At 37.5% G+C, this 144,179-nt stretch overlaps 1 protein-coding gene and 1 long non-coding RNA gene across 11 annotated transcripts; both read left to right on the plus strand.

Annotated features, from left to right (window-relative positions):
* The first annotated feature begins 20,738 nt into the window (after positions 1-20,738).
* On the plus strand, positions 20,739-21,261 carry LOC124166678. The gene is made up of 2 exons (XR_006866475.1): positions 20,739-20,835; positions 20,940-21,261. It is a non-coding gene; the product is annotated as an uncharacterized LOC124166678 (long non-coding RNA).
* A 17,767-nt stretch (positions 21,262-39,028) lies between these two features.
* On the plus strand, positions 39,029-117,528 carry LOC124166676 (microtubule-associated protein futsch). 10 transcript variants are annotated; one of them, XM_046544313.1, is made up of 23 exons: positions 39,029-40,885; positions 44,103-44,261; positions 45,487-45,600; positions 47,280-47,372; positions 51,446-51,679; positions 53,920-54,003; positions 54,629-54,757; positions 57,841-57,915; positions 60,072-60,167; positions 61,264-61,406; positions 62,681-62,784; positions 63,113-63,184; positions 68,252-68,420; positions 69,484-69,684; positions 71,254-71,353; positions 72,219-72,462; positions 74,166-74,290; positions 77,771-77,947; positions 83,842-84,007; positions 86,169-86,359; positions 89,276-89,506; positions 114,027-114,160; positions 116,188-117,528. In XM_046544313.1, the coding sequence occupies exons 1-23, from the start codon at positions 39,293-39,295 to the stop codon at positions 116,441-116,443; spliced, it is 4,890 nt and encodes a 1,629-aa protein (XP_046400269.1). In that variant the 5' UTR covers positions 39,029-39,292; the 3' UTR covers positions 116,444-117,528. The 10 variants fall into 10 exon arrangements, with proteins under 10 accessions (XP_046400269.1, XP_046400272.1, XP_046400270.1 ...); XM_046544316.1 differs by having other exon boundaries at positions 77,777-77,947; XM_046544314.1 differs by having other exon boundaries at positions 54,632-54,757.
* The last annotated feature ends 26,651 nt before the right edge of the window (positions 117,529-144,179 follow it).

Here is a 144,179-nt window from a genome sequence, read left to right on the forward strand (position 1 = left end):
ATCCTTGTATTTTAGCTGTAGGTCATGTGCACCATGTTTGACCTTCACCCGCATCTGACGAGTATCGAAATTCAATTCGGCGAACATATCGCTCGTCCGTATACATTGTCGTTACTTATGATCTCCGTACTACTTTATGAATGCGCAAATACTACCTTGTATATCCAGAGATGCTTACTTGTAGTTATTAAAATGATGATGTATCACATTATTTTTTATGGCTGTATTAGGATTCTCCACCTTCCTCTAAAATCTCTAGTCCAACAATCCCTTCTTTATTTTCTTTCATCGCTATGTAAATAACTCAATAATTATGAGTAAAAATGTTAACATTAAAAAAATAAATTAAATTCAATGTTATAAAAATGAATATACGAGGTATAAGAGTGATTCAGTCTATCAATGAATTGAATATATACCCTCGACATGCTTCCCTACTACCTTTTATTGGTAGAACGAAAGTTTAAACTGTAACGCCGTGGCATCAAAAATACTGTTCCATCTAAAAACCAATGCGTTGCTCTTTATTTATAAAATTGCTTGTTATTTTTCTTTGAAAATGGGTAACTATCTTCGGATTTTAACAAAAATAAATATATTAAGTAGTTTTGGCATGTTTAATTTTCATGCGGTTGTCGGTTGAAATGATTTATTTTAGAATTGTTTGAAGTGTTTAGTAACGAGAGGGAAAGAAATTATTATGAAATAATGTAACTATCTGAAATGGGAAAGCTTTTCTTTTAGTAAGTATACCACTAAACTCAGCGTGTCATAGAATGATGAAGAATGAGGCTAGAGTATTGAAGGCGCATTTATTAAGGACTGTCAGATATGAGGTGCGGATATTTGGCGAGGGTAAATAGTATTTAGCCAAATACCCAAAGTAAAAATCGGCACGCGAGATATGAAGTTTTGAGGCTACTTCATGCACTTTTTAAATTAAAGTTGCAGTATGTGATATTGAGGTTAGGAAAATGTTATCTTTATTGTATAGTTAGTAAATATTGTCTTTAATGAATAATATAAGTATAAATTATACCTATATTATCATTTGATTGTCATCAATTGCGAATACATGTGCCAATATTAACGTCAATTTAACAGGAAAATATAGGTGGTAATTCAATTGTACCATTTCTTTCGGAATCACGTGAGAATAAATGTTTTCATGTTTCAACAAGTGATTAAAAGTTTCTTGTTCTGACCTCATTTTTTTCCTACTTTCTCGTATCTATGATCTTTATAAGCGCCTATCGGTATGGTTGGTGATTCTTCCGTTCCACAGCAGCGCTTTTAGTATACCATCATTGTATTTTAGCTGTAGGTCATGTGCACCATGTTTGACCTTCGCCCGCATCTGACTAGTATCGAAATTCAATTCGGCGAACATTGATTTCTTTTGTAACGACTTATGATCTCCGTACTACTTCATGATTGCGCAAATACTCCCTTGTTTATCCAGAGATGCTTCCTTGTAGTTGTTTTTTTTTAATGGTAATGTATCACCTTATTTTTTATGGCTGTATTAGGATTCCATTTACATTCTATGAATTTGCTTTTTTATTGGTGATAGACTTCCAAACCAATATTAAGAAATGGTTCCGAATTTGAAAAGCCTGATTTTTAGCATGTTTTCATTATTAAATATATTTCTTTTATTCTCTATAGATTATTCTTGTGTATAGTCGGGTACCCGCGTGAACTTCTTCTAAGTATTCGAATATTCAGGTGACACTGTCAACTATTTGGGGAACATTTGCATTTATACTTTGTTCTTACTGACTTCTATTTAGCTTACGTAATGTTTTTGTTCGAAATGGAGCATTCAAGGGTCGAAGTCTTAAGTTTTAGATATTACTTTTTTACATAACGCGACCCGGTTTTCGATGAGTAATCATCATCTTCAGGCGTAAATTATGATTTATCTTATTATTGTTGACTGGTTACCTTGCGGAATTAGAGATTAATTTAAAAACGGACGCCAGAATAGGGGAAAAGAATGGGTCAAGAGATTCGTTTATCAGAGTGTTGTCCTGACTTTCAATAATTTTTACGAATTTTTAACTGCTCTCTCGAGTCTAACTCACGACGCGTTCTTGATTTCATACATTTTTGGCGAAAAATTGAACAAAATGATATTTAAAAAAGATAACCTTAGTGTTGCATGCTCTGGATATTCCAAAATGCTGATATAGGAACTATTCCCGGTGGCAACTAAAAAACAGTCCTTATTTTGATTTTTGGTCAGCTTTTTTCGATTTCAGCCCACTGTGCGACGGTCGTTGCATAATTTTAAAATAATATTTTTTTTAAATCGCTCATATGGAAGTTGCATGTTAAGTGTTTAGCAAAATTACTTTTATCATCTTTGTTATTTTTGTAAGCACGTAAATGTTCTTTCTTCCTGACATCAAAGCTTCTTCCTGTCTGCCCCACCCAGATTCTATTGCAATCGCTGCATTTCAACGAATATACTCCATACCTGTTTAATAGGTCTATCGGATTCTTACATTTTGAAAGCACACTTTTAAAGATTTCCACTAAAAGAAAATCTATCAGTTTTGTTGTTGAAGTTAATGAATTAATCAATTGCTAATTTAAATTAAAAGAAATGAGCAAAAGTGTTGTCAAGGGTCAAAGGTTGTTGATTAGTTACAGGATAAGATAAATCAGCCAAAGAGACAACAACGACGTATAATTTGAGATTAATATAAGATCATTATTTACATTAATATTGTGTCTAATAATTATTTATGGAGTAAAAGAAGAATTAATTCCAATATTGGTGTATAGGCCTCTCTTGTATGTTGATTTATCAGCATGTGTCGATTAATGGAGTGATTGCTTGATATCAGGGGATTTTCAGATTAATATTGTGTGGTATACAGAGACCTTAATAGTTGTAACTAGGAAACTCGGAGGTTCACCAAGGTATTCATTAATTTATTCTGATGTTCTCTAAAACGCCATTCACTAAAATTCAATAAATTTCCTTTTCCGTGGATGTCGCCAATTCCTTATAATGACTGCACACTGTGCAATACAGAGGTTTTTCCTTTCCTAGGAGTGTACTGAAAACTTAAATGGGCTCTAACACTTACGTTTATCTACGAACTGCTCATGGGAAATGTTCATAATGTCTGCTTTTAATCTATCATCTTTCTATATCATACATTTTCTCGCGAATAATTGAATTGAAATTCATAAATTCAACGTTGATGAGACGGAATATTCAAGATGATAGGCCCAAAATTTCAATCCTGTTTAACTTTAGTTTTTAAAAAATTCCTATTCACAATGATGATAAAACATGATCGAAGAAGTAATTACTGAAACTGGAAACATGTTAAATTCTCCGCTTATTTAACATTTCCCTGCTAAGACGTCTAACATTCCGGAACCACGGTGTTCAGTTCGAAAAAAAATCGTGTCGTCCTCCTCTTGTTAGTCGATATATCTGCTTGGTTGGAGGATAACATTTTTCTGCCTCTCCTTTGCTTACCGGGCTCAGATGGTGAGAACGTTGATGTGTGCCGACGGAGGAGAAATTCAAAAGAAAGAAATCTTCTAAAGTCGCGTCCTACTTACGCCTGTGTGTGCTTATGCAAAAATGAGGCTCCCTCGAGCGCTTCGCTAGTGCAACAATCCAGTTCGCTTCAAGCAGCAACACCGTAGTTATTTCTTACCTGTATTTTTAGGGGGATACATCCCTCCTCATCGATCTATCTTTTTTTTGTGACTATTACTCGCTTAAAAATTAAAATGTAAATATAAATGATAGGTATATCAAAGGGTTGATACATTTCGAAAACTCAGTATTTATGTTGTAATTTCATTTTTAAGTTGTGAGGCCACAAAATATGAAATTAAATTTTTTTCAATTTTCTGTGTAAATACCCCCAAGAGCAACAAATGCACATAGTAACATGACGTGTTGAGTTTATATTAAGTAATAACAACACTGAAATAATTTGTTTCATTACGAACAGGCATAATAACCTACTCTTAAAATAAGCGTAATATAAAGAAAAAATATTGATAAAGGAAATAATTTGATTACTGATGTAGCAGGTGTTTGTAACATTTACACTTTATCGTTAGGAATTTCATTACATAAAATAATTTTGGTGACTCTAACGACGAACGATTTATGGAACATTGTAGTTTTATATGATATTTTAAATAGAGGTTAAGGGGTTCACCCCGTGCTATCACGGTTTTGGTTTTAGGTGCATTCTGAAAGAGGTCAAGCAAATATTTCGGCGTTTTTTTTTAACAGAGAAAATAAAAAGATACGAAGAAGGTATTTCCGCCGAGAAGAAATATGTAGTAGTTTAATTTATCCCTGTGAGGGGAAATGTGGTCATCCCAGCGAAGATCTAGGATGAATCCAACACATGAGTTACGAATACTCCTTCCAAACTAAACACTTCAACGCTTCACCTTTTGAAATTCGAGGTGGGACTGCCAGTTAAAATTAATTCATACGATTACATTAAAAAATTCATGGAAATTTGTCCCGGATATCCAAAAATATCTTGCGCTCTCAAAAGTGAAAATGGTGTGAAATATGTCTCACATAATTTATCCTGTGCCTCTGTAAATGTTGAGCGAATAGAGTTGTATGTATCGGGTGTAGATTGATACAAAGAACTTTTTCATGCCGATTTCAATTTTTTCTAATCAATGCCTCTGTGAGAATCCGGATTCTATTGGTCATTCTTCCAACTTCGTAGAAGAGAGTTTAATTACTCGAGCATGAACGGAACGAAACTTGAATCCGCATCTAGGTTATTGGAGTTCGTGTTGCCCATAAATAAGGGACACAAGAGTCGTCGCTTGCGTTTTTTTCCGCTACTGTTGGACAGGCCTCCATCGTCGGTAGTGGAAACTCAATTGCTAGCTTAAGGCTCCGGTTTCGCGCAATATTTTTTTCAATTTACTGGTAATTTTCCTTCATTTAATGTTTAACGCGGAGTTCTCAATTAATAGGCGTGGTGCTCGGATGGGTAAGTCGAGATTAATCTTTCCTGCAAGGAGCAGAAATACTTGATAGGTTTATTTCCTTACTAGTCGTGTACTGGCATACCCACGGCCTAGTACATATATATGTACGAGTGACAACGAGTTGCAAACCTAATGTCAATCCCCAGATAATAATTAGTAATTATAATTTAGGTAGCCCATTACTTAGCGTTTCTTGTAAAACTAATTTTTATTTTTATTTAATTTAGGCCTAAGAGTCACTTAAAAACAGTGGCGAGGGGTCGGACCCCACCTCTCGCCCCCTCCCTCCTGAAACATAAAAACACAGCTACTTTGCTTCATAAAAAAATACTGAAAAATACGAATTTATCAAATATTTAGTTGAAAAATGAAGTTTTGTTTTATTATTAGAAGGGTTAAAATTAGTTTGGCAATCTACTTAGTACCCTTTTTCTCAAACATTTTCTCCCCTGGTCTTGGACCCACCCCGAACAAAATTCCTGGCTACCCCACTGCTTGAATACCTTCTAATGTAGATTGTTTTTAAGAATTCAAATTTGCGCGTCAACTTCAGTTTGAGGTTATGACCATAAAAATGAGCTTTTCTTATTCTGGATGCCTTTTAATTGGGAAATTGATAAAATTTGCTTTTTTACTATTTCATCCTGATAAAACCGATATGGATAACATCATTTATGCATCAAGAATGAATTGAGGTGCTATGCTTCCTCAGGGTGTTGCTATATTTCTCAGTATAAATAAAATGTTGCTCTTGCATGTAGTATTAAAATATTAAACAGTAAATTAAAATTATTTCTTTCAAAGTTCCCTATTTACTTAATTATATCTCGCATTTTTTCCGCAAAGGTTTTACAACTAAGTATTTCGTGCATCGATTCGCAGAACGATGATGTTCGCTGCTATTTTCCAATGTGTTTTACAAGTTACGTATTTCAATTTCTAAACCTTAGGTAACGTTGAATCCAGACCATGAATCCATAATACTCATTTCTCGAACGGAATCGATTACCTGGATACGGTGAATTTGGATAAGATATTTTATTATTTTATGTATTACCTTCTCGACTGCACTATGCATTGCGAAATGTTTCAAACTCTCTTCAGAATTAACAGAGAGAGAGACATACAGGTGTATGCCGCGTGACGTGGTGGAGATTGCCCCGACGTTTCGCGACCGACTGCTGGTCACTTCTTCAAGGGAATGATGCTGGGATTTGGTTTTTGCTGCCTTTTTATTCGATCGACTTCGAAAAATCAAGAGTCATCGCGAGGTTAAAACATTTTAAAGCCCACGAAGCCATAGAAATGAAGAAGAACAAGAATAGTTATTACAGAGACACCGGGTTGAGAATCAGCAGTACATGGGATGCAGTCATCCGCAACATTTCGTCATCTTCCCCCTCCAGTCCTCACTCCTCACACCCTCCGCCCACCCCTCCCACCTGAAATAAAAAGGCAGCGAAAACCAAATCCCAGCATCATTCCCTTGAAGAAGTGACCAGCAGTCGGTCGCGAAACGTCGGAGTAATCTTTACTACGTCACGCGGCATACCCTCCTATGTCTCTCTTTAATCACAATAAGCCGCGAAAGCTTCAATTAAGAAAATATCTTCAGGATTTCATATTTTTGACGTCATAGTTTTTCATTAGCTTTCGTCTTTTTAATCTTTCTTTCACCATGTGGCCGAAAGCACTCAATGGAGGAAAACATTTCTCGTAATAAGGTAGTGTTAGAAATGACGCTATATACCCTGACAATTTCAAGATGATAGCGTTAAGTTTTAATCAAGCAATGACTCACAAAAAAAGGCAAAATAAGAGCTGTCGAGTAGAGATGACTTCATGAACTCATTCAAATTGGGCGACAAATTTTGCATTTTCTTATTTTAATCTTAAGAAAGAGTGAATAGCTATCAGACCTGACCGGAAATTGGGAGACACGCGTTCGTATACCGGCCAAGACAGAATATTTTTTCATTGCGAATTTCACCTTTAGTGTGTTTAAGAGCAAATTACTGGAAGTGGAAGAGTATTTCTTAGTGGTAGCTAACATTTTCCCTCCATATACCAAATTCTCTCCTTGAAATTTTGGGTATCCCCTCGTTCGGAATAAGATTTTTTTAATTACCTAAAAGCCATTACGACATTAAAAAATTCTACTCCTACCTAGGCTTGCTGCGTTTTAAATTATGTTGAAACTGCGTGAAAAAATATAATTGAAGGTAATAAAATATAGATGTGATGGAGTCTCAAACCCTGGTCCTCGCGCTGGCAATTAACGACGATAAATACTACACCACACAGTACCATCACACCAGACTCATGTTAAGTCCGCGATTTTTTAATAATATTTTGCATGACAAAGTAACGCATGAAAAATAATTAATTAAAGGCATTCCGAATGCCGTACTAAAATATGTCATTGAAAAAGTCGTATCAAGGTCCGTGGTATCCCCTTGTCAGTGACCAACTCCATTGCCATTTATAGCAGGAATAGTACAGGGTTGGGGTGGTCCATACTTGTTTCAATATTAGCCCGATTGGTTCATAGGCTATTCTACGGTTTAGGAACTTTTGCGATAGCCGGGCTGTTGGGGGGGTTGCGAGAGTTCCCGTTTCTTCTCCGCGGCCCCACCGATGACCGCTCCCGCGAAGGAAGAGGCCCTCGTCCGCTGCGGCGCCGGATTCCTCTCCGCGCTCGATTAGGCCAGACCCACTTACCTATCGCGAGCTCGCCGGCGGCCTACATTCCCTCCCCCGGCTATCTCTGCTGTTCCACGCGGGGACTATAGTAAACACTGATGCCTCCATTCATCTCCGACTGTTGGTACGGACATCTGAAGAAAATTCTGTCGACCATTCTCTTCATAGGAAGAATAGTTTAAAAGCAAAATGTACTCTAAATTTAGTTATTGTTTCACCCTGTGCTATTAATAGTATGTATGATCTGTTTATTCCTTCTGTGTGTGTGTAAACCTAGAATTCCTGTAAATGGTAAACAGGCATGATGTTTCTAGTGTGTACTAATATGTATCACGGTTCTATCATTCCTCTAAGAACGGTAAACTCAGTTTGGCCTGTGGTATTCTGCTTTGGCCAAATCACGGCATGGTCCCTCCTGCGCCTATTGATTTAACTTATTTAACCCGCGAATCAATACAAAAATCACATAGACCTATCAGTTACCAAATATTGTTGGCCTTATCCTGAGGAATACGATGACATTTTGTAAAGTTTCATGCGCTATATCGATATATGTGTCATTCATGTGCTATGAAGAAAGTTATTGAAAAGTATATTCATAGGCACGACCAATGCCTCTATCCCAGAGGCAATAATTTCGAAAAGAAATCGAAAGTGTGCTTAATGTTCATCAATAAATAGTTATTAATCAATCACTTTATCTTCTATTCATGACCCATTGCAGATTGAAAAAAAGTCGTCGAGAATAAAAGTTCAACTAAATAGGTGCTGATTTTTCGGAGGTGCTATCGTTGAACGTAAATTTAGGCGGGTGAAACATCGTAAAACGAGTTGTGTCTTATTATAGCTGTTGTGGTAGCATATATCTCACGTGGAAAAAATGAAATTTTGAACCCCTATGAAAAATCACATAGAAGTTTTGAAAACTGCAATGTGTTATAATCCTACATAGCTAAAATATCAAGGTATTAGAATGCACTCCCGGCCAGTATAAGGTCATGTCAATCTGTGACTAGTTTCAAAATAAAGATATTCAACTATATATATTTTTAAACGAAGTCTTCCCAAGAATAGTTTAAAAGCAGAATGTACTCTAAATTTAGTTATTGTTTCACCCTGTGGTATTAATAGTATGTATGATCTGTTTATTCCTTCTGTGTGTGTGTAAACCTAGAATTCCTGTAATTGGTAAACAGGCATGATGTTTCTAGTGTGTACTAATATGTATCACGGTTCTATCATTTTGTATTTTGTGAACTTACCCCATTATATATTTCTCCAATTCCATTCTGCCCCAGATAAACTCTATTTTTTTGTATCATGCCTTGTTGAATTGATATTGCAATATGGAAAATGCTGATTATTTTTTGTCGAATATAATATGTCTGTTTAAGTTCTTCGGATTTTATTATCATTTCTTATAGTTTTATAATTTTTGAAGCAAGCTAATTTTTTATTTTTGTAACGTCTTAAGGACCTTCTAATTTTTAAAGCAAGCTAATTTTTTATTTCTGTTAAGTCTTAAGGGCCTTATAGTTTTCTTATTTATTAAAGCAAGCTGCATTTTTTCTGTGTAGTCATAGGGACCGACTAAGGTTCAACGACAACAAGCGTTTTTTATTCTTATGTTCGGGATATGTTATTATGTACTCTTCGGGAAATATTTTGTACCGCCACAATCAGTCTGCGGCAGAACCCGTATGTTCCAATAAATTTTACTATATCCGAGTCGTACGCTGATCTCAAGTAAGTGCATGTTTTATTGGGCTTGGTCCTGGGGTGATTTGTTCCCCTTTAGGCGTCTGGCCAGGGCACCTGTCTTTTGTCGCCGTATTCCCTTCAGAGGAAGGGTCGGTCGCCTCATCCACCTGCCTCTCGGACAGGCTCGCTGGCCAGATGCCAGCCACCCCCTCTCCCTCCCTGCATCACACCTCGTGGTAAAATGCAAAAATTCAATCCCAGGCTCCAACGTTAACCCTTAAGGCCGTTTTACACGGGGCACGCAGGTTAGAGCTGCATTAATTCCTAAAATGGCGTGGAATTGCGCGAATGCATGAACGAAATTAGAACAGGGGCTATTTTGCCGTCTCGCAACCACGCATTCTCGCATGTGTTCTTGGAATTCACCGCTTAACACGACGCAATTTTGATTGCGCCTTCGCACGTAGGTACGTCAGATTGCGCAATTCCGTGTACCGTGTAAAACGGCCTTTAAAGTGCCGGGAACACTATCGCGCTCCTCCTATCTCTCGCGAAAAGTGCCTCTGATGCCCCAGAAAAATGTCTCATGCTGATAGTTCACTAATAATTCAATAGTCAGTATTCATTTTATTTTAACATTAACCATTTTCTTTTAATTATAAAAATTAACTCAAATTACCAAAAAATCGTCAAATAATACATAAAGGTGAAACCACATATAATAAAGATTTCTTAAAGTTTTTGAGTATATACCTTTAGTTGTTTTTTAGACCTAATTTTTTTTCCTAACCTACTGGAAAATCAGCAAAAATGCCTCGGTACTTTTAGCATAGTACCTGGAAAACCGGTTGGCAATCAAAGGGTTAAAGCAATCCCCATCATTTTAATCTTGTACTCTTGGGGAAATAGTTTGTACTGCCACAATCAGTCCCCGGCAGAACCCGTATGTTCATCTACATTACCCCGCAAGCCGCCTACGAATGTGTGTGGCAGGGGTTGTTAAGATCATAATTAGTCGTTTAAATATAAAAAGCAAATTCTCAAACAGAATTACGACTACCATTTGTTAAAGCCCCTTATGGTATGGGGAAAAAAGAATTCCCATATTTAACCGTTCGGCAAAATATCTCTTTTAATTTATCGCTTCTATCGGACCCGGAAATGTAGTGGAGCTATGATATGATGTTCTCGGATATCTATTCTCAACTGCTCAAGCAATTTAAGCGTAGCGCGCAGCCTCGGAGTCTCTTGCGGCTTTTAGCCTAATGCGCTTAACGTCTGTGTAACGCTGTGTGTACGCCCGTAGCAGTTTTTGACGAATCGCGCAGCTTTCCTTTGAATTTTATTCAGTTTACGGATTAAGTCTTTCTGCACCGGATGCCATATGCTCGCTGCATATTCAAGGTGTGGTCGGACGAGTGCGTTATAGCACCCATATTTTACTTTTTCATTAAAAAATCTTCCCACAATACGCTTGACGAATCTTAGCTTCTTCAGGGATCTGACACAAGTATTTCTTATATGTGATCTCTGCATTTCTCCAAAGTTTTCTTCCGCGTCAGGTTGTTGGTTGATTGACAACAGTTTCGCTGGCTGTCCTGCCAGCGTCTTCAGGTCGAAGGTCATATCAGAGAGAAGCACCCAGTCAGACAGCCAATCACAGTGCAGCTCCCATCCAGCCTACAGTATATAAGCGAGGCAGAAACCAACAGCCGACACCTTCGACCTGAAGACGCTGGCAGGACAGCCAGCGAAACTGTTGTCAATCAACCAACAACCTGACGCGGAAGAAAACCCTGGAGAAATGCAGAGACCAGACCATCGCCGCGGAAACCTACGCTCTAACATTTCTTATATGTGTTCCCCATGATAGGTTCGATGTCATCGTAGCTCTAGGAGCGGGAAAGCAGCTGGTAATTCATCTTTTACGTGTGGTGCAATGGAAACATCGTCTTGTAGTTGAACTTGGGCTGTCCATTGGGTGATGAGTCTCCATCGATGCCGACGTTTCGAATACCCAGTCGATTTTCATCTCAAGGATGAGACTCACACTGAAGACAAAAACCGACTCGACGTTCGAAACGTCGGAATTAATGGTGGCTTTCACCAGGTTGACAGTCCAAGTTCAACAACAAAACATCATTCCCCAGGAAACGACCAGACTATACTCAATAGAGTCATCGCGTTTGTATTTCCCATACGGTGAATTTGATCTGAGGATAATATGCCCTCAGAGAGGAAGCGTAGTTTCATCGGAGACTGATAATGACGGCGCAAATTTTATTTTGGTTACAACACATTTAGAGGCCGACTTGTGGATCCTCATTTGTAATATTCGTGACTGTAGCGTACTGGTCTCAGAATCAACCTTCATATCGGCTTCTGCGCATTGGTCCTAGATTGAAAAGTCAAAATCCGAGCTCGCGTGATGGATTTGATGGGTTAAATTGACTGACTACGACGATGGTTATTTTTCATGTTTTTTTGCGTTGTAAATTCTATTTTCATTGAAATGAATACTTGCCAAGGAGCAAATGTATCAGAATTTCAATAAAATCTCGTTTTGATTGTTCACTTAGCTGTTTCGATGACCCACAGTAATCCGGAAGTTGGGGTTTCAATTTTGGCTTCGGCTTTTGGACACTGTGCGGCAATAATAGGTAGATTTCTTCTGAGAAGCAACGCGAATCATTGGTTCACACGGTTTACATATTTAACGGTAAATATATGTCATACGGTAAGCATATTTACCGAATGGAAAAGTATTTACTCACGGCGTCTACTTACGCGTAATTTTTGCCATCTTGTTGAATATGTACCTCCTGTTGAGCTACCTCATATTTGATTCAATGCAGAAATTTCCTCGTTGAAAAAGTTGTTGTGATAGGATAGATAATTATGTTATACCGAAACCAGGGAAAATAGAGTAATGACGTAAATAGTCAGTCGCCCTTGATAATGTTCAGAAATAAATTTAGTACGTAAGAGTATTTATATAAGCGGTATTCGGTCAATCTCCCTTGGTACGGTGTGTAAAACACTTATATCCGTCAGCAGTCTATGTAAGTGACTTTTCAGTGTCTCAAAATCCAGATTTCCTGCTTGTTTTTACTCGTGATAGCGTTATTTTCACATGGGCTATTTTTGCCATCTTATGGGTGGGAATTCTCGGGCTAATTTCGGTCTCTTCCACAAATCATAGTAAATATTATCCGTCTTAGAATAAAATGCATTAAAAGTATAGCATTTTCGGATGCATAGGGTGCTTCAGGAGGAATGTGCAATACTGAAGGGGGCGGTGGGAGAGACATTGTTAAGCATTTTTTTTTGTCCAGAAACATGGGGTCGCAACTCCTTTATTTCTGAGCTATGACGACGCAAACATTTTTTGGATGCCCCTCGTATTTGCCATGAAAACGGTTTTTCTTGACTATCCAGCCTTTTAGACATTTTATATATTAATCTTGGCTTTTAAGCACGTTCAATAATTAAGGTTGGACGAAAATATGCGATGATAATTGCCTGACACAATCTTCGAGCTTTATTAAACAGGCTTTAGCGAGTATCAACTATGTATGCGACGAGCGTGCTGCGCCCGCTCCCAGCGGGCTTCCCCCGCTCTTTTCAATGCAGGTCCTTAGAGGGATAGGCTCGTTTCTAATTTTAAAATGTAGAAAAAAGGCAGGGTCTTATGTACAAATTTAATTGGAATGTTTATGTGCAAATTGAGATCAGAGGACCTCTTTAAACACAACATTGGAAGTAATTACACTATCCTCTGTTAAACGCACATGATGCTTCATACTTACGTATCAACAGGAGACTTGAATGTGGAATCAGCCGCATTTTGATAAAAGTTATTTAAAGAATGCGAGATATTGTTGCAAATGAACAAATGTATCAGTTTGTGCGCCGTTAACGTCAGGAATACTTACCGGTTTTTGTTTAGAATTGTTTTTTTGTTTCTTTTTTAATTATTTAGAAACCAATTTTAGGAAACAATAGCAATATTTAGGAAATAATGTATGCCGTCGCATGTTCTCTGATAAATGCTGTGCATTTTGGTACCTCATTTGTTGAGTTTGGTTGCGTATAAGTTGAGAAAAAGGTATCTATACAGTAGAAATAATATAGAAGATTGCAAAATCTCACTCATTTGGAGGATAAGTTGATCAATTCTTATGTGGCAGTTTCTTACTCTGTAATGAATGGTAATGATTTAGCTAATGTACAAGTAATAACTGTGCATGTGCAACTCGTAAGAGAAGACGCACCAAAACGGAAGCGTTTAACACGTGATATATTGTACAGATAATGATAAAATCACGTTTATCAGCCAAAAATACCTGCTAAATGCTCTACATATTGTACTTGGCTTTAGAAGTATACTTGACCATGCATGTGGAATCAAAATTACTGTCGAACTCTATTATAACGAATATCAGTGGACCATAGTTCTATTTTTTTATAAACCAGATTTCGTCATATCCATGAATACGGATTTTACCCAATTCATCTCAGAAATGCCAGCTAATATTCAGTAAATCGTCTTTATTTAATCAATAGACCTGTAAAAATTAACCATGGTCCTACAGAATGTATTCAAGTAGTGCTCACACCTAATGAATTACATTTTTAATAATATATCGTGTATAATGAATTATAAATAATGATAAAGTTATTTTTTTGATCGCCATTGTAAAATTAACATCGGCGATTATAAGATAGCCCAAGAGACCGGGAACACATCTTGTTATTCGCGGGATTTCGTTACATGCGTTGTCATTGTAAGCGAGTTTTATTGTATTTGAGTTATCGCCTTTGGCAAGGTTTTTTTCAGTTCGGCCCACTATGCGCCGACAGTTGCGCTGGTCATGTTTCGGGTCAGTCGAAAGCAGAGTGGGTATCCAAAGCCTCACCCAGCCGGGCATATCGGTGGGGAGAAACAGAGCCTGCCAACTTTCGCATGCGATTTTCATGAATGACCGACCAGCCGCGGTCTAGAGAATCTTTTACGCGAACGAACGGTAAAGTAGTGAGGCGGATCACTTTTCAAGTATTATTAGTACATCGTCGTCGTAAATGTACTTGGATGAGATGAGAATGCCTAGACGGGTAATGGAAAAAAAGAAGAGATGAGATGATGAAGTTTTATTTATTAATTTATTTTTTAGTGCCCCGAAAACATCACAACATGTCCTCATATGGGAGATTCGCTTTTGCTCGCTGAGGGCTCTGTACTCTCCCACTTGCGTGTGTACCCCCGGGTGCCGCCGAGAATAATTTACTTTTCCGAAGTGTTTGCTTTTTTTTTAAATCGTAGTTTCTGAAAATACTGGTTAATAATCACGCACGATTAAAGGGACAACTTCTAATAAATATTTGCGCTGTACATGTTTATTATAGGTCATATACGACGTCATTTTATGGTTGTATATTGTACAATGTACAGCCATCAAATGACGTCGTTGATTTTTTCATTAAACTCGCTTCCGTTCGCTACAGGGGCTCTGTCCCCTCCCCATTACATTTTTTCACTGATAATTAACGAAGGAATTCGTGAGACCTCCTGGATATCATCAGCCGGGATATCATATTTTCTTCAATATTTGGATTCAATTGCCGCTATAGATGTTGAAGAATTTTAGTGTTTCCGAAATCTGGTTTGCATTCAGGATTTCTGGCTTGGAATAAAGCTAAGACCCACATTCATACATGAAGACGATGGTGGACGAAGCCCACGAAACTACGGTGTCCAACGATATAAATATTCGTTCAGTTCGTATCGAGCTACGGGGCTTTATCAACCATAGGGGTACAATCATATCAATATAGTTGCGTGAGGACAGTCGTGCTGATATATTTGTTTTTGTTCCCTACCCTTGCAAAAATTTTGAATCTCTTTTTTTTTGCTGTCGGCATTCTCCAGTAAGTCTCCACATCGCGCATGCGCTCTGAGAAATGGCGGGAACGGAGGGAGCGGTTGCCATGGTGACGTTGTTTATCGGAGGTCTGGAGTATGTAAACCAGTTTTCGAGGCATTGGAATTGATGTCTTCCACCTCTTTGATCGTTGGCGGTTTTGTGAGACGTGCTCCTTCTGTGATTTAATTACGGATCGCATGTGCTCCAATTTCATCCCGGATCATAATACTTGATTCCCACCGCAATTAATAAATCCGTTATTCTTTTTTTTTAGCTTCCGCTCTCTCATAGGAGTCCTTCGATGGCGCAGACGGAAAAAATCTTCTCTTGCTCGGCCCAATTTTGGATTCTGAGTTCGTGATTCCTCTAGCTATACACGGGTAGTTCGTTTTCACCCGTAAGTTTCCTCGATTATAAGCTATTACCTCGTAAAATGAGTTGAACCAAATTACATCTATAATGATGTGAAAAAAATGTTTTATTCCACCTATTTATTTAAGGCATCACAAGTTTCGGCGATGCGCCGTCATCATCAGATATATCACCTGGATCAAATATAAGAGCCATGCCTTGGATTCTTCTCTGGAATCTGATGATGACGCCACTGAGTCGAAACTAGTCGTACCTTAAATAAAGTGGTGGATAAAACAAAGTTTTTTCATTTCATTATAAAAATGAACGTACACAAAGTTGATCCTGAGACGATAGAGGAAAAATTACATCAAAATATACGTAAGAACTCCTGCTGTTCGTATTCCAGCCATCACTACCGCTAATTATTCGTAGGTATTGGTTTAAGAGATAGGCAATCAGCTCATAAGTCATTTTATTGAAGTAACGAGTTGAAAAATTCAAGACTGAGAACAACGACCAAATGTATAAAATAATATCGCCGTTGCATATCAATAATTACAGCCAAAATATTGCTCGGAATCTCTTTTACTGTATTATGTAATATATTTTATTAAAACAATATTCTTCTATTCCGGTATTACCGGTAAATTTTACCCCAACGAAATAATGGTTTAATTCTCCGGAACAACCGCCTAGGCTTTCGGAATGTTAACTCCTAATTTTTTTCTCTATCTAGTAACCGAGTATCTCAAAAACCTTTCATTAAAATCTGCCACAATTTTACGTCTTCATCTAGTTATCACCTGCACGCATTTGAAAATTCCGCTGCTCAAAATTTTCAAATCTGGCGCAGATGGAAGCTGATGAAATGAAACGTCTGCCGCAGTTTTGAAAAAGATTTCAAACTCGAGGATGTGATGACGAGATGATGGCTAAAGATTATGGAATATCTTCCGCATAATTTTTTCGGCAGACATTCCTTTAACAGATTTTGGTTAATCTATTAGATAATTCACCCCTAAAAAGTACAAAGTAAAAATAACGTATAAAAAGATTTTAAAACACGATTTTTCGAGAAACGTGGGTGCTGATTAAGTTTAGCTATTAATACTGCCAGCCAATCCTTACTCACTATCATGCTCTTTTACATTCATTTCTAGAAAATTTAATCAACATCAACGCCTTCTTCTCCGAGTGATGATAAGCATATTTTTTTACTTTTTAGTGCATTTTAAACTGTTTTTGAAAAAAGCATGTTTTCTTAATCTTATTTTTTTAAGCATACCGGGACCAGCCACGTGATAACTTTTACGAGATTCACCCGCAATGCGCAAATTGTGCGAAAAATCCACCGAGAAAAAAAAATTCGCCTTGACCGGGATTCGAACCCTGATCCCTCGGGTTTCGGTCGAGTGCGTTAGCCAGTTAAGCTACAGAGCTACCTCTAGGTGTTCCAAGTCCGGTCTTGCTGTGGATATGTGCGCGCGATTTTGACTGCTTGTGGCATCATGTGCTCAGCAGTCCATAACACCTAGCCCGGTTGTGATCACAAATATCCACAGGGAAGACTGATGTCTTGGTAGCTTAACTGGCTAAAGCACTCTACCGAAAATTGGGGGGAATCCGGGTTCGTATCCTGATCAAGGCGAATGATTTTTTCTCTGTAGATTTTTCGCACATTATTTTATCCTATTTTTATCGATGCATAAAATGAGAAGTCATTCATTATTTTTACCGTGAATGATTTCGCCTCGTACGATCGCTGGCCCTCCTTCGAGTTTTACGGGTACAAACCTGAAAGGAGCCTAGGAAAGAAATGGAGAGGTTTCTGGATTTCGTTTAGTCTTTTAACCTTAATCAGTCACTTGGTCCCAGTTTGTGCGTATATGACATCTTGGCTGGAATCCGGTCGTTCGTTTCAATCCTTAGCGGGACGTTGCGATTGCTTCCTTATGCGTTTCACTGCATCATTCCTTAAACCGGGAGGGTTGATGAAATGGGGTCCATCGTCTATGGAATAAGGAGTCTACTTATCCCTAAGAAAATTGTCCTGCAAACCTCGTGTGTGGCATGAGGTCGGGTTTTTATACCAGTGTGTCCGCAGGCTCGGGAAAACGGGGGGAGTGTGGAATTATTCATGAATATCTCGTTAAGGTGGGGAATTTCGCAAAGTACCATCTGAAGAATAAATTTGCTACTCTATACGCTGTAAAACCCACTTTTGACCACTTACTGACTGACTAATTCATACTAATGTTTGGGGTCACTGGGGTGGCAAGATTAGGAGTGTATCAACAAAAGTGGCTAACCATAGGTTTAACAAGGATGCGCAATTCATTTGGAACATCCACAGACCCGTATTGTCGATTGGTTGACCTCTAAGGGCCATAGGAGGGGGGGTCAAACATCACAAGAAATGCACAACGGACTATTAGAATCTAATGGTGTATGTTTTGAAGGAATATCATCAGTTATGTGAATAAATGAGTATCATCATAATCAATGGCAGGTCCAGGATAGGGACAAGGGGGGCTAGGTGAGGGGCCTGGAGGTATAACCCCCCAGCAATCGTAGGGGCCTGGGAGGTTACGAAAATTTTGAGAAATGCGAGGCTTTCGATAACGATTTTAGGTTGTCTCATGAATACTTTTCCAAATGCTTGTGTTTTTAAACAAAAATTGTGTAAATTTTTAGTAATTTTACTGTATATTAAGTTCCTATAATGCATAAAGCTATAACCCTTATTGTAAAAGTTAAGTAGCGCCATAATCGTATCGGCACCGCGGCGCACGGAGTTATCAGTGAACTTTTTGGTTTTTGGTGCTTTCTCTCCAAAATATATTCGAAAACTGAACAAAATTACCATTTATCTATTGTAAATTAGATGCCCTCTCTCTGGATTCACCATTGCTCATCATCATTATCATTTGTCAGTTTCATTAAATGCATCATATTTAGTTATAGCCAGTGATCTGGCGTTTAAATTAATCAGGAAATGCTCTGTTCCGTTGTCTACCGGGTTACTGAGAGACCCCTGTTGATGGAATATTAATAAGGGTGATGCTCGCTGCCTGGTCATTGTTTTGAACGGCTGACGTGCGGAGTTTTGTCGGGAGAGGAGACCCTAGTCTTGGTCTCGCTCGAAGGGGGACTCCCTGGTAAGGGCCCCCCGTTGTCCCGTGTATTGGGAATGCCCCGCCCCCACGAGCCGCCAAATCCATCTGTTGCCCTCGCTTACGCGTGGAGATGGCCATAGGGGCGGGGGGAGGGGGTGGGGGGGGAGGCCTGCCTCCCCTCTTGCAGACGACGTACGTGTTCCGCCCCGCAGCTGTTCCCCCTCGAGCCCTTTTCCACTTGTGAGCTCCTTATGTCCCGTTGCCACTACTGCTGTGCTCACGATCATCCGCACGATCTTAAGCGGAAATCGGAGTGAAGCCTTCTGTGGTGTTTTCCCTGCGTATCTACATCTACACAGTACCCCGCAAGCCACCTAAAAGGCGTGTGGCAGGAGGTGTTAGGACACCAGCCGTTTGCAGCTAAAAAAAGATGAAGTGCTCCAACGAAGTCGGGACTAGCGTTTATTGAAGTCCTTTATGGTTCGGAGTAAAAACGAATTCCCATATCTATCTGTTCGGCCAAACAACTCTCTCAATTTATCGCTTCTATCGGACCTGGAAATATAGTGTGGCTCCAATATTATGTTCTCTGTGTCGCTCCTTAAGATATCCCTTCTCAATTGCTCAAGCAATCTAAGCCTAGCGCGCAGCCTCCGAGTCGCCAGCGGCTCCCAGTGTAATTCGCTTAACATCTGGGTAACACTGTCACCACGCCCGTAGCATTTTTTGACGAAATAGTTATAGTTGCATTGCCAATGTTTATTGCTATTAACAAGTTTTATTAATATTATTGATGAATAATTTATAATTATTTTTTAATAATGTTATTGTAAAAGTTTAATTACTGCAGAAAGGATTCTCGGGTTTTCCATCACGTAATTTGCTCCATTTCTGCCGACGTTTCGATGAACAACTTGCTCTTTATCCTCAAGGGATCTTTTGAAAACCCCCTGAAGAGCAATATCCCCTGAGGATTACTAAGATCACCTGAGGATGAAGAGCAAGGTGTTCTTCGAAACTTCAGGAGACATGGAGTCAATTACCCGGTGGCATATCGAGAATCCTTTATGCACTTGATACGCCGGGAAAATCTAAGATCTTACAGTTAAATAACTTTTAAAAATAACTTTCCAAATTTCCGCCCCCTGAAATCTGTCGCCCGGGGCACTTGCCCCCTCTGCCCCGCCCTGGTTCCGGGCCGGATTATGAATGAGGCACTTCCACAGTTCAGCCGTTGGACGGTTGAGGAAAGCATAGTTGTTGTCATCGTAGAGCGTGTGCCTGGAAGATTTGTACGATCGTGCTAACGATAGTAATGGGAACAAGACAAGAGCTCCTTACGCACTCCCCGCTTCAAATAAATGGTCCATTCTCTTCCCTCACCAGGATACGTGACGTCTCGACCCCGCGGGTACATTTGTAGTCGGGTCGGATGGACGTCACTGGCGATAGCGGCGTGCCGTTTTGAATCGGCTGTCTTCGGCCTCTCGCGTCACGATTGCGTCACATCCAGCCTCCGATCCCAGCCGTTATTTGGACATGATTAATGATCTCTAGAGGTTCTTCTTCGGATAAAAGTTACCGAGTCAAGCGTCACTTCATAGAAGTTTCTTATATTCATCATGAAATTAATTTCATCCCACTTTTCCTACCGTTTATTTTACCGAAGTTTAATGTCAAACAGTAGCGTCATCTCGTAGATAAAATTTGATACATGACTCTGTGGTGTTCATAGTTATAATTGGATAAAGATGAATAATTTACATGCATCAATTTTGAGTGAAAAATTCGTTGGGGCATAAAAATGTACTTTAAATAATATAATCCGTATCCGAGCAAAAAATAGCGCCATCATCGTGAATATATTTTGAGTGTCGTCGCCTTGGTTACCATATGCTTCTGGTAATGTTCATTTGTTTACATTTTCATTCGAGATATGACAACTCCTCTGATTTCTGTGCGCTAAAATGTACATTGCCATTTTATTCATATACTTTCTCCTCTGTTTGTTATCCTCTCATCGGAGTGAGGTATACGTCTTCATAATACCTTATAAATCATCAGCTGGAAGTATTTTCTTATTTCATGTGAATTTCAATTGGTTATTTTTATTTTTAATCTTTCGGTACGCTAGAACCTCCCGTCTCCCAAGAAGACCGTATTTTCTGAGGAACTGCCCCCTGCGATGAAGAAATCGTCTCGTGAGAGAAATGTAAGACCATCATTGAACTCGAAGGATTAGAAAACTAAGCATATCGGATCCATCGCGTGGTAAAACGAAACTGCTAAGTATGAACTGCTACGGATTTTATTGTTATCCGTTTTAAATGTATTTAATTAACGATAGTAGCCGATGTAATAGCAACAGTAATACCAATGTGTCAACTTCAGGCCCACCTATGTTGGTATTATAGATTCCTCTCTACCTTCAGATTAAATATTTTTCGAAAAAATTATTAATTTGTATTGTAAATTTTCTTGTAAACAGAGTCTATTTATTTATATTTATCGATTAATATAGTAGTCATAGGCGGATCTAGTGGGAGGGCACGGGGGCACGTGTCCCCCCCCCCAGACCCTTTAAAAATATGCAACATTTTTGATACGGTCCCATTATCATTACGCTCGTTTTGTATTACGAGGTATCCCCTTGGCCCCCTAGAACAAAATCCTGGATACGGCCTTGCTTGTGCTTCCCCCAGAAAGAAATCCTGGATCCACCCCTGATAGTAGTCTTTGGTATATAGTTTTCAGTAATTACATTTTTCATATGGTATTCTTGAAATTCCAGGTTGGGATAGATTTTTTCTTGAATTGAAGTAGAATGGAACAGAATAGGTTTTTTATTTTGGTATTAAAAGTCTTTAAAGACAGATTTTAGCGTGTGCCATGTCGGATAAATCAGTACAAAAGATACGTATGATGATAAAAATTATTTAATAAAAGTAATGGGACAAAATGTATTGATGTATTGTTTCACGGTAATTACGTTTGTAATGTGGTCTTTTTGAAATACTAGTTTGGGATACATATGTTCTTGAATTGAGGAATAATGGAACAGAACATGTTCATTTATTTGGTATTAACAGCCTCTAAATACATAGATTTTATCGTGCACCATCTCGGATCAGTGACGTTTCCAGGATTTTGAAAAGGGGGGAGCTTTACCGGAGATTTCGGAGTCCTTCCGCGATGTATGAAAAACACCTTAGGGCAAATGGGAGTTCCCCCCGAAAAAAAATTGGGATTTTTGATGATGAAAACGCGATTTTTAGGACTCAAAAACAGTAGTTTTGTACGAGTATTTATTAAAAGTTATTTATGGAGGTCATCTTACTCGTTATTGGCGCCTTTTTAAAAGCTGAAGGGGGGTTGTATCCAGGAACCCCCCCCCCCCCGTGGCTACGCCACTGTCTCGGATAGACCAGTACTTAGTACAAAAATGAACATTCTTTTATAAAATTAATATTACAAAATGAAAAAAATATACCGACTATTCAAGGCCACTTGCGACCCCGAATGCTACGTGATAATTACTCGGGTATTCCTTCCTGAATTCCTGCGTTGAGGTCTACATCCTTCCGTTATTAAGTCCATGGGGAAATAATAGAGATGCAATCGTGATGGTCCATGGGATCTTACTTTTCCGCCTTAGTGATTGACAATGAGTCATGACTTACGTTTCGTCTGGCACCTATCCTGAAGCAATTATCATCCATACCACCGTTTCTACACTGGGGGTCAAGGGAACACGCAAACAGTTTCCTTGAGTCTAGTCATCGTGAGTAGGATAGGAAGAGAGGATGGAAAAGAAATATGTGGTACTCTTGATTTACCTCAGTGGAATTTAATGAGCTAAAATTTCAAACAAGAATTTATGGGTCGTACTTACGACTGGGAATAGATAATATTACTACGATAATCGTCCTCCCTTTTTCCGAAAATGTCTCCTGTGATATGTATAAAGATATGTATAATATGAAAATACAATGCACAAAAAAATGAAAAAAAAACACAATGAACAAAATATTTTTAATTTATAATTATACAATATAATACATATAGTGACGCCATACTCCCTACGGTTTTGGGTGCGAGTCAAGGTGACATACTTACATAGGTAATAATAAAACAAATATGTAGTGCGTATTCGAAAATCTTTAATTTAAAACTGACGAAATTTTATTAGCCGAAAGGAGGTCGCAAGCCCTGTGTACGTCGTATTACTGAACTTTTCGAATTGCCGCAGGGCCGAATTATAGAGATTGTGCTTTAGTTGTTCTTCTCCGTAATATACCATATCGCACTAGAGGTATGGGCTGATGAACATCCATCAACGTGACCAAGAGGACTATATGGAAGAGGCCCAATTCCATGCAACAGAAGGCTGATTTTCCTGTTTCCACTTCGGTCGCATTTTAATCGGTTTTCAAAAATGCCCGCGGCGCGATTATGAGTGCAACACGATCGAATTTTTTTTCCAATATTTTGCAGGTAATGTTTGTAACTGCGATGAATAGCATTGAAAAATTATGAGTTTGATAGATCACATACTCATGCATATACATTTAGGTTAAAACCCTCTACTTATACCTTATTTTCCCGTAAAACTCTAATCACTTTAGTCTAATTTTCAATCTAGGGTCTGACCAAGGGCGTACCCAGGATCAAAACTAGGGGGGGGGGGGCAAGTCATAGGATTTTTGATTATAATGATGATGAATATTATGCCCATGGGCGTACCCAGCGAGAGGCAGGAGCCCCCCCCCCCCCCTAGAAGCAAATATTGCAAATGTCTTTGAGGAAAATAATATTTTCCCAGCAAATAATTTTAAAAACTAATAAAGAGCTGTCACAGTTTCCTTAAAATGTTGTTTTCATTCACATTTTCCATGCTTAAATCTTACCTATAACTTGAACAACCATAGGCCCTGAAGACGATGGCAGACTAAGCCTTCGAAACGTCGGTGCTGAAAAAACCCTTGGACCGACTGGAAACCCGAGAACTATTCCTCCAGTCTATTCACCGGGGACACCTTCGCAGGAGCGCAGCGAGGAATTAAGGCTAGGGGGGGTTTCGGGTGTAAAACACCGGGGTGTGGAATACCCGCCAGGGTAGCGAGAGGTGCGGGGGCCCTACCTTAGAAAATTTTTCAGATAAATGGCTCAAACTGATGAGTTCTACGGATTTCTGAGGGATATTTTATTAATATTTATACTATTTTATAAGTAATATTAATCCAATTAAGTGAAATAGGTTTAACTTAAAAATTTCTCTGAGCTCTGGGGGGGGGGGGGTTTATCCCCCAAAACCCCCCTCGCTGCGCTACTGCACCTTAGATCCTTCATTTGAACAACCATGGCTTGCCCCCACCCCCCCCCCCCCCAGTTTTGATCCTGGGTACGCCCTTCATTATGCCCAACATTCGTGCACGTAATATTCATCTCGAGCTGTGTACTGCCTTTTCGTTCCCAAAAAAACGCGTCTACATGCGGAAGGCCGGAGGGGATGGGATGGAGGTTTGTCTGAGGAGATTCTCGGGCGGTGTCGGGTTGCAAGGTGCGAGGGGGGGAAGGACATATCTTGAGGATGGCGGGAGAGTTGTTTTTGCGTGGAGAGGGCGAGTTCCTTCCCCCTTCTCATAAATCGAAGGAGTGGGAGAGGCTCGTCTTCCGGGCCGTATGGCGATGCGGAGGACCCCTTTACCTCTTCCGCACCGCATGGTGCACGACGGCGCGTGAATTAGGCCAGCGGCGGGAAAAAGACGCCGCATATGCCGCCGTGACTACACCTTGCCACACGGTGCAGAACGCTTCTCACGGGATCATCCAAGTTCTTAACACATTCAATGCTGATGTTTCGATTTCCGTTCAAAGCAACATTTCAAAGTGATTCTTGGCCAACCATCTCCCTCATTATTCGCTATACTGGTTTTCCCATTTATCTTGACCACCGGAAATAACTTTTTGTCCAGATGTAAATTCAAAAATGTGTCAAGTCATTAATCAACATGATTGCCTTCCTTGTAGCTTTGTTATTTACAAAGATATGAACAGCGGTATGTCTTTTTTAAATGGCGCCCTATATTTTTATTCGGAAATTCATTTCCTCACTTAAAGACTTATTCAAAAATGCTGCACAGTGGACCATTAACATAAGTACAACGTTATGAAAACATGAAAAACTCGTCCACTAACTGGAATTAGCAGTAAACAAATGACAAGCAAGTCAAAACGTAACACTAAAGTCACTTTGAGCCCGGGACCACAACCGCGTCCACGTCTAGGGTGCCATTTAAAAAAGACATACCGCTGTTCATATCTTTGTAAATAACATAGCTACAAGGAAGGCAGTCATGCTGATTTATGTCCCCCTGACGGCTAATGAACATTTTCTTGACTTATTTTTGAATTTGCATCTGAACAAAAAGTTATTTCGGGTGGTCAAGATAAATGGGACACCCTGTATAGTATTTAGTGATCTGATACATTGAATGTAACAAAAAAATATTGAAGCGGGCCGTAATTTTCTTTACATTTTGAGTCCGTCTGAGTCGAATGTGGTTCTTTAGAAGGTTCTCTGCCTTTATTGTTTAAATTTGTCCTCAGTAGGAAGAGTGGGAAGTTGTAATTTCCATGTGAAACATTTTTACTTATATCCCCTATTTCTTTCTTTGCAAATTTTTACTGATCTCATTTATCTATTGCTCCTTTCTTCACAAAAAATTTCCTTGTGTAGTGGATTGCTTTTAAACTTATTCTCAGCATTGAGTGTGTTAGGGCCATTCTATGCGGGGTACGTAATCGCGCAAGTTAAAACTGCATTATGTCTCATTATGGCGTGCAATTGCGCAAATGCTCGACCGATATTAGAACACGGGCTATTTTTCCATCTCACGTCCATGCATTCTCGAATCCGTTCCAGTAATTCACCGCTTTACACAACGTAATATTGACTGTGCCTTCGTACACGCGTCAGATTGTGCAAATACGTGCCCCGCGTGATCGCGTGCCTTTACAACTTGAATAGAAGTGTATTTATCGGGCGTCTATGTTCAATCTCAAGCGAAAGTATCCCGTAATATAGCATGATAGCTCGCCTTAACACGTTGCGTACGGATGGCGAGAATTCTCGTCATTTTTTTCCCGAACGTTCCGGACGGATGTCGAAGATTCTCGTCATTTCGGCGCGTCAACCATAACAATTTTAAAGCGTACAATACGTATTCGTTTGTACGTTTTCAGCTGTTGTTTGTTATTCACAATGAATTGATGCATCATAAAGTTGATTGGGTAAAGTTATATTCTAAACATTAACTTTTAACCATGTTTAAACCAAAGGCAGTACGCCCTAATAGGCACATATTTCCAATCTCAACACCTCCACCCAGAATTGGCGTTCCTAGGAATTTAAATACCCCGGTACGCAACGTATTCATTTTTTCAAGATTTTTGGTGGACGAAAAAATGTGGATATATGGTTGGTTTTTTTTACTGATAATTAAGAGATTTTCTCTTCAATTATAATTCTCCTCGTTATAATTCTCAAGGACCGAAAATCGAATCACGGATATTCGGTTTTCCGTACGTATCGTAACCATCCATGCTGCAGGTTTGACGTAAAGACATTCGTAACCATGAACGGCTTCAGCATTTGTATGAAGTTAAACTTTTGTTTTGATTCGGCAGAAGCCTTACGTCCTTTTGTGTTTGTACCTTTGATGGATCGTTACGGAAAACAATGTAGAGTAACGAGCCTTCGCGCAATGCCATCCGAAATAACGAGCGTCGATATCGTAGTGACCTAGAAAGTCAAATATCTGCGGTTCAAATATCGGTGGGGTAAATTTTTCCCAATAAAAATTAGTTAGAATATCTCTGAGGTACTCCAGGAAGGTTGGAAGTAAGCCTATCTTTATCATCCCGTCTAAACTTATTGAACGGTATAAATGACCCCGGCAGTTGCTCGTTTGCCCGGAAAATAACCAAAAAAGAAGAGAACTTTTCTCATGTGCATGACTGCTACCAAATGACGTCAATGGCCCGTTATTCACTTATCTCGGACTTTCTGCCGGAGGTCGGTAAACCTTGAATTCCGACCAGGCGAACCCAAGCGAAACAAATCATACATGGATAACAGCTGTCTTCAAATAACTATTTTTTAGTCTAAACAGATTTCACTAGAATACTTGGGTTACAGTGGTGCCATGGTACTGGAACGCTGTTCCGGCACTGGTTAACTAAAGACATAATAGTCAAATAAAATTTGTATCAATTTTGTTGCCACAGAATTTGTAATACATACATTCGTAACCGAAGCAAAAACTGTGTGATAAAATGTAAATAATGACTTGCAATAAAATACCAGAGTAATATTTCACTTCTGAAAAAAAGTCGCCTCGTTTATGTATTTTTTTTAGAATTTGGTGTCTCAAACATTTTTTTTGCAATTAATAAATTTTAATATGTGCGCTCTTCTTTGGTCGGAAAATGTCCAAACGACTTGCTTCATTAATCCTGTTCATTAAGTGGCTTGTATCGCCAATTTTTCGTCTGTTAACAACGCTTACGATTTACCGCCACGATAAAGAATCTTGAGATAAAAGATCTTGTATCTTCTTATTATTGTATTCCTTGTATCTTCCTTATTACTGATACCGTATTCTTTTATGATAACCTTCTTTATAAAGTGGGTGAAATAAAATTGTTTTCATTTACCACGTTACATTATGCCTGTAATGTTTATCGTATTGAGGTAATAGCCAGTCTCTGACCTGTTTACGGAAAATTAATTTAGTCTTTAAAGTTTTAATATTGCTCGCTTTCCTCTACACGAACGGTAATTTTCACTTAAAAGCTAACATGTCTTGACTTCCTCACTCCCGCTTTGCAATAACATGCTGATTAGGCAATGAATATTTAAAACTTTTTTAGCAATTTTAGTTGGTAGAAGCGCCTTTTTTCATGAATAATCAATTAACATACATTATTAAGGAACTAATGACTAAGATAAAAACCTACAAAGAGAAAAGACACTTAATAATGACACACTACTTCATTTTCCAGTAAAACATTTTTTGTCTTGAGGTGGTTTACATTACTCCACACTATCAAGGTAAAAATCGGTCACATTTGAAGTCATCCCAACACTTCCAATTATATCATAACCTTGATCCCGGCATGTCCTTTGCTTAATATTTATAACGCTTTTATGTGATTAATTTGCCAAATTCCTTGTATTTTATTTTATCAAGGTTATATTTTCACGTGTGATTGTGTGAACATTGTTGCGTGGAAGATTACGTAATCGATTTTTTCCGGGTATATCCGCGGAAATCAAGGAACACGAAAGATAACAATGAATGGATATTTCCCTTTAAATCTCTTGTGGTAGACCTCAAAGCGTTTGTTTTGTCAGTCATCAAATACTTACGACGCACAGTGGGCTGAAATCGAAAAAAGCTGGACAAAACCTCGAAAATGGTTTTTTTGAGTGTGGAAGTTGAAACTTTGCACAGTTGTTGCCAACACATTAGTGCATTTTTTGACGCAAAATATTTTTCATAGGCTAATTTTTTATATAAAATACATTGCCTCAAAGTTGAACAAATTTGGCGCAAATTGCCCGCTTTGCATTTTTTTCGAAATTCAGCATGTTTAAAGTAATGTCACACCTTTAGTAGTTATTCAATAGCGACAAAAATTTACAAAATTGTTAAACGGTTTGTTATCATCGATTAACATCAACTTTCATGACTTAGTTGTTGTATTTGTGACCAATACGATACAAAATGGCGGACCCTGTTTTTCGTCGAATTTTTGTGTTTATGTAGGATTTTAAAAAAAGGATCACCGAGTTACCTCGAGATATTTACACCACATATACAACAAAGTATATAGATTATGATAATCGGAAGTACAGCTGCGACCACCTGCGACGCCGAAATTAAGATCGATTTTTCGAACGTGCGGCACCGCCCGCAGCTGGCTGCTGGCCACGGGTATTGCCGTACACGACGGATGTTGGATAGTGAATCATTTTAAGCAAATTTATTGTATAAAAGCTATGATATATTATTACTACATTTATTTTCCTTTTTTTGTAACCTGATTTCTTTACTGTCTTGTAATATTTATCGTCGATGCAGTACAAAATGGTGGACGCTAATTTCAGTAACATTTTTGCCCGTGTGTGGCTGTATAAAAAGAAGGACACCGAGTTGCTCTCAGATATTTACATCGCAATTGCATCAAGCCTTTTAGAGTCTTCATGCACAGAAATAATCTGCGACCGTTCGCAACAAACAAAATAAAATCGATGTTTTTACCGTGCCGCGCAGTCCGCGGGTTCTCCCTGGGCTCATGGAATGTTGTGACGCAGCGTACATTATAAAGCGCTATGAATGCAAAGCCTTTGCTGAGGATGTATTAAATGTTATTATTAACGGTATAGGCTTTTAGGCTTCTTTCTTAGTCCTTTCATTTTGATAAAAGGTTATCAATGAATATCTAAATAACTGTTGAACTTACCCTATGTACATGTAATAGCATCACTCCTAGTCGGTTTAAGAACTGTCGCTTTCACTTCCAGGCTACAGGATTTCTGGGTCATCGCCATTTAGTAACGCTAAATTCCTCACTTCTATCGGCATTCTTCGGGATTTCTTCGTAATTAGGGGTGCGGCGTTGGGTATTATTGTATCCGAGGTCAGGAGGAGCCGGCGAAATAAGTCATCGTTGGTAGATATTCTTGAGTGCTTCCTGCTAAAGCTTTCTCGATATTTTCTGCTATCTTTATTGCGTGATTCAATTGATTCTTCAGATAATTTCCCTAGAGGAAGAATCATCTCTGAAGCTATACCTGCTACGTGTATTAGGACCTTATGAACGGTCGGGGGCACCATAGAACTCATATACAAATATTCCTCCGACCTAGGCTCTTGTTGCCAAACTTGCTTATACAGTGAATGCCCAGAACTGCCGTCGAAACCATATTTACAAATCAGAGTGCACTTCAATTCACTTCTGGCATCAGGAACAGTTGCCACGCAAGCTATAATCCGTGATCAGTATGCGAAAGGAGGCTTTGTAGATTGACTTCGCACGATATTTCTATGATCTCTATGTCATCCGGGTACGCAGCATTTTTAGCAAACCTCACTCTTTCACAGTTCGGGTATAATTTATGACCATGGCTTTCAGCTATTTGCTGAAGACCCTTGTACTGGTTTTTTGTTAGTTGCATCGATATGATAACAGAAAGAGCCTCGTCTTCTGACATCATGGAGGAACCTGAGATGGGTGTCTTCCATTTAGCTAGGACTCTCCTTGCTCTGGTTGGAGTGCTCGTTGTAATTTCCTTCACTAATTTGAAGGCCGCCTCATCTCCTTCCTCTCTTAATGTCATCGATGCTGCGAATGATGAAGTTGCCGCCGAGTGAGAAGATCTAAGACTTTCAGTCTTCCTCCTCTTAGTTCTTTCGCTAACTTTGTCAATTTTTTTTCTGGGCGTCCACCAGATTATAATGGGATCAAAATGAGTAAAAAATCGCCCTTAAATCTATTGAGATAATGGAACAACTCAGGTCACTTATTAATCGCATATACTTACCCGAAGAATTAGAAGCTCTTGTCAATTCTAGAACGTTTTCTGGTACATATATAGGTGCTTTCAGCCACTTAATATTTCTCCTAAAAAATCGTTCATTGTTTCTACTGCAGGCTTCCCGTTTCCTTTGGTAGCGAATCAAAAAATATCGTTTAAGAGAGTCACTAAGGCCCTTCGTAGCTTCAATATTACCTTGCGCGTGAAATTTTTTCGTCAGATATTACATTAAAAATTCATATCTCTCCGCAAAGGATTTACATTCGGATTTGACAACTTTTTTATGAAGCAATAGACGAGTTACCTCGAGATCAGATATTTTTATAATGCTCCAAATTTGCTGTTCAATTCAACACTGGTTCTATTTCAGGCGAACGAGTTACCAATAACAACCAACATACATGAAAATTAAAGAAAGAGTCAACTCTAGAGGCGTTAATGGTAAATAAAAAAGGGAAATTGCTTATAACAGGAGGTAAATATAAAAAATTACAAATGAAAATCTCTTACCAGTATGGATGATAGATGCCTGGTGAATGAGCGATTGACAACGCCAATGCAGTTAGAGCAGAAAACCGATGAGATTCCCCGGAGTTCTCAATATCCAAAGAGCGTGTATCCGAGTGCATCCAAAATCACAACAGCAAAACTAACCTCTTTCACTGTATATTCACAACTAATTATGCAAATAATATATGCATTTCTGGAAACGGAATTTCCGACAAAGGTAAAAGGGACCGCACACGAGCAACGTGGGGTCATACAAAGACCCTTTTCGCGACTACCGCATGGGGTGGACGGGCAAATACCAACCAGCTGCGGGCTGGTCGGCTGGTTGTAAAATCTATTTTGTCTTTGAGGTTAGAAGCAGGCTAATATAGCCGTTTTACCCATGCAAGGGTTAAAATGCACTAGCGGAATTGTCAGAGTTACAAGTCAGCTAGCTTGCATTCGGGAATTTGGTAAATAGTCACTAGTTAGTAAAAATGGATAAAGGAATGAATTCATTTACCTAAAGTGACAATAAACCAACTTGAAATGAAATAGTAATAATTATGTTGGAATAAAACATATCCTCAGCAAAGGCTTTGCATTCATAGCGCTTTATAATGTACGCTGCGTCACAACATTCCATGAGCCCAGGGAGAACCCGCGGACTGCGCGGCACGGTAAAAACATCGATTTTATTTTGTTTGTTGCGAACGGTCGCAGATTATTTCTGTGCATGAAGACTCTAAAAGGCTTGATGCAATTGCGATGTAAATATCTGAGAGCAACTCGGTGTCCTTCTTTTTATACAGCCACACACGGGCAAAAATGTTACTGAAATTAGCGTCCACCATTTTGTACTGCATCGACGATAAATATTACAAGACAGTAAAGAAATCAGGTTACAAAAAAAGGAAAATAAATGTAGTAATAATATATCATAGCTTTTATACAATAAATTTGCTTAAAATGATTCACTATCCAACATCCGTCGTGTACGGCAATACCCGTGGCCAGCAGCCAGCTGCGGGCGGTGCCGCACGTTCGAAAAATCGATCTTAATTTCGGCGTCGCAGGTGGTCGCAGCTGTACTTCCGATTATCATAATCTATATACTTTGTTGTATATGTGGTGTAAATATCTCGAGGTAACTCGGTGATCCTTTTTTTAAAATCCTACATAAACACAAAAATTCGACGAAAAACAGGGTCCGCCATTTTGTATCGTATTGGTCACAAATACAACAACTAAGTCGTGAAAGTTGATGTTAATCGATGATAACAAACCGTTTAACAATTTTGTAAATTTTTGTCGCTATTGAATAACTACTAAAGGTGTGACATTACTTTAAACATGCTGAATTTCGAAAAAAATGCAAAGCGGGCAATTTGCGCCAAATTTGTTCAACTTTGAGGCAATGTATTTTATATAAAAAATTAGCCTATGAAAAATATTTTGCGTCAAAAAATGCACTAATGTGTTGGCAACAACTGTGCAAAGTTTCAACTTCCACACTCAAAAAAACCATTTTCGAGGTTTTGTCCAGCTTTTTTTGATTTCAGCCCACTGTGCGACGCTCGTAAAGGTGCGGTGCCTTGTTTACTGTATCATTATTCGAAGAAAAATGCACTTTTACTGTGTTTATGCATTGAAATTGCTTTTTCATTGTTTGAAATTTATTTTTCATTCTTTTAAATTGATTTTTATCTTTACCTTTGAAATATTAGTGCTGTATGCTATTATTTTATGTGATATAAAATACCTGAACATAATGTGAAATTACAATGAACGTTATCGTGGTACTCCATAAATTGAGACTTTAGAATTGGTAACTGACCTTCCCAGAAAAAAATTTTATTGGGATCTAAAGAAATGAAAATCGTCATCGTCAGACCTTTGTCTATTGTTTAGCGAGGAAAAAAAACCTTTCGGCTATTGGCTTTGTATCTTTGGTAGCTAAAGCGAAGGTAATTCTTTTATCCGTCTCCAGGGTTACGTGAGCGGCTTTAATTCCGTTGTCAATGGTGAATTGGCGGCAGGCCGACCTCTGAGTTAATTGAAACTGAGAAGCGGGCTCCGTTGGAGTGGAAAGGTTTTTTTTCTCCAACTAGCTCCACAGAATCCGCGGCGTCTATTCGTGAACTTGTGTGGGTGTTGGTGATCTATGGGGTCTATTGACTTTCTTCCTTTCACGCGGCGCTCAAATGGATTGCTGTGCTTCATTTGTGGTGATGGACGGAAAAGCCGTAATTCCCGTTCTCGTGATAGAGAACATGAAAAATGGCGACGTATCAAAGGAAAAATTCCAGTCAAATTGTAGTTCCACGGGAATATTAAGCTTTTATCCACGACCAAGGTTAAGCTCCGTAGCAGGATCATCGTAGTTTTTGTGATCGCAAACTTGAAAAATTACATTATTCAAGGAAATAAGTAAGAAGAGATTTATATGGTTAACCTTATCAGGCTTCACATCGTGGGATTCAATTGCATTCATCATTAGGTATTCGTATTTTTCCACAAAATTTTAATGTTAGTAAAACGGGTATCACCCCTAAATGGCATCATCAGGTGCCATTTACGTTACAGGATGTATATTCGTTTTTACATTAATATGTTAACCTTGTTACGCATGATTTATATAAATAAATTAAAAGGAATACATCTGGAAAACATACAAATGAATTACAAAATAAATAAAATTACTAGGAATTTGGCAAATTAATCTCATAAAAGCGTTAAAAATATTTAGCAAAGGACATACCGGGATCAAGGTTATGATATAATTGGAAGTGTTGGGATGACTTCAAATGTGACCGATTTTTACCTTGAATGTGTGGAGTAAATGTAAACCACCTCAAGACAAAAAATGTTTGACTGGAAAATGAAGTAGTGCGTCATATATTGAGTTACTTATCTCTTTTTAGGTTTTTATCTTAGTCATTAGTTCATTAATAATGCATGTTAATTAATTATTCGTGAACAAAAGGCGCTTATACCAACTAAAATTGCTAAAAAGCGTTAAATATTCATTGCTTAATAAGCATGATATTTAGTCTTCTTGTTTCTTTTTAATAATGTAGGATTTCCTCAGATATAGCTTTATAATAAAGCGGCATTTACGAATAGTAACGCCGTAGTTCCATTTTATTTATCACTCCAAATAATTTCAATTCGAAAAATTCAAATTGATTTTTTAACTTATTTAAAGTATATTTTAACGGAAATTTATTTTTTATGTACGAAATAGCAGAATGAGAAGTATCAAAACTATATGATTGGATCGACAAATGATTCTTGGAGTGAGACAATATCCTTAATTTTTCCCCACGAATGGCTGGCATTTTATCTAGCTTGTCGTAAAAAAGACCTCGGGTAGATTCAATGGGTTAAGCGACCTCATGGATATAATATATTCGATGAATTGTTTGCCTTGGGTCCGCTTGAGAAAATATTTTTAGTCATGATGGGAGAAGTATGGAAGAAATCATCAGAAGAATAGTCCAGGCGAAGAGAACATTCCACCAAAAGAAAAATCTTCTTACTACAGTGGCGTAACTATGGGGGGAGGGGGATGAGGGGATGTATCCCCCTCCCAAAGCCTCAGAGGAATAAAAAATTATTTAAAACTATTGTCTAGTTTTGACATATTATAGCTGCATCTGCTTAAAGTTAAATTTTTAGTGCCAAAATGATGTAAAATGTATTTCCAAACATGTCATTTTTCAAAAATTTTCCCGGATCTCCTGTTATCTGAGGGGGGGAAGGTCGACCCCAAGGCCACCCCTTCCCCCCCCAAAACATATTCCTCGCTAAGCCACTGACTTACTGCGGGAAATTAAAACATAGGAGTAAGGTAACAGTTTATCGGAACTTACATTTGGACTATGCTTCTCTACGGAAGTGGGGCATGAACAATGACAACAGCGGAGGAATCGTGGGTGGCTGCCTTCGAAATGTGGTGCTACAAAAGAATGAATGAAGGATCAATTCGACCAAGTAAGACCACTCAATCAGACCGAGTAAGGAACGAGGAAGTCTTAGGAAGAGGAGGAAAGAAGAGAAGCCTCGAATGAAATATATTGAACAAAATTCACTAACTCTTGATTAACTTTGTGGTATTCCAATTTAAGTTTTCCTGGATATCACACAGTTACTTATACCACTTACCGCGACCCGGGTTTCAATGAGTTATCAACATATTCTGGCGCAAATTATGATATTGATTAATATTAACAATTTAAATTATTAATTAAATAAATTTTAATTGATTAAATAATAATAACAGTATTGTTATTATTATTTTAATATATTATTTATTATTTTTTATACTATTATTAATTTGCGCTTGAAGATGATGATAATTCATTGATACTCGGGTCGCGCTCTGTAAAAAATAAGTGGTGTAATTAATTGTGTGATATCCAGGAAAACTTATATATGGAACAGGTGAAGAAGAAAGTGAAAGAGAACAAATTAATAGGTGTGAAAATATTAGCTGATACGAGAGTTGAGTGGAGAATTGCATCGAACCAATCTTAGGTTTGTTGACTGATGAAAGTGTTATCAAATCATAGCTTCTGTTACGTTTTCAATGGATGTCCTTGATCTTACTAAGTTCATTCTTTCCTGTATCCACGTTCACGATGCCGTCCCATCTTTCAATGGGGAAACGTTCCGCGCACATGTCGTTTATACGTAATCTTAGTCGTCTCGATTCCTCGAGAAACTCCTCGGTGACGTCATCTTGAACCGGCACCTGCTCACACTCATTCTTCCTCCTCTTTCAACTTTCTGATTTTTTTTACTATCTCGCCCTGCGACGTGTTTTTCCTTTTTCCGCCCTCGTATCCGGTAGAACGGTGCAGTGAGAGAAGTTCAAACATTTGCTGCGGCCATATGAGACTTTGCCTGGGTGCTTCAAAGTTGTTCTTAGTGTAGTTAGGGCACCTTGGTAGCAGTAAAAAGAATTTGATGAAACAGTGGTCACATTTTCTTTGAAATACGCACTCTCCAGTAATAAAGAAATAAGAATTTCCATGTGTCGTTTTTGAGATATTTGACGGTAAAATTTGGATAATTTAACGTGGGCTCTTAAGGATATATACCGTTTTTCTAGCTAGCTAAGCTGTTTGTAACAAGGCGTTGTTAAGACGGCACTCATTAGAAGCACAATTTTGTGACAAATCTAAATATCTACGGGGAATAATAAGTTCATGATGAAATAAAGGTAATTGCGAAAAACTGCATGAAAAATTTGGATAATGAGGATTAAGGCGGGTTTTTACCATAAATTAACGGCAATCCATAGATAAATAATGCATTAAAAATTAGTTCCTCAGCTTTATTGAAATTGAGTTCGCTTCTTTCCTAGTTGTCATAATGCCAGGGCTTATTTTGCTCTAATACCCTTGTTATTTTTAATCCGGTGTCTTTTTTCATGATTTGCGGTCATTAAAAATAGTATGGGACCAAACACAGATCCTTGCGGGACAGCTGCTTTTATTATTTTTAACTCGCTACATTAATTTTCTATGCACACATTGACTGCTTGCGTTTAAATAACTATTAAACCATTGGAGGTCTGTGGCCAGGATTACGTTTATATATAGTTTAAAAAATTATATTATGGTTTGATGTGTCAAATGCCTTTATAATACCTATGAACAAATTTTCTGTGAGCTCGTTGGGGTGAAAAGCGCTGCACACTCTGAATATGATTTATTAGTGCATATTCAGCACTCATTCCACTTCTAAACCTAAATTGTCCACTACTAACGAAGTTGATTTTGTCCAAACATTTCATCAGCCTTTTTTACCAATTTTTCTAAATTTTTTGAAAATACTGGAGTAAGAAGATAGGTCTATAGTTCTACATACTATCTTCAATACCTTGAGACCAAGAAATGACTACTGACTTTTTCATTCGAAAAATTCAAAAATTCGAAACCGCTGATTTCATGATATCCTGGAAATATATTACTTGATTGAGCCTTAATCAATTTATCGTATATATTCGACGATACTTTGTATAGAAGCATAATTATTTCCACTTCGTGATAACTGAAATTCATGTTTTTCTCATAGTTTCGGTCATGGAGCGGCAATGAATTTACGACGCAAATATAGAATATTATTGCGTAGAAATTCAAAACACTAATAACGGCAGACAGTGTACCACCGATTGTAACTTCGAGTGAGCTCTTTCAGTACACAAACCGGTGGGATTACTCTAAGCGAAATCTCTTCGTGACCAAGAAATTAATCTACGCCCGTGCCTCAAGCGGTGCTTGAACGCTGACATTTATCACACCAAGCGAGTTTTAGCATAGCAATAACAGCTTGTCCAGTGTTTTGTAGATTTTACTCCTTTTTAAAAGTGTTTTATCTGGAATAATGTTTACATCTGATATATTTTATGCGTATGTTCTTTGTGAAAGGGTTTTAATTTTTTTTCACTTTCAAAATATGACGACTTTGATTATTTTTTCGACATTTTAACTTTAACGGATTGGTCAGAAAAGATGCCTTCTTCACGATACACATTTTTCGACAATACATACCCACGATATATTAGGTCATCATTAACAGTCTACGTTACATAATTTCGAGCTATGAGGCATTTCATTGCATAATGGTGGAATCTATATTTACGTAATTTTAAACTATGAATACATTTATTGTTTGATTATGAATGAGTAATTCCTCTTAAAAGAAGATATCAGAGTGCGTGAAAAAGAGTAATGGAGACTTAGATTTTCTTTTTAGAGTGAGGAGATATTGAAGTAATTGTGCTCACTTGGATAAATTTTAATTGAAAAAGATTATTCTTTTTGTGTTGCATCAAGCAGGTTGACATTGAATAACTCTTGTTGGTTGGTATGGTAGGCGTGGAGGGAAAGGCGATGAACAGAATCAGGCGTGCCACCATTCCGTGGCGATCTGGGACATTAGATCCACTTAGAGACGGCAACTCACTCTTCTCTCTTCTTATTTCAACAACGCTTGTTTGACACACATAAGTGGAGACATGCTGCCTGCGGAAGGCACGATTGACCAGTTTTCTCCACTTGGTAGCTATTTCGTGGGCTCATTTTACATGCTGAATTATCAATGTCTCGCTACGTAATTTGTTATAGCATGGAAACATCCGTTTCTCCCTTTGTATGTGTTTTAGAAACGGTTTATTGTGGTGCATCACCAACTAATGTCATCTTGCTCCAATGAAATCATTATTTTAAACACAAAGACACGTTATTGACTTTGTATATCTACCAGTATAATTTTCTTATACAAAACTATTTTAAAAATTTGTCATAATTTATTAAAAAGGTTTGTTTCAAAACGGAGATTACTTGGATAAGACAGTCCAGGGAATCAACTTAGATAATTTCCAACGCCATTTAGTTGGTGTCTATCTGCTTGGAAAATCGTTTAGAATTCAGTGTGGAAAACTCTCAATTAATCTTAGTATTCTATTAAAATAAAATTAATTTCATGATTTATTAATTCATGTCAACCCATGCGTAATTTCATCTCATTGTTTGGGGAGGGGTTCAATCATTCCCGTTTACTATTCATAGGTTTCACTTCGTCATCTTCGTTCCTATTAGTCTAGGTTTTTTGTGCTATCGATGTCTCCAGGCCCCTTATTTCTTCGTGCATTTATTATCTCAATCTTATGCAAATTATTCATTACCTATCGATTTAAAATGACCTTAAAAATATATTTTATTCGTCTCATGATTTATATGAACTTTGGATATTATATTTTGGGATTCATTTTCTTGCCCCTTTATGCTTTTCTTTCAGCGTTTTTACCTCTATACGATTAAAGATGTGTTTTTAGTTTGATTAATCCGAAAACTATGAAATTACTCGCCTATAATGTCTTACTGTCCTTCTTTATAGGGTATTAATAGGTATATACTCCTATGCATAGGATTAAGTGAGTAACTCGTAAGGTTTACTTCGTAATCAGAACTGTTTCGTCGTTGAGTACCGTACCTAATCAGTATAAATTATTTTTATCGATTTATGAACCACATTCTTTAGGGGACCGACTGATAATTTGTATTCTTTCTTCCATTTCAGATCCCAAGATGGCCGACGTAGCCAAGAAGGGCGTAAGTACGGCCGAAACAACCTCTAACAATGGATTCATTAACAATGTGACGTCAGACACTAACACGACCGAAAACGGCATCGAGGGTAGTACTAGTGGTAGTGTTGTTGGGGGGGAAGAGGGAGAGGGGGGGCCCGCCGCTCCAGATTTACTCAATTTCAAACTCCCCGCCACCGAAGATGGCGCATCCCTCCAGGAACTCATTGAGTCAGAATTAGCGCTTAGAATAAGTTCCGCGACGACAGCAGACGAGGAGGAGGAACAAAAACAAATGCAGGAGCAAGAACGGGAAGAAATAGTCCGGGAACAAATACTTCAGGAGCAAATAAGTCAGCAACAAATTGTTCAGGAGCAAACAAGTCAAGAACAAACGGTACAGGAAGTAGAGCAGGAGGAGGAACAGTCCAGAGAACCCACGGTCTCCCAGGAGATCCTTGGGAGTCCAGCCTCTCCTCCCTCAGACCTCCTCTTAGATTTTGCCGAGCCCCCTTCCCCCTTGGGGGCGATTGACCCATTTTGCGGCGTAGCCGCCGAGTTCCCAGAAGATGTAATGACCCCGGAGGACGAACCGAGCCCTGAGGAGGCGGTCGTGCCCTCGGGTCGTGCTCCATGGGCCTCGGCGGAGGTGGAAGTGGAGGACGTGGTGGCGGAGGTGGTGGAAGGCGTGCTGGGTGGGGACCGGAGGGTGCCCTTCATCGGCCCCGCGGACCTCTCCCTCGTCGACTTCTCCACCACCGTCACCGACGACTCCGCCTTCGAAATGCTCACGCCGCCCACCGAGGAAAAGGCCTTCGGTGTCGTCAATATCCCCGAGATCCGCGTTGATACCCCGCCGCCATCTACGCCCGAGGACGATACTTCGGTTGCGGAGTGCTCACAGGGCAAGGACAGCCAAGAGGACGCGGTGCAGAGCCCTCAGGACGTTGGTAGTCCCCTGGAGGAAGCACCTCCCAGCCCACTGGACCTCGGAAGCCCGCAGGAAGAGGTACCATCCAGTCCCCTAGAAATGGGAAGCCCCCTTGAAGAGGTGGCACCCAGTCCGTTAGGTGTAGGAAGTCCGTTGGAAGAGGTTGCACCCAGTCCTCTGGGGCTTGGAAGCCCTCTGGAAGAGTTAGCGCCCAGTCCACTGGGTCTTGGAAGCCCTCTGGAAGAGGTACCAACCAGTCCCCTAGTCCTGGGCAGTCCCATGGAAGAGATGGCCCCAAGTCCACTGGGCCTTGGAAGGCCGCTGGAGGAAGTGCCGGCCAGCCCGCTGAGCGGCGACGCCGTCTCCAGTCCGGACGATGACGGCTGGGAGTGCGTGGGAGGGGTGAGGGTGGAGGGCGTGCCGGATGAAGACGAGGAAGCCTCACCAGAGTCGACTTCAGAGGGAGCCCGAGCGATGAACATGTTCGAGGGGACCGTGGTGGAGGAAGACGATGATGTGGAAGGGCTAGTAGGGGAGCAGGTGGAGTTTGTGGGGGAGGAGAGGGAGCCGGAGCGGGTCGTGGAGGAGGAAGTGCAGGAGGAGGAGGTGGTGCACCCGGTTGAGGTGCTGGAGGTGGAGGGATGCGCGGATTCTGCGGTGGCGGGGGCGGTGGGGAGTGGTATGGCGGGCGGGGAGGGGTCGCCAACCGAGGAGAGCCCGCCCCGAGCGGCGGAGACTTTAACGAGCGAGCAGTCGCAGTCTCCTGCGCCGGAGACTTCGACGCCCGAGCCCGCCGAGGAGATCGCGATGCCTATCGGGAAAGTGGTGATCCCGAGCTCTTTCACGGCGGCCGAGGACGCGGCCGACGGAACGATTAGGCAGCGGCATGTGGATGTGGTGTCGTCTGAGTGTGGTGTGCCCGCATCCCGACCCTCGCTCGTTGACTGGAATGCTGTCGTGAGTGTGCTTGCCCGTCCTCTAGCTGGATGGGCCTTACTTACTAACCATAATAGAGTTGCCACGTTTTTGTATTGTCGATGTTAGATCAGAGAGCAATGCTGTGAGGGCGTTTCTAAAAGTGCCAACGATGATAACTTCACGGGCTCTATATTGCGTCAAAATCATGTCATCAGCAACAATCTAAGTTATGAATTTTCTGATGAAGATGTTGGTATAATATGGAGTCTGTGAACAAGTTGAAGAAAACATATTTGTAATTTTGTGAAACGGCCTCAGCAGTAATTTGTAATAAGAACTTACGGTGTCTGAATTAACTCAATATTTCCTTTAAATGTAAAAATTATGTTTTTCTCTCAGTCACTCCTTTGGTTTTGTCAGTGGTTTATTGAGAATACCAAAGAATGTATTTCCTGGTAAATATTGATTGGTGTTAATTCAGTTTATGTAAGCAGTTTCAAACGGTAAGGTTCTTTTCAAGTCCCTCTAACTCTTGAAGCCCTTTCCAGAAATTTTTATCCATAGTAGAAGTCATCTTATATCTCTCAAGTATTTTGGTGAGAGTTGACTATTTAAATATTGATTTACATCTTCACAAAAAATAATGAAAAAACATTATTTTTATCAGGAAATATTGAGCTGTATTAAAATTCCCCAGTTAATTACTTATGGCAATTTTCTATAAATACTGTGTCATTGGTTTCCAGGGTAAGGAAATTTTTTTCTGCTTAAATAATTAAAGTCTCTTCTTGGAGGAAATTGTCCTCTTATGAAATAGGAGATGAAAATATTAGGAAAATAATTCAGTGAACTTATGTAGGCGGGAATAGATTTCGTGGCCCTAGATTTTGCAAGCAAGGACATAGCCCAGAGGTGGATTTAGGGGGGATCACAGGGGTCATTACCCTCCCCAAAAATTTTATAAAACTTTTATTAGTTTTATAGTTTTTGTATCCTTGTAAAGAAATAAAGGGAGTGTATGTTTAAAAGCATAGCTACAACTCCCAAACGTGAGGAAGTTTGAGTTGTATTTATGATAGAGTGTAGCACTGTATCATAGATTGTAGCACACTCTTCTGTAAAAATATCCCTCTCTTCCAGGGGGGTATTTCATACTCTCTGAATCCAACTGATGACCTCCTCCCCCAAAAATTTGATGCTGAGTTTTAAAGACAAGAGATGACTTGACTATCAAAACATCAGTGGAAGTGGATCAAATGACCCAATTTTGAGCCGATGCAGCCTCGACATTCTAATAATTATTAATTGAAATGTTCCATTTTTAGGTGTTCACTAGACAAATTATATTGATAAAAGATACTTTGTACATAGTGATGGAAAATTACGACTTAATTTATCAATTGAGTTTAGAACTGCATCTTTGCTTTAATGGCCTATTCTGGCATGAGCCTTTCCCCCTACTGTCATAGCAACTTCAGCATTGAAAGTGAAGATGTAAGTTAGCGGAAAATAAATTTCACCTCCTATGTAGCTAGAAGGAAAACTATCTTCTAGGAAAGAATATCATTTATTGAGTGGAATATGGTTTCCTTACTTTAGTTGGAATCCCATGGCACAGTGCTGAGAAGGCACTGTAGGTACCTATTTATTACTTTAAGGTCCTAAGGCCCTGCCTATAAACTTATCTGGTCTGCTGTCCTTCCTTGTATTTATATATTGAGCATTTTTTAATCAAGTTATTATGGGAATTAGTTAATAAGCTATTGAGAATCAATTAGACTTCTAGAAAAATGAATCCATTTTTGATTTATAAAGCATGCAAACATGTGGCAACTGACTAAGTTTTAGGGAAATTTGTGCATCTAAGTGAGAGAAGATTGAAGTTACAAATGTCAAAAACTTTTATGCTGGAATGAGCCATCTTTGGAGAACCCTTATTAATGGCTCATGCATACTTAGTGCATACTTATTCAACTAAACTGCTGTTTAGTTGAATAAGTATGCACATATCTTACTTCTTAGAAGATACTTTTTTTGGAAATATGTGGAATGACATAAAAATAATGAATTTTTCTTCATTGATTCAAAAGTGCTGTGATTAAGGATTAACTTATGTTTGCTGTGTGCACAATTAATCATATTGTTTGCTCAAATGAAATCTCTTCTCACTTAAGGGCACAAATAGCTAGTGCTGCTGTATTAATTACCTTTAAATGTTTCATGATTCAATGTAAATTTACCAATACGTGTATAATATTCTCCTTAGTGTTTAAAACATGGTACATGTTTGAGTGCTATGCTCTTATATTTGATGTTGATTTTATGAAAGACTTAGCAATTAATAGCATAAAATTAACTTCAGTCCAAGCCAAAGCTTAAAGATGTTATTACTATATTATGATGTGTTTAGTTAACTCATGTAATTTTTGTTACCCTATCAAAATATAGACTAGTAGCAATTTAATGCTAATTCTTAGTACTAGTGTATAAGTGTTATGCATACATTTTTGGCCTCTTTAAGTTATAACCCTCAATACCTGCTGATTTTGCTGTTAGTAACCTTGCAGTTAGCTTCTTTGTGGCTTGAAGTTATTGATAAAGTGGATGTGAACGTAAATAACAATGTAAGCTACAGAATGATTTGAGTCAAAAGTAAATGCATTCGCCAGAATTTATTTACCCTCTCACCTCTCATTGTTGTGCGTACAACATTTCATGTAAAAGGTGTAAGATTTTGCCTTATTCTATGAATGCATTTAGTTTGATTCAGGTGAAGTTATAATAGTAGATGAAGTATTTAAAGATATTGTTTTCTCAGTTTTATGCCTGAGATACTGATTATATACTGCTTGCCATTAATTAGTTGTTATCCAACAGAGGTTGGCAGAGAATTATTTACCTCTCTCTGTAATTTTTTTATTATTAATCTATGGCGATTACATCATTCTTTTAAAGCTCAGAAAATTGGGTAGATGTCTTTAATTTTATGTCTTACTTTCAATTACTTCTTAATGACCTTTATTTCTGGCAAGCATAATGAGGCTTGATTTCTTTTATTTCAAGCCATTAATTGGTTTGTTAATTTTAGTTAAAAAAATATTTTCACTCTTCTATGCTAACATTTTGGGTAATGTACAGTAAGGTGGCAAATTAAAATTCAATGCTTAATCACGAATGCTCTGTCACCAATGTTTTACTGCCTTCATGCATTGCAATCCTTTATTCTTGAAAAATAATGGCAATTTTGCTCATCAAGGTGAAGAAAGAGGAGCAGAAGGTGGAAATAGAGTCAGCTCAAGATGGGGAGGCACCCAAGAAGGCGGGGACTCGTAAGGTCAAAAAGGACTCCGGAGATGGCAAGAAGAAGACTAAGAAAGGGAAGAAGTCTGATGCCGAAAAGGAAAACTTTTCAGTGGTATGTTGGATATCTACTAAACAAGCGATGAAATGGCCAGCAAATAATATCTTCGATGACTGCACAATTTTCAGTATACTCTTCATAAAGTATTATACTGATAACATGTGATATCTCTAGGTCATATTATAAAGGATATGTGTACCACATGTTTTAATGAGCTCTTTTTCCAGGATAATATAGGTATTGACTTTGACAGTACATCATGTTTCTTTTTGGTTGTCGAAAAGATGGTGTTGAAATTTATGCTAACATCTACTAGGCATAATAAATGCCCTACTATAAGGTAAATTTTTCCATATCTGAACAGAGGTAACCATTATAACCAGGGTTATTTATTTTGTGCCCATAAATTACCCCAGTCTTAAGAAATTTACTTATCATGTTGGCATCAATTCTAAGGTAATTTGAGTCCCTTTGTGTTTCTATTCATTTTTGGCATGTTTAGTAGTTTGTGTTTCCCTGAAGAGCAATTCTGTGTTTAAGAGTGCATGTATCCCTTATACTTGATTTCTTTATCCCAAAATTAAGATTTTTTTTCAACCTTAATTTGCATGTGCATTTGTGTAGGAAATTTGATAGGAATATATGTACAAGATTAGAAAGTTAATTATCCCGTAACAATAAATGAAATGATAAAAATATGAAATGCCCTAGAGCAAAAGTAAATTTCACATAGATGCTCCCTTGGGGAGCCATTAATCAAGAATTTGTTTGGCTTATCAGGAAGCATTAATGGTAGAGTATGTTATTTCCTCCCTCATCTTCAGACAGAGTTTGATAAGATTTTCTTATCTCTATCAATTATCTTTCAAAGTCATAGGTATCTACTTGTGACTCATAAAAAAAATCTTAATCGAACAAGAGATAAGGAGAGATCATTTTTGTAGCTTCAGATGTTAGAAGATGGGAGTTGCTTTCACAATGCATTAATAATGTTATTTTACTAATTTTTTGCTGGAGACTTTCCACGGTGGTTGATTTGGAAGTGAAACTTTAAGTTCTGATGAACAAGAAGTCATCTGGAGTAAAAATGAAATTTCAACAGATTTCCAAATGGTTGTCTTCTCATCCATGTTTTCTATGTGACTTTAATTAATTTTTGTTGCATTTGTATTAATATCCAGTGGTAATTAGTTGGTTTTGTGTGTGTGTGTGAATAGTCTGTTTTCCTAAGTGCATGATAGTTTGAAGCATATTGTGTTTTGTTTTGGCATGTACGTAGAATTCGCAGTCAAACATGGGATCTCAGTTGGGCTCAGGATTTCCCAAAGGAGAGAATGAGGCCAAAGAAATGATGGACGAAGAAGGTCTTAGTGGAATATCCTTACAGGAACTGGTAAGTTCTGCTTGTAGTTGTTCACCAATTTATATATTAACTGTTATTTTTTAATCTCTACATATACTGCACTTGTCTTTTATTATTGGGTGCTAAGTGATTTGAAACATATATACAAACTATGGAGACAATTTTTTATGCCGATAGAAAAATAGCCTACCCATGACAATACATAATAGGTACTCGTTGAATACAGGGAAAGGTTTAATGAAGTAAAATTTATTAAATAAAAATAAATTAATTTTTCTGAGATAGTCCATCAGATATGGCTGGCTATGATTTATCCCACAGCTATAGGTATCATACATTCAGATATGTACATTAAATTGCGGGAAATACATTATTGTACATTCAACCCTCTTGTAATTTTTTTTTCAAATCTTCAGTCTTTGAAAAAATGAAAACTACATGATATTCACGAGAAGTAGTATGATGAGGGATAATATATTTTGAAAATTTCAGGAAAATGATATTTTTCCTTTCTCTCTTTCGACAATGTTGTCATGACAATTTTGTTACACTCTCTCTCATTTCCTTTTTCTCTTTACTGCCCAAAGTCATTCTATTTTGATAGGGGCTGTCGGTAATTCTCCCATCTTACCCACAGATAAAAGCTCCGCTTTTCCCTGTAGGTAGCTGCATTACATTTGCTGCCAGTGAAAATAATTCTGTGAAAATAAGGCAATGCTCGGCAGGACATTTTACGAAATAGATTTAAACAAAAGTTGCTCATCTATGATTCATCATAATGACTTAATTCATTTTAGTTGTGTTCTGTTTAATTATTTACGTCCTCAACTAAGTTTGAGTTTACTTGTGTATTTTGATGTAATGATGGTCAAGTATATCAATGAAGTTTGTATCCAAAGAAAAGCTACTTGCCCTCTAAGGAAGTGTGATGATAGTCAATTAAAGGCTTATTATCCAATTGGAATTTGGCTTGCGAGCTTAAGGCAGTTTCTTTCTTAATTGGCTTGTGAAATCAGGTCATACCTTCAGTGCACATTGCTCTGGAAGGGATTCAGTGCATGGAGTTTGCCTGGTATGGCAAATGGAGAAGAATTGTGAATACATCTCTCAACTTAAGAAGACTTATTGAGAGTTTAAAATTATAGCTGAGCAGTTAGAAGTGGCTTTTTAAATCTATTTTCTAAATAGGTAGAAACAGGGGAACACTTGTTGTTGACTTCTATCTCAGATTGAAAATTGAATGAATATCTTAGCTCTATTTCAGTGATAACTTAAGATACATAGATATACATACTCTTCTGTATGAGGGCAATCATTTGTAATCATAATTTTTGTTTTTAAGATAACATTTGGTTATAATATCATCATGTATACATGTCTCTTATTTAATGGCGATATGGTTTGAATGTTATGTATGATTATTTTGGCATTGAAACAATTTTCTATCAAAAAACTGTTCTTAGACAGCTGTTATTACTCTTTTAGAGCATGATATTATTTTCTAACTTTCTGTTTTACTGACATGTTATTTGGTCACTTTAAATTGTGTTCTGTTTAATTATTTAGTCCTCAACTAAGTTTGAGTTTACGTGTGGATTTTGATGTAATGATGGACATGTTTTTTATTGTTGCTTGCTCTTAGTTATGATTTTTATGTGATGCATGGTCCTCAATCCTAATGTTATGCTGTCCCAAAATAATTTCTGCAGAGGGAAACCTACTGCAGCCAGGCAAGCAAGCCCTTCCAAGTGGAGGATAAAGAGAAGGACATAGTTGCTGCAAGTGTGCCAATACGTGATTTGGTAAGTTACTTCATCTCTTGCAGTAGCATAGATTTAGAATGGTCATTTATCGCCCATGGAGTGCAGTGTATCAGGTTAGTATATGCCAAATGATTTCTTGTGTTTGGGTGAGGAAATGGTTTATATGCTAATTATACAGGGTAAAATGTTATTTGAGGCATATTTTGCCATTTGGGTGACTTAAAGCATTACTAACCTTATATGAACTAATTGGTGTCTCTTGCATGTTATTTGTCGAAGAGTGTCTGCTGAAAATAATTTTTTGATTTCAAACAGCACATTTCAGTTCTTAGTTGCTTTGATATCACAAAGAAATCTGTGATTTATTGGTGATAGGTCGAATGTTAGCTATATGGTAGATGCTTGGGTACTTGTTGATGGGATTTTCATTGTATTTCCAATTAATAATTTTTTATATGCACAATGGGCCAAGAAAGTTTGACAGCAAATGGAGTTGCACTGCCTTTTCATTGGACAGTATTTGGCACCACCCCTGTAGATCAAACTTTGAACACCTATATCATATGCTATATGATCCATGACTTCCACCTCATAAAAGCAAGGGAATTCTTTATGAATTCTTTTCTTCAGAGTAATCAAGCATGTTTATTTTAGGCATATATTCTTTACTTATTTTCTGAGTTAAAAGGGAACAAATGCACTTGTTAGCATGTCTCTTACTGTATGAACATCCTTATCAAAAACCTGGTGTGGAGTCATTAAGATAAATCTGGAGGGAGCATTTTGGTGGAAAAATATTTAAATCATCAATTTGGTTTGGCTACTTTATGAAATTAGTTTCAGTATTCAGCATGTTCCATAAATTCCTCATTCTTGGCGTTACTTCTCCTTTGTTGTTTTGAGGCATTAAATTAATATACCTAAAGAGGCTGCTAAATTTTCAATGAGAGTGATGTTTGTGCTACTTCCTTTGCCCTAAAACTTTATTGGTCCATAGTGCATATTTTCACTGATATTTCCCCTATGAAAAAATTGTATAAGCTTGTTTCAAATTTTTATACATTCTTATAAATTACCATGGTAATGTGTGCATTGCAATTTAAGCCATGGTAATGTATAAGAATGTATAAAAATTTGAAACAAGCTTATACAATTTTTTCATAGGGGTTGTGAGATAATTATACATATAGTATGGCTTAAATTGCATTATTTGGCACAGTATATGTGAAATTTTAAAATATATTTACCCAGATGATATTTCCAGTGGGATGATTTTTATCATTTTACTATCATAATTACCTATTTCAGAATACCATGCCATATTGTTTGTAGAAGTGGTACGATAACCGTTGAAAGTCTTATTAGTGAATTCATGCACTAAAATTGATGGTGCCAGTGGTGTGGTAACATGAAGTCTGAACAAAAGTTTGGAAAGATAAATATCATTTGCTCCATTACTAGTCTGGGTAAAATATTTTTATAAATCTATATTGGCAATCAATGTGGACTTCATTGCTGATAAATTACCTACATGGAAATCATGGCATCAGTTTCACAAGGAAGTTGAATTAGATTTTTATGGGAGAACGATTTAGAGCTCTGATGAATTATCTTTGTAAAATCCTTTTGGGCTTTAAACTAGGGATGGGTCGAATAGTAGATTTCTCGAATTCGAATATCGAATTCGAATATTAAATCATTGCTCGAATATTCGAATACCTCGAATTTCGAATACCTCGAATACTAAACGATGAATGTGAAAATGCTTGACTAGGTCGCCTATGCAGCAGGAAACCCAAGATTTTGGCGAGTAATTGTGATTGCCTTTAAAGGATTCAAACAGGAATTTAGCTGATTAATGGAATATTTTAATTTTATGTAAACAATAGGGTAGTTTCCTTCATTAAAGAAAACGAAAGGTATTGATTGTGATTCGTTACCCACCATTAGTGTATTCATAATATACAAATTATTTCGTTCTAGAAATACCGGTTTAGACTAATGACAATGTTCAATTTTACCTCATTTGAAAAAGGCCAGATTGGCGCCTATGCGATGCCACTCCACGTGACATCACAGGGACCTAGTTTCTACACGAGAGGATCGGAGTTTTACATCGTCTGAGGTTACCAATGCATGCATGAGGCACAGAGCTCAGGGAAACATGTCTTAATAATCACACAGTCTGTTTGATAAGGTATTAATAATCCTTATTTAAGCCAAGCGCTACCAGCTAGCATGGTACTCGGCTACCTGCTAGCATCCTGCGTCGTAATATCGCTCAGAGCCTCGCCCCAAGGTCACCTCACTTGCGGCAGCGGGAACCAGAACGACGTCACGCGGAGTTTTTCCCGGCATTCATACTTACCCGTCGCGTTTTCGCGCGCTTGAAAATTTTCACTTTTAATTTAATCGCGAAAATAGATATCGTCTTATAAAACTCTAAAAGCGTTAAATACGTACTTCAGGAGTATTAATATTTCGATTTAGGCAATAAAAAATAATAGGAAACCACCCTATTTGAGCATTACGCCTCCGTCGTATTTCTTCTTCTTCCCGGTATTTATTTTCCTGCGCAAAATGCTTAAATAAAGTCAGAAATATGTCGTGTTTGGTCTTATTCTTTTTTAAATTTCGCGCACATTACTAATATTTCAATCCAATAAATGTGTAATAACAATTGCCGAAAGTCATTGTTAGACACCTTTCGGGCTAGTAGATGACTCATGCAGCAGTTGACCTCGAGAAAGGGGGAAATTCGAAGCAGGTAGGTAGAAAAAGGTCAGTGGGTGAGAAAAGGGGGTGGGTGCGAGACACGTTTTTATTTTTCTCGCGTAACTTGATATTTTTTGAAGCTAAAGTTTTTGTAATACAATCCCTGCGCGAGCTGGGATCTTTTGTTTGATTTCGGAGAAGAGGAAATCTTCAAGAGTGGGTGAGGCGAATGCTGAATGGAGGGGGATAGCAGATCGTGGGAAATGCGCCAATGTCACTATCCCACGGCACTGAGTTCCTCCCTATGGTAGTTTCATCTCCTGGGGAAGATTCAAAATAAGTGCCTGTCATTATTAGCCACAAAAGACACACGGCAAACTCCTCCTCTCATTTTATCAAAAGATGGATGCGGTCAGTGGGGAGAAAGAGGGAAGGGTGAAACACGATTCTATTATTTTCCGGTAACTTGATATTTTTTTCAAAGCTGAGGTCTTCGTAATACGATCCCTGCACGAGCCGGGACTTTTTTTTTGTTTTCGGGGAAGAGGAAATCGTCTGAGGGGGTGGGGCGAACGCTGAATGGATGGGGATAGCGGATCGTGGGAAATGCGCCAATGTTGCTATCCCACGGAACTGAGGTTCTCCTGATGGGGGACACCTGGGATTTTCGGATTTTTTTCATCCGATCAATTTCGGTTCCCCACGTCGAACTCTTTTCACCGCTCGAACCCGTGAATTTGATGTATTTCGTCAGCTTGCCTAAAACGGCGCTGCATGCACTAAACGACTTGAGTTCTCATTTTTCCGAGTCAACTACCAACGACGTGCGAGCGACAGTGTATGACGCGAAATTCAAAGTATTCGAGGTATTCGAGACGGTACCTTTAGCATAACTATTCGAGATCTCGAATATCGAATACTTTCTATTATTCGAGGTATTCGAGTATTCGCGGATACTATTCGCACATCTCTACTTTAAACCAGGTTAACAATTCAAATGTTGCCAATAGTTAATTTAATGGTGACCACTATGGTAATCTGTAAGTTTTACATGCTATAATGAGTGTTTTTATCGTTATCAAAGCTCCTTCCCCACCAAAGCAAGTGTGGTGATAATCAATCAAAGACTCATTATCCTGTGGAAATGGGGATTTGAGAATTGAAGGCTTTGTTTTATTTGTATTGGCTTTTGAAATTGGGTCACACCTTCAGCGCACATTGTTCCAAAAAAAAGGGATTAAGTGCATGAACCTTGCCTGGTGTGGCATGTTCTTTTAACATCGTTTAACCTAAATGTTGCATTAATGGGTGATTTACTAACAGAAATTTGTGTTTTATCCTGTCGGTATGTGCTAACCCATGGTGCCTCTTGCATGTTGGCCATGTTAACAATGCAGAAGAAGAGTTTCGGGGGCGATGAGCTGTCGTCGGAATGTTCCGAGGAGGACATTGAGTTGGAGGGTGGGGAGGAAGATGGGGAGGGGCAAGGGGGGTTCGATGAGGAGGGTGGGGGAGTATTCGAGGGAGGGGACGAACGGAGGGTTGAGCTCGGGGCTAGCAGCGCCAACTCCTACGAAGCGCATGGCGACACAGACGATGCTGGCTCGGATGCGCCAGTGGAGAACTCATTGGTAAGAAAGATCACACCCAATTCTATGATATGTACCCAAACTTTTGATTGCTCAAGTGATAAAAATTTTACACAGAATTTTTGCCTCTTTTGTAAAAAAAATTTTGTAAATTTCCACTTTTTTCATTTAATACTGACCATGGTTCTGTCCTATAACGGATTTTGACCATTATTTTAGGGGTTGTGGCTCATTACTTACTGCTTTGCCTTGGTGGTATTCAGCACCTCTCACTGGTAATGACTCTGACATAATATACATGCTCAAACTTTTAATTGCTCAAATGAAAGATGAATTTTGTCAATTTCCACTTTTTTAAATTCAATACTGACTGTGATTCCATCCTGCAGTGGATTTTGACCATTGTGTTAGGGTTCATTACTTTGAGAGAGAGAGAAAATATTTTATTTCATGATCCAAACACAGAATATTGAACAAAAATTTGTCACAAACTTGGTGGCTACTCTGCCCCATAAGAGCATTCTATAAATTTACAAGAGAATTATCATCCGTATCGTGCATATATAGCAGTATTTATCAGACTGTTTTTTAAGTAATACAATCAAAACAAGAAAAGATGAAGTGATACAAGCAAATCAGCAAGATATTTTGTTAACTATTACAGAAACTAACATTTTTAACAATAAGCCATTTGTGCAGTCCATTAAATTTCATTCATTTAATATAAATGTACAAACTAATACAGATACATAGTTTGGTGAAAATATACCAAACATAGCATTGAATTACATTTATTATGGTAAGGCCAGATCAGAGTGTGAACTTTGTTTGAGAAACAGGTAGTTGAGTCTTTGCCGTAATATTTTGTTAACTTACTCATTCGGCTCATTACTTTCTGCGGCGCCTTGATGGTATTCAATACGTCTCAGGGGCAATGCCTCTGAGGTCTGATATGATTAGGCAAGTGGCTTTTAGATGCTCATTAATTATTTAAAAAAAATATTTGTTAAGCAGGAGAAATAAAAACTTTAATTTGAGAACCACTGTAAAGGTGACATTCTTTTCAATTTTGCGATGACTACCACCCCCTCTCATTAATCCACAACTATTTTCAATCAATTTCAGTCATCATCAAGGTCATCTTGCAAATGATAAAGATGACCTTGGCAATGACCGAATCAGCTGAAACCATGGTTGGTAGTTTATGAACGAAGTGGAAATTTACGAAGTTGGCTTTTATATGTGTCTCATGGATTTCCTCATAGTGTAGCCTGAAGTTTTACTTTTTATTTTTTTGATGATGAACTCAATGGTTGACAAGTTTATGCAACAAAAATCAGGTATTGTTTTTTAATAAATTTCTCAATATTCCACGCAATTTAAATTGAACCTTCACCCAGTTCTGCCCTATTGTCAAGAGGATGACTCTCTGATTAGAAGCATGAAGACGTTTGAATCAGTGGAGACTTTCATGAAGTCGTATGAAATACATATAAGGATTGCTAATTTGAAAATTGCGTAAATCACTAATCTGTGTTGAATTTTCTGTGTACATTAATTTCAATAACTCATTGTAATTCCTCCGCTAATGTATATTTGGCATGGAATGAAACTTAGATGAATGATTCCATATGTATATTTTTGTATCTTAGTCGAACAGGTTGGACTTATTTTGGTAGCTGGATGTAGTAATTTTTTTTTTTTACAGTTAGGTTTATAAGTGAGGAATCTACATTTCTCCTGTAGGAAAAAATTATGTTGTAGATTTATTCATTCTCAAATTTTTAAATTCAGATTTAATCTTCAAAATTAGGAGTGATGATTAAAATAGCTTATTTTCTCAAGGAAAATTCGAGGAAGTATAAACTTGTCTAGTTGAATAGTTTGAGGGTGATAGAGGTGAAATATTTATTGAGGAGGGAGTAAAAATGGCTGTAAATATGGGGGTGAATTGAGAATCAAATATCAGGGTATTTATTTTTCATAAATTTGAGCTCCATGGAGGTTTCGCTTTGCATTACTTCTTGCAGTATTAGAAAGGCATTTTTAATCTATATCTTAATTCACCAAACTGTCATCCTAATTTTACTGAAAGAGGATTCTTTGTTTTATAAGCATGTGCATGTGTTTTAATATGAATGCCAAAACATTTTCTGCTTTTAGTTATTGGAAATATTTCTGTTGTCTGTATATTTACTTAAGTACTGGTTTAACATGGATAATACCTCTTGCCTTGTTCTCTATTTTATGTTTTGCATCTATATGTAAATAATAATTCACAGGCTGATTATGGTTCTGGCAGTACCAAGTACTATAGGTCATTTTCTCGTCTCGAGCAAAGAACGTTTGGGAATTTAGCTGTTGAGGTAAGTTATTAAGCTTTTAACTCGCCAATTGTAGTGATGACTTGGGTTTTATAAAAATCAACAGATGATTCTCATAGTAAGATGAAGGAGTCAATTGAAGTTAAAGTTTATCTTGTTCACCGTACTGTAGTTTTGTCATTTTCAAAAGCTTACTCAAGTGATTTCAGTTGAGAATTTTTACTGCTAGACTTGAGGCTGGAGTTGGAATTTATGAAATACATAGTTATTTTCTTCTGAGTCAACTATCCAATCACCCAAACATTTCCAAGACCAGAGCTTAAATATCTCTGTATTTTCACCTTTCTGAAGATTTAATAGAAAAAAATACAATGTATGGATTACCATAATTCTATATATCCACGTCAATCTAATTAATGGAAAATTTTGAAGTTTTACTTCATTGGGACTTAAAATAATCTAACTCAGACAACGCTTTTCACTCTAAAATCCATATGTCAATAATCTTAGGGTTAATGTTGCAGCTGGCTAACCCTTGCTTTTAATAACTGTATGTGCCTTTTTTGAAATCATTAATCCAATTCTAATTTCATGCATGTATATGCTTACGTGTTTTGATTGATGCATCATCATTTGCATGTGGCATGTTGTTGTTGTTGAAAATGAGAAGAAAAGGGCCAAATCATTGGTTGACCTACGCCGCCAGAGCGAGTCTTTCCGCCAGGATGGTGAGGGAGGATATTTCAGTCCCTCAAACCGGGAACCTATCATCACTGGTGTATCTGTCAAGGCTCTAGTGAGTGTTAAATTGCTTAAAATTAACTAAAGCAGCTGTGACTTTTTCTGAAATCGTATTTTAAACGAAGAGTTCACTAATAGTGCGAAAAATCCACAGAGGAAAAATCATTCGCCTTGACCGGGATTCGAACCCGGATCCCTCGATTTCCGGCCGAGTGCTTTAGCCAGTTAAGCTACCGAGGCGTCATTCTCCCCTGTGGAAAAATTTGTGGACTTTACCGGACAAGGTGGTATGGACTGCTGAGCATATGATGCGACTAGCAGTCCAGGTCGTGCGCATGGCGCCACAGCCGGAGAGCAAAGCTCGAACTTTGAACACTAGAGGTGTTCGCTCTGGACTTATGAAAGTATACCGGATTGCGGGTGACTCCGTAAAAAGTTATCACCGTGGCTAGTCCCGGTATACTTTCATAAGTCCAGAGCGAACACCTCTAGTGTTCAAAGTTCGAGCTTTGCTCTCCGGCTGTGGCGCCATGCGCACGACCTGGACTGCTAGTCGCATCATATGCTCAGCAGTCCATACCACCTTGTCTGGTAAAGTCCACAAATTTTTCCACAGGGGAGAATGACGCCTCGGTAGCTTAACTGGCTAAAGCACTCGGCCGGAAATCGAGGGATCCGGGTTCGAATCCCGGTCAAGGCGAATGATTTTTCCTCTGTGGATTTTTCGCACTATTAGTGCATTGTGGGTGACTCCGTAAAAAGTTATCACCGTGGCTAGTCCCGGTATACTTTCATAAGAAGAGTTCACTGTCGGATTACATGCAGTAGTTGGCAAATGAAAGATCCTTGGAAGACTCCTCACAAAATTTTATTATACACACAAAGTTTTGCATCATTTGTCATGTAAAAACATTAAAGAATGTGTTGTGTGTATTATAAAGTTTTTAAGTGGTATCTGCGAAGAGTCTTTCATTCCCGATGGAGTGGTTCAAGTGAATTTTACAACAGCTTTGTATATTCCACACTATTTAATACACCTCACAAAGTGTAGCTATCAAGACTACGTGTTGGATGTCATTTTCAGAATGTTTGGTGTGGTGATCAAGACTGGTCTAGGTGCACTAAATAATGTGGAATGCTCAAAGTTGTTGTATTATTCGATTAATATGAATTTCCACAAATTTAACTGACTAACTATTGAATTTATGGGATGCTTCTACCATGTCGCTCCAGAAACATCTAGTTTTACCTTTATTGAAGTAGTGACCAGGACTAGATTGAATATGAGCTATAAACTGGCATTGGAGTAAGTATATACATGTATGCATTGTCAGATTATTGGCTTTGGTGTACTATGTTTTACATATGTGTGAAATCCTGCATCAGAAGTATACTAACAATGTATCATCCTGTAGGTTTATGATTGATTGAGTAATCCTTTCATCAAACTCTACCTTCATGGAGTTGGATTATTAAGGAAAAATTATTTTTTGAAAGAAAAATCCATATCCATTGGTAATGGTGCTCTTAAGTATGTTCATGAATGGATTATGGTTGTTTAATTAAGTGGTTATTCTTTGCTGGGTGGTTGATATTTCTCCTTCTGACTATAAAAAATATTTGGTCTCTCTATTCAAGTAACGTTATAAAAACACTGCTGTACTTTTGCATGCAGTTTTCAGGCAGGTACCTAGGCATGCATAAGTATTAGTAAAAATAATAACAATAATATTTATTTTTGGAAAACATTTCATAATTTTTACGAACTCAAGAAACTTAGGTATAAATTGGGAACTGCATACTTTTGTTGTTCTGGTTCTTTTAACAAATGTAATTTTTTAGCAATATGTAATAACTGCCTTCGTTTTTCTGTAAATGATAGTTTCCTTGGAAATCTGTGCCTTAATTTTCTTCCTAGTCAGACTGATTCTTATTCTTTGATGGTAGTATTCAAACCTCATCATTAAAAACTTGTGGAAACATACCTCTTTGTTCTGTGTTGGTTGAGGAAATTATATCTCTTCATAATGTGATGTATTTAGTGAATGCTAAATTAGTTAATTATCAGGGAGCAGTAGATAGATGTATTTGTATTGTCGGCTCTTTTATGACAGTATCATTACTCATGACTTCAATTAATTTTTTCTCTTCTCTTGTAAAGAATGTATCCCCTCTTTCTGATAAAATTTCTCATGTGCAAAACTAGCCATCTGATATAGTGAACTCCATTTCATTTAACGCCAAAAATTTTTTTTCTTGTTCGTTGTTTGCCTAAGTGCATCAGCTCATGAATGAGGTGGGTTAAAAGGAAATTTTTTAAGGAGAAGCAATTGAACATTACAGATAGTACATATAACATCATTATGATAGTGCTTTGGTGAGGATACTTCTTAGTGAAGCTGGCATTTAAAATTTCAAAGGCAAGTCATAGATACCTGAATTGAAAACCTGTAGCAGTCATGGCAAAGAAGCACAAGCTTAAAGAAACCAGAAGCATGAAAAATCATTTGTACTGACCTAGGGGCTGCTTGATTCATTAGAGATTAATTGTGACTCAAAGAAGGACTAACCCAATGAAGAAGTAATGAGTAATGGAGATTATTCCTTACTGGAATTAATATCAAATAATTGGATCATACCCTCATGTTTACTTGAAAATATTCTGAATGAAAGCCAGGATATCCTAATTTTGCATGGAGTCTGTTGACTAATTAAGCTGTCATATTTATTTTTTTTCATTTGATGTGGCTGTAGGAAATAGAGTACTTCTATTTGAAGCCTCATATTGTACCTATGCCATCAAATATGGTACTTGATTGGTTGTGACCACAATAAATCTCAGTATTTTCAGTTAAATCTATCATTGTGAAGTGTAGTTAGCTTTTGCAAATAACAATAAGGTAAGTTTAAAGATGCTCTTTGTGATGAACCTGTGATAATGGATGCATGATAATTAATCAATAATAAATGTGCTGATCAATAACTTACTCATTGCATGAAATTTTAAAAAGAATTTAGCATTGACAATTAACACACTTTAACTCTATTTTGCCTTCTGTACAGCAAAATAGAGTAATAAGTGGCATGGCGGGCTTCTTCATTACGATGTTGTCATAACCTTCTTTTTGCATGGCTCAGAGGGCTAGCTACTGCAACCTAGTCAATATAGAGGACAGTCGTACTACCATGAGGAGGATTAATGATTCTGATCAGGTTTGTATTTGGTTAGCTATACATATCTTAGCGGTTTTGTAAAGTTTACTACTAATATTAGTTTAATGTATTGCTGGGGAAAAATGCATTAAATGTGTATAAAATGGAATTTTCTCCCTATGAAGCCTCCAGAAATTCAAGATTTTAATTTCTTAAATTCTGCCACCAGCAATGATTTCCATTACGATTAAAAACTTTTGGGCTATGTCGCCGCGTCAATTCTGTGTCAGGTGGTGGGGGAAGGGGAGCCGGAGGTTGGAGGAGATACCTATACATATAAAAGATCTTAAATTCCCATCTCTTCATAATCCCTTGAAAAAGCGACCAGCATCGGTCGGGAAACGTTGGGGCCACCCAAGAATTGACGCGGAGACATAGCCCAAAAGTTTTTAATCATAATGATGAGCACCCGCAAAAGTTTTAGCGAAGAATAATTTCCATTCTAATAATTAATCAATGTCTTCATCATGACCTCAATTTACATAGTAATTAATTATTTCGTGGAGTGTATGTCAGTTGAATGAAATGTAAAATGTTTGTCGACGTTTCGATATTATATTACCCTAGTGAAAATCTCAACTTTTAAGTTATGTTAATGTCCTAGGAAAAATGTCTCATTGGTTTCATGTAGTGTTTTGGAAAATACTATGTAGGTATATAGGAATTTAGTATTTCCTATAGGAACATAAAAGTTACCATAAAAGTGATGTACAATCTTTTCTTTTTTTATGTACAGTAGCATTTTTTAATAATTTTTATTTTATCATTGTAAAAAAATCTTCGTAAAAATTGTTCATATCTTAATATATTATTTTTTTGTAAACTTCATTCATAGCCCCATTGAAGATATAATATAATATTAAAACATTGGCTAACATTTTGCATTTCTTTTCACTGACCTGCAATCCCAGAAATAATTAATTAATATTCTAATGATACACATTCTTTTTTGTCCCTTCACATTCCAGGACATAAAACCTACATCAATGATCATCAAAATGCTACTTTAGCCACTTCATTTCACCGTTAACTTCCCCAATTGTTTGTTTTTTTAAAGAGTCCTGAAAATGTACAACTTACTTCACCCCAAACTTCATTTGACCTTTTGCCTATGTATCATTCTTTTACCTCCCTTCTCAAAAACTTATTTCTTCAAAATATGACTGGCTTCACCTCCATATTTTTTTATTATTAGGAATACTCTGTTCTCATTTCTTCATATATCTATGTAATGTACGTAGTTGTTTATTTATTTACTTGCTCTCTATTCATTGCAAAAAGAGCCATTAGTGGATGCTATTTTTTAATTTTAGTACAAGTACAAAAAAGTAGTCTACATTTTAGTGGTGAATCAGGAGTTCTGAAAATTATGGGATATATTATTACCATTTGTGTAGAGTAGTATCATCAGCATTCACTCTCAGATAACCAGTACATTGTCTTTATTTAAAAAATCCCTCTTTTATTTTCTTAATTGAAGCCTACATCAAAATTTTGGTATTCAAAATTAACTTAATCTTCATGTGCTTAAAGGTTGTTACATAGCTTCATAGGTTGTTTTTGAACAGAATATTTCAATTACATTTCCTGCCTCGGAAACCATGAAAGCAAGAATTTTTTCCTGCTACTCATTTAAATCTAGATTTAGTATCAAAAATATACTCAAAGATGGGGTCCTGTAATGACAATTCATTACCAAATTTTATTTCCTGAATAATAAAAATAGGAGTTCTCAGTATATGTTCTGCAGTTTATTTGTCATAATGGGGCCAATTAAGTTAATAATTTAACTTTTACAAATAGGAATTTGTCTTCTTATGAAAATTATACTAACAGATGACAAGCTACATCAACATCAATTGTAGCAGAGATATAAAGTTTATGAACAAAAGTTTATCCTAAATAAATCAAAATATATTTTATTTCTCGGCATAATTTAAAATAATTCATTGCATTGACATTGAAAAACGTATCATTTAGTATAGGACGTCAATGTGTTTGAAAAGTATCATGAAATCCTGTGTATTAATAAGACAAGTCTGAAAATAAAGAAATTCATAGGATAAGTGTTTGACACGTTAGGGGGGACCCTTTAAATGGAACATAATGATGTGAACGTGTCTATCAAAATCTTCTTATGTCATCTTTTATTACAGCGGTCCAGTTTCAACAAATTTGACGAGCTGAGTAAGAAAACTGTTATCCATGTCAAGTCAGTGGATTCGTCTAAAGTTCAAAAACAATTTAATGAGGTATGATTCCCTCTGTTGAAAAGTTACCTCAAAACACATAGTAACCTCGTAGCTCCGTAGAGTAGAATGAATTTACTAGTATCAGTGTGGTGGGTAATGTAGTGGTTTAACATTTTGTGTTGCTTTTGTGTGATGGTGGAGGTGCATGGTGGTATGAATGAAAATTTCCTATCATGCATGATTGCGGAGGGATTATTGGTGAAGTGTGTATTGGTCAGTGGAAGAATAAATTCTTTGAGAAGCCCTAAGGCTTAAAATTATCATGGAGATATAAATTGTTTAGGAATAATTTCACCCAATTCCACCAATATGAATACGTATACTAGCAACCTCGAGTTCATAGAGATTGTGGCTTGGAGTGATCGTGAAATTCAATAGTATTGGCCTGCTGCAGTATTCCTGTGCATTTTTTATATCCCTTCATAGTGGACTTTGCCACCGAAGAGGATTATCCTATGAGTATTATGAAGATATTCCTGAGGGTATATTGGAATATTCTATGAATATTCTAAATTTCTGAGAATATCATAGTGATATTCCTTGATATATGATATATCTGCCCCGAAGTATCCCATATCCGAGGAGCATCCAATGGATATTATACAAATATGTATTGAGATTATTCTTGGAAGGTACCAAAATGGGGCCCTGGGGCCAAATAAGGATAGTGGGGGTCAAAATGAAATATTCCTGGGTTTTCCCCTGCTATGTGGGAAATGTAAATGAGTATCAATGAAACTTTTAAAAATAAAATATAATGGCTTGTAAATAGTCTAAGGATATGGTGAATATATGCAAGATATGGTAGGTATGTGTGTATATTATATTCCTGTTTCTAAAAATAAAGTGAGAGTTTTTGTCTGCTCTTTTCTTGCTCTACTATAATACAGCTGCTATTTGCTTTCATTTGTGTACATTCCATATACATAATTCTATTCTAACATACTGCATGAAAAGCCCTTGAAAACTAGATATGGTGATGACCTTTTGGTTTTCTCCCGCTAACTAACTCTGTCAATTCAATGTCTTCTTATGTAGATTTAAATATGAAATATTTATGACACTTGCATTGACTTTCCTTCTACAAACTTTTTAGGCTGCGGCTGCAAGTTCTACTGTTGGTCCATCATTATGCAGAAGTTGCTGTAAGCAAGTTTTTCAAATGGAGCAGATCAAAGCTGAGCGAGCGGTGTGGCATAAAAACTGTTTCCGCTGTAAGGAGTGTAGCAAGCAATTAACGTGAGTAAACTTGTCTGCATTGCAATCGAAAATAATTTTTACAGTTCCAATGGCTCTCATTTTTTTCCTGCAATCTTTGTTATTGATGTCGACAGCTTTCGGGAGCAGCTGCATATTGCGCATTGTCAAGCAAGCTTTCGTGGCCATTACAGGTAGCATCATCTGGCAATGAATGAGATATTGGAAAAAGGTTGTCCCTTAATATACTCGTCTACCCTCCTCAGGGGTGCAGCTAGGAATTAAGGCTATAGGGGGGGTTTAGGTGCAACTAATACCGGGGTGTATGGGGGTACGGAATACCTACCAGGATAAGCGGTAGGTGCAAGATTGAAAAATTGCGGAATATTAAGATAAATGATTCAAAATGGTGAGTTTTACGGCTTCCTGAAGGATATTTTATTAATACCCACCCTATTCTATTAGTAATATCAATCCAATTAAGTAAAATAGAGTAAACTTAAAATTTATCTAAGCTCTGGGGAGGGTTTTATCCTCCAAAACCCCCCCTTGCTACGCCACTGACCCTCCTCACTCCACCAGGGTAGTGGAGTGGTAAGAGTGACGCTGACGTCAGAAGAAATATCAGCATTGTCCTTGTGCGGCGAGCGGACTATCCCCCATTGTGGTGCGGCGGGCAGGTGAATCATAGCTGAAACCAACCTTTGACAGCCAACCAATTGACAACCTGCGTGCACAAGTGCCTGATGACGCAACCTGTAATGGCCGCGAAAGCTTGAGTGACAATGCGCAATATGCAGCTGCTCCTGAAAGTCGTCGACATCAATGAATCTCGCTGCAAAAGTCTATGTTTCAATCTTTATTATTCCCGTGGTATAAATGGAAAAATTTATTTTTATTTGACTATTTTCCAGCATCCATGAATTCCAACTTCGATTACCTTGTGAAAAAATCCAAAGTTGGAATGGAAGTCAGATCTATTATAAATTTTGAGTATTTTAACGGATAGGTTAGATAGTTTAGGTAGAGGAGAGTAATTCACCTCAGTACATACATTAGACTCCCGTTATTACGAAGTTTGCAGGACTGAAAAATCAGAGGTTTCATAACAACCAAGTTCGTATGAACGTTTCTTTTTGGAATCATCGAAAAAAAAATACTTTGTCAAAATTTCTTGTTTCTTCAATCTCCCATACTTATTGTTGCACTGCAAAATAGCTTCAGAGTCAAGTGTATAATATATGCAATTAAAATATGTGCAGATACATAAAAACTAGCACATGGTTTGTAACAAGGCCATATCTTTCAAATTTCAGTGTTGACATCTATAGCAGTCACGAAGGTCAACTGTATTGTAAACCTCACTTCAAAGAACTTTTTAAGCCAAAGGTGGTTGTTGAAACTGAGAATGTGGGACCAGGTAAGACCAATGCTTTTATTACGAGGTCATTTATTTAATTCTTATTTTGGATTGTAAATTGTATCAATATTTCAGTCATTTATTAAACTTATATCTCTTATACATAGCTATAACTTCAGATGTCTTACATTTGAGAATGATCTTTGAGGTGATAAAGTAGCTTTTTACGTACCCTACATAATTAAATGAAGTTTGAATATCCTAGATTTAGTTACTTATGATTAAGTCAAGTTTTATGTACTTCTCCCATAAGCATATCACAGGATTGGTAATTTTATTATACATTTTATGAGCAATTTAAGAAAGTAAAATTATTAACGCATTGTAGTGCGACCGAGGAAGCCCGAGATGATTATTCGTGAGAATCAACCTGTTGAGCTGCCCCCTGATGTGGTAAGAGGTGAGGCAGGGGTCAAATTCATTTTTGAGTGTTTTTTGTTTTGGCCTTACTGCTTCTAAGCATGTGGAGCCATAACCAATCATCTCCCAACTCATCTTTTATGTCTGCACTAATTGGCAGTTGTAGTGGATGCGCCAGATTAATCAAATCTGAAGCATGAACCTTGAAAGTGTTTCTGCGTGGTGGGGTGCATTTTTAATGCCTGTGGAATTTTGGTAGTACATTTAATCCCAAGAATAGGAGATACAAAAATGTTGATGGTAAAATTTTGGCAGGTTTTCGAATTCAATGATTGAATTAGTCTTGAGTTAGGTATGAAAAGAATAGGGTAGTTTCCTTCATCAAAGAAAACGAAAGGCATTGACTGCGATTCGTTACCCACCATTAGTGTATTCATAATATACAAATTATTTGGTTTTAGAAATACTGGTTTAGACGAATGGCAAGGGTCAATTTTAACCTCATTTGAAAAAGGCCAGATTGGCGCCCATGCGATGCCACTCCACGTCACGTCACAGGGACCTAGTTTCTATACTAGTTGATAGGAGTTTTACATCGTCTGAGGTTACCAATGCATGCATGAGGCACAGAGCTCAGGGAAACGTCTCTTAATAATCACCTATTAAAACTGGCTAAGGTCGGAAAGTTTTCTTCGTTTGATAAGGTATAAATAATCCTTATTGAAGCCAAGCACTACCAGCTAGCATGGTACTCGGCTACCTGCTAGTATCCTGTGTCGTATCAGCCCTCAGAGCCTCGCCCCAAGGTCATCTCACTTGCGGCAGCGGGAACCAGAATGACGTCACACGGAGTTTTCCCGGCATTCATAATTATCCGTCGTGTTTTCGCGCGCTTGAAAATTTTCACTTTTCATTTAATCGCAAAAAATAGATATCGTTATGTAAAAATCTAAAAGCGTGAAATACGTACTCCAGGAGTAATAATCTTTCGATTTAGACAATAAAAATAAAAAGGAAATCACCCTATTCAATGATTAAATTAGTCTTGAGTTAGGTATGCAAAGAATTAATAATTTGAGAAGGGCATGAAAGTAATTCGTATCGACATTACCTTGAGTCATACCTTCCTTTGCATTGCCCATTTTGATATAGTAGAGTTTTGGGCATCATTACACTGCACATGGAAATGAAAAAGCAAGTTACAGAAAATAGATTTTTTCTTGAGGAACAAATTATTGTATTTATTAGAACTCAATAAACATGTTTGAACCGACATTGATAGTAAAAAGGATCCTCAATTGCTCAGATCTGAACTTTGATTGCCATCATTAAAGTTCCAAGGCTAATCATGAAACATTTAAATGATTATGATAAAATAATAGTATCATTGATTATTTGTTTTATTATAAAAAAACATTGAATTTTCATTTAAGGAATCTCTATAATTCCTTAACATTATTTTTACTTTCTTGTTTGAGTAAATATTTCTCATTTTAATTTTTCCCACATTTTACACTTTGCTGTGATTTGGATTCCTAAATTATTACTACAGAGGTATTACCGTATTCTTAGATTTATGTGAGCATTTCATTTTTATTTTATGACAATTTTAAAAAATTATGTCTAAATATTTTAAGTTCTGCTAGGGAACAAAGTATCTGGGTGAAGTTTGCTGATATAATGGTCTTTAAGAAAAATTATTTCACTTTGGATGGTATTTCATTCCTGATTTGTAGTTCACGATGAGGGAAATTCAAATGCGTTAGATTGTCTTCTTCTTTATTTGACCATACGAGTCCGATAGGTAGGAGAACCAGGGCTTGCATGTCCCAATTGTTATTGGTGCTGGTCACCTAGTAGTGGCTCATAAGATAATCAACACCTTTGAAACATTCAATATAATTCTTTGGCCAGAAATTCTCCCTATCTATCTTCCTATCCCTTTTTTTCTTCATACTGATCATTTTCTCCTTATCTTAGACATTGATTTATTTGAAATCCACCCCTACGATTTAAGTTTCACCAGTCAGAATTTGGCCTATGTAGAGCATGACTTAAGAGAGAAACTGATTTTCTCACAACTAACAGTAGCCATGCAAATGTATCGGGAAAAAATTTCCCCCATTGTACTTTACATTAATTTACATTTACATACATTATTTTACATTTACATTACATTGTACTGTACATTAACTTACTTTTGACCAAAGATGAAATCCCTGGCTATTTATTTGACGGAGGAAAAAGCTAGTAATCTTAAATGTACTAACAAGATTTCACAGCAAGCTGGTGGAAAGTGGTACTTTGGCCGGAAAAGTTAACTTATTCAAAAACAATCTCTCTCTTATTCAATTGCAAATTTTTCTCAACCAGGATGTGATGAACTCTGTGGAATAGGACACACTTAATTTCTTTTGACAAAAATGATGCCTATGGATACTTAATTTCTCCAATTATAGTTTCCTTTTATTTTAGCTACACAGTTTTATCAAAGAACGAATTTATATTGAAAGTTATTACAATCATCTTGTGTAAAATTAAAAAAAATATAGAATGTGTAATGAGTAAATTTATTGTTTTTTTTCTCTCTCTCTCTCTCTCCTTGCAATTACTGTTGATAGCCTTCTATAAGCAAATTACTATGGCAATCATAGCAACAGCCTGATAATACTTTAATAAAATTGATTTTAAGACCCAGGGAACTTTTTTCCATGGCACTTAATGTAAGTGTTGATTTTTCAGATTAGATTTAGGGATTGCCTTTATCTATGCATTTAACCAATTTCTCTGCACTGTCATTTACCTCCTAAATAATTGATGGTGTACTAATGTGTAGGGCATAGCATAGGAGGAGAGGCTGGGACAACTAGCACTTTCTCACTCAGTGTTTCAAATGTAAGGTTGGTTTACCTTACTGTTGAAACATGGTGTGATGGTAGGGCTCACCTCATCCTAAGATGCATCCATGTAAAGCTGAGTAATACAGAATAGGGGGCCTGTCCTCTTCTTGTTCTATCTCGTTCATAGAGGAGTTTGTTATAGGGTATCTGAAGGCCTCGTGTGGATATAAACCCAGGATCCTTGGGTCATTAGCCAGTCGCCCTATCTACTAGGCTACCTTGCAAGGTAGCTGTGCCTCTCCCTAAGGTAGAATTGATTGATGCATTTTCCTACAAATTTGCTGGGGCTGAGCTCTTTGCCTATTCCTCCACATAGGAGAGGCCCAGCTTAAATCATGGCTATGCTTTTTACTGATGTCAAGCATTTTAAACATCACTATTAAAAGAATAACTGTGTACTAATCATCAGTGGCATACCTTTATGGAGTCACCATCAAAATACCTTGGAGGAAAAATCTTTTGCCTTGATCAAGATTCAAACCCAGATCTACCAAATTTGTGCCATGTTCTACCACTTAAACTGCCTATGTATCTCCTTCCTTTGTGGAATGTTTGCTAACTTTAAGAGGACATTTGTCGGCGGTTCAATTGATTGAACACATGATGCAAATTTGGGAGATGTGGTTTCATATCCTGGTTTAGGCGAATGTTTTTTCCTCTCTGGAATTTTCACACTTTAAAAGCCAATTTGGAAATGGTTCTGTGGATAAATGATGCTGATCACTCATTAACTCATTGATATTATCCTTTTTTTGATGGTGTGAAGTGCAAATAACCTGGTGTTTGCACTTGTAGCTGCATGTTGTAAGCTTTGGTGGCTGTAGGTGTAAGGTTGGACACTCATCTTCTCATGAAATCAGCATAGTCACTTATTTACATCGCACTCCTCGATTTGAACAACTTGATCATGAATTGGGAGTTGAAAATTTCTTGAAGTGATTTCTTATTGCCGCTGGAGGATTTGACAGTGGAGTAAACTCAATTTGTTTGAAAAGAAGCATTAAATTGGTGACGATTTTGGTTGAGGGTATTTAAATGCTGCAAAAATATTGCCTTGTTAATAATATCTTGCAGAAGTTATGTTGATTTTACATATTCTTCTGGATTTTTGCATCGATTCCATAATATTGATCATTATTTTGAGTCTTAGATTTTTATGAGCATTGATAATACCACTATTTATTTGAAATAATATTGATTTACATAATCCTTTAAATAGTTACACACTTGCAGTTTTCTTTTTTCCCAAAAAGCAAATTGCAAGTATGTATTTATTTGGTGATGAAATTAACATCATCCTTGGTTGAGGACTTTGTTTCTCTGTGAGGGGTGTTATGTGGTTTGAAATAGGTTCCCAACTTCTTTAAACTTTCAATAGCTTTCAATAATATTCAAATTGTTAGTTTTATGTTATTCCTTATCAGACTAAAAGCAGTTCACCGTGTGATATAAAATACTGTTGCCAATTCCATTTTTTAGGACTATTTCTCACCAATCCAGCTTTAATCTCATTCTTTTGTCAAGGTTATTGTTCACAATAAAACCACTCATGTGTCTAATGTTACTAATCATGTTGCTGCATGCCTCTTTTGTTTGTTTTTATGTCAAATATTTGCGAAAGAGAATGGTTCTTTTGTTAAATTAACAAATAATTTTGTCATAAACTCAGCAGAAATGACTAAAGCACCACTTTTACTCTATTAGAATTTGTAAAAAGCTCAATGGAACAGATGTTAATGAAGTTTAAGATCTAGATCTTCATCACTCTATGTGGTCATGTATTTTTGAAGTTTCGATAAAATGTTTAAACTCTGTATGTAATGGAAGAGCTTACTGGTGAAAAATGGATTTTTCTATTTTCCATTACATGAAAGTAATACATAATTGCTATAATAATCCATTAAACCTTTCCCGTGTATATTCTTGGAAACTCCAATTTTGTAAGTTTTTGATGGGCAACTGTTAAAATTTGCTTCAACTATGCCCCAGACGGCACAGAATCCTCCGTATCTAATTCGTATGCAGATAGTATCCATTGACGAAAAGCGATGGGGCGATATTCAATGGATACTATGTGCATACGAATTAGATACGGAGGATTCTGTGCCATCTGGAGCCAAAATAGACATTTTTGCTGAATATAAGTATGAATCACCCTTAATGTTAAATTTTTCATTGTTTAATTGGATTTCCATTTTCATTTACAGCCTCAGACAAGCCAGACCTTGGTTTGGAAGAATTGAGCTCTCTAAATGTGAAATCTCGCTTCCGCGTGTTTGAAAAAGATCCATCTGAGGATTCTAATGCCAGTTTGGAAAAGTCATCCAGTGCTGTTAATGTGAAAAGATCACCCAGTATACTAAGTAAACTTGCCAGGTAAGAAATTAACTATGAAATAATTGATGTGTGAATGGGAATTCTGGCTAATTTTTGGATTATTTAGTGAAAAGAATGATCTGTAATCCTCTCTCAAATGTCTAAAATTGATAATTATAAATGTTTGCAGTTATAAATTGTAATTTTGTATTTTCTGTGGTAATCCTATGTTTTTATAGCAGGATAATATTTATGTTCAAAAAAGGCTATGGTAAAAACGTTGGGTTGCATGAAATGTATTAAGTAATTGAATTTTCATTTTTACATATTCTGTTCATCAGTGGCGTAATTATGGGAGGGATGAGGGGATAGATCCCTCCCCAAAGTATCAGGAAAATAAAAAAGTTTTTGCCTAGTTTTGAAATATAATAACTGCATCTGCTTAACACGTTGCGTACTGGGGTATTTAAATTCCTAGGAATGCCGATTTGGAAATATGTGCCTATTAGGGCGTAATGCCTTTTGTTTAAACATGGTTAAAAAGCTAATGTTTAGAATATAACTTTACCCAATCAAACATTATGATGCTTCAATTCATTATGAATAACGAACAACAACTGAAAATGTACTAATGAATACGTATTGTACGCTTTAAAATTGTTTAGGTTGATGCGCCTAAATGACGAGAATCTTTGTCATCCGTCCGGAACGTTCGGGTAAAATATGACGAGAATTCTCGCCATCCATACGCAACGTGTTTAATTTAAATTTTTAGTACCAAAAAGGTTTTAAAATGTAGGAGAAGGAGCAAATGTGTTTGAGTGGGTCTGCACGGAACTTTAAAGGTTAAACGGTTGGGATTGAAAAATCACCATAATTACCTCAAGTAATATAAAGATGCTAACTGAGCTAATACATTTATGAACCAAATTGAACTCAATTGAAAACAGATCCTCTTAAGTTGCTCATATCGAGTCCTGAGTCTTCCTGAGAGATTTTCAAAGTAAATACATATGTGTTTCTTTTTGGCCATTACTTAAATTTGATTTCTAATTACATACCTCTGTATTTTTTCACTTCATTGAATTTGTCTTATCTGAAACACAATATATGCTTTACAAAGGTTCCAGAAGAAAGGCATGGACATTGGTGTCACTGACGATTCCCTCAATGGAGTGCCATTTGAGCAGTCTGATTCGTCCTCTGAAGCAGCATCCTCATCGGAAGAAGAAGGCGATGAGGAGGGTGGAGTTGTCAAATCATCTAGGCACAAGAAAAAAGAGCGTCCTGTCAGCTTTGGAAAAATGGATGACATGAAAACAAAGTTAGTATAATTCATTAACAAATAGAATTTTTACAAAATTGAGAGAATTCATTGATTTTTTTTACAGTTTGAGCCGTGACATAATGCAATTTTTTGCACACCTGAGTCAGGAGTACCTGCAAGTGCCTTAGGGTGTTGCTTATTTTTTAGTTTTTCTCAGATTTTTTATCTCTACCTCTTAAAATATGTTATGGGGTGCAGTATGGATATCCTAAAAATTTCAGCCCAATTGTTTAACATTTAGAGGTGGCTCAAAGAGCATAAATGCAATAACATTAGATTTTCCCGAATTTTTGAAGTAATATCATTTTCAGGGGTAATGCACAATTTTGCTGTCCTCTGGGGCCAAAATTCGCTCCATATTAACATCCGCTCAACAGTTATCCAGGAATACAATACTTTTCCGCGAGCTACAGCCACGCGTCACACCCCTGGCGGCGAAATGGCCGCTCACAGGCCGCATTTACGGCCAGCGACCATCATTGCATTACGCCCCTAGCGAAAGTCGGCGGAAGAAAGGAGGAGCCGATTACTATGTTGGCATTTTTCATACCAAGTGTTTGCTGTAGTTTATCTTATAAAATAATTACATCACTGTTCTTCGAACGTAATTAATGATAAAAAAAATTTCTTGTTGAGAATCCAAAAAATATGATATACTGAGAACCTAAGAAATGAAAACATTTAGTTAACTCTATTTACGCTTGTCGAATCAATTGAAATGCTTTATTATGTTCGCTAATCCTCAGGATTGAATGTGCCTTCTCCTCTGGCAAATAAAGAAATATCAACAAAAAATTAAATGGGCCTAGCCACAGCATGAAGTTATACTCTGTCATAATGGTATTTATAGATCCTAATTTTAGGAGTCTCTGTGGCTTTCTGGTCCCCCTTCCTTATATTCACCCCATGACATTTTTATGCTTAAATGTATGCAATTAACATTATGTATGTAAGAGCATCTCTGAATACTGCATTCATGATAATAATAGTAATAATTTTTATTCACTTTAGGCAAGAATAGTTGCATAGTTTCGTCAAATTGAATCAAATTAAATTTACAGAATATCAAAAAGAAAATTGCCCATATCACACAATACATTCATAACACATTATATACACATAGAATGGTACAGTTGTATTATACAGACTTTACCTTATGGAGGATTTTCCTTGCAAAGTAAAAAAAATTTTCTGTTGTATAAAGCGGTTTTTTGAGCACAAAATTTTTCAGTTCAGTTTTGAATTTATTCAGAAAGCTTATACCCTTAATATTGTGAGGGAGTGAGTTATGCAGCTTGGCCCATGCCCTTATCTATGTTTCATTAAACAAATTCAGACTAGGGAATTTCATTTTTTCCTTAATTTTCCTCATTTTGGGAGTGTCATCGTCCCTTGTCCCCCTCTCATGTTTTGTTTGGATCTACGTACGCCCATGATTTGAGTGGAAAATGAAAAAGGTGTTGTATGCATTTGACCAAATCAATCAAATTGTGAGTGGCTATTTCTTTAATTCTTATTATTTAATTTGACTCTGACATTGAACATCCTTCTCAATTTTCTTATCAGGTGGGAAAGTGTAGGTGCCAATGGAGTACGCAAGACCAGGGAGGAGCTTAGAGAGGAGCGCAAGGAAGAAATCCAGAGGTTAAGGTCAAGGCTTTTCCAGGTAATTGTCCTTTCAAAATGTTGCATTAAAAATTTTCCTCTGATTTAATTTGCACCAAATCAGATCATGTGATTGAAAATACTATTCAGCGGAAGAACTTTCTGTGCTCAAAATGATTACTTTTGGTCTTAGTCTAACTCAGGGAAAATATTTGAGAATGTGTTCAGGTGGGATTCTAGATCAAAGAGACTGTATTTTCACAGAAAAACTTGGCAACCTCATGACAGAGCTATCCCTAAGAGATTTTTAAGTTCTATGTGTCAAATTGAAACATAAGTTAAAATTGCAAGGGATCACTCTAAGTTCAGGTCTCATTCTGAATTAAAGTATTTCAAGTATGAAAGCTTATATCATATCAACAAATATTTGCATGAAAACAAAAACTGATTCAATGAAATCTAGTTCTATTAATTCTTCGATTCAATTTTTGATTCAATTTTAATATTTTTTGGTAAGATTGATTCCCGTCTCTTGAATTTGTGGTAGAATCTGTGATCTTTTTCATGTGTAATTTCATTACCTTCTCTCATAGTGTAACTCCCTGTTCAATTAATTAGACTTATGGTTTTTTAAAAGTATGATGAAGTTATGAATCTAGTCAATAGATAACAGTCAATGTTTTTTGAAAATAAATTTTTGTTTTTATTCTTTAAATTTATTTCTAAACCTCAGGTGTGGAATGCAAAAATGGAATAATAATGTCTGCAATTTCAAGTCATCTTGAAATCATGATAAAAATAGACTTCCTTAAGCAAGAATTCTCACTTGCACGATATTTTATTTCTTTGAATGTTGAATGTTATATATCTGAGGTTGTCTTGCAATTAAATGATGGACTAAATGACTTGCGCTTCTAAATATTCAGGGTAAGCTTGGTAAGACGAAGGAGATGTATGAGCAGGCTGTGATGGAGAGTGAGAAGGGCACATCTGTCACGAGCAATGGAGTGAAGAGGCAGCCCTCGGAGAGGGCAAGGTCCTTGAAGGAGCGATTTGAGAAGGGTGAGACTGGAGTGGACCTGGTGGAAGACGTGACTGAGGACCTCAAAAAGGAAAGGGAGGAGCAGGTGAAGAAGGCACGCGAGGAGGAACTGAGTGTCTTTGAGGCTGGTGAGAACAATAATAGATGTGGGTTTGGGGTTACGGGTACATCGACAACTAAGGTTATTGGCACCACACGCAATCAAATTGCGACATGAGCACATACTATATTTTCAGTTTAGTGCGGCACTGTTGAGAATATTGATTTAAAAGTTAAACCAATCAAATTGAATTTATAAGGCCAGTTTTCTTAATGAATTCTATGACATGGCTTAGGCGGTCAGGGTCTTCGCCCAGAATACATTCTAGGTTGCCCCTGATGCCTATCCGAGAACAATGATATAATTAGAGATTAGGAAAAATGAGGATAAGAGTTCATTCCCCACTTTTTTATTATTGTCGATTTTAGTAGTTTGTATAATAAAGAGACCCACATTTCTCCATTTTTCAATCTGCTGCCTACTACTTAATGTAATCATGGTGAAATATCATCAGGATCTTTTTAGCTGACAAGTTCATGGCGTTGCACATTCTTGCTGAGTGGCTCACTGCTTCTCCGCTACTTCTCGGCCTTGCCCATCCACATGGTTTGTTGTGATTAATGCTCTGATGAAAGATTCTGTCGGTCCAGGATCGGGCCTCTCTGAATGACTTAATGAACCAGAACTAAATTGATATCACTAAAACATGAAAAATGGGCCACAACTTTTGCATATTTAAGTCATGAGAAAATGGCGGAATGAAGTAGAATTTTTTTATTATAACATATCTTTTTCATCCATCTCACAAATTATCTTATTTAGTTGTGACTTCAGGTCTGACAATGAGTGGGTAATGTGATATATTGCTATTTCAAATGCTCTTCCTTGTTCAACGTCACCCCGTTTAACGTCATTTCGCGATAACCTCACGAAAATTTTGAGATCGTCATTCGTTTATCGCACCTTCGCTTCGCGATAACGTCAAGTCTGTTAAATTTCGCGCGAGAAAAAACGCGAAGCGGTGGGCGTTGCAGGTTGTTCGTTTTGTGGGCGATAGTACAGTCAGTCTAAATGAAGTGTAAAATGATGTGTTTATTGTTAATTGCAATTACGGTTTAAGCAAATTTTCTGCAAAATTCATTCTTAGGTAGGTGCACAAGGTTTTACTTGACATAATGGTTTTCAGGAACCTAAAAAGTGATTTCAAGGAATTTTTCCATGTAGAACTCGGAGTTTTTGTCGTCCCTTTTTTCGCTGTGTTCACAATAATTTTGGTTCCTGTAACTGCGATAATGTTTCAGCGATGATGATGTCCAGGCGACGCTCACCCGGGCAACCACCATAGCAAGGCCGAAAAGCAAGTACGGGAAGATACAAAAATGGAGAAGGATTTACGTCACTGCTGCTATTGTCGTCGATGAAGACAGGAACTCGTATTTATGCCATAGTTTGGCATTCCCATCGTAAAAAATGCCCCACAATTGATACGCTAAAATTTTTTCGCGTAGGAATTGTGAGGTTTAGGAGCCAATATTTACTTTTTACATTGTTTCTTATGGGATATTATGTTTCGGTTAACGTCATTTCGTTTATCGTCACATTTTTCAGGAACGGTAAGTGACGTTAAACGAGGACTCACTGCATTTTCACAGTAATGTACAAATTTTCCATGTAATAAAGTCAAGTAATAGTCCAACACTAGACCAAATGACATGCTTTGTATTGCTGCAGTGTGAAAGTGACTGACTGATATGGCTATAATGCATGTTGTGCTGCAAATTTCTATTGCAGGTATATCAAAGAAATCCCGCACACTCTTCCTTGAGCTTGACAAGGCCCAGAAGCAGCAACCTCCATCAATGCCCACGCCAACCAAGTCACCGCTCCCCAAAGAGGAAGTTAGAAAGGCCAGAGAGGTTAGTATCAAATTTGGGCATTGACTTGGCTACAAATATTATGCACTAGAAAAGCAATATAATTAAATTAAAGGAATCCAAAAAATTTGCTAATACATTATTATGAAATTAGCTATTTGGGAGCTCAAATTTTGTTTGACTAAATTTCTGCTATGCTATGGTGTAATTTAGGTTACGGAGAAGCCAATGCCATTCAATGACATTGAACACACTCTTTTCTTATTTAAAAAAAAACCTAAAAAGTATAAAAATATCATTTTCATGATGGATATATTCTATTGGTTTATTCAAAAGTTACTGTGGTTCAAAAAAAGTTTCTCAACAAATTGAGCCATGCCAGTAATGTTTGTGGTCAATTTTTTATTTCAACTATTACTATATGTTATTCGAAGGCCCAGCCCATGTAGATTGAAATTTGAACACCTAAATGGCATCTGCTTCTCACTGAAATCTCTGACATCTGCTGATGTAGTTGTTTATTATATTGCAGTTCTGTTGTGTTTTCAGCGCAATCGCATGCATCTTTTGTAGGAAAAAATATTTATTAATTACAATCTTGGGATTTGTGGGTTCAACTTTTATGTCATGCTTTGCCAAGTACCGTATTGTAACGGTTCAAACCGCGAGAGCCGCCCGCTCGCCTCCCGTTCGATATCTCCCCGTACATGTGATTGTTAACTCTCCACTCCCCCAAAATAGAAAATTGCCCCTACGGAGACTTACCGTATCCGGGCTTAAAATCAAGTTCCCCAATTGTTCGTGCCTGCACGTACACTCACTTACAACAGGATTTAAGGAAATCGTGGCAATAGCAAAACAAATAACTTCAATGACTTCCCTTTTACAATTGATTTTTAATAACTGAACTACCATAGGTTCCAAAATTTACACTGACACTAAAGCATTCCCAAACACACACAATAAATTCCCGTTCCAAAATCCATCGGCGTCACCTCCAACATGAAATATTCACCTTCGGCTTCTCCTTCAAAATTACAAAAGCACTTTCTCAATGATTATAAAAAATTGATGTTTCCAACAACAAAATATACCCACGCTCTTTGGCGAATAAGCAACGTAAAAAATAGTGACATCAAACTTACACAAAAAAAACTTTCCGTGCAAAGCAAGTATAAATTGGGCGTTAGTCTGTTCAAGTGGCCACCCGTATTGGAGTCGGGCTCAATGATCCGCCAAGTGACACTAACATTCAGATATTATGCTCAAGCTTCACCACGTGCCGCACTTAAGTCTTGCAGGGCCGTGACTAAAATCAGCCAACAGTAAATTCACTAGGGCCTTATTGTGGGGAGTACACTTGGGACTTTCAAAGGGTGGAACAATCTGGACACAAAAGGATCAATTCGGGCTTTGGTAATTTCCAAGCTTACTTCCTTTATCCGATGTTCTCGCCACCCCTGAAGAGCTGTCCTCGTATCTGCCTCCTCCACGTGCCGTAGCTTGGCTGCTGCTGCTTGTCACTGAACACCACTATTTGACATATCTCGTGTCAGACCGTAGGAGAGAGAGAGCTATCCTTCTCGTCTCTCCCTTTTATAAACTCTGCACTACCCACAATCACCTCTGGTGCACCACAACGCCCTCTTTTTCCCCGGCCGAAAGGCGGGTTTTCAAACGCATTCCGGGAGAGAACCACTGCGTCGCCTCTCCCGGAAATCCACTCTCACACAATTTCACATACATAAAAAAATATACTACAATAAACACAAATAATAAACCCTTTACATAAATCTAGTATAGAACTTCCTTAAACAAAAAAATGCTAAAATTGTGAGTGTGCGCGCAGACGTAACCCCCCCCAGCCGCGATGTTAAAACATGATGCGTCGGGCCGGCTCCGGTCCTTACCGCTACAGTATAAACGTGAGCAAGAGACGCACCCCTATTTTTAGCATTGGAGCTACAGAAAAAAATTTTTGCCGCATTTTTTGTTATCCTTTCACACGGTGAATCAGATGCATGCCTGGACCTTCAACAGTTATCAAAATTTCCAATTTCACTACTAAAATATTACGCTGCATTTTTCAGCTAAATTTACACGATATGTAAGGCGTTTGGAGATAAGGTTTAGCGCACCCTCTGGAGCATATGCGCCGACTCCATGGGGCTTGAGGGGGCCTGAGCCCCCTCAAAAATTCGTTATGGGTGTGAGGAAAAATTGTGTCAGGCTTGTCGGTTTTCCCTGGAGTGTCCAAATATCGAGATTCGAGTTATAAGGGCTCTACTGTTGATCATACGACTCTTCTAAAATGCTTAAAAAACTTAAAACTCACTACTAAGAAAATTTCGGGCAAGATCCCCAATATTTTTTGTAAGTCGGCGTCCCTGCTCTGGAGTGAAAAAGCCAGCATGATATTTTCCATATTCACCTCTGAAGTACAGATGGATTGGGGCAATGCTTATGAGTAAGAAACGCAAACAGGAGTGTTGTAAAAATAATTCACTAAGGGAGAAACTCCACTGCCTGCCACTTGTTTTTGACCTAGCGTTTCAGATTACTGACTCACGCTGAAAACAAAGGCCTCTCAGTTCCCCTTGGACTTGCGACTAGGGAAGGTGGGGGGAGGGAAATAAGAAATTTGTGTAAGAGACACAGCCCCGTTTTCAGGTGCAATTTCTGGGAAAAAGGTGCATCTCTTACGTGCATTTATACGGTATTAGTGTACATATTATATGGTATCCTGACTATTAATGGCGAAAGAAATATTGTAGAATGGCAAGTATTAAAATGGAACTTGATATGTTGATTATTTGTAAAATAGCAGCTTACTTTTTGGATATTACTGTTATGATTAGAGAGAGGGAGATAAAAGATTATGTCTTTTTGGTAAATATAGCTTATTTCTGATCTATATTATTACCCTGCATCTAAAAGTATGTGAGGTTTCATTGCAATTACATGCTTAATCTCTTGGCATTAATGTGTTATTTTCATTTCACAATATCCTAATTATTAAGTATTACATATTATCATTGATTTGGACCAAGCTGAAACATGGTAATGATATGTTCATGATGATAATGAAAATGATATGTTCATAATGATAATGAAAATGGTATGTTCATATAGCCTCAAGAATATCTTTCATAAATGAAAAATGAAAAACTTTGTGTATGTGCACAGTATTTATTATCCTACGACGCTGACAGCATCACTGATAGTGATAGGTACCTGATGATAGCGAAGGTAATTCACTGAAACGTGTCGAACGATAATAAATACTGTGGGCATACACAAAGTTTTTCATTTTTCATTTATCATTGCAATATGTTCCACATCATCTCGCCGAACACTGTTGAATACGAGAACATGTTGTTGGTGGTGATGAATTCTACTTTTGTTAAGGTTTATATTGGGATGTGAGCATGTTTTTTTTTTTAAATTGTACATTCATGTCTTGTATGATTATGTTAAGAACATCCTTCAAACTTACGAGGGAGAAATTTATATGCAATATAGATACAGGTGACAAGACAGGTATCTGATGATATTGTTCGAGCCAGTGACCGTGTAGAGGATGTGCAAGTTGAGACTGCAGACATCTGCAACAAATTCAAATTCTTTGAGACCTACCAAGACGCTCCTCGCAAGAAGAAACCATTTCGCATCACTCCTCCCCGTGAGGGACAGGTCAAGGTGTGGTCATGAGCACATTTGTCGAACCATTCACCCAGTCATAAGTCCATTCCTATGGCAATAACTCTCTAACATTTCTCTCCACTACCAGTAAATTGGGCATGACAATTGTGCAGAATCTGACACACTAATCGCTTTCTTTGTTATTTAGAAGGAGTCAAACAAGAGAGTTTTTGTTTTATTTCCACAGTGTTCGTGTGTTCCCCCCTTTTACTTGCCTGCTGTTTTTTAATTCTCTAAATATAACACATTGGTTTTTGTTAAAACTGCAGATTCTGTACTGTATAATACAGTGGAACCTCGATTTATCGTTTTTCAAGGGGATGGATGAAAAAAACGATGAATGCGGGAAAACGATAAATGCGGGAAAGTTTGTCCGGGTTGCCTATGCCCCAGGAAACGCTGGATTTTTGCGAATTATGGCATTCATTAATGGATTCAAAAAAGATATTAGCTTATTACAGGAATATTATTCCTGTATCGAAACACTAAGGTCATATTGTTGATTCGACTTATCTCTCTTTCTAATATCCCAAAGGCCTTGCTAAAAAAATGTTTTACTCCACTCGGAATTTTCACTGCTATTATGCATTTCTGTCCGATGTAAAAATTCTTATCCATCAAATGCCATTTTAAGTACACGTATTTACGAGAGAAATGTACATGTTATGCCTCAAACAACTGATTTCGCCGTCGCAGTGATTGGTTATAGGATGTATTAAGAAGGCCAAAAATAGTTTATTATTTGAAATGTTCCTTTCTTGCAATTAAATTTTTAATATGATTGAGGCAATGTGGCGTTAATCGTCAGCGGCACGCCCACCTAATCCTCGGCTTCATCCCACTTCTTGCTTTTCATCAGGGATCTCGCTCTACCCCGACCCCTGCCGTCATGTACTAGCGGACATACCGAGGCGTGCTGTAATATTCACGCATTTCTAGCCCGGATTCTTTTCTTCGTCTTCAATTATTTTCAGTCTATCTTTTAAAGTTCTCACTTGTGTCTTCGGAAGGGCCATGGTCTGAAGACGAATAAGAATAAAACTAATAAAAATGACACCGGACTCTATTGAACCCACACGGAAAACACTCGCCGGCTTTAAGTCAACCCACCCTGGAAAGTACGGAACCACTCGTACGAGGTGAAGTTCGGCACTACATAATGCTATCGCGTACGGCGTAAGCAGAGCTTACTGCAGAGGGTGAAGCATGGCCATAAGACTGCGCAATTTTTTTTATTCTATGGAGAAGGCAGCTTAACCACTCATTTGTAACAATAAGTAACGTAGCTCTAGATGAGCAGATGAATTCAGATTGCTAGTAGGGAGAAACAAAATATCCTGAGAAGACATCGCTTCGTTAGCACCTCAGACAGGTGAGACTTGTAGCATAGCTCGTAAATTGTAACCAGACGCCCTGTTTTCGAAAAAAATTCGCATCAACTGCCATGAAGCTCACTATCAGCTGCGAGGATATCGATATTCGCCAGAAATCACCATCTCATTATTCCAACTATTTCCTTGCTTAAAATGGTTAAATAACGTTAGAAATACGTCGTGTTTGGTATCATCCTTTTTTGAATTACGTGCACATCACTTATAACTCAATCTAATAAAAGTATAATGCCAATTACCGAAATTCATTTTTACACACCTTTTGGGCTAATCGGTGATTCAAGCAGCAGTTGACCTCCAGAGGTGGGGATCTTTGAAGCGAGTCAGCTAAAAAAAAGTCAGCGGTCGAGAAAGGGGGAAGCGTGAAAAAGGTTTCTTTTGTTCTCGAGTAACTTGATATTTTCTTTCGAAGCTAAGGTCTTCGTAATACGATCCCTGCTCGAGCTGGAACCTTTTTTTTATTTCGGAGAAGAGGTACGCTTCAGATGGGGAGAGGCGAGTGCTGAATGGAGGGGGATACCGGATCTTGGGAAATGCGATAATGTGACCATCCCAAGGCACTCAGCTTCTCCCTATCGTATTTCAATCTCCTGGGGAAGATTCAAACTTTGTGTCTCTCGTTATTAGCAATAAACAACACGTTGTAAACACTTCGTCTTATTTTTGTCAAACGATGAATGCGGGAAAATTATACGACGGGACCGCGATCTTCAAACGATCAATGCGGGAAAACGATACTTCGGGGATCGATAGATGCGGGAAAAAATTACATTGTCATTATGGAACTTAATTTGGGACCAGGAGCGGCGAACGATGAATGCGGGAAAACGATTAATGCGGGAACGATAAATCGGGGTTCCACTGTAGTTACTCTCTGTTCTGCAACTAATTTAGAAATCCAAATGCAAAAGATGTGTGAAAATATTTTAAAGGACATAGCTCATCAATTGTTCATAGTGGCTGTTTTTTTCATAATAATAGGTTGATTTTATTTCATACCAAATTGTTTTGAATTTGGTACCCGTTGGACCTGAAATATTTAATAGAATGATCTGATTAAAAATTATGGAGAGACTGCATTCAGAGAAATTAGGTACAAAGACACATACATTCCCTGCCTGTGAGTGTCAATTAATAGTCTGATAAAATCTGGCAGATTACTGCATTTTCTGATTTTTTTTTATTTTTGGTCTTAGAGAATTAGGGCAATGATCTCAGTACATATATACAGTAAAACCTCTATGTAGTGAACCTCTTTACATCAAAAACCTCCATACTTCATTCCACCCCTACGGTCCCATCAGATTTACATGTAAATTTATAGACAAACCTCTTTGTAGTGAACCTCTTTATATCGTAAAACCTCCACTTATCATACCAAGGAGACAACACCGAGACAGCCTAACTACCTCCATAGATCATACCAGGACAACAACAGACCATTAATGTAGCCGCGATTATGTACATAGAATAACATTTTCAGCAATAAATGTTTCACCTTTTTTTTCTTATATACCTTGAATATGTGGTAATTTTCACGTTAACCATTAGTTAAGGCCATTTTGTTCCATATGAGAGCATACCTAACAGTAAATAAGAAAAAAGGTATCCAACTATCCTAATCATTTTAAGTGACAATTGAATTAAGAGAGATCACATTGTTTTCTCTCGAATCATGGTAAAAATCATGCAGTTACTTTCTGTTACTATGAAATAATAAACACATGTTCACTAATTCATGCATATTTGTTTAAACACATAAATATATACTACGGTTTAAAAGACAGCAGTGCCTTTCATTTCCGAAGGATATGAAAAAATGGCGCCTATCACTAAAACCTCTCTATAGTGAACCTCCATACATCAAACTGCCAAAATTTTGGTCCCCTCCATTACGATGTAAAGAGGTTTTACTGTATCTATGTTGTACCATTTATTTTCTTGACTTCAAGTTATGATCATCAAACTTCAAAGTTTCTTGTTCTTTGGTCAACATCTGTCTATTAGAGACATTATCCTGCTTCTAAAATACACAAGTATTGACCATGACATTTATAAAACTGAAAGTTAATATACAGATAATTCCTGATTATTGGGGCTAATGATGGGGAGAGACAGCACGAATAATCGGAAAACACGGATAACCCAAACTTTCACTTAAATGTCTCGTAATGTTCATAATTTACCTAAAACAAACAATATTTCATTATTTATGCAGTTATTCTGTTATTTTAGAGTGCCTCCGGGACTTAATGAGAGCTTTCTTTGCCAGTTCGCGATCTTTTTAGCGGAGCGCAGACTCGCACTGCGAGTTTTGGAAAACAGGAACACGGTGCTCCCGTGAATGCAGCTTGCGCGCAATCGCTTCCATTTTACGAAGGGGATTCTAGCGGAAATAATTAGCCCAGTTTATCCTAGCATTAATGCAGTAATTCCGATGATTTTGCATCCGATTTTATTTTTTTATAAAGATTGGGGAGAAAATTGAGCGAGAGTAAAAACCATGCGTGGATAATCCGCAACCTGGATAAACCGCAGCCGGATAATCGGGAGTCTGCTGTACCTCAATATCTGCTAAAGTTTTCCTCATCTTTAGGCAACTATGATTAGCTATGTGAGGTTTTTATAATTGGTTAGGATATTGATGAGGTGAAGTGGGAGGGTGTAGAAGGAAAGATAAGGGCTACCTCGTGGCTTAGATATGGATTCAAGGATTGAAATAATATCCTTGCTGATGCTGTGTGAGGAGGAAAAGGAGAGATAGTAATGACATGTTTCTATTCATGTTGGGAGTTATTTTTTGTATTTAAAATTCAGATTTTGGCCTGCTTAACATTATTTCAGAAGGAGTGGTGAATAGTGAAATATATGTCTTAAAACAAAATCCGTTGATTGGCCAACTTAAATAAAACTGTTTTCATATCAGTTCACTTGTAATTTAGCTTGTATTAACTCATCAGGCATGAAGTCAGTGAGGGGGCTTCAATCCCCCCTCATACAAAATTCTTTCACTCGTGGCAATTACCGTCATTAGACCACTAGTCCAGTGGAGCCTATATGTACTCTCGCAATCCAGTTTTTCTTATGCATAGTTTCATTTCCTAACGTCTGACAATAACCAGCGATGAATTTAACTTACAGTACTATTAGGTAATTATACTAAATATATAGCTTATTTAATGAAATATATGGTTTTCCGATGTGTGCAAATTGACTAAAAAATATCAGTGTAGGCAACCCTCATACCACCCAGGCATCAGGAAGCAAATTTTCTGATATGCCTGAACTGAATTATGGCTCCCTCTCCTTTAAATACCTATGCTTTAAGAGGTGTTGCCTGCATGCAAGAGAACAATTTGGAAACAGTAACTTCTGAATATTAGTGAACACATAATGTTACTTCTATTCTTGTTTAACTCATTTTAAAAGAGAATGGCAATGCAGCCAGTTCCTGTACTTCATATACATATTATTGGATATAACCAGGGGGCCATTATAATGTTGATTATTTAAAGTACAGAATTGGTATGAGGTATTATCTCATGCAGAAATATGTAATGAGTGAATCATTTAGATCGATTCAGCTGGGTTTGTTGAGATTCTCCACCACTCAGTTGGCCATTTCATCAAGGAGAATGGTGTACATGCCTAGTAATAGCAGCATCATTGTATGGAATGGTCATTCCTTATTTGATAAAAACTGGAGCTTTTACAAGTTATTGATACAATTTTGAGTCAATGTTATGATAACGGATTAATGGCTTTTTTCAAGGAAGCATTATTTTCATGATCCTTTGTTACATGCCTGTGTTGTCTAAACAACAAGAACTTTTTGTGCCTCGAAGAAATAATTTTAAGTTTCATGTTGCATTCATTGTCAAGCTAGTTCATGTCATGAGAATGACTCCATTATGAATGTTTAATGCTGAATTTTGTTTGACTTGTGTGACAATTTTATTTTTGAACTAATAATTGACATGCTGTACATTTCATTTTGTGTTATTGTGATGTGTATTTATTCATTTATAATTCATTTATTTTCCATTTTATTGTGGGTGAATATGAAAAATATATAGTAATCAAGTTATTGAAATTTTTTTCTGAAGGCTACCTCCATTACCATGAAATGTTAGCCATTTTACTGGATGAATTCCAACTGCTGCCTATATGGTTATGCATATTTTTTTATATTTCGATTTCCTTCTTAATCTACCTCATTTATTGTTGCAAATATCTTGTTTTCATTCATATATTGTGGAACCATGGTGAAGCTATCTTCCTTTTATTGATAAATACATTGGAATCAATCAAATCCACAATCTTGCTTATTGAGTTAAACTAAGATTTTCTTCAATGTTGGGTGAAAATTATAAATAATTGAATTTCATGACCTTGTTTTACTTAAATCAAACAGTTAAACATATTTGAGTTTACACATGTTTTAGATTCAATACTTTGAGTGATTCGCACTAATGATGATCACTTTATTATTTACTCCAGACTGGTTCACCGGAAAAAGAAATTTACCGTGATCCAAATGTGGTTCGCTGTGAAGATCATACCGAGGATGACTCCGAAGTCATTGTTAAGTCCCACACCACTACCAAAATGCTCTCCCTCTTTAGACAAATGGAAGAGAATGCAACTAAGGATGAAGTACCAGAAGGTTAGTATTCTCTGGTTTACAGTAGATTGGTAATTGAAGCTGTGAATTTCAAACCTGGGTAAATTTAACATTTTGCGTGCCGTGAACGTAATATTATGTCCTGTTAATCTTTCTGAGGGTTGCCATGGACATAATATTATGTCTTTCTTTTTCATTGACTTTGTTTGTGTGAAGGTGAAATATTTCGCCTGTGGTACTTATCCACTTTACTGCTTAGTGGTTTTATTATTTCAAAAATCAACTGCTTGATGGGAAAAGAGTTCTTTTAATGTCTTGAGGACGAAAAGTCTGCTGTAGCTACCAGCACCCTTATCTCAGTGCACTTTGTGCGAAAATTCTTTGGAGGAAAGAACCGTTTGCTGAGGGTGCAGTGGCCCTTTTTTGTCATCCAGGATTTTGAATGCTATGGTTGGAACAATGCTTTTTATGATTTCCATGGTTTAAATAGTTTAAATTGAGTGTAATAAAAAAATATTATGCATTTTATGGTGGTACATCATTTGTTGCAACTTTTTTTATTAAAAAAAACAGTAGGTTTTCATTGTTAAAATATGCATTTAAAATTAAGCAATAAATGTCATTCGACTCATTCATGAAGAAGAGCAAAGTCCATTTTTATTGAAATACACAACGATATAAATATATTTTTGATGCTAATGTTTAAAAAAATTTGTGAATTTAGTATAAATGGCTGGATTTTTCAGTAGGGCTTTAAAATTAGTGGCCGGCTCTCAAAGTGTTAACTCGTATGGGTTAATACACATCCATATAAATATATTTTTGATGCTAACGTTAAAAAAAAATTGCGAATTTAGTAAAAATGGCCGAAGTTTTCAGTAGGGCTTTAAAATTAGCAGCCAGTACTCAAAGTGTTAAGGTTGTTGTTTTGGGTGTTCACCGCTTTCAGCACCAGCTGGCTTCTTAGTTTAGTTTTTCAGCTTTCGCTGTGGCACCTTGCTGGTATACCTCTCTGCAATAATGAGTTTTCAAAAAGTTTCAAGTTGCCTTTAGATACTCTCCAATTATCTTTAAAAATCCTTTGTTAAGTGGGTGAAACCAAAGCTTGCATTAGAGATCCATCAAAAGTGACCATACGTCCCGGTTTGGCCGGGACCATCCCTGGCTTTACGGCTTTAGAGGGAGTCTCGTCGATTTCTGAAAATTCTCTACAGTGTCTTGGTTTCATGCAATAATTATGGTCAATTATATTTGATAAAAGTTTATCACAGAAAATGTAACACAATATGAAAATTTGAGATTTGAGTTCAATTTGTCAAAGAAGCAAAAAAATATTTGAAAAATAAAATACAGTGCAACCTTGATAAAATAAGACCCCACTGTGCTCAAATAAACACTCGCTTTAGCGAATTGTCACTTTACCAGAGGTGGAGCAAATAATAGCCAATATACCTATTGCGAACAGTTATACAGGAACAGGAGACGTGCGGCGACAGAGAAATTTCTATCCGATAAACGTAAGCACAAAAAGGCAAATGATTTTTCCTCTGTGGATTTTTCGCACTCCAGTTGAAAGGCGATGTTTTTTGAATTACTAAATTTCCTTACTTAAAAAAACAACTAACTATTCAAACAATTTATAAGCGCCTTGCTGAATAAAAATCATGCAAAGCATTGCTTTGTCAATCATTATGCCAATCCACAACCAACAAAGCCATAATAACTGTAATAGCAGGGGTCTCGCAATAGCCCGTTCTCGCTTTAACGAGGTTCCACTGTATAACAAAAAAAATAATCTTATTTTTTATATATCCATTTCCATGGAGTAAGGCTATAGAATTTTGGACTTCACTGAGGATCTCTTTCCTGCCACCTGGACCTTAGATGTCCCAATCAAGGCCAAAACATTTATGGCACACAGAGATGAGGGAGACTAATCCGTTCAACCTAGTTATCTTCCTCCCTCCCCCACCAAGCCTGGTATAAATTGATGTGATTGGCCTTTAGAGTTCACCTGATAATGATGTCTTACATTGAAACCATGGTCGTGTAAATGTTTGAATAAATGTTTCATGTGATAGCACAAAGTTTCTTCTTTTTCATTCTTCATAATGAATCACTTTCACAAAGTCACACCTCAAACCACCAATTTTTCCTGTAAATTACATATTTGTTTCAAGGCTGATTACATTTTCTCATGCAGGTCCCAAACCTCTGAAGAGGTTCACTCCCCCTCCGGATTACACGAGGGACTCTGAGTCGGAGGAGGAAGAGGAGGACGAGGAGGATGAAGATGAAGAGGAAGAGGAGGAGGAGGAGGAAGGACAGCAGCAGCAAGAGGATCCGAATATCGTCCGAGCCTCTGACAAAGTCGAAGACGAGTTCCTGAAGCAGGTAAGCACGGAAGCACTGTTAGCCTTTGCTGATGATACCTTTGACCCAGGAGAGGGCACGCGGCAAAATGTAATGTTAGAAGGCACTTGTGGTATCATTGATACTCCAAAGAAAAATTTTTTTTTCTCTTTACTTGGAATGATACAGTTATGTTGTGTTTAGAGATGTGCGAATAGTATCCACGAATCCTCGAATACCTCAAATACTAGAAAGTATTCGATATTAAAGATCTCGAATAATTATGCTAAAGGTACTATCTTGAATACTTTGAATTTTGCATCATACACTGTCGCATGCATGTTGTTGGTAGTTGACTCAGAAAAATGTAGAGAACTCTAGTCTTTTAGTGCATGCAGTACCGTTTAGGCAAGTTGACGAACTACATCAAATTTGTGGGTTAGAGCGGTGAAAAGAGTTCGACGTGAGGAACCGAAATTGATCGGATGAAAAAATCCAAAAATCCCCGGTTTCCCCCACCAGAACCACAGTGCCATTGCAGAATGCTTTGCGCAATTCTAGTATTCTAGGTATTCGAAATTCGAGGTATTCGAATATTCGAGGAAGGATTTAATGTTCAAATTCGATATTCGAGTTTGAGAAATCTGCTATTCGACCAATCTCTAGTTGTGTTCTTTATTAAATAGGTCCACCGAATTAGATTGATACTAAATCAATACCTCTGCTGCACAAACGCCCAACAATCGCCTACCGAATCAAATCCGCTCTTCTAGTACTACTAGGGCTACGGGATGAGTGGATTTGATTTGGTGGGCCATTGTTGAGCGTTTGTGCAGTGGAGGTATCTAAATATTTACTTTTACACTTTTACCATGAAATTGATAATGGGAGATATGTATTCAACTGAAGCTTTCTAAGTACAATACTTGACGTTCGGCAACATATTTGATGTTAACTTTACAACTTTGGGTTTCAAGGAGTGAAATATCTCATTAAACCTGGTGAATGTAATGCTCTACGTGCTAAAAGAGAAAAAAAATAATTAGCTCTCATGAAAAGATAAAGCTCAGGGGGAGTCCTATGGCTCAGAAGAGGAACGTGGAAGGGCATGTGGGGTGTAGGTGACACTCCAGAACACTTTAACTCGTTCCGATCCCAAAGAATGAAAATTTTATGGGATACTGGCAGTATTTTGTCAAAATGTATGAGACCTGAAGGTATAAGAACTAACAACACTGTAGATACCACAATGCACCTACAATTTGTCAAAGAAGATCCATGGGGTGTCATTAACACTCCACGCACCCTTTCCCAGGTTAACAAAATGTGGCAGCAGAAACTGTTTGCTTCAACCCTTTTACTGCCAGCCCATTTCAGGTGGGATGCACGAAGACTGCCAAGACTATTTTCTGGAATTAGCAACATTTCAGATTTAAAAAATTTTCAGCTACTTACATAATTTAATTTAATATGTCTAGATTTTTTCCCAATTCTCAAGCTACATATAGATCCTATAACCATAGATAGATTATGGGGGTTTACATAGATTACAGCCGTTGAAAAGGCCATAATCACGAAAAAAAAGTGAAATAAATCAGGCCGAAAAACGGCCCCTGGCAGTTTTCGCTCAACCAGCAAGGGCCTATATATTGGCCCGGTGGCAGTTAGGGTTAAACAGTAGCAATCCAAGAACAATCTAAGGAGGTTGAAATATGTGGAGGTGCTGTTTCAGAGTTTCTAGCATAATCAAAGTTCCACCATCTTAGTTTGACAATTTCTGGTCTCCAGCAGATATTTTGAGGTGGCTAAGTTTTGTTCCGAAAATGCACTACATTAAGTGGAAAATGCTAAATCCATAATCACTTGTATATATCAGGTGATTTTTATAGGAGTTTTTCCATCATTCACAATACTTCTATTAATGTGTAAACTCTGTGTCCTGTTAGCCATTTTACTGGTACATATATCTTTGAAAATGTACTTTTTTACTGTAATTTTTAGATTTCCATTGGATATAATAAAATTAAATACCAGTATAAGTGCAGGGAAATGACTAGTTTACACTCTTATAATTTTATTTTGAGCTGAGCTGGTTGTAGAATGTAACCGTAGTGATTGATAAAAAATTTTCCCTGGGAAAAGATGTTTGAAGCTTAACTTTGCGGAGCCTACCAATGAAGTAAGAAATAAAAGGTTTAAATTGTTCATTCCATAGTTTATTTTAATGAAATAACGAGTTATGACCAAAATTTTCACCACATAGTAAGCATTGACCCTTAAGGGATTGTCAATGTTTTGGTCAAAGTAGTCGTGATTAATCCTACCCAAACACCCCCATTCCTGTCACACTTCGCTCGATGCTTAGAACTAGTGGTGCCCCCTCCAGTATATTACAACCTCCTTGGAATAATCAAAGCGAGTCCTCAAAGTAAGATGCAATTCAGGCGATATTCTAGCAGTAAATTTTCACAATTAAGTTGCACATATTTTCATTTCAAAAAACAGCCAGAACTTAGATGTGCACCTACTTAATTATTAAGTTTACCTCCTCCAAGCCATCATTGAAGTAGAAATAACATATGGAAAAAAACATATTTTTCAGTTTGTATTTCTAACACGTTGCGTACGGATGGCGAGAATTCTCGTCATTTTTTTCCCGAATGTTCCGGACGGATGACGAAGATTCTCGTCATTTAGGCGCGTCAACCGAAACAATTTTAAAGCGTACAATACATATTCGTTAGTACGTTTTCAGTTGTTGTTCGTTATTCATAATGAATTGATGCATCATTAAGGTTGATTGCGTAAATTTATAATCTAAACATTAGCTTTTTAACCATGTTTAAACCAAAGGCATTACGCCCTAATAGGCACATATTTTCAAATCGGCGTTCCTAGGAATTTAAATACCCCGGTACACAACGTGCTAAGAAAGCTGACTCCATTTTCATATTCCAGGCATTATCACAAAATGCTGCCCGTGCCAAATCCCTGAAGGCAAAGTTTGAGAGGTGGGAGGCGGAGATGGAGAGGAAAGGGGAAGGTGCCAATGGAGTGATTGGAGATGACGAGACCCCGAGTGTGGACACCACAAGAAACCTCAGAGCACGATTTGAGTCCTTGCAGAGTGAAGCCAAAAACACTGCTACCCTAGAAAGGCAAAGTCGCCCACGAGTTAACAGATTTGTGGTGAGTCCATTTTCCATTCTTCCTTGATTTATTTTTATTTATTCCCTCTCAGCCAGTCAAATGCATATTTATCATTCACTAATGGATAACAAAGAAGTATAGTAAATCTGAAAAATGTGTTTCCTATGCCCCCTTTGTAAATCATTTTGTTTTTATCGTACTCAATTTGATCATATATTAATTGTGATTTATAAATTCCCTAATATGGTATTGGAAACAAAAAATATTTGCTCATTTGCTTAAATAAATTCTATTTTCTGAAGAGTATTAGGAGCATCAATCACCTTAATTAAATATTCCTTATTGTGATGAGTGTATAATATCAGGTTTTACATCTATATGTGAGTGGCTATAGAAATGAGAGTTATGGTAGATGAGGATTTATTTTGAACTTTTTTGGCATTTCAATCAAGATATGCTTCTTGTGATTGGCATGCTGAGCTGGTATACTTGTGCTTTCAGTTTTGTGCATAGTAAATGCCATTTCTTTGGTGTTTCCTAAAATTTAATGAGCTTATACTTTGAAAAAGTTTATGGTAATATGAGTTGCAATTTAAGTTTTTGTCTGAATAGTGAAGTAATTGAATATTACAAATGATGTTTGTTTGGTCGTGCTGGTAGATTTTAATTATTTTTTATTATTCATGTTTGATTACTGTATTTGACGGCATGTAAGACGCACTTTTTTTTCCTAAATTTGGTCTCAAAAAAGTTATCTGCGCCTTATACGTGAAGGACACAGGTTAGCTTTCAATACTGAATGCTATTTTTAGCCCGGATTAAGGTCTAGGCACACACAAATTTTTTTGCATCTGCTATAATTATTTTATCAGGTGTAACTAAATTTTTGCCAGCAAAATATAGCTCAAAAGAGAGAACTAGGATGGTTTCCTTCCGACTCTGCACCGTTCCCGTCAAAAAGTAAATGAAACTATTCGCGCTCAGTGCAGAGAAGCGGGGAGTAGCACATAGTACATCATAGCACTACTCGTTCAATGTATGATGCCTGACACTCAGCCGAAACACCTGTAGGTATCGGTGCTACTCTGTATAAATTTGTTGGTATCAATGCTTAAAACTATTTGTTTAAAAAAATACCCTGGAAAACATGACTACAGGAAACAAGAAATTAACCTATACGATTCAGTATAAACAAGGAGTGTTAAACTATGCCAAAATTCATGGAAACAGAGCAGCAGCAAGGCATTTCGGCGCACCACCTAACGAAAAATGATACATACTTGGCGACTGCTAAAAGATTTAAGTCTAATTTCATGATAGGCAATGCTTTCCTTGAATCTGTGATTTTTGTTGTTTCTGGTTTATTTTGTTTTATGTTGATTGCTTGCCGTTCATTAATTTATTCATTATTGAAATTTACATATCATATTCAAAATAGCTTGCCGTTTGTTAATTTTCCTTAATAAAAATGTTTGGTAGTTGCATTCAATGATTGTTAATTTGGCTTTTACGAAATGTGAGAACTAAAAGAAAACACATTTTAAGTTATTGTGGTACCCCGCTGTCGCGCGGATTATTGAAACTTTTTTCCTTGTGTGTGGCCTTCTAAATAAGGGTGCGTCATAATAATAATAATAATGAATTTATTGGTGCCAATAGATATGCAAAAACATATATAGGACCCGTCAAAAAAGATAAACACTTACACAAGAGATTCTGAATGAACAATACATAAAAGAATGTTACACAGTTACAACAAAACAATTAAGAATTGAGGAATTCCTCAATAGAATAAAAGGTATTGTTTAAAAGGTACATCTTTAATTTAGAGGAGAAATTTCCTTTCACCTTTTCATCTTTTAATGAGGCAGGTAGGTTATTATAAATCCTGCAACTCATGGTGACCGGACCAGTATTAAAAATACAAAGGTTATGTTGTCTCACAGCATAATTGTCTCTGCTTCTCGTGTTATGATTATGAATATCAAGATTCTTTAGAAGTGTCAAGTGAGAATGGTGATTTCTTATAAGCATCGCAGCACAATAAATATAAATACAAGGTAGGGGAAGGATTTGTAACTTTTTAAAAAGATTGCGACAGCTGTCTCGTTTCCTAGCTTTGCAGATGATTCTGACTGCCCATTTCTGTAATTTAAAAATACGAACAGCCTTAGGGGATAGACCCCAGGCTAAAATACCATATCTTAGCCTGCTATAGATATGAGCAAAATAAATAGTGATAGCTGTTCGTGAGTCGGTTAATTGCATCATGCGTCTAATGAGATAGCATCCAGATGCAATAGAGGATGAAATATGATTAATATGAGAGTCCCAGGACAGATTTTCATTAATGATGAGCCCAAGAAATTTGGTGTCATTGACAGGTTGAAGACTGACGTCTTCAAATTTTAAATAAAGGCTGTAATCAATTATTTTTTGAGCAGATATATCCATGCATCCATTTGAGCAGAGCATATATGCCAGTGCATCTTATATGCTGTCAAATACAGTAATTTTATTGTTTCACTTCATCAGAAATATAGAATTGCTATCTTTTGACCATTTATCTTTATTTGATTAAATTAGCATGAAGTATGACCCTGAGTATTGCTCCTTAGTCATAAGATTGCTCTTTCAATGGTGTGATTTTAATTTTTATGCTAGAATATCATAAGGAAGTGTTGTATGTGTTCTGAATCTGCATGATAGAATGTGAAAATATTGTTCTTTTTTGCACACTGCACCTGATGTAGGTACCTCTTAAAACACGTCTAGTTTGTAACCATAATCTTTTTCTGTATTATACTAAATTATTCTAATATCAGCCTATGTAGTAATAGCTTGTACCCAATACACTGGTCGTCTCTTTGCATTTTGGAAACCACACACATTTACTCTTGGAAATGGAAGCTTTTTAACACCTAATGGCATGTTGAAGGTACATTGACTGGATTGCTGTGAAGTTATTTGGAAGACATCGTCGCTAAAGTTGGAAAATTAAAATAGTCTGACTCTGTAGACTTATCCTGGAATATAATTTGATCATTAAACTGTATATTTGTTAATTTTTTTCTTTTCCTGTTTAAACTGTTAAAATTTACTGTATAAATGAAAAGTGTTAAATTTGGAAAAATATATTTTTTCCCTTTTAAAAACTAGAAGTCTTTTGGTGAAATAAAAGGGATGCACTTGTTTGCACGGTGGCTTTGGCAACATCCTTATGGTGCTATTTTGTTAAAATGCCTGTAATCATGATAAAAATCTTCATAAATTTGTAATTGTAGGTAGTAAAATATGCTAATATGCTTATTGATGGTGTCAGGTCTGGTGATGGCTATCCGCAAAATGAAGCATATTATGGTATAACTCAACTCAAGTGATAATTATCATGATCATTTAATGTACATTTTAATTAGGGATGGGTAATATATGAGAGGAATACATGTTTCAACCCAGTTCTTTCGTTGAAAGGAAAGGTTTTCAAAAAATGGTTCTCTAACTTATTCCGAAAGATCTTTAATGGAGATATCTAAACTGCAGAAGAATCAATGTAATAGAAGGTTTACTAGCTTTTTTTTGGGAACTTGATATTATGTTACCTTGACTAAATGATGGCTGTATGAGCCATTAAAAAGCTGCCTCCATGTACATAATGGCTTTTAAGGTCATCCAAAAAAGAGAATCTCATTTTTAGTATGCAATTAAAGATGCTGGTTATCTTATTCTTTGTGCTTACATCACCTCTTTATGGTATGAATGGAGTTAGAGGAAAATTAGACTGCTCATGTGGCTTGCTGATCTAAAGTACTCACATTGTACCCCAAGAGATCTGGGTTTATATTGAACAAGGGTAGAACTTGAATAACTGTCAGCTAAACTCTACAAAGAGAAAAACTTCTTTCTTATACAAAGCAAGACTTGTGGGAAAAATTGGTTTATGGAATCTGTGAATTGTATTGTTTTCCCATGCTTTTCCATTTCATCTTGAAAAGATGTATTAATGGTGATGGTTTTTCTATTATGAGTTATAGAATTGTCTTTAAAACCATGATCAAAGCCTACGTTGTTATTCTCTTCTGGCATTAAATTGCAGGACATAAATATACTTCGATCATAAAATGCCTTGTAGCTATCCACATTTCGTAATAATAAACATTTAACATCCACATTAAGATGTCATTTGATTTGTCATTTGAGAGAGAATATGCATACTCATGGATCAAAGAAATGTCGGGAGACACATTACCTTGACTCTTCCAGTGTTACTCCGGTGATCATTGGCGTCGTCAGCATCAAAACTTTGGGGGGGAGAAATGGGGTTATATTAAATTTTTTTATACAATTTATGGGGGGACAAAACTGACTTTTAAAATATTGGGTGGGATGCGTCCCCTATGGCCCGTGCCGCTGATACTAACCTTGGAATGGATCAAAGAAAGGGTCTTTGGATGAACTGGGCGATATATATTTGGCTTTCTCTTATGAAAAGGACAAACAGAGGAATGGGTTAATTTTGGGCAAACGATGGACTTCCCACTGTGGGTAGAGTTAAAAAAGGGCCTAAGTCATTAATACCATCCTCGCAAACCACTCAAATAACTTCCCTTGGTCACTAACTCATGTTGTCATTGCATAATTACTCAAGTTAAATTCAAGCAGAATGAAACGTTAGAAGGGAGCCTCTTCTGATCTAGGAATGACTTAGCACCATTAGGTTGAATTTAACACAAAATGTATCCGGTGTTGGGGTCAGGAGGGGGAGAATGAAATATTATGTGACTATAAGTCAGTCGGCTGAGTCTAAGGTTCCTGTGTCGTCTTTATAGAAAAACACTGATGAAGGTTCACCACATGGCTGCTTCATTTGAATCTTACTAATATATTATGTCAATATTTGCATTTTTGCAATTATATTTCCATAGACAATAGCGAGGTAAAGAAGCTACTGCTGACCACAGTGCATGCCACTTCAGTGGGTGTTAGAGATCACTTCTAGGAATTCTGAATTTCTTTACCCTTTTACTTGTTCTGTTACTGTCAACAAATGTAGGCTTCAGTCCAACATTTGATATTACTGAGCAAAAATTTTGTACCTGTGAGGGATCATTCCAGTGATGGCTTTTTAAGACCAGCATTGTGATAGCTCTTCACATTGGTACCAATCACCTCACCATGTTTTCACTGAAAAAAGGAAACTTTCTCAAATAAACAATTAATATTACCCTGGATAAGCATACTAATAAGACAGAAAAAGTCTTTTGCAGTTGAAAATTTAGCTGTTTGAATGAAAAGTAAGAGCCAGAACTGACAACTGGAGACAAGAACTAAAGCCAACAACCAAATAAAAACGGAACAAAGTGGAACCTATTGAATTATTGAGTATTGAATATTTTGTTCTTTGAACGGTTTTGGGTAACATTTCTTTTAGGAAAGAAGTATGAGGCTAATGGAGTTAGTAATGATCCCTTTTTTTAACCCATTAGTGCATAGCGTCCGATATATTGGACGTGTGCCATGTCTCACATAAATACTTCTCTAGTCGATAAATTCAAATATTAGCGGGGGGGGGGGGGGGGGGGGGGAGAGGGGGGGTGAAGACAGACATCCATTTGAACTTAATACAGTATTAAAATGTAGCGCAAGTCAACTGGAGCCCATAACAAAATAAAATACACTTCTTCGATATATCGGACACTATGCACTAATGGGTTAACACCCATTCTATGCTTGGAAAAAGTTATTTAAGTTTTTCTCATTCATGATTACTTGCCAATGAGAATTTTGGTATGACTTCCAATGGGATCAGTACACTCAACTTACTGTATAAGCACGTGTAAGAGCCGCACACGTGTCAGAGGTGCACCCCTATTTTTAGTATCGAAGCTAAAGAAAAAAAATTTTGCGGCATTTTTTAAATCCTTTCATGCAGTGTTGCAGACGTATGCCTGGACTTATACAGTTATTCAAATTTCCTCTTGCGATACTAAAAATTTACATGGCATTTTTTCAGCTAAATTTACGTGATATGTATGGCTCTCAGAGATAAGTAGGTATTTACTTGTAGTCTTAACCTTCAAATATCCACAAATAATGCCCTTCACCTTATACTCCGGATCCAACTTCATCGAAGAAATTGAATCTGAATCAGAAATTTTAAATCAATGCTTTCGTGAATGCATCGTCCCATAACAGGGAGTAGAAAGAGTTCCAATCCTCTCTTTGCGTATGCCGTTGCTCTACTATGCTTGTCCTACTCATGAAAATTTTTTTTTAAAAGCTCTCACGGGAGTATTGCAATAGAATTGCAGCAGTGTAAATTTTTAAGGCAAAACATGACAGGCACATAGCATGAACCTTTCCAAGAGATTGAACAACAATCGGGGGAATCTCAGTGCTGTAGGATAATAACCACGTCATTAATTTCACGGAACCACACTGGGCCCTCCATCAGCCAATGCCTCTGGCAATTTTTTTCTTTCCAAGACCCCACAGACCATAAATCACTTGCCTCAAAGGAAAATATCAAGTTACACGGGAACAATGGAAACGTGTTTCATCCCTACCCCATCTCCCCAACTGGCTTTTTTTGGTCTACCAGGTTCAATTCTCCCAGTTTCTGGAGGCCAAATGCTAGGTGAGTCACCTTCTGAGCTTTAAGATATCTCGATAGCTTTCGGCAATTGTATGATTCGATGACATGCAGGAGGTTCAAAAAAGAATGAGACCTAACACGGCACATATCTGACAGCATTTAAGTTTTTTAAGCATAGCATGAGTGCATTCAAACAAGACGAGACAGACTGGAAACTTCAGGCAATGCAAACTGCGTATATCACATTGCTGCGCCTTCGCCCCTTCGCTTTGAAGGCAACTACGTCATATGCAAGATTGGATGTGATCTTCTCTTGTACTGGAGAAATTGGCTTGATTTTATATCATGGTTTTCCTTGCTCATTGCTAAGGTTCCATGTCATCGGTCCATCCTTGTCCTATCATATGGCAACTCACTCCATTGTCATCCACAGGGGTTTGGGAGTTGTACTGGAGGAATTGGCTTGATTTTATATCATGATTTTCCTTGCTCATCTCTAAGGTTCCATCTCATCTGTCCATTCTTGCTCTGTCATTTTCATGATCAGCTTCCACGTTTTTGCTAATGTTGATACCTCTGTTCTATTCATCCCATTGGCGTTATCTGTAGGCAATATTATCAGTAATGGTGAGGAATACATCTTCTATTTTCAGCTGCATCAGCTGAAATATTCCTTGTACTTACTTCTACCCATCAAATTGTTCCCATGAAAGGCATGAATCTGGGTGCTGGGGTGCAATTCAGACCCTTTGATGACAGAGATAGCAATGATTTTTCCAATCCCATCTGAAGATAAAATCTTAGGAAAGAGGTTCCATTCTTGTGCTAGGACATTTTTTTACCCTATAGTGAACAAGTTTTCATTCTTAGTGGAATATATACTTGAGCATAGTTTACTCCCTGTCAAATAGTAAAAGCTGGGCTGAAAAGTGTAAATTAAGCTCTTTAGTTTCTTTGTCTTGCTATCCTGTTCCATAATATATATATATATTTTCATACAAAATAGCATAATTTATTCTAAAAAAATCTGTTCCTACTATTACAGCACTTCATTAAATTGACCAGACTTAGCCACCTACATTGACTACCTACATAAAGTTCACGGTTGCCATTAATACTACATGCATTAATGCCTATGGTGTTTGGAATCCATTGCAGCCCATTAATTAACCAACTATGTCTTAGCATCATTTTCTCTTTTCACCTACTACATAATTAGACTTATATTATAGGATGTTAGTATGAGAGATATGCAAGTCATTTTGTAATGTGAAATGGATTTTCTTCCAGTTGAAAGATGAGAAATGTCCTGTGAAATAAGGGAAAACTGAGTTAATAAAGGCAATTTTTCTGATAATTTTGATAAAAATATAATTCTATCAGCATTTTACGAGCTATAGAATGTCAATACTGGCAACAGTGAGGAAAATATTAGCCATGGTGTTGTTCACCAATTTTTTTCATTGTTGATTGCAATTGAGTTAACTAATTAAAAAGGCCATTTTTTTCATTTTATTCGATCTGAGAACTTCTTCTCAAGCTATTAGTGGATAAATAATGATAGCTTTAACACTTTCATAAAAAAGTTGATGATGTTACCCACTCCAACCTAGTGACTCACAGCTTCTCAGCTAGTACTCTCTTCATCATATATACCTCGCATGGATTATTATTATTTACACTCTTTTGAGGAGTTACTTCCCTCAATGAGCCAGGAAATGATTCAGGATTCAATATTTTGTCATTTAGGAGAGTTTCGTTAATTTGTAACAAATTTTCATTTGCCTACAAGCAGATTTTTTTCTCATGTTGCACATATAGTGAAACATTTTTGGAAGATACCCCTATGAAAAAATTGTATAAACCTGTTTCAAAATTTTATACAATTTATACAATTGCCATGGTAATTGTATAAATTGTATAAAATTTTGAAACAGTTTTATACAATTTTTTCATAGGGGATAAGCTTATGATCAGTGCTAAACATAAACATTTTAGGAGACTTTACAGATCAATTATTTTCTTACAATATTTTGTGTTAAGGTTTTTGGTGTGAAATGAGTTCCCTATTACTTATTTTTCAGCAATGTACTTTCTAGTAATTTTCATGGATAGGTTTGTGAACTAGAATGGCATGTTACATAATTCCCTGATTGATGTTTTCAATGTTTCTTGGTGCTGTTTATTGCTTGCAATATACATGCCTAATTTTTTTGTTAATAATTTGATTTTCATTCCATTAAAATCCACCTGTTGAAGCTTTCTTCTATGTTCATTGGCAAAGGTACTAATTTTACCCTTTTCTTTCCAAAATTCCCCCTTGGCTTGCTTTTGCTTATGCAAAAAATCCTCTATCAAACTGTTCTCATTAGTCATTGATGTTTTGTAACTTTCAATTGTGTAGCATTTTTTGCTATCAAATAATAGGGATTAAACTTATGAATCATCATGTGGTAAACTCATGAGAATTTCATTGAGTGATGGGATATCTCATAACACAAAACTGATCTCTGAATGCTGACATCTTGTTCAGTGATTCCCACTTTGTTAATATAGCTGAACTCAACTCTTCACAATTGGCTTTGAGCTATCTATTTCATGCACAGAATAGGTGTAAGTGATGGCTCTTCAGTTCCTGTCCAAATTTGTCCATCAGCTATTGCTTCCTGGTATTCAGATGGTTTCATGCTAATCCTCCTCTAATTTTAATTAGGTTAATAGAATTTATTCCTAAGAGTTCACAGTTTTGCATGCTCCTTTTTATGCACTAAAAAGTAAGATTTTCTTGTCACAAGCATCTTGATATTGTCTGGGTTTAAAAGTGATTGCACTCATAATTTCTATCTGGCCAAGACATAATTTGCTGGGATTGTTCACTAATCATCCAGCTCTAGATAGTGCCCATTTATTTTGAATTCATTCATTTATATTATTCATTTATAAGTATATTGCAGCTTTCTATTTCTCCTAAGTCAATTTCTTTAGTTCCCTCATATACCTCTTTATCTGCCCTAAATATGCTCTAATCTCTTGGCCTTCCATGGGGTGGTTCTACTTCAACTTTACCGCCCATGAAATTTCTCACATCATCACTTTTCATATGACGTGAATTTCTCAGAGAAACTAGTAAGGTGTGCAGAATTTATACAAAATTGCAATATCATTCTTCCTTGTATCATCCTGCTAACTGCCTCCGTAGATTGCTCACCACTAGTTGTACTTATGTTTTTACATTTTACTCAGTAAACTGTAATTTTCCAACCATACTTATGTTGGTAGGGTACCGAGATGAATGGTATTATAGGAAGGGGAAATTTAACTTCCCAGCTGTTTAAATTATAGTTGAGTGAATTTTCTCAACAGAATTTTATTTAAGATACAATATGGATAGGTAGGGAAGTACATTTTTGACTGACTTGAAGTGGTGGTGATTTAATAACACTATTGCGTTATGCATGACGTTTTAATTGGTGTTGTTTGCTTGCATCACTAGTTGTCCGAGTTAAGTAGTTTGCATGCCACTTCTCTTATCTTTATATGTGGGTGTTCAGTTACATTTTGATGAAGTGGAGGGGAAAGCATTTTTTTTGAGGGAATTACATATTTTGTTCTCTCTTTCAATCCCACTCTGCGATTGAAACAGTGATTTCGGACACCCTCGACCCAATGGAGAGGCTGGTAGCAAAAGATGGGAGTTGAAGATATTGTGGAGAAGTGAGCTAACAAAAGTTGAGTCAAAGGCACTTGCCATACTTGAACATATTGTGATGGAAAGGACAAAGAAAGAGGGTAGAAAATGTGATCCAAAAAATGATGAAGTTGTTTTGATTCTGTGGAATGTTATTATGTGCATACATATAGTATTTAATATTAAATTTGTATGATATATGGTATGAGCAACTAAAAAAAAAACTTTGAGAAATAATGGTTAAGTTTCTTTTGAGAAAAACTATGCAGACGCAAGATTTGTGGAACTCTATTTATTTATTTCATCTCGATCAGTAGTTGTGTGAAGTCATCATCTACATTGTGGCGGATTATATTTCTACAAACTGCTCAAACTTTTTGGACCCATTTTCTGGTCATTGAAGTGTTAGCACATTTGTGATGGCATAAGACAGCCATTTGGGTCCACCGTCTTCAGTTGCTTACTACTTTTTGTTCTTGTGTTTATTGTATTTTATAAAAAAAGAATACTCATTCTCATATGTATAGCCTGGCTTTCTATTCTGGAGGATACTCTCCTGTGTATTAACATAGATTTTTGTTTGGAAATCAAAGGAATGGATTTCTGTGTCATCATAGAAATATTAAATAGTTTTTGTTAAACATGTTGATCCTTAATTTTCATGAAAGCTCCACGGAGGGTCTAAGTTCATTATCCATATCACTGAGTAATTTTCATTGAAGGAATTGCTCTTTAGTCCTTGGTACTCATAGTGGGTTCCTTGATGTTTTGTCTTGTGTTTTAAATAGCTCTCTATATCTGTCTGGGCTAAAAAAATGCTCAGTGTGTATTGTATGCCTTCATAGTGGAAGAAGTGTATTTGTTAAAATATTTGATCAATCTAATGAAGCTTGTGCAATACTGTAATACCGAAAGCTCTTTGGTCCTTGGTTTTTGGCACCTATATTTCAGAAAGGAAAATGTTACACCAATATTTTTTTTAAAGAAGATCGAATATCATGGAACAAATGATTTCAGAAAAAAAGCCTTTTTATATTGACATTGAAGGCCTTTTTGCTGTCTTCCTAATTCAATAAATTGAAATGAATCTTTTTTATGCATTCTATTCTCAATTTATAGATTACCACTATCTTAATTTTTGAAGAATTTGCATTTCTTTGGAGATTCTTGCAAACTTAACAATTGTTTGCATTTTGTGACATGGTCACTATGATGCCTCAGTTGGATTATTAACTCATTCAAGAACAGAACTCTTAAAGTAACATAAGGTGCTTGTGAAGTTGGCGTACATGAAATTAGAGATGGTATATTTTGGTGCATTTTGATGATGGCTCTGACCACTTAAAGATCCTTTTGTCATCCAATATAACTATTCAAAAAGTAATTTTATAAACTGATGCATTTTAGTATGTATCAATTTTGTACCTCGAGGAATTGCTTTGTATCAGGTAAAATAGATTACTGCCCTCAGAGAAATGATGGAAGATCAACTATTTGTACTATTTATATGAGTTTCAATGTGAGATTTTGTATTTTAAAATACACGGTATTAAAGAGTCGCCATGAAGACAGCCAATTATTACTGGATTTGTATAGGTTCAATCTCCAATACTACCTAATTTTCAAAGGATATTTGTCTATTTTGTAAGCTCTTGAAAAAATTTTCTAGTTCATTTAAGCAATTATTTTTCTGATACTTTGGGTGCAATTTATGGCTCAGTAATTCGTAAGGTAGTGTGGTAATATGCCTATCAGACGACCAACATAATTTAGTTTGTGAGAGCTACTAATGTGAAAGCCGTACTTTATATTCTTCTGTTTGATGATATGCATATGTTGCTTATTACCTAACAAATATTCTTGAGCATACATATTGATCATTTGAGATCAGGTCCATTTGATGGGACTCAAATAATCAATCATTTTATCCTCTTGGAATTTTTATACTTTTGATAACAATAATGACATTATTTCAAATCTTTAAAGGTGTTATGCTTTTACGTATCAAGAGAGTGTAGCTTTTGAAGTTACCAGTGATGTACCTACCAAGTGGATTTAGTCAATAATAAGAGAATTATGTCGATATGATGTATTTATAGATGAATTTATCATTCTTCCTTCACAGGTAATCAAATAAATTTTCATGTAACCTAAACAATGTTTTTCCATGATAAATAGGGACTGTTTCGTCACTTGTAATGAAATATTTGCTCATTTTATTACCTTGTCATGTAGTACCTACTTGTATGATGTATTTTGGTCTTTTCAATATAAAGAGCATAATAAGAATTTCGTAGATATTCTTAAAGGGAAACATTTAAATGGTGTATCCTGTTAGAAAATCATTTTAGCTTTGGCACTTGTTTAATATAGTAACTCAATGTGAACATATATTTGCTATAGTTAGGGATGGGTCTGTTCAGTTCTTCAGTTTCTTGGTTTTAGTGGTTCTTGAGCTTAGAGCAGGAATTAGACTTGAAGCCAAGATAGATTCCCACAGAAATTATTAGCGTGAAATCCAATTTGAAAACTTTTCTTGAGTGTAATTTACTTTAAACACTTCAATAAGTATACCATCTGTGGGTACACCCTTGGCAAATTTCTGCATGTTTTAGTTTATGTGCTCTTCGTTTGGTGGTATCTACATTAAATGCCCGTGTCCTAGATATTCAATTTCTAATGTAAGAGGCCGTATTTCCATTATCTAGCTCAATATCTTGATAGCTATTTGACATCCAATAGATGTTGACAAGTCAGTGCAAACAGTTGCATTCGCATAAAATATTGGATCAATAATTGTGGCCCAAAGATAAAAAAATAATATTGATAAGAGGGATTGTCGCAAAGAGACATAGATCAGACGTGAAGATATACAGGACATGGTGTAAACTAAGATGATTAGTTATGCACTTTTCAGTGTCAAACAATGAAATATGCAGCTATAACACCTCAATCAGCCTTTTTTCATCCAAAAATACCTCCAACCTAATGTTTGATATGCAGTTAATACTTATGGTAAAATTGCTTTGTTGCATCCACTAGTGGGAATGAATTCGGTCAGCATCCATGGAAGATTTAAAGAGAGGTTTCATAGATCCTGAGATAACTTGATGCATTGTATTCTGTAGTTTTCATAAAATCATAATATGAATAGGTTATGAATGTTAAATAAGGTTAAAAACATATTTAAAAATTATAACTGAGAAGTAGGTGTGAGAAACAATGCCTGGAACCAAACCATAATTGAAACTGTCAAAAAACTGAAACCGACCTGTCCTTATAGCTATAATCTTGTAATCATTGTGTTCAATTTTTTAAGGTAGCCAGCCATGGTTTAAATGTCAGACACGATTTGTTAAAATTTCCCACCTTTGTATTAATTCAGGCATGTTAAACTGAAAGCTATGCAGAATGTTTCGTAGTCATATGGTGAAATTCATTTTTTAGCTGTTAGTTTTTTGGGAAGCATTTTTTTCATGATTTTTTTTACTCTCTCTAAGGTCTTAATCAATTATTAAAATCCTGTTTTTTCACTATTGAATGGCGAAATGGAAATGTGATGTTTTGGGTAAGTAAAAAAGTGTAAGAACAGGATTGTGTTTAAAAAAAATCAAAGCTTCATTTATGTTTTGGTTGTAATAACTCAGTATTTAAAAAAATTGAAACATGCATTATGGACACTGCATTCATTAGTTCTGGCTCTCCATACTCCTAACTACCTAATTTATCTGTTATCAAGCCTTACCTTCCTATTTGTTTATTATTGCTGTACTTGTCCAAATGTAGCCATCTATTTTGTTATTATTATTGATTTATCCATTAATTGATGTTCCATTTGATTTAAAAAATTTGACTTTCAATGTATATTTTGTTTCTTTTGAATCTAAACAGGTCTTTGGGATGTAAGACCTTGTTATATGATGCATTAACTGGTTTAGAATTGCTGATTTTATTTTTATGATACATCAATTTGAGAAATAACAGTATAATACTTCTCGACCTTAGATAGTTATACCACTTCAGTTACCAGTATTTTATTTGAAAATTCACGCAATCTCCCTTCAGGTTCAGACTGCTGTGGGACGCAGTAGTCATATAAATGTGGTTGAACATAGTAGGTTCCTCCTCTAGCCACTGCCTAGAGGTGGTGCTGCATTCAGCAGCCTCCCCCTGATGGGAGTGGATGAAAGGAAAGTAGATGAAGATGGTGCAGCATCCATTTGGGTCCTCTGCAGCTAGAAACTATGCTAGAGGCCTTCCTTGTACAGTGACTCAAAAATATGGTACTCACCCAATGCCAAGATGTGGCAGTGCTAATTTCTGATTAAAATATAGGCAGATCTTTGGGGGGGGGGGGCACGGGGGCACGTGACCCTCCCCTCCCCCCAGACCCTTAAAAAATATGAAAGGTTTTTAATACAGTACCTACCATTATCATTGCGTTTGTTTTGTATTACGAGGTATCCTTGTGCCCACCCCAGAATAAAATCCTGGGTATGGCCTTGCTTGTGCCCCCTCCCTCCCCAGAAAGAAATCCTGGATCCGCTCCTGGATAGAGCACTACCCAGGTGGCGCCAATCCCATTTATTTTTCCTACTTAAGGTGTCAAACTCCATTTTGAAGTTACATCAGCAAGTGGGATTGTGGAACACTGTAAATGTATGCATTTCTTACAAATGGCATGCCAAAGGGTTTGCTCTGATTGTAATTGGTTGCCTAAGCTGTTGGATGGTCAGCCATTTTTCATGGCAAAATCCACCCTTCCTATCTGGCGTGGGTCAAACTCTGCATTGTGTTAAAAAAAATTTGCCCGTGATGGCATGACCCACTTTTCTTCTGATTGCACCACATAGGTTACCATGTATAGTAAAGACACACTCAATTTTATGTCTCTAGCTTCTCATTTCGTACTATGGCAGCATTCAGAAAATGAAGATAATGTAACATCCCTGAACCTAAGTTGCGGGTCGTATTTTACGTGGGTCCATCGGTGTCGGGAATCAAATACCAAATCACATGTAAATTTAAAGTTTTAAGTATTTCCCCAAAGTATATTCCATTTAAAATCCGAACAGATCAATTCAATTAATTAATATCAAGTAATTAATTTTTTCATCTGGAATCATAGGCGCACCCAGTGAGGGGCAGCAGGGTGTAGTTTCCCCCAGAAGCAAAAGTAAATTTACTTTAAAACTAAAGTATTTTTTTTATACCCAAGAAAAGTGATATTAGTACATATAAACCATGTAATAATACTGAAAATATTTTTTCGAGCAAATCATTTAGTAAAACAAATAAACTACTGTTATATATCTTATGGTTTCTTTAACCTTTTATTTGTTACAACATGAACGACCATGGTTTGCCCCCCTCTAGATTTGGTCCTGGGAACACCCTTGTCTGGAATAGCCAAAATTTAAGTTATTACCAATGCTCTGGAAGAAGAGGAGCCGCTGGTCCACTCTTCGACTCCTACTGATGGCCACATATGACTGCGCAGTCAGTGAATAGCTATAGAATAACCAATTGTCAGTAAATGACCAGTGAGATACTGATGAACCACTCTGACTGGCTGACCACTGACAAGTGACAATAGGGTGGTGTCCTATTATTTTTTTAATTTCCTAAATCGAAAGATTATTACTCCTGAAGTACGTATTTCATGGTTTTAGATTCTTAAATGACGATATCTATTTTTTACTATTAAATGAAAAGTGAAAATTTTCAAACGCGCGAAAATGCGATGGCTAAGTATGAATGCTGGGAAAAACCAGTTTGACATCATTCTGGTTCCTGCTGTTGGCGTGTGAGGTGACCTTGGGGCGAGGCTTTGAGTGCTGATACGACGCAGGATGCTAGAAGGTAGCAGAGTACCCTGCTAGCACTTGGCTTAGATAAGGATTATTAATACTTTGTCAAACGAAGAAAACTTTCCGACCTTAGCCAGTTTTAATAGGTGATTATTAAGACATGTTGCCCTGAGCTCTGTGCCTCATGCATGCATTGGTAATCTCAGATGATGTAAAACTCCTATCTACTCATATAGAAACTAGGTCCCAGTGACATCACGTGGAGTGGAATCGCATGGGTGCCAATCTGGACTTTTTCAAATGAGGATAAAATTGACCATTGCCATTCGTCTAAACTGGGATTTCTAAAGCCAAATAATTTGTATATTACGAATACACTAATGGTGGGTAACGAATCACAATCAATGCCTTTTGTTTTCTTTGATGAAGGAAACTACCCTATTAGCCCCAAATTATCATGTAGTATTTGCCAGTCTGTGTGGCTGCTGGGTTTTCCCTTTGCCTGCCGAGCTGGAGGTTGCTGGTATGAGCCCTTCTAGGGTAGATTTGTACCCCAAAGTGCAAGAGTGTCTATTATCATCCATTCTTAGAATTTGAATTCCAGGTATAAAAAGCTGTAATGAGTTGGTTATTAAGCAATATGTAAATAAAATGGTGTAAAGGTATATATTAATCATTCATAAGTCTATGATGTTTCAAGTCAATTCTTGACTTGGAAATGCAGATTGAGTTGATTTTAATGCATTTTAAAAATGAGCAGAAATTTTATGGATTACCAGCGATTTGCTCGGTTCATAATGTCTACATGTCTTCAGTATGACTGACTTTGAGGATCTTTAGTTAGTCTCTTGCCCAATCAGCCTGTGGTATCCTTCTTTAGGTCGTTAAGTAAATCTAAAGAGGGAAGGGGAGAGAAAAAATGTCTTTTTTATGCTAACTTTGGAAAATTTATTACAGTATATTCCCTTTTGCTTGTGTACCTATTTTAACACATTCACAGTTTATTTTTATAGCGCCAATTTATTGTAGTTTGGTGAGGATGGAAGTTCTTTTTTTTGTCTATTTTTTTACACCAATTGGCATCAGGCAGCTCCCTGATCAACACCAGTGTGATGGCAGTTGGCATCAGCTGTGGTGAATGTTTTAAAAAGTGTCCACCCTATGATAATAGTCTGCTCTTTCTTAAAAAAAATCATAAAAAACAAATGGTAAAAACAGTTAACACGAGTACCCTGTGGGAGTGTGTTGATCTAGTGGGTAGAGTGCATGGCTGCTGATGGAAGGTTCCTAGATTCAAATCCTAGGTGAAGCTTTTGTACATCTCCAAACACAAAATATTTGAAGTGCAAGGTGGCTGAGGGATATGAACAGCCTCCCACACCTGAATGGTCAAATTTGCTCACCCATGCATTAGTTTGGAATGATCTCTACCATCACCTATCAATAATAACCTTGGGTGGAATCATTGAGGGAGTCGTGAGTTACCGTATATGTCTGAATATAGTCCCCCCTTTTTTTCCAAAAATGCCCATGATAAAAGTTAAGGGGGGTACCATATTCAAACCCATTTTTTAAATTTTTTACCGAAACTCAAGCCTCAAAATTTAGGGGGGAGACTATATTCGGAGGAATACGGTAATTTAGATGAATTATACTCATGTGTGTCCACCTTGAATCCAACTCATAATAGTGCATTCAGCCACTTTGCTTGGTGATGATAAAGTCATGATCACATGATACCGCCGCACCAAATGTAACAATGTGGTGTTTGACAAACTTATTCTCCTTCTTTCTGCTCTGTTGTGATTAGTCTCTCTTTGCTCAGTAAAGTTGCGAATAATCATGGTCACAATATCTTTTCGCTCCATCCCATGACCTCACTGTGAGCGCATGCTCAGTGTGGGGTTAAGAGAATTCAGTGGACTGAATGTATGCAGTATGTTATAATCCCATATTTAAGAGAGGGTAATATCGCAATACATCAGTAGAGAAACTCGGAACACTTATCCATAGATTCTCATTGGGGGTAGCAGTTCAGCAGGGGTGGTGGTAAAGCTGCTTTTGCATGGGTGTAAAATGAGTTGTGTGGTTACTAGAAGTGAAGTCAACGTCAGCTGTCAACTTGGAGATGAGTGTATTGATGAGATGTCAGAGCACAACCTTGGTCAGGTGTCAAGCACAAGGCAGTATGACTGAAGTGCCTCCACCCAGGAGGCCTATTGCAGCCTGGTGACTAGCAGACAAAAGCTAGTGAATAACAATAACTAGACTCCACAATTCTAATACAGTGGAACCCCGATTTATCGTTCCCGCATTCATCGTTTTCCCGCATTCATCGTTCGCCGCTCCTGGTCCCAAATTAAGTTCCATAAAGACAATGTAATTTTTTCCCGCATCTATCGTTCCCCGAAGTATCGTTTTCCCGCATTTATCGTTTGAAGATCGCGGTCCCGTCGAATAATTTTCCCGCATTCATCGTTTGATAAAAATGAGACGAAGTGTTTACTACGTGTTATTTATGGCTAATTACGACAGACACATAGTTTGAATCTTCCCCAGGACATTGAAATGCGATAGGGAGAAGCAGAGTGCCGTGGGATAGTTACATAAGCGCATTTCCCAAGATTCGGTATCCCCCCTCCCCGGTTGAAGCTTTCTTCTTCTCCGAAAAAAAAGGTCCCAGCTCGATCAGGGATCGTATTACGACGACCTTAGCTTCGAAAGAAAATATCAAGTTACTCGAGAACAAAAGAAACCTTTTTCACGCCTCCCCCTCTCTCGACCGCTAACTTTTTTTTAGCCGACTCGCTTCAAAGGTGGAGGTCAACTGCTGCATGAATCACCTATTAGCCCAAAAGGTATCTAAAAATGAATTTCGGCAATTGGTATTATACTTTTATTATATTGAGATATTAGTGATGTGCACGTAATTTAGTAAAGATTGATACCAAACACGACGTATTTCTAACGTTATTTAAGCATTTTAAGCAAGGAAATAGTTGGAATAATACGATGGTGATTTCTGGCGAATATGTACCGATATCCTCGCAGCTGATAGTGAGCTTCACGGAAGTTGATGCGATTTTTTTCGAAAACAATTACGAGTCTGGTTACAATTTACGAGTTATGCTACAAGTTTCCCTTGTCTGAGTTGCTAACGAAGCGATGTCTTCTCAGGATATTTTGTTTCTCTCGACTAGCAATCTGAATTCATCTGCTCATCTAGAGCTACGCTACTTATTGTTAGAAATGAGTGGGTAAGTTGCCTTCTCTATAGGATAAAAAATTTAATTGCGCAGTCATATGGTCATGCTTCACCCTCTGCAGTAAGCTCTGCCTACGCCGTACGCGATAGCATTAGTGCCGAACTTCACCTCGTACGAGTGGTTCCGTACTTTCCGGGGTGGGTTGACTTAAAACTAGCGAGTGTTTTCCGTGTGGGTTCAATGGAGTCCGGTTTCATTTTTATTAGTTTTATTCTTATTCGTCTTCGGACCACGGCCCTTCCGAAGATACAAGTGAGAACTTTAAAAGATGGACTCAAAATAATTGATGATGAAGAAAAAAATCCGGGCTAGAATGCGTGAATATTGCAGAACGCCTCGGTTTGTCCGGTAGCACATCACGGCAGGGGTGGGGGTAGAGCGAGATCCCTGGTGAAAACAAGAAGTGGGATGAAGCCGAGGATCAGGTGGGCGTGCCGCTGACGATTAACGCCACATTGCCTCAATCATATCAAAAATTTCATTGCTAGAAAGGAACATTTCCAATAATAAACTATTTTTGGCCTTCTTGATCCATCTCATAACCAATCACTGCGACGGCGAAATCAGTTGTTTGAGGCATAACACGCACATTTCTCGCGTAAATACGTGTACTTGAAATGGCATTTGATGGATAAGAATGTTTACAGTGAAATAGCAGTGAAAATTCCGAGTTGAGTTCAAAAATTTTTTAGCAAGGCGGCTTGTTCACTTAGGATATTAGAAAGAGAGATAAGTCGAATCAACAATATGACCTAAGTTTTTCGATAAAGTAATAATATTCCTGTAATCAGCTGAAATCTCGTTTGAATCCATTAATGAATGTCATAATTCGCAAAAATCCAACGGATCCTGGGACATAGGCAACCCGAACAAAGTTTACCGCATTTATCGTTTTCCCGCATTCATCGTTCTTTTCATCCATCCCCCTGAAAAACGACAGATCGAGGTTCCACTGTAATTGAATATTGGAAACTCAGTGAGTGAAGGAGTATGTGATACAAAGTAGCCAAATACAGCTACTTGTTCAATAATAATGTTGTATAATGTTAATCATAAGGCAGTATGACTGAAGCACCTCCACCTGGGGGCCTATGGCAGCCTGGTGACTAGCAGACGAAAAGTAGTGGGCCTAATGGGGACCTATTGATAGGTCCCTATTCTGTGGCCTAACCTACCTTGTGAATACCATGGAATGTGTGGCGTGTTGCCTGTGTGAAGGAGCAGCGAGTGGAGAAAAGGAACAAGTCTAAAGTATTTTCGAACGAAAACATGATTTTTTCAAACTGCATCAAGTTGAATATTTTCCAGCATCCTGATGGATTCTAGGGTCAGGTTACACACGTTTTTAAGAAGGCTGTTACTGATTGGTCCCAAAGCTACAAAAAAGCATGTTTATTTCAATCTGAATCAAATTTTTTTCAGGATCCTGATGGATTCTAGGGTCAGGCTACCAACAGGCCTAAGAAGGCTTTTACTGATAGATCCAAAAGTTCTTGGAGCCCAGTAGTGGCACCAAGAATTTTATCCCCTTTGATTTTCTTGAGACTATGTTGTAAATGTATGAACAAAATGATTTTATATTTTAAAATAGGTAAAAATAGTTTAATATAATCACTAGAAAAGAGTTTTCAATTTAAAAACATGTACCCCTTCTAAATGAACCCTTTTGTATATAAATGAGCTTACTTGTATGTTGATGTGCTTGCAATGGCTTGCAGTATCATGTATCTATAAAAATCAGTTTTGTCTACCAATGAGCATTTTACTTACTACTAGATTGTCAGTCTTGGTAATTATTCAATTTTTATTATAAATTTTTCCTGGATGAAAAGCTTTAAACAGAAATTATGGAATTATGTTTTTTTTACATTTACCGTTATTAGAAAAAACATTTTTAGGTTACTTTTGGTTTTTGACCACCCATGATCATATTTATGGAGAGGATATCAGAATTTGCTCATGATTGCGTGCAACTTTTAACTCATTGACAGCTAGACTAAAGACTGTTTAGGTAGGCTGACTAAATTATCATCTTTCTAACTCTGAACTTCGTGGCCCTTGAGAAAGACTTGATGGCTGTGAACTCAGCTTAGGTTCAAAGCAGATGATTGTGTTTGCTTTATTCACTTTTCTAATAACATCTAGGTGTTTAGTGTGGTATTTGTGGTATGTGTGGTTGAAATTTCACTAGCCAATGCTACTCAGCTGGCTATTTAGTGAGTAAATTTTGTGTACAAACAAAAAATTAAAATGCCATCAGAATGGGGACCTTTGACCTGGGTACCCCAAGTATAGGTGTGCAAGAAGGTCCAAAATCCAGTCTCCCAATGACTGGGATCCATGTTTGAATTAGTCTGTGCCAAGGTGCACCTGCATTTAGAACGCAAACAACTGCACCTGACCAGGTGCTGTCTACCTTCCTAGCTGAGTGAGTGATGGGCTCTCTGCCTTAACAAACCTCAATGCTTTCTGAAAGCAGGCAGCACTCTGTAGTGGTAATGGGCAAAGGCTTATGAAGCATTTTTCCATTTTCTACCATGTATTTAGTGAATAATAAACTACCTTGGGAGAGTGGAGGAAGAGTTCTCGGGTTTCCAGCCGGGTTCAAGGGTTTTTCTGCACCGACGTTTCGAAGGCTAAGTCTGCCATCGTCTTCAGGGTGAATGGATTAGCCAAGAAGTGTCCGTCTTATATACCTTCGCATTGGGTTCAGGTGGGCTCTGATTGGTTGACGGTCGGGCCAATGCGTGTCCTCTCCCCCTTCAGTTTTTTCAGGGCTGGTTTCCACGCATTGCTCAGATGGAAGCCGGCGTCTCTGTTCATTTTTCTCTTCTCAAGTCTGATTTCCACTGCTTCCTTTACGACACGGTCCCAGTTTATTGCTATTTACTGCTTCCTCCAGTCTATTTGCCGGGAAAACCTTAGATCCAGCCGTGGGAGAGACTTGAGGCCAATCATTTGTAATATCTACACCTGTGTACCAGTGTACCACCAACACCAGCTACTGATTCCCTCAGCAATGCTGATACAGTGTCTGCTCAAAATTATATCCCAAAACTTCCAGAATTTACTCAGTCAGAAGTGAATGCTCTTTTTGTTGTCTTAAAATGATTGTACCACAATATTTGTCATCAGTGACAAACCCACTGTGTGGAGACCACCAGCATAGAAGCTGGTGCAACACCTTGCTCTCCAAAAATGAGTGATGGTGTCACCATTGAATGCTATTTATTTAGTTACCCATATTTTTTTAGCCATGTTGAGTGACTGATCCTCTCACCAACTCTTTGTCAGTGGAACAGCGATTGCCTGTGATCACTTGTCTGGTGCCCACCAGTTAACCCATTCGCAGTCATCGCCTGGGATTTAAATCCACCCCGGACACTGCTGAATTTTAAAGAATTTGAATGCATTTGTGGTGTTGGTTTAAATAAGACATTTAATAGAGTATTTGTTGACTGATTTTGACCAAATTCTGGTATGTTGTTAAGAGTTGGTTGGAGCATAAATATTTACTCTTACATTCGGTTGAAGTATAAATATTCCTAAGGAGATTTACAATGGAAGCAATTTTCTAAATAGTCACCAGATGGCAGCTACTATGAGGTACACTATCCAAGGTCGGTAAAGGATCAAGGTCCTTTATGGACCTTGAAACTATCTGGCCAAAAGCTTACAAAAGACTTGTAAAATAGCAGCAGGATCAACTGATAGATATCACTATGCATTGTGCGTACTGGTATGCTTGTGGTGCTTGTGGCCAGCTTCACGCCGCATACCAGTAAGCTTGTGGATTCGAATGGGTTAAAATGTGTATGGTGGAGGCAATAGGCAGTTCTGCCAACCAAAAAATAGAGGAAACATTTGTGAAATACATTAGTGAGTGAATTACCAGGGGTTTTCTATCTGTATTCATGTTTGGTGGCAACCGACCAAGTTTCATGCCCACTTGCAAACCTTTAATCTCCAAGCAGTGCCATGGTGGTAATTATAGCCCTACAGGCTCTTGCAATATGTCATCTGAAGATGATTTAGATGCTGCAGAAAAGCAGTGGCTCTGTGTTGAGGGAGGAAGATACAAAAAGAAACTGATTCTCCAACTCTACATATTTTGATCACCTGATTAAATTGGTAATCTGCTAATTCCTTTGTCAGTGCAGCCCCAGCTGGTAATTCCACTGTGGTTAAATTTTATGGTCATTCAGGAAACTTAGTGCAATTTCAACCTGATTACAATGACAAACTGTGTATATTCCACAGACTTCTATTACTTTAACTAGTCTTTTTTTTCTAACTATCATATAGATGATAGTTGAAACTGGTCAAATTCTGGTTAAAAATTCTTACAAAATAATCATTTTTATTTTAGGTGCACTGTGGTGTTTCCAGCAGCTATATTTAGGGCCCACATAGTGATCATTGTATAGGTTGTGTGAAAGAAAGATGTATGTGTAGACATTTTCTGTGATTGATTGCCTTAGGAAATCTATGTGATAAACAGAATAATGGCTACAAACAAAATTTCAAGAATCCTAAGATATTTGTGTAAACTTTCTTCAAATCATTGAGATAGAGATGATACATAATTTTGATAAAAGATCTGATGTAGCTGTGGTACAGAATGTATCATGTATCCTGATGTGTGTTATTGCAATTGTCTGATATTTTCAAACGATTTTACAATGAAGTTGGTGGAACAAATTTAAAATTTTCTCACTTCCAGGTGCAGAATTTCATGTCCATTATATGATTGTGCATTTTGTACATTCAGTTTCATTTGGCTTCATGGTGGTTTTTAGTTTTAATGAAGAACTGTCAGTAATGTTAGATCATTTTTATATACATACGACTGATGTGATGGCTAACTTGTGGATGTATTTGTATGAACTTGCTAGTGATATTGATAAGATGGTAAAGATGTTTGTAGAATTACTGCCAATCTTAGCCATCAGTAAATAACCAAAATTTTTTTAGCAAATGAGGAAAAAAGTGTTTGTGCTATAAAAGCTCCTCATGAACTTCTTAAGGGTTGTACTGGCTGAAATTAATTTCAATTCCAACAAGAAATGTAATTACCTGTCAATATGGAGTTCAGGAAGAATGGGAAGTTTAAATTGCCATCCATAATCCATTTATGTATTGATGAGAATGTTTTTGGGATTATTACTCGCTTGAAAATAATTGTTTTGTCCCAAATTTTCAGGAAATCCAAGCAAGTTGTGCAGAGGTGTGCTCAAAGTGTGGCAAACGTGTTTATCCTCTGGAAAAGGTTGAGGCCAATGGGAAGGTTCTTCACAAAGCTTGTTTTCGCTGCCTCCAGTGCAAGTGCTTCCTAAGGTAATACATCATAGAATGTCGCATCCTAATATATTGAAATGTGGAAGACCTTTTCTATTGGATAAGTTAAAGAAATACATTTATATGGAGGAAGACCCGAGAAATCAGTCTTAACAACTTTCACAACGCAGACTTTGCAAAAGAACTTAAGTTGTATTCATCCTAAAATAACATGCAACTTAACAACACACTTGCGCTGCACGTTGCATAAAAAACTTCTCCAGCCCAGGAATGAGACAACAACTACTAGTATGTATTAAGTATTACTGTCATCCTTAAGTATATCGTTAAAATGAATAATGAGATTGTATATCCAATACACTTCATACGTGTGGAATATTTGGACAGCTGAATTCCCCAGTATCCACATTCAGGATACAAATGTGTATATGACATATATTTTTTGTGTTTTCCTTTTTTGTATCTTTGTGGGAATTCGAAATGGCTTTAAAGGTATACATAAGAAAGATCTCCAACCATATGTTTTGGTTAAGGTGTTGCCAGCTCTCATTCAATTCAATTTGTTCATTATTTTCAGCCTTTCTGGCCCATGAGGTATTTTACAGTAGTGTTACAGTACATACTTAGGAAAATTTATTAATTGATGTATGAAAAATTATAACAATAAGGTTCATAGGTGTAGATACAAAAAAGGAAAAAAATAAATGTCATGTATACATTTGTATCCTGAATGTGGATACTGGGGAATTTAGCTGTCCAAATATTCCAGACATATGAAGTGTATTTGATATACAATCTCATTATTTATTTTAACGATATACTTAAGGTTAACAATAAAATGTAATGCATACTAGTAGTTGAATCATTCCTGGGATGGAGAAATATTTTATGCAACATGCAGCACAAGTGTGTTGTTAAAGTTGCATATTACTTTAGGATGAATACAACATATGTTCTTTTGCAAAGGCGTCTGCGGTATGAAAGTTGTTAGGACTGATTTCTCGGGTTTTCCTCCGCGTCCATTAGTGGTTCATGGGCGTATTTTTCCAGCTTTCTAGTTGGCTTCCTCGGGCGCATTGAGGTGCTGATAGAGAAAAATTTCAGCCTTGTATATGACCCCGGGTGAGGTGGGATGTGATTGTTTTCCTGAAACATACTCTCTCATTTGGTGTGTAGGATTTAGATTTCCTTTCTCTTAACGTTTTTTTCTGAATGTATGGCAGAAATGAGCTGCTACTTCCATATAATAGTTATAGAAACCATTGATACCTTGGAAACACCGAAAAATGTTATCAGAGAGGAAAGATTCATGCTGCATGGAGAAGTGTGCTTCAGAGAAAGAACCAGCCATGACACACCTCTCCTCATAGCTCTGTTTTATAATACCCACTAATGTATTGCTGTAATGGAAGTCAACTGGAATTTTGTATGAAATAGCATATGTAAACCATGAACATATGTAAATGAAATGCCAAAGAAACTAGTTTCCATAGCATTTTGCTTTATCTCCCGACAATCACTCTTCACGTCCTATTCATTGACGCTCATTAAAGATACATCTTTTGAAATTGGTAGGGGTTTAAATGGTTGAAACTTAATTCATACATGTATGTCATCAGCAGAAAAATAAACCTATAATCAATGTAGGAGGAGCAACTTTTTTCCTTGAAATCACAGCCTAGAAAGTAATTGTCCCTGTTTTTCAATTTCCCCAGGTATACCTAGATAGGTGCAGCTGTTGAAGCACCCAAAATTATCACAAAGATGTTTAGAAAGTCTGCTGTATGATAACAAAATTCTTACCTTTCCAGTTAGTGCCCATTAAAAATGCTCCATAATAAGTAGGCCCTAGAGGAATGTTTAGGTAATGGATGAAATTGTATTCCAAGCTTTCCAACGCCAGGCAATATGGTTGAGAATAAAGACGAATTTTTTTCTTTAACATGAACATTTAAAAGGGAGACACACACACCTCTATTGTTTTGGTACATTAATATAATCACACAAAAATAAGTTTTTTTTTCTACATCATTACCTAATGGCTGGCTTTGCTTATATAATTCCAGAATGGAGACATACACAATGAACAATGGAAACCTTTACTGCTTGACTCACTTCAAACAGCTGTTCATATCCAAGGGTAATTATGACGATGCTTTTGGGTCTAATCAGCACAAGCGAAAGTGGTCGACTTCCTTGAAGGAGTCGAAACAGGAAGAGGAGAATGAAAACGTAGATGAGAAGAATGTGAAAGGTAAAGGAGTGGAACAGAAAGACAACTTTTTTGACGAGGATTCCTTTTGCGCAGAAGATTTGCAGTGACTTACAAGCGTTACACGCTTGTATTAGATTTGGGGAGGGAGACATTGTGCCTTGGATTCTGCTGTTATTTTGTTTGGGTGCTTTCACCTCTCTCTTTATATGTATTGTGGAGATGTGTGTCTCAATCTTATGGTTGACACTTTGTGCCATCAATATCATCTGTTCTACCATGAGCAAGTTCACAGATACACTCTCCTTGTCACATGACATCATGAAGATGTGCTAAATGATACTGCCATTTTCAAACTTGATTTCTGACAAATTGTAACGATGTTTTCAAAGGAAAACTGATGTTTGTCAATTGTGGGAGTATATTTCTAGTCTTTCAAATGATTGTGAGTTTCGTATTCCAGTGATATTGAGTTGTATTAATGGTACTTAAAGGTAATTTGTTTCCTTTTAACTTGATGACATATCTGGTTCAAAACAGGTGAAGTTAAAGTATTTTCTATAAACTTTAAATATTGATAAAATTTTAATTGTTTTTATTTTTGAAGACTATCTCTAAAGTATCACCATTAATAGGAAGTATCATGTATGTGTATATTTATAAATAAGCATTTCCTATATTCTTTATAAAAATATGTGTAAGAATTGTTGATATTATTGCATGTTTTGTATATGTTCCTGAATATTTTCAATACATTTTGAAAACATGAAAGGCTATTTTGGTAGTAGTTTACCAATTACAGGCAACTTTCAGAGTTAAAATAATTTTAAATGTTGTGCACGACTTTGGTAAGTGATCTAGAATAGCCCTTTATAGCCTCGAACCAAAACTATAATGTGGAAAGCCTTACATAGAAGGGATTTCAATGTTCAAGTTTTTGTGATTTAAAATGCTCTATACAGTCAGCAATGCTGAAGAATTTTCATTGGTGTTGGTAGAGTCCAATGCCTCATGAAAATAGTAATTAGATTCTATTATTATTTCTGACAAAGGTATCCTCTGGTTATTTTTGATTTCATAAGGAATTTACCATAAAAACTTGCACAGCATAATAAGTGGGTGATAAATTGACATTTCTAGATTTTGTCTGTAACACGTGTATCACAAATCACAAATAAATAAGGAACGTTGTGAACTTTAGTGTGTTTTCTTCCCTGTTTATTGTGTTGCCAGTGAGAGAAAATAAGATTTTTAAGAATGCTAGTATTTAGTGTGCATGGACTATGATTATAACAAGACTTCTATCCTAGGATTGGTTTGACTATATAATGACAGAAAATCTTGTTTTTCTTATCATCTATGCCTGAATAACCACTTAAGCAAATTTGACGTAGATATTTTACATTGTAATGACAAAGGGCTTAAATTAGATTTTATTGGAAAAATTCGAATGGCCAATAGCCCGGATGGACTTTAAAATGATTTATTTTGTACTGAATCACCTTTGTTAATGTTTAGCATCTTCATGACGTCAAAACCCTGACCTTCACTCACGCTTCACTTGTTGTATGTTTTCTGTTATCGGCCTTCAATTATTTGTTCACCCAAACTGTTTCCCCCTCCAACTCCCCTCACACCAATTCCATATGCCCCCACCTCCTACCTTGGCCTGGGTATAAATACTGAAATACTGAGAGAGTGCTGATTGTATTGACACAATGTGTTGAAACCTGGGTCAATTGGTTGTTGAGTTTTGAATTAAAAGAGTGGGAATTATCATTTGTGCTCTATCTTATAAAAGTATAATACCAATTGCCAAAATTCATTGTTAGACATAGGGATGAGTCGATTCCACTTTTTTTCGATTCCGATTCCAATTCCGATTCCTTCAAATCGATTCCCGATTCTCGATTCCGATTCCATCGATTCTTACTCCTTCTAACAGGTGCGATTTTAATTTATCTGTAGCATTGCTATCATTAAAATTTAAGAATTGAATGGAATGAAATAACTAGGGATGGACGGATCCAGGATTTTTGGAGCCAAATCTTTTGAATAGGATATTTTCGAATCCAAAGGCATTTTCAAATTCCTATCATCAAACGAAGTCATTATTCAAGTTTATTCTGGGTACATACAATCAATGGAATGAGTTTTAGATTTTCATACACATTTTAATATTTTTATAAATTAAAAATTATTTTATGGACTTTCCAGTTGTTTTTTAAAAACATCTTTACATACTCAGGGCCTAAACTGTTACGCTTGGGTTTGGAAATGAAAATAGGAAAATCTTAGGATGAACCACTGACCAGTGGCGTAGCGAAAGGACCCCCCAAAATATAAAAACACAGTTACATTCCTTCATAAAAGGAAACAATATGTTTAAAAATCATGAATTTACAAAGATGAAAAATGAAAGAAAAATGTATCTTTGAAAAATGAATTTTTTTCTATTATGAAGGGTGTTAAAATTAGTTTGAAACCCTCTCCTTTGTACCCTGTTGTTTAAAAATTGTCCCCCCGGGTTTTGAACCCCCCCTTAGCAAAATTCCTGGCTACCCCCCTGCCATCGACTGAATTCAAATTTTCCTCACGCACGTTTCCCTCGAATTTTACTTTCTCATCGCATACCAACTTGTGTTTCACCCGAAAATGCTTCAGTATGGTGAGGTGGATTTAGCACATCTTCGCGATAATTTACGCCACAGTGCACACACACGGTTCGGTTTGGAGTCAGATTTTGCTTCAGTGACGTCGTTGCCTTCAAAGCAAAGTCGGGTACGCTACGTGATATATGTAGTTGGCATTTCCAATCCGTCTCTAATTGTTTGAGGGGTTAATGCTGCGCTTTTTTCTTTGAAAATTGTGCTGTTTGGACAATGTTGCATATCAGTAAAGTCTAATTGTAGAATTGTAGATAGAAAACTGAGTGGCATTCAATTAGAGCTGAAAAATAAACAGAAACATCGTCAGGAATGCGTCTCGTTTGGTCTAATTCTTTTTTAAATCTCGTGCATGTCATCTTATTGTCGAAGCTATCAAGATATCTTCGGGCCCAGAAGTCACTCTCCTAGCATTTTTCGTCTAGAAACGGAGAATTGAAGCAGGTAGGCCAAAAAAGGTCAGTTGGTGAGACGAGATAGGGATGAAACACGCTTCAATTGTTTTCGTGTGATTTGATATTTTTCTTAGAAGACAATGATATATGATCCGTTTGATTTTGGATACGAAAAAACAACAATAGAGGCACGGGCTGATGGACGGCCGAGGGTGGTTTTCTGAAATCCGCGACGTAGTTACTTTTGACGTGGTTATTATCCTACGGCGCTGACAAGAGATTGTGAGATTCCCCCGATGATTGTTCAATCTCTTGGGAAGAGTCACACAATGTGCCAGTCGTATTTTGCCTTTTTTATTTTCTGGCTGAAAATCCTGGCCACGGCTGAAGTTCTACTCGTAACCTCTGCGAGAGCTTTCAAACAAAACGGTTCATGAGTAGGACAAGAATCGCATGCGACGGCGCATTCGAAGAGAGAATCGGAACTCTTTCCACCCTGATGGGGCGTCGCATTCACTGAAGCTATTATTTAAAATTTCGGATCCAGATCCGATGTCTTCCACGACTTTGGATCCGATGAAGGGCAATATCCGTGTATATTTGGGTCCGAGGTATTCAATCCGACCATCCCTAAAAATAACAGCCGCGGTGGCTACATTCTCGTTTGGCCGCGGTGGCTAAACAATAATGTAGCGTTCATTGCGTCCATACATACCAGAGCAGCCTGGCGGGTGCGCGGTGGCGGCCGAACGCAACCTGTCGAGTCCGCCCGGAGGCCGCGGCGGCTTATGCCAAGCAAGTATCAACTTTCTCAAGTGTTGCATTGATGAAACTGGGCTATGCAAACGCGAATGTGTCTAAATTTTTTATTATTGACGCAGTCGCGTGTTAGTCTAAACAGTTATATAAAAAACCCGCGCGTATTTATAAGAAACTTTTTTTTCACAGGAAAACTCGCTCTATGCACGTTTTTATTATCACCAGACTTCAAACATCATTCGAAAATAAAAAAAATATATTTCGATCTATTGTACTTTAAAATTGGTGGTCCAGATGAATTCTCCGAATGTGATTCATATTCGCAATAATTTGATTTGCCGCGACCAGCTGTTAATAAAAGAACGGAAAACGCATGCATTGCTTCACGACCCCGTGGTTTCCAATTTTTTTTCTCTGAGAGTTGCTCATGAACACGCGCCATTTCAGGGTTCGTCGGTTTGTCGCTCTTGCCGACATTTTCATGTTTCCGAGGCCTCTTAGGTATGTTCATCACAGCACCCCCGTGCCGGGCGTATCCTCCGCGCGGGCAAGGCTGACACCGCGGCCGTTTAGGTGTGTGGCAGCCTTTATGTCCCAAACTTATAGCCTATGCTCAAAACATTTATCTTCCTGGAATCGATGGAATCGGAATCGACTTTAGGCGATCGATTCTCGATTCCGATTCCGTGCTCGAGAATCGGTGGAATCGAGAATCGACATTTGGAATCGACCCATCCCTAGTTAAACACCTTTTGGGCTAATAGGTTATCCATGCAACTGTTGATCTCCAGAAACTGAGGACTTTGAAGGGGATAGGCTGAAAAAATTCAGTGGGTGAGAATCGGAAGGGCATTTCTATTGTTCTCGTGTAACTTGATATTTTCTTTCAAAGCTAAGGTCTTCGTAATACGATCCCTACGCGATCTGGGACCTTTTGTATGATTTCAGTGAAGAGGAAAGCGTCAGATGTAGGAATGCGAGTGCTGAATGGAGAGGGTAGTGGATCTTGGGGAATGCGCTAATGTTACTATCTAACGGCACTCAGCTTCTCCCTATGGTATTTCAATCTCCTGAGGAAGATTCAAACTATGTGTCTGCCCTTATTAGCCACAAATAACACATTGTATACACTTCGTTTCATTTTCGTCAAACGATGGATGTGGAAAAATTATGCGTCGGGACCGCGATCTTCAAACGATCAATGCGGGAAAACAATACTTCGGGGAACGATATAGGCAGGAAAAAATTACACTGTCTCTATGGAACTTTATTTGGGACTGGGAACGGCGAACTATGAATGTGGGAAAACGATTAATGTGGAACGATAGATCGGGGTTCCACCGTATTCATCAAGTGAAATTGATGAATGAAATTTAATATGCTTTGTGCAATTCTAGTATTCGAGCAATTCAAAAATTGAGATATGATTTACTATTCGAATTCGATATTTGAGCTCGAGAAATCTGCTTTTTGACCCATCTCTTCTTCTATTATCATGGATATATTGAACTCCCACCTGATCAAGCCAGAAACGATTTTATACTGTCTCATATAACTTATCTAGGGCCGTCCCTTACCCTTCTTCCCTTCTGCCTGTGCTGTTATTTTTTTCACTGTCTTAGATTTTCGAGGGTCAATGATTAGATTGTTCTTAGTCAGCTGTCCTAGTACTTTTGTCTTTCTTCATCCATTCTATCCTCCTCATGTTTAACGCTAGAAGTGCTTAAGCAGTCGTTTTGACTGTATTTGAATTTCAAATGGTCTCCCACTCCTTCAGGATGGTTAAAAATTGTTGATATTTGGTGACCTTTAATGAATTTTTGTCCTCTGACCATATGTCAAAATTTTTTATTGTTATTACTGCATGAATTATGAAATACATACTTGCTGATATACCTTAAGTGCCATAGTGGTCATTTTGACTAGTATCATTAATGCTCTGCTTATTATTTGTGTCCTTTTATCAATTTTTTTTATGAATAGCAGTCAGGCTTATAGAAACTCTAGCTGCCATCTTATGACTATTCAATCTTACCTTATAAGCTCATCATGGAATAAATTTATACAAACTTTGTAAATTTTCTCAGAGGTTTGTTAGGTATGACACATTTCGATGCTAAGTCTATCCGTGAAAATTTACAAAGCTTGTATGTCTTGATTCTCTTACTCCTTGCTTTTGATGCTATATCATATATGCTTGCATGAGAATTTCTTTTAAAATGGTAAATTCAGTTAACTGATTAGCTGCTTTTTTTCTCAGAGTAATAGTGCTTTTACAGAAGATGTTCACTAAGAATTGTGCGGGGTTGCATCTGAGGTGCATGTTAATGGCCCAACGATTCTTCATTTTCTCTCAATGCTCATGATCCATACTCCAGCCGTTACACTGTGAGCCTAAAACTTCTGCAGTGAGGCAAGAGAGACAAAAACCAAGGTCCATATACCACAGGGTATAAGGGTCTTGGTTATTGGTTCTCTAACCATGCCATTGAAAGCACTGCCGTTCTGTGAATAAAATACCCAATCAGGAGACAGACCATTTTACATGAAAATCTTATGTAAGCATAAACGATATAGCATCAAAAGCAAGAAGTAAGAGGCTGAATATAAAAGTAGAAGATCATGAAAGTAGTGAGGTCGAATATTGATGATCGAGAATCTTCAATTTAGACCATTACCTCCTCCATCATTACCACATGATGACTTCTCACTTCTCTATCTCACTAGCAATAGTATCTACCGATTTCTCTGTTTTTCTGATCTTTCTGTTTACCTCGATGATTCCTTGCTGAAAGCGCACTTTCCCCTGGAATAGCCCACCATACTCTGGTTCCAAACAATGACCATAGATCCCTGGTTAACACGGTCACCATTTGATTAACACAGATCCTTAACATCAACCACTTATTTAAAACCAAGTTAAGAATATATTTATCAACCAAAGTTAGTACGTAGGCGCATCTCATGCTCCAAAAGCCCGCAGTGCTACTTCTCGATGTTTCTGACGTATCCTTTGCGCCGTTTACTCGTTACCGTTTATTACGTCAAGTCATACAAATTCTGCTGTTGGACATCCTGCCGGTTAGGCACAACTCGTGACACGCTCAAAGGGAAAACATAACTCAAAGGACTCATACATTTAATTATTAATCCTCTCAGTGCCAACCCTTTCGCTGGGGTATGAGTTCATACGACGTGTGGACTCGCATAATGATACATTTTGTGGAGCGGGGTGTAATCTGATCCCGTGCGTGGTATACGGAAATCGTTTTCCATGTTTGCTGTTACATATCTATACCATCATCATACCTGCTTTGTTACTTTAACTAATAATCCTGCCGTGTGACCAAGAATTCAAAGTTTCAAGTTTCTCACATCTCTAGGTATTATCCTTCCCGAGCAACCCCGGGTGGCCTGCTAATAGATAGTAAATGGATCACCGATTAAATAGTTAAGCTACCGAGGCGTCATTCCTCTCTGTGGAAATTTGATGACGCTTGACGATTTTCTGACGCCTCGGTAGCTTAAATGGGTGAAGCACTCGACTGAAAAACGGGAGATCCGGTTACGAATCCCAATCAAGGCGAATGATTTTTTTCTCTGCGGATTTTTTGCACAATTTTTGCATAGCGGGTTAATCCGTAAAGTTATCATCGTGGCTAATCTCGTTATACTTAAAATGAGGATCCTCAAGCTGGCCTCTAAATATATTATCATTCACCAGGCATTAAAATGGGTTTACAAAAGTCACCACACGCGTCGCTGACGGATAAAGTGATCCGAGTTTCACGGGAAAATAAGGTATAATTACGGGTGTTAACCGAAATTTATATACATGGTGATGTAATCTATCAAATTTATAGCGTTTCAATGCTATTCTACACAATAGGGTAGTTTCCTATTTTTTATTGCCAAAATATTCCGATTTTGGCAATAAAAAATAGGACTCCTGGAGTACGTATTTCGCGCTTTTAGAATTTTAAATGATGATATCTATTTTTCGCGATTAAATGAAAAGTGAAAATTTTCAAGCGCGCGAAAATGCGACGGCTAAGTATGAATGCTGGGAAAAGCGCGTGTGACGTATTTCTGGTTACCGCTGCCGCCGTGTAAGGTGACCTTGGGGCGAAACTTAGAGCGTCGCTACGATGCAGGCTGCCAGCAAGTAGCAGAGTACCCTGCTAGCAGGTAGCGCTTGGCTTAAATAAGGATTATTAATACCCTATCAAACGAAGAAAACTTTCCGACCTTGGGCAGTTTTAATAGGTGATTATTAAGAGATGTTTCCCTGAGTTCTGTGCCACATGCATGCATTGATAATCTCAGACGATGTAAAATTTCTGACTACTCGCATAGAATCTAGGTCCCTGTGACGTCAAATGGAGTGGCATCGCATTGGCGCCAATCTGGCCTTTTTCAAATGAGGTTAAAATTGACCATTAACGTTCGTCTAAACTGGGATTTCTAAACCCAAATAATTGTATAAATACTATGAATACACTAATGGTGGTAACGAATCCCAATCAATGCCTTTTGTTTTCTTTGATGAAGGAAACTACCCAATTACAAATATCATACTGCAAAATATTAGATAAAATTGCATTTCAATCATCACCGCGCCGCGGACATTTTTGAAAGCTCGAAAACCTCGAAAAAAATGCGACCGAAGTGGCAATAAAAATCAGCCTTCTATGGGATGGAATTGGGCCTACCACCAGCATTAAGATTGCAACAGGATCCCTACATGGAAATCACACGTGAATATAAAATGTTTCGCACAATAAAAAATTATGTGTCCATATGCATGCAAAGGCAAAACTTGCCTATGGTTAGTGTGACCTCATTCCTATAGCAAATCCATTAAACGTTATGAAAAATAAAAAAGAAAAATTAGTAAAAATTTAATTATCATATTAATTTTCAGGCAATAGCTCAATGGACTGGTCACGAACAATACTCGTCCTTTGGACGTGATCACTACTGTCTCAGATTGCTTGCTGCGTACATATTGCTATTACCTGAATATTATTTTTTCATTCTCTTGTTTAAAGGTAAAAAAAAAATTAAAATTATTGGAAGCATATGTTCATATCATTATAGCCATAGATTTTATGGTACCAATTTAATTAACCGATATCAAGTTCATATCAAATCAATCTACCTGGTAATTTATTAAATGCAGGCGGAATTTTTACCATGTAGTAATGATATTCTTCATCTCTAAAAATCATTGCAAAATTTCAACTTTGTTCCTTTGTGGATAACGCTCTGAATTGTAAGTATCGGAAAAACAACTGAAGAATGTAAGGATTCCGATAATTCGATTTCGAAGCATTAGATGTAACAGGTTTGAATTTTAACAGGATATCGAAGGCTAAAATTGCAGCGTCAATTTCCGTCTTTATTCTTGAAAAAGATAGGTATCCTACGCCATTTGACTCAATGCTGTAATTTGATCGTATACTACGTGCAATGATGAGTGCAGTGACATTAATAATTCTCATGATTTAGGGTTAAACACACATTTGTGGTTCATTAAACGAAAAAAGTACAAGAACAGCAAATTTAGGAAATGACTTTCGTTAGAATGTAATTATAATGCGCTAATTATCGATTTACAATAACGCTGGTCGCGTAAGAAACTGTTCCGAAAATGAGGATGAAATCGTTGAAAAATCGTGTTTGAATTGGTTGATTTGCGGAACAGAGCGAGATAAAAGAAATGACCGATACATTAAAAAAATACTTTGCTCATACATCTATGTTATCACGTCAATTCCAATCGGTTTTTACGCGTATTGATTCAATTCGATTAGAGTGATAAGTAGGGTTAGAGGTAGTTCCATACACTTGCATATAAATGAGTATTTGCTTAAAATAATAATAAAATAATGCATTCATTAATTAGCATCTTACTCATTTAAATCAGAGAGATAACTCTAATGAATGCGTAAATAACTTATTCGGCAGTCCCGCCAATTCCACTCATAATTCTCTGAAAAATTATGTCCATGCATCTTAAACATTTATAATTAAGAACTGGTTACATTTAAGTCTGAAATATGGTACTCCTAGACTCCTGTACTACCATTCTTGTCCATATGGTTGAGATTTCCATATGGTCCACGTCCATTCTTGGGTGGCTCCAACGTTTCCCGACCGATGCTGGTCGCTTTCCCAAGGGATTCTGAAGAGTTATATATTTAAATTATTTTATATAGGTATCTGTGTCAGGTGGTGGGGGGAGGGGAGCGGGAGGTTGGAGGAGTGGGTTGCTGATTGTTTTTTCTCACTACGAGTTGCCAAGTACGGCTAATTTTAATGCCGTTGTCCCAATGGAATTCTACTTTTCTTCTTTGAATATTTCAATGGCTTTTTTTCGTGAGTAAAGTACTCTTGAAAACATGCATTGAAACGGAGAAATGTAAATAATATGAATAGAAAATTATTTTCAAAGGCTAAATATTGGAAAATTGCACACTTTTTATGACATCTCACATCCAATAACTTGAATAAAATCAAGGTTTCTTTATTTTTTCAATAGTTAATCCCATTCATCAGTTTAACAGTTCCATCATCCTGATCTAAGGTTTCACATTGTACTTGGGTAATGAATGACATCAATCAGGATACTGTCAAGGTAAAAAAGATAAATGACAATATGTTAACTAATTCTTCGTTAAAACTTTCGCAGGTACATCTACATCTACATCTACAAATTACCCTGCGAGCCACCTCTAGGGTGTTTGGCAGGGGGTGATCAATCACCAGCATGCAGCATGCATTTGGACTCCCACATGCACACCACACCGTCCAAGAAACGTCCCGTATAATAACAAACTATACTACTATATGCTGTTAGAAATAGAATATAGAATAGAAATTCAGAAACATGCAGTAAGTTTTACATAGGTTAGTAGGCTACACTACAAGTCATGCAATCTATTTACGCGTTCTATTGCTGCCGTTATAATCTCTTATTGATCGTGGAAAAAATGACATTCGGAATCTGTCTGTTCTGCAATCTATCTCTCTTATTTTATTTATATGATCTGATCTTCCGTAGTACGTTGGCGTCCGCAAGATATGGTTAACTTCGTCAGAAAAGACACTGCTCTTGAATTTATCTAAAAGGTTTAGTCTACTTTTCAATCTACGGTCCGACAGAGATTCCCATCCGAGTTTATCTAAGAGGTCAGTTACACTAACAAGACTATCGTAACGACCTTTCACATACCTGGCAGCTCTTCTTTGCACGCGTTCTAACTCTGTTATTAAGCCTTTTTCATGAGGGTCCCAAACACTGGCAGCGTATTCCAAATGTGGTCTAACGAGGGAAAAGTAGCTAATTTCTCTCACTTTGTCGTCGCACTTTCCTAATATTCTTTTAACAAAACCCATTTTACGATTAGCTTGACCGGTTATTTCTCGAATATGTTTATTCCACGATAGATCATTATTGAGTCTAACCCCTAGATATTTCACAGATTCAACTGCCTTTAACTGCGTGCCCCGAATGACATAGTTACGCTGTAGGGAGTTATTCTTCTTCCAGAAATTCATTACGACGCATTTTTCCAAATTTAATTCTAACTGCCAAGCATCGCACCAAGCTTGGATAGCAGCAAGGTCATTCGTTAGTTCATCTATATCTTTGCTGGAACGGATTTCTCTGTAAACTACAGCGTCGTCTGCAAATAATCGTAACTTACTCTGCACTACTTCGCCAATGTCGTTTATATAAAGAAGGAATAGGAGTGGGCCAATGACACTACCCTGAGGAACGCCAGAAGTGACTCTAACCTCATTGGAGACTGCACCGTCTAATACTACTCTTTGGACGCGGTCGCTCAAAAATTCTCTAATCCAGGAAATGACATCTTCGTCTATACCATAAGATTTCAGTTTTATTATTAACTTTCCGTGGGGTACTTTATCAAATGCCTTTTTGAAATCAAGAAAAATCGCGTCTACTGGAATGTTGTCTTCCCCGGAGACTAAAATATCGTGGGCGAAAAGCGCTAACTGAGTTTCGCACGATCTGCTTTTCCTGAATCCATGTTGAGTTCCCATTAATAAGTTTTGCGCGTCTAGGTGTTTCATTACCGAGCTGACTACGATGTGTTCAAGGACTTTGCAAGAGATGGACGTTAAAGATATCGGCCTGTAATTAGATGGCTGTTCCTTGTCTCCACCTTTAAATATAGGCGTTACGTTAGCAATTTTCCAGTCATTAGGTACTTCGTGTTGCTTGATGGATTTACTGAATATTAACTGCAAGTAGGGGGCAAGTTCTGATGCTAGTTCTTTATATACGCGAGAAGGGATTTCGTCTGGACCAGGTGATTTATTTGGACTAAGCGATTTCAATATATTTTCTATTCCGAGCGTACTAATGTCAATAGCTGGCATCTTATGTAGACAGGGATTGTCATCGGTCTCGGGTGAGTTTTCGGAAGGATCCGTGAACACGCTCTTAAAGTAGGAATTTAATAAATTGGCTTTATCGTAACTGCTTGTCAACACATCTCCATTGTCGTTTCTCAGCGAACATACGGTAGATCGTTTACCTTGAACTTCCCTAACATATGACCAAAATGCTTTTGGGTTATCCTGTAACTGCTCTACTAGTGTTTTTCTTTTAAAATTCGTGAACGCATTCCTGAACGCTTCTTTCGTGGCGGCTTTAGTCATCCTATATTTTTTAATTATTAGCTCGCGTTCATTAGCGGATAAATCCGTGCTGACTTTTTTCATTTTAGCATGACACGCTCTCTGTCGCCTCAATGATTTTCTCACTTCCGCGTCGTACCATCTCGGTTCGCTGCCTTCTTTTACTATTTTACTAGGGATGTAGCTATTTATTCCCGAAGTTACGAGCGAAAGAAAAGCTTTCCAAGTATTCTCTACATTTAAATTTAATACTGATTCTTGAAACTCGGGGAAAGCATTCTTCATATGACTCTTAAACCCATCAAAATTAGCTCTTTTAAAAATGAAAACTTTACGCTCTTTTTTAAAGTTTACAGCGGTATTTAGAGAAAACTTTGCAGTTACTACCCTATGGTCACTTATTCCTTCGACAGTGCCAACGTTTATTACCTGATGTGGTATATTTGTCGCTAATAAATCAAGAATATTTTCTCCTCTGTTTGGTGCGGATGCTATTTGAAACAATGAATTAGATGTGAAAGTGTGTAATAAAGCCTCGCAGATCACTTTATCCCTCCCACCAGGAATGAAGCTATAAGTCTCCCAATCTATAGTAGGTACGTTGAAATCTCCACCCACAATCAAGTTTCTTTCCGGATACTTGGATGCTACGGTGTTTATTTGATTTTGAAAATCCAACATTGACGTTATATCTGAGTTAGGTGGTCTGTAATACGAACATAATAAAATAGTTTTGAATTTTGGACATTTAATTAAACACCACACAGATTCAACGCTGGTCTCAGTTACGGTTATCGCTTGGCTGACGATTGAATTCTTTACAGCTATAAAAACTCCGCCCCCAACTCGATTAATTCTATCTTTCCGATAAACAGTGAACGATTTTGGGAAGATCTCATTGTCTGAATCATCATCTGTTAGCCAACTTTCTGTTCCAAAAATGACGTTACACTTCGTACTATGAATTAAATGGTGGAATTCGGGAATCTTATTTCTTAAACTACGGCAATTAACCACAGCCACGATTAAAACTTCGGAAGTAGTAATATTGCGATTCGGGAATAATTCTGATTTGCTTTTGTCGAATAGACTATTCACAGGCTCTATACCGCTGATAAATGGAAACTCGTCGTTGGTATGGTTGGTATAAATGGTACTCGTCATGTTGAATAAAAACTTTTGGGCTATGTCGCCGCGTCAATTCTTGGGTGGCCCCAACGTTTCCCGGCCGATGCTGGTCGATTTCTCAAGGGATTCTGAAGAGTTGGGAATTTAAATTCTTATATATAGGTATCTGTAGGTAGCCGAACACGCAGCGCTGGGCCACACAATCAGTGGTGCAGCGAAGGGGGGGTTTTGGGGGTTAACACCCCCCCAGAGCTCAGAGAAATTTTTAAGGTTAATCCATTTTACTTAATTGGATTGATATTACTAGTATTATAGTGTAAGGATTAATAAAATATCCCTCAGAAAGCCGTTAAACTCACCATTTTGAACCGTTTATCTTAAAATTCCGCAATTTATTAATCTCGCACCTACCGTTTATCCTGGTGGGTATTCCATACCTCCACACACACCGGTATTAGTTGCACCTAAACTCCCCCAGCCTTAATTCCTAGCTGCGCCCCAGCACACAATCGACCTTAAGGAAGCAAAAATCGTTGCAAAAGTGAAAGGCTATTAACAGAGACTCGTGAGAGAAGCCATTGAAATATCTAAAGAAGAAAAGAACAATTTCAACAGGGATACCGACATTAAAATTAGCCGTACTTGGCAACCCGTGGTAAGAAAAAAAAAACAATCAACAACCCACTCCTCCAACCACCCGCTCCCCTCCCCCCACCACCTGACACAGATATCTATATATAAGAATTTAAATTCCCAACTCTTCAGAATCCCTTGAGAAAGCAAACCAGCATCGGTCGGGAAACGTTGGGACCACCCAAGAATTGACGCGGCACATAGCCCAAAAGTTTTGATTCAAATAAAGCATTCATTAGTTATAATATTTTTTAATGAAATCTGATAGATAACAACAATAAATAAACGCGAAAAAATATGATACCACTGGATCTCCAGTCGGTCCCTATTTTCCAAAAGAAATTAAATATATTATTCATCAAATTTTGTAAATGTTTGCTATATGTAACATAATGGGGCAAGCTCGCTCTAATTATCGCAATCACATTTGCCGCCTTGCACTTTGAAACCTGATTTATCTGAAGTAGTCTTTGAATGTTGAATAATAAATTATATAATTATTCAAATTATTTTTCGAAATTTAGTATTTAACATATTTTTCAATTACATCCGACAGATGGCAACACAAACACAGGGCTACATGAGAACGCGCACTCGCTAATCGCGCAAGAAATTTTCATAGATTTTTCTCACCAAATAACTCAGATGCTGGTAATGAACCAAACAGGATCATATTTTATTCAATTGCCGTGATGGTATAAGGTGCCTTCCATTGAGAAAGCAGATGCCGTGGTACGTAGTCCAGTATAGATCAAGTATCATTTAGAGATAATATGTGTAAGAAATGCGTCAGGCATGTACTGAAAGATATTGTCTTCATCCCAAGCGAGATCAAAAGATGGCGTAACTTCATAAATCTTGATATCGCGCACTCTCCATTCTCGCGGCTACAATTCCCAAGTACTCCTCAGTAAACTGTAGTGATTCTTGCAATGTGTGTTCACTCCTAGGATGCCTCGTTCACATTACAATTGTCCTAGCGATCGTCCTAACGATAGTTGGCCAAACTAGCCGTGTGAATGCATGTCCTGACAATAGTTGACGTAGTTCCGAACGTTGCCACTTTACGATGCGTTACGATGGTTAGGCGCTGGGAGACCGGAAACGGAAGCGACAAGAGAAAGACGAAAAATATTTGTCCTAGGAAGGAAGAATATGGGTGGAAGAAAAATTATTCGGTAAATACACGTTGAACATAGTAATATCTTGTCCCTGCATACCTCAACAGCTTTGCTAACCGTCAATTTCCCGTTCACTTTAGATGTCAGCACTATAGGGCAGCACAGGTTTTAACGATCGTCGTGTGAATGCACGTTAGTTCCGACAATCGCTGGAGCAATCGTAATGTGAATGAGGCACTATAGTTGGAGTGGGTCTGGGTTTCACATTCACTGCAACTGATCTTCAGTTAACGCTTAAGTACACTTGGATTGCAAACTCTGCATCACGAATATTACAAAATAGGATTCTCAAGTCGGCCTCTAAAAGTGTTATTACACATCACGCATTTAAATGGGTTTACAAAAGTCACCACTAGTGTCGCTGACGGACAATGTGATCCGAGTTTCATGGGAAAATAAAGTATAATTGAGAGTGCTAACCGAAATATATTTGTATGATGATGTGGTCTGAAAAAAAGAAGTCTTCTAAAAACGCATTGGAGGAGACGGGAAAACTTAGTTGGCCAGATTATGAGACATAATGACCTGATGAAAACAATTGTAGAAGGAAAGAACAGGACAGGTGGAAGGGAAGAAGGGCAAGGGACGTTCCCGAATGAGTTACATGGGACAGGTTATAAAGGATGTGAAAGAGAAGAAATACGTCGCTATGAAAAGGCTGGTGGATAGGAAAGAGTGGTGATGAGCAGAACAGTGATATTCCAATGACTTCGTTACCTGTGACTGCTAATCATCAATAACGGTGATTCTAAACTGTGATTGCGATCACCGACGAGAATCTTTCATAAAAGTCAGCCGTGATTTGTGGCGCTGCTATTCCTGCTATTTTGTCCACAAAAGGAAGGAATAAACTTATTGAAAATTAGAAAATCAGGCAAAATGTTTTTTTGAGGGAATAGTTTTATGAGTTTATATTAAGATAATAAGGTCAATTTAATATTATGAGGGAATTAATAAGAGGCAATAATTTAAATCCCGTCGGCACTGAAGAAAGATTTAGCGCTTTCCCGGCGAATAGACTTCGTAAAATGTTCTTGGGATCGCCACCGGGTCAGGAACTGCATAACTGCCGACGTTTCGATGTCTGTGAGCTCTGAGGGCGATGGCCGAGTCGGACATCGAAACGTCGGCAGTTACGCAGTTCCTGACCCGGTGGACATCACGAGAACATTTTACCCCCGTCGGCATTTTTTAACATTATATTTAATGTAATATTTCTACTCCTGCCGCGTGAACGGTGGTGAAATATACAAGAATTCCTATGAGAAAAAAATCCCGTGGACCGGGAATCGAACCGCGGACCATTGGCTTTCCGGGCCACTGCGCAGACCACTACGGTATTCAATTACAGTATTATTTATTATTAGTATTTAATTACGGTATTTATGTTGAGGTTCTTTAATTCTTATTCTGGTATGATTGCCATGGAAATTAAGGAACCTGGGTAGCATAGTGGTCTGTGCAGTGGCTCGGAAAGCCAAAGGTCCGTGGTTTGATTCCCGGTCCATGGGAATTATTTCTCATGAAAATTCTTGTATATTTTATTTGATATTCAAATCGTTGGCTGTACATTACGTAAAGGATATCTTGTTCATCATAAAAAATGAATAGGGCATATCTTATTATTATTAAAATTGCTGCAGTTGGTAGCAGCCGAAGCTATCTTTACCGTATTCACAGTCGCAGTGAGTTCGACTATTCAGTGATTTAGTTACTGGCAGTGATGGCTACTTCTCTTCAACCACAGGTAGCGTAATGTAGCCCATCACTTGGTAGCAGCCCGAGCTATCTTCACCGAATACAATCACTGTGATTTCGAGTATTAAGTCACCGGCAGTGACTGCTACTTTTCAGTAACGGTGATACAATCACAGTTATCGATATATCGCTCATCACTAGGAGAGAGGAGAGGAGAGCTTCGTCAAACCAATCTTAGGATTGTTGACTAATGATGATTGTGATCTATCAAATTCATAACTTCTCAATGCTATTCCTCGCAATTAAAAACATTACACTGCAAAATATCGGACAAAAGTGGATCACCGCGCCGCGGACATTTTTGGAAAGCGATTAAAATACGACCGAAGTGGCAACAGAAAATAGCCTTTCATGGGATGGAATTGGGCCTCCCTTATGCAATATTGCTCTGCATGTTGCTGTTCCAAACTGTAGCACTAATTTCACGACAATTAGTATTAATCCGGGACAGCGTATGAGCTTATACTCGCATTTGAACATACTAATGTTGTTTAAAAGGGTCACATCACAATGGCACCTGTTCTCCGGCAGTGAAACACCCAAACACGTCCTCTTTGAGAGAGACGTCATTCAATTCGGTAATTGGAAGGATTCCACGAGTTAAAAAGAAATAAGAAAATTACTCTAATTAAAACCTAGGTTTTCTTTACCGTGTAGGTCGCATTTTAATAGATTTTCGAGAATGTTCTCAGCGCAGCGACGAGATGAGAACGATACATTTATTCTCAATATTCTCGTCGAGTTTTGAGCGATAAGTCGACGACAGTTCAGAAAGCGAAAATGTTCTAATTTCTCTGCATATTTTTTAAACTTCACCCCGATCGGAATTAAAATAATAATAGTGAAGGAGCCCATAGTAGTGCGTAGGCGAGGTCCTAACCAATTCTCTAAGAAGGCTAATCAGCTATAGAATATTTTGCAATGTTCGCCTATGTTATTAATTATCAGTCGTGAGCAAAGGAGGACGAGAAAAGACTAGAGATGTTCAAGGCATGGACACGGAGAAGAATGGAGAAAAGAAAGGAGGGGATATGCAACTAAATGCTGGACATGGTGGGTGAGGAGAGGCAGCTATAGACGAGACAGGGAGGAGACAGACGGTATGAATTCAGCGAGTACTCATCAGGGAGTTGAAGTTGAAAAGTGTAAGAGGTAAGAATGTTAGGTAAAGATATCAGGAAGAGAATTTTATTAGCAAATGAGGCTTTCTTGAATTGGAAAGAGCTGAAGAGAGGATCGGTATGTACGAGTTAAAAGAAGAGGCTAGTGAAGAGTCATGAGTCTAGCGCTTTACGGTGCTGAAACATGAACATGAAGTAAGGGGGACGAGAAAACACAGGAGGCATTTGTTATGTGGAGAAGGTGAAATTGATGGAGAGGAACGACGAAGAGTTGGACGTGGTGGGTGAGGAGAGGCAGCTTTTAGATGATATACGAAGGAGACCGATGCATGGATGGAGCGAGTACTTAACTGGGAGGGGATGCTGAAAACAGTGTTAGAGAGCAGAGTGTTGGGTAAACGAAGGAGAGAAAGGAAGTGAGTAGGATTTTAATATAGATCGAAAGGGAGTAGGCCTTTTTGTGAATTGAAGAGGGGAGTCCATGAATAAAGAGGAGACTGCCAGAAAACCTCTTAAATACCCCATGCATACCTACTTTAATCGGTAAATTACTTTATTCCTTGCACAGTTGTGTATCCCAGTCGAATATAAAAAGTTGTGCATCACAGTGGAATGCAATGTGGAATGGAGGGTTTGTGGTGTATGTGTCGAGTTTGGACCGTGTCTGCCGTTTCCCCGATGGATTTTTGCAGCAGGTTCAGTAAGAAATTTTAAATGCTCTTTCGATTTTAAGCGTTCTCCTGCTCTTTACATTTCGCAAAAGGCATTCCACTTGAAAACGTGGTTTAAAAGTTTCACTAATGTCTAGTTTTCGAAGGATATTGCTTACCTTATCGGTCGATCCTTTAACGTATGGATGGACGGAGTATTTCGTGCGCTCCACATTATATTGATTTAATTGATTTTTGGCGGCCTGTTATTATTGAGCGTATTATTTTGAAAGGAATTAAAATTTTAAATGTTATATATTTAATTAAGTGCGCATATTCCATCCCCGATGCGAAGTAAAAAAACTCAGAATTTTGATTTTAACCAGGTATTTTCTATTTCAGTGAGACGTAGCTGTGTGAAAGGCATTTAATAGATGGTTTATCTATTTCATTTAGCGGGAAAAATTACGTGAAGAATGGCCTTACGTGGCCTACTAGAAAAAGGTTGATTTGTTCAAAGTTTTCCGTTACTATGCCCAAATAGCCCGAAAAAACTTCCCAAACAACTCATGTCTTTTTGGTTACATCCAATCTGACATGTGGTGGTTCCCTCCTACCAGAATTCGCAATTAATTGAAAGAATTCGGTAGATAGAAGGCATTTCAGCTGTCGTATATTTCACATTGTTGGCCTATTTTATTAGGAAATGATTAATGCAGTCTACTTGCCGCTATGCAAAACGATTGAAGGACTGAATATTCCGATTATTTTAAAACGATAAAATTATCGATTCCACTTATACATAATTAAAAATTGTCATTAAATATCGTCACCGTCGGCCTCAGTTATGGCGGGGTAGAGTTTTCGCATGCTCAATCGTACATCGTGGGTTCGAGTCATCTCTATCCAGGGACGGATATTTGTGAATGTTAATTGTTGAATGATCTGGGTAGCCCCTAACCAGGGCATGGATGTTTGTGATTGTTCATTGATAAATGTTTTGTTGACCTCGTCGTATAAGGCCATATTTGTCCTTTTTTTCGGGAAAAGTGGACCATAAAATAAAAATAATAGGTAAACAGCCATTTATGAATTTTAAACGCTTTCATAAATCTACCCTCATGCCTTAAGCCGAGTTTAACGCAAAAATCGGAAATTAATGTGAATTAAGATTAGGGATAAAATATCTTCAAAGCTTCGGGACGTTCATGTAAACCTTTAGTGTGGATTGGACGCCACCTATGATTCTTCTACAGAACTATGAGAGCAAACTGCAGTACATAAAGGTACTGAACAAGAGGACTGCGTAGAGTAGGGCCAATTCCATCCCCTAGAACGTTCATTTTAATTAAATGAACATTCTAGCGGAATGAATGGTCATTCTTGAATGGTCGCATTATAATCGGTTTAAAAAAATGCCCGCGGCGCGAGGATTCGAGTGAATTGCGATCCACTTTATTCCAACATTTTGTGATATGGTAAATGCTAATGCGAGGAATGGCATTGGGGAGTTATAAATTTGAAAAATCACATAATTATGAATGTACATTTCGGTAAAACCCCTAATTATACCTTATTTCCCCGTTTAAAATCGGATCAATTTGTCCGTCAGCAACGCGAGTGGCGACTTTTGTAAACCCATTTAAATGCGCGGTGGGTGACAACACATTTAGAGGCCAACTTGAGGAATCACAATTGTAATATTCGTGGTACTGAAATCGGCTTGAGCTTTTTCTTAGCCACATCGATTTATTTCACTGGGTGTTACTTCTCAATTCCTTATTAAGTCCTCGCTATTTTTCCGTTCAGAGGTGTCTTATCCACGAATCACGGTTATAATCAAGGGGACTTCAATTCGTTCCGCACCCATTTTATTCGATCGCGGCGCCACTAGACAGCGATATCTCGTTTAGTGTTACTTTCGCTATTAACGGTAGTGGAAGTCGTATTTTTTTAGTCGAAATCGTCTCGCATGCGTTAAATGTGTGGTTTATTTGATTTATTGGCTCCGTTACGTATTGCTGCCATATATTTCCTCGTGAAAAATTGATATCAATGGCTGGTAGCACCACGAGTTGCGATTTTGAAATCTGATTTTAATACACGCGGAGCGACAACTATTCTAGCGGTGGACGTGAGAGTCCTGTAATGCAATATTCGTGGTTGTAACAAAAAATATAATATCGCAAAGTGCATGAAAAATTGAATTCAAGAATGCACGTTCTAAATGTTAACTTTCCCGATAGTTCAAAATCAAACCGGTCGCCACCAGCACTCCAGTACCTATTCATACATGTATGAGTACTGGTATTAAGTACTGGAATGGAGTACTGGAAAGTACTGCTAATGTATGTATGAGTCACGAATGTTAAGGGATGCTCAAGTCGGCATCTAAATGTGTTGTCACAAATCACGCATTTAGATGGGCTTACACAAGTCGCTACTACTAGTGTAGTACTAATTGATCCGAGTTTCACGGGGAAACAAGATATAATTACGGGTATTAACTGCAATGTATACATTTGATGATGTGATACATCAAATTAATAACTTTTCAGTGCTTTTTTTCGCAATTGCAAACATTATGGTAGGTACAATATATTGGAAAAAAATGGATCGCATTTCACATTGCCACCCCGCGGACTTTTTTGACAACCGATTAAAATGCGACCGAAATGGCAACAGATATCAGCCTCCTATAGGGTAGAATAGGGTGGTTTCCTATAATTTTTTTATTGCCTAAATCGAAAGATTATTACTCCTGGAGTACGCATTTCACGCTCTTAGATTTTTAAATGACGATATCTATTTTTCGCGATTGATTGAAAAGTGAAAAATTTCAAGCAAGCGAAAACGTGACGGCTAAGTATGAATGCTGGGAAAATCCCATGTGACGTCATTCTGGTTCCCGCTGTCGCAAAGTGAAATGACCTTGGGACGAGGATGTGTGCACCGCTGAGATGCAGGCTGCTAGCAGGTAGCAGAGTACCCTGTAAGCAGGTAGCGCTTGGCTTAAATAAGGATTATTAATACCTTATCAAACGAAGAAAACTTTCCGACCTTAGCCGTAAAACTCCTATCTACTCGTATAGAAACTAGGTCTCTGTGACGTCGTGTGGAGTGGCATCGCATGGGCGCCAATCTGGCCTTTTTCAAATGAGGATAAAATTGAAGGATCTAAGGTTTTCCCGGCGAATAGACTGGAGGAAGAGTTCTCGGGTTTCCAGCTGGGTCCAAGGGTTTTTCTGCACCGACGTTTCGAAGGCTAAGTCTGCCATCGTACTATATTCTATACTAATACTGCCATCGCATAGAACTAATCGCTATGATAAGACGATGGCAGACTTAGCCTTCGAAACGTCGGTGCAGAAAAACCCTTGGACCCGGCTGGAAACCCGAGAACTCTTCCTCCGGAGAATAAAATTGACCCATGCCATTCATCTAAACCGATATTTCTAAAAGCATATAATTTTTATATAATGAATACACTAATGGTGGGTAAGGAATCGCAATCATTGCCTTTCGTTTTCTTTGATGAAGGAAACTACCCTATTGGGCCTCCTCCATGCAGACTCCTTGGCATGAGTATTGGAATATCGCACCGTAGTGCTCCGTATGGATAACTTTACGGGTCCATAACGTCCATTATCAGAGGCCATTATCTGAAGTCAAAAACGCGCCATTTTTTAACTTCAGAAACACTGAATTAATCGCTATGATTGGCCGCGAGTTTGCCCTGTTGCCGGATGCTCTGGACAACTCATGATTTCGAATGATTTGCCTGCCGGAGATTACGATTTAGCCTTGGAATACGCTAACATTGCGCCTGGCTCAAAGTTTCTATTGATTAGAAATGGTACGTATTCGACCAATACATCATGAGTAATTTTTGTTCCTTTTGGCGTCAAGTAGCCAAGGTTAAAATTCCGTGACTCAATTTTGCTCCACCCTGTATATAAATTAAAACGTCACCTTTATCATCTCACCTGCCTTAAATTCAAAACACTTTCTTCTGGTAACCCGCCATATCTGTGCAGAAGATTCATTTGGAAAAGAAATATTCATTTAATACCGACCAGAAATCACAACTTTGACATTCATATCCCTCACCATAGAACATGTAACCTTAATAACTCATGATAACAGCGGCCAGAATATGGAACTCACTACCGATAGAACTAAGAAATTTGCCATCAATACATGTATTTAAGACTTAGGTGTATAAGTTGTTTCATGGCAGTTCATGGCAATTCCCAGTGTAACTAACCATGCTGACGTGATTGATTACTGGTGTGATGAGGGAATAATATATTTTGCATTTGATATAATTTTATATTTGTGCTATGTTTTTCTGTTAGACCTTAGCGTTTTCCTCTGAATAAATAGTTATATTGTTTCCACAGTATTTAAAATGTTTGTAAATTTTTTGTGGCAAGAGACCCAGATATCCGCATTCGGGGTGGAATTTTATGTATCTGCATGTATAGGTTTATACTTTTTTCTCCTTTGTTTGTTTTCATTTTTTTGTATTTACTGAGTGTTGCTGTCGTGTTTTTTTCTTTGTACCTCTGTAAAATGCTTATTACTGAATATGCTCTTGTAAAATAGCTCATGAGCTAAAAAGGCACACGATAATAAATTAATTGAAATATGTATATACCCAAACAAATTTCGCTATTTCGTCAACCCATTCGTTGGTTGAGTTAGTTCTGATTTTACCATGAAGAGGACTCCCTCTCATTACGTTCTCCTAAGAGTTCCATCTCTCTCCGCGTAGATGTCTCTGGGCGGTCTCCGTTCGCGATGGCCGGTTGCGTCGAAAGAGGGGAAGGAGGGGGAAGTTGACGCCGGCGCCATGGCGGCTAAGCCAAGCGCCACCCCCACCTCACCCCCTCCCGTGATATAGTTTTATTGATCGCCGGAAAAGAGTGTGTCAGAATGGAGGAGAGAGTGAGTTAGGGTGGGGGGTGGGGAAGAAGGGTAGGTTGGCCCATTCCCTACTTTTTCGCGGAGGGGAAGGTTTCACGATGCCTCACCCCTACCTTCATGTCAACCCTCTCGGCCTAGGGATCGATATGTACACATAATGCGGGCACATATGTACTTGAAGGTTGGAGCCTGCTTTACAAGTCGAAATTATACTTCTATGGCATTAGCTCTGAAACGATAGCTCGCTACTATTATCACCACAGAAGCTCAAAGAGTAAGGGGACTAGATAAAGCCTCTCTAGTCGAAGTTTGATTTTTGTATCCTATTTATTTATTTCCACCAACATATTATTATATATTTTAGAAATGAAATACGTAAGTGTGAAAAGATTAGTTGATAAGTGAATTGAGTGGAGAGCTGCGTCAAACCAGTCTTAGGATTTGTTGACAATTTGTTTATACTTCATCATCATAATCACTGGTGAACAATCCTAAAGCCTGAATCACACGCAAATTTTTTCCATCCCTTTCGAGGGACAGCTCCAGCGATAGTTCCAGGGATGGCGGAAAAATGACCGTTTCACTCCATCATTTTCCGCGATGGCTCGAGGGATGGGATTTCCATCTCTCTTTCCACCACTCGGGACGGTAGGAATGACCTTGTGATTCAGGAAACGATGGTTTGAGCGATCACTCTTTGCTCCCTGAAAATATATCGCTATCATCTGCAACTATAATTTATTATTATTATTATTGTTATTACAGTATTCTACCGATTAAGGTAGGTTTCCATGAATTCTGGAAACCTCCCTTTCCATCAAACACTTCCCTCTTCACTTCACAATAAAGCCTAATTCCTTTCATTCTGTCTAAAAATCCTATTCTTTTTCTTCCTCTCTTTTGTTTACCTAACATTCTACCCTCTAACACTGTTTTCAACATCCCCTCCTTGCTAAGTACTCGCTCCATCCATATCTGCTGTCTCCTCCGTATATCATCTAAAAGCTGCCTCTCCTCACCCACCATGTCCAGCACTTCGTCGTATCTCCTCCTCCCCGTCCGCTTCACCTCATCCATTCTTCGCCACACTCACATCTTGAGTCTTCTTTCTTCCTCCTTCCTTAGTGTCCACGTTTCCGCATCGTAAAGCGCTACACTCCAGCCCAGACTCCTCACTAACCTTTTCTTTAAAGTCTTACATAATGATCCTGTCAGAAGCTCCTTCCTGTTCATAAACGCCTCCTTTGCTGGCGCAATTCTCTTCAGAGGGACGGAAGAAGTGATTGTGTAGCACACACCTACGTATTTCTTCTCTTTCACATCCTTCTTTACCTTTTCCATATATTTCATTCGAGGTCTTATTTTGCGTTCTGGCCATCTACTTGTCCCTCGACGACTGTCTTCATCATGTTTTAAGATATAACCTATAAGGTCGTACCGTCTTGTAATCAATGTTTTCATGAGGCTTCTCTTCTCTCCTACTCTTCTTAGGATTTCCTTGTTACTAACTCAGTCGATCCATTTGATCCGCATCATTTTTCTTTACGTTTCCTATTATATTTTTAATCCTTGCGCATGATTAATTTAACTAGTTCAGACGACAGCACTTACTTTATTCTCAGTTTGGGGTTTGCTCCAACCTCACTTACCCTCACTTACCTTCACTTTGAAACTTCGAGTGATTGGGCATAATTTAACAAGTCAATGATTCGTTAAGATAAAAAACTGGCCGAGCGGGAATATTGCGTGGAAGTGGAGTGATATAGGAGCCACCAGTCCGTCGGGTTGAAGGCTTAACGGTTTTCAAAAATATTCACAGCGCGGTGATGGGGGCAAAGTGATTAATTTATTTGCGTATTATTAATATATTTGCTACAGAGTATTTACAATCGCGAGAAATTTCATTGCAGAGTTATGAATGTGATCGATTACATTATTGCGAATGTTAATTTTGGTGAAGAACTGTAATACATCTCCATTAACTTTGGATCGCTCTTTCCGTCAGCGCCGAAAGTTGCGACTTAAGGAAACACTTTAAAAAGCACTGTGGATGACAATACATCATGTGGCCTATTGGAGAATCCCATATCACAATACACAAGTACCGTGATGCCTTAGGTAGAATAATAAAAGCAGAAAAAACATTGGTATCCTCATTCGTCTTATCGAAAACAATGTACGAATTCGATGTAAATATCTAGCAATTTGAGTTCTCCTGTTCAGGGGATTCTGCATGAAGAAAATTCTATGGAGAAAAATAACTTGCCCTGACTGTCTTCGGGCCGTATTTTCTTCGATCCGAGCGGGGTATTTTAACAGCACTGGTTAACGCCTTAGTGTGCTGGTTAAAATACTGGTAAGACTTACGAACATTCAAAATTACGACCTAAATTATATTGGAAAATAATTTTTGAAATATTCCCAAAATTTCTTCATGAAAATACCAGGGAAATCACACAAACATTACAGTAGTGTGTTCATTTCACAGCATTATTCTCAACGGTTGTTTTTTCAAAATATTGTCTTAATTTATCTGACATTAGTGACAATAGTATAATTCATATCAAAATATCGTGCGTAAAAAGCACGTATACTTCACAGCACAATAAAGTTTTATGCTAGATTTTGGCTTTGTTGATGATATTAATACTTCCGTAGGTCATATCCGATGCACCAACAAAGTATTCGGAGCGCAACCTGTTCGTGAGCCTAGAAGTACGTGTACTTAAATCTGAAACCATTACTCTCTGAGACCCATTATTAATTAATATGTCTATTAATACTACGGCCTATTCGTAGGCTAGAAGAAAGAGAATTAGCCACGACTTCATTAAATAGTGCGATTAACCCTAAGGTGGCTATGACACGGCGCGGCGTGATAATATGCCACGCAAAAATAAAGGTCGAATGGAATGTTGACCTCGGTGTCGTCGTGGTCAATTCCTCGCTTGCTACCCTGAAGTCGCGTTATCGAATCCAGCTTCGATTTTTTTTTCACTATCAAGGGCTTGGTTGAATAGGAAAGCCGAGCAAGGGAAATATAAGAGAGGACATCATAGTCATAATTTAGATTACAAAAATAAGGATAAGATTGTCTAACTATCTTCTTCTTCCTTCCAGGATTAGGCTACTAAGCTTGTTCCGGCTCCACATTACCATCTTTTCCTTGGTATTCCTATACTTCTCTTGCCAAATGGTTGATATTCCATTGCTTGTTTTGGAATTCTTTCATTTGGCATTCGAAGTAAATGTTCTTTCCATCTATGATTGTAGTCTTGTAGTTTGTCAGTGCTGCCTGAACACCCAGTTCATCTCTTATTTGGGTCTTTCTTATTTCATCCAAGCTTGTTCAGCCTTTTACTGATGGTTGGGGGTTGTGCGACAGGCCGGTAACCTGCCCATGTAAAACCTTCTTTAACTCATAAGCTTCACAGAGAGTCTAACTATCTAACTATCATAATAAAACTGACACAATGAATGGCTGCAGAATACCAATCCTTCAGTTGTAATCCTATATAAGTTATCTGAAATGTTTGGGATCGCAGTTGAGTTTTAGCGCGAAACGTTAACATCAGAAAAAAATGTGAAAGAGGAAAATGAGGAGGAGGAAAATGTGGTCCATAGTGGATAACCATATTCCCTTTCAAGGCCATAGCAAGCTTTAATGATGATTCAAGGGGTACAAACCCCCCTGCAGAATTTTTTACCTCCTGTAAAAAACTCCCCCCCCAGACCCTCAAGTAAAGCCCAGAGTAAAAACAAATTCTGGGTACGACCTTGTTGTCAGCAAACGTGGCATTTATGGTTTCAAATAAAATTTTTTGGAGGGATGTTATATATTCCTTTATCTCTTGGAAAAGCCGTTGCCAGAAAAGTATGTCGTGAGAGAGGAACTCATATGGAGAGGGTATGTATTTCGGGGGTGGTTCCTTGGGGTAGTCATCTCAAAATAT

The sequence above is a fragment of the Ischnura elegans genome, chromosome 10 (genome assembly GCF_921293095.1).
Source record: "Ischnura elegans chromosome 10, ioIscEleg1.1, whole genome shotgun sequence".
Lineage (NCBI taxonomy): Eukaryota > Metazoa > Arthropoda > Insecta > Odonata > Coenagrionidae > Ischnura > Ischnura elegans.

Coding starts and splice junctions, on each gene's coding strand:
- LOC124166676 (XM_046544313.1), top strand. CDS start 39,293: ATGCAGGAGCAAGAACGGGAAGAAATAGTCCGGGAACAAATACTTCAG. Junction 62,785..63,112: donor AACTGAGAATGTGGGACCAG/GTAAGACCAATG, acceptor AACGCATTGTAG/TGCGACCGAGGAAGCCCGAG. Junction 114,161..116,187: donor CAGTGCAAGTGCTTCCTAAG/GTAATACATCAT, acceptor ATATAATTCCAG/AATGGAGACATACACAATGA.